Source organism: Monodon monoceros, unplaced genomic scaffold (assembly GCF_005190385.1).
Source record: "Monodon monoceros isolate NGI ecotype Baffin Bay Population unplaced genomic scaffold, NGI_Narwhal_1 Super_Scaffold_22, whole genome shotgun sequence".
NCBI lineage: Eukaryota > Metazoa > Chordata > Mammalia > Artiodactyla > Monodontidae > Monodon > Monodon monoceros.
The window spans coordinates 85341450-85456085 of record NW_021703779.1 but is presented as its reverse complement, the minus strand read 5'-3'; the positions used below and the strand labels follow the sequence as shown (position 1 = coordinate 85456085).

The following is a 114636-nucleotide window of genomic DNA, read 5'->3' as shown; positions in this document are numbered from 1 at the left end:
GTGTTTTTTCCTATACATATATACTTATGATAAAGTTTAATTTATAAATTAGGCACAGTGAGAGACTAACAATAGTAATAACAATAACACTGAACAATTATAACAGTATACTGTAATAAAAGTAATGTGAATGTGGTCTCTCTCTTTCACTCTCCCTCTCAAAATATCATATTGTACAAACTTAATGCCTTTTCCATCCTAGCCAAACACTTATCATGCACTGTGGCCATAACTCTTGTAGTCTGAGGTACAACAGGAAAACTATCATGAATTTCTTTTTCCTTCTTCCTGATTTCACAGATAGAAGAGTCTTTCTTACTGTAGATCTTAGCAACCTCAGCAAACAATTTTTTTCTTCCCTTATTAAGTCAAGAACTTTCACCTTTTCATTTAAAGGAAGCACTTTAAAGCTTCTCTTTGGCATATGTGAATTGCTAACATCACTACTCTTATGCTTTGGGGCCATTATTAAGTAAAATAAGGGTTATTTGACCACAAGCACTGCAATACTGTGACAGTTGATCTAATAACCAAGATGGCTACTAAGTGACTAACAGGCAGGATATGCTGGACAAAGGGATGATTCATGTCTCAAGTGGGACAGAGTGGAACAATGAGATTTCATCATGCTACTCAGAACAGTACACAATTTAAAACCTATGAATTATTTATTTCTGGAATTTTCCATTTAATATTTTCAGACCATGGTTGACTGTGGGTAACTGAAACCATGGAAAGTGAAACTGAGAATAAGGGGGAACTACTGTAGAGATTTTATAAAAATAGTTTAGAAAAGTTATTAAACAAACACAGTCCACAATAGGAAGCAAAACACACCCTGAGGAAGAGGAACAATCATATTTCAAAAGTTGCCATATTATAACATTCAAAATATAGTTTTCAACAAAAATTAAAGGAAGCCAAAGAAAGGAGAAAGAATGGCACATTCACAGGAAAAAAAGAAATTAATAGAAACTGTCCCTAAAGAAGCTGAGACATTGGATTTACTAGACAAAGAGTTTAAATCAACTGTCTTAAATATGCCCAAAGAGCTAAAGGAAACCAAGAACAAAGAACTAAAGGAGAGTAGAACAATATCACACCAAGCAGAGAATATCAATAAAGAGATATAAATTATAAAAAGGAATGAAAAAGAAATTCTGGGGTTGAAAAGTATAATAACTGAAATAAAAAATTCACTAGAGGAGAGAGTTTTGAGCAAGATTTGAGCAAGGAGAAGAAAGAATCAATGAACTTGAAGATAGATTAATCCATATTATCTGGTCTGAGGAGCAGGAAGAAAAAGGAATAAAGAAAAATTAATAGAGCCTAAGAGACTGATAAGACATTATCAATCATACTAACATATGCAAACGGGATTCCTGGAGGGATGGAAGAGAGAGAAAAGGGAATAAAAAATATTTAAAGAAATAATAACTGATAACTTCCCAAATTTGATGAAAGACATGAACCTATGAATACACGAAGAAGCTAACAACCTCCAAGCAGTGTAAATTCAAGAGATCCACACTGAGACACATTATAGTCAAATGGTCAAAATACAAAGCCAAAGAGAGAATTTTGAAATAATGAAGAAGTGACTCATCATGTACACAAGAGCCTCAATAAGATTAACAGTCTATTTCTCTTCAGAAGCCATGGAGGCCAGAAGACAATGGGGTCACATATTCAAAGTGCTGAAAGAACCCAAAGCAAACATCATTCTCAATGGTGAAACACTGAAAGCATTTCCTCTAAGATCAGGAAAAAGACAAGGTTGCCCACTCTCACCACTATTATTCAACATAGTTTTGGAAGTTTTAGCCACAGCAATCAGAGAAGAGAAAGAAATAAAAGGAATCCAAATTGGAAAAGAAGAAGTAAAGCTGTCACAGTTTGCAGATGACATGATACTATACATAGAGAATCCTAAAGATGCCACCAGAAAACTACTAGAGCTAATCAATGAATTGGTAAAATTGCAAGATACAAAATTAATGCACAGAAATCTGTTGCATTCCTATACACTAATGATGAAAAATCTGAAAGAGAAATTAAGGAAACACTCCCATTTACCACTGCAACAAAAAGAATAAAATACCTAAGAATAAACCTACCTAGGGAAACAAAAGACCTTTATGCAGAATACTATAAGACACTGATGAAAGAAATTAAAGATACCAACAGATGGAGAGATATACCATGTTCTTGGATTGGAAGAATCAATATTGTGAAAATGACTATACTGCCCAAAGCAATCTACAGATTCAATGCAATCCCTATCAAATTACCAATGGCACTTTTTATGGAACTAGAACAAAAAATCTTAAAATTTGTATGGAGACAAAAAAGACCCCAAATAGCCAAAGCAGTCTTTAGCGAAAAAAAACGGAGCTGGAGGAATCAGACTCCCTGACTTCAGACTATACTACAAAGCTCCAGTAATCAAGACAATATGGTACTGGCACAGAAACAGAAACATAGATCAATGGAACAAGATAGAAATCCCAGAGTTAAACCCACACACCTATGGTCAACCAATCTATGACAAAGGAGGCAAGGGTATACAATGGAGAAAAAGTCCCTTCAATAAGTGGTGCTGGGAAAACTGGACAGCTACATGTAAAAGAATGAAATTAGAACACTCCCTAACACTATACACAAAAATAAACTCAAAATGGATTAGAGAACTAAATGTAAGACCAGACACTATAAAACTCTTAGAGGAATACATAGGAAGAACACTCTTTGACATAAATCACAGCAAGATCTTTTTTGATCCACCTCCTAGTGTAATGGAAATAAAAACAAAAATAAAGAAATGGGACCTAATGAAAGTTAAAAGCTTTTGCACAACAAAGGAAACCATAAACAAGACAAAAAGACAACCCTCAGAATAGGAGAAAATATTTGCAAACGAATCAACGGACAAAGGATTAATCTCCAAAATATATAAACAGCTCATGCAGCTCAATATAAAAAAAACAAACAACCCAATCCAAAAATGGGCAGAAGACCTAAATAGACATTTCTCCAAAGAAGACATACAGATGGCCAAGAAGCACATGAAATGCTGCTCAACATCACTAATTATTATAGAAATGTAAATCAAAACTACCATGAGGTATCACCTCACACCAGTTAGAATGGGCATCATTAGAAAATCTACAAAGAACAAATGCTGGAGAGGCTGTGGAGAAAACGGAACCCTCTTGCCCTGTTGGTGGGAATGTAAATTGATACAGCCACTATGGAGAACAGTATGGAGGTTTCTTAAAAAACTAAACATAGAATTACCATATGATCCAGCCATCTCGCTACTGGGCATATACTCAGAGAAAACCATAATTCAAAAAGATACATGCACACCAATGTTCATTGCAGCACTGTTTAGAATAGCCAGGTCATGGAAGCAACCTAAATGCCCATTGACAGACGGATGGATAAAGAAGAAATGGTACATATATACAATGGAATATTACTCAGCCATAAAGAGGAACGAAATTGGGTCATTTGTTGAGACGTGGATGGATCTAAAGACTGTCATACAGAGTGAAGTAAGTCAGAAAGAGAAAAACAAATATCGTATATTAACGCATATATGTGGAACCTAGAAAAATGGTACAGATGAACTGGTTTGCAGGGCAGAAACTGAGACACAGATGTAGAGAACAAACGTATGGACACCAAGGGGGGAAAGACGTGGGGGGGTGGGGGGGGTCGTGTGATGAATTGGGCGATTGGGATTGACATGTATACACTGATGTGTATAAAATTGACAACTAATAAGAAACTGCTGTATAAAAAATAAATAAAATAAAATTCAAAAATTAAAAAAAAACCACAATGAAAATGATGGCTATATATGTTCTGTGCAAGCTAGTTTGACAAGAGTGTTACTTCCGGGAATGGATGTGATTGCTCTTTTTTAATGTTCTAGGGATTTGTTCAACAATACATCTAACAAAGATGAATACGAGTGCTAAAAAAAAAGCCCACAGTGAGATACCATTACCTACCCATTAAGATAGCTGTTGTTTTTTAAAAATGGCAAATAATAAGTGTTGGTGAGTAGGTGAGGATGTGGAGAAATTGGAACCCTGTGCATTGTTAGTGGGTTGTGAAATGGTGCAGTCACTATGGAAAACAGCTTGGTGGTTCCTCAAAATTTAAAACATAGATTTACCATATGATCCAGCAATTCAACTTTTAGGTATATAACCTGAACAATTGCAAGCAGGGGCTCAGATACTTGTACACCACTGTTCATAGCAGGATTATTCACAGTAGCCAAAGGTAGTAACATCCCAAATGTCCATGGGCAGATAAATGGATAAAGAAAATGTGGTATATCCATACAATGAAATATTATTCAACCTTTAAAAGGAATGAACTCTGATACATGCTACAACAGGGATGTACCTTGAGAATATTATGCTAAGTGAAAGAAGCCCGATACAGAAAGACACAATTTCACTTATATGAGGTACCTGGAATAGGCAAATTCATAGAGACAGAAAGTAGAAGTTACCAGGAGCTGGGGGGAGAGGGGGAATGGTGAATAACTGTACAACTAATTGTTTAGGGGAAGTCCGAATATGTAGACATAGACACAGAGTCAAATGGAACTGAACTTAAATTCAATATTGGCTCTGCCATTTACTAGATGTGTGACATGAGTCAAGATAACTTTTTTAAATCTCAGTTTACTCATCTGAAAAAAACAAAAACAAGAACAGGATCATAGTCACATCAAACTCACAAAGCAGTTGTGAGCATTAAATGAGATAATGCATGAAAAACACTTAGTGAAGAGCTTAGGGGAGAAGGGGAAGATGGCGGAAGAGTACGACGCAGAGACCACCTTCCTCCCCACAGATACATCAGAAATACATCTACACGTGGAACAACTCCTACAGAACACCTACTGAACGCTGGCAGAAGACCTCAGACCTCCCAAAAGGCAAGAAGCTCCCCACGTACCTGGGTGGGAAGAAGAAAGGAAAAACAGAGACCAAAGAATACGGATGGGACCTGCACCAGTGGGAGGGAGCTGTGAAGGAGGAAAGGTTTCCACACACTAGGAAGTCCCTTCGCGGGTGGAGACTGCGGGTGGTGGAGTGGGAAAGCTTCAGAGCCATGGAGGAGAGCGCAGCAACAGGGGTGCGGAGGGCAAAGCGGACAGATTCCCGCACAGAGAATCGTTGCCAACCGGCACTCACCAGCCCGAGAAGCTTGTCTGCTCCCCTGCTGGGGCGGGTGGGGGCTGGGAGCTGAGGCTCGGACTTCGGTCGGATCGCAGGGAGAGGACCGGCGGTGTGAACACAGCCTGAAGGGGTTAGTGCACCACGGCTAGCCGGGAGGGAGTCTGGGAAAATGTCTGGACCTGCTGAAGAGGCAAGAAACTTATTCTTCCCTCTTTGTTTCCTGGTGCGCGAGGGGAGGGAATTAAGAGCGCTGCTTAAAGGAGCTCCAGAGACGGGCGCGAGCCGCGGCTATCAGAGCGGGACCCCAGAGACGGGCATGAGATGCTAAGGCCACTACTGCCACCACCAAGAAGCCTCTGTGCGAGCACAGGTCATTATCCACACCTCCCTTCCGGGGAGCCTGTGCAGCCCGCCACTGCCAGGGTCCGGGGATCCAGGGACAACTTCCCTGGGAAAACGCACGGTGCGCCTCAGGCTGGTGCAACGTCATGCTGGCCTCTGCCGCCGCAGTCTCGCCCCGCACTCCGTACCCCTCCCTCCCCCGGCCTGAGTGAGCCAGAGCCCCTGAATCAGCGGCTCCTTTAACCCCGTCCTGTCTGAGCGAAGAACAGACGCCCTCCGGTGACGTACACACAGAGACGGGGCCAAATCCAAAGCTAAACCCCAGGAGCTGTGCGAACAAAGAAGAGAGAGGGAAATTTTTCCCAGCAGCCTCATGAGCAGCGGATTAAATCCCTTTTATTCTGAGCCGTGTGGATGAAAGGCTCTTGGTGCTGCAGCCAGGAGTCACTGCTGTCCCTCTGAGGTGGGAGAGCCAACTTCAGGACACTGGTCCACAAGAGACCTTCCAGCTCCATGTAATATCAAACGGCAAAAGTCTCCCAGAGATCTCCATCTCAACACCAACACCCAGCTTCACTCAACGACCAGCAGGCTACAGTGCTGGACACCCTATGCCAAACAACTAGCAAGACAGGAACACAACCCCACCCATTAGCAGAAAGGCTGCCTAAAATCATAATAAGTCCACAGACATCCCAAAACACACCAACAGACGTGGACCTGCCCACCAGACAGACAAGATCCAGCCTTATCCACCAGACACAGGCACTAGTCCCCTCCACAAGGAAGCCTACACAACACACTGAACCAACTTTAGCCACTGGGGACAAACACCAAAAACAACGGGAACTACGAACCTGCAGCCTGCAAAAAGGAAACCCCAAACACAGTAAGAAAAGCAAAATGAGAAGACAGAAAAACACACAGCAGATGAAGAAGCAAGATAAAAACCCACCAGATCTAACAAATGAAGAGGAAATATGCAGTCTACCTGAAAAAGAATTCAGAATAATGATAGTAAAGATGATACAAAATCTTGGAAATAGAATAGAGAAAATGCAAAATACATTTAACAAGGACCTAGAAGAACTAAAGAGGAAACAAACAACGATTAACAACACAATAACTGAAATTAAAAATACTCTAGAAGGGCTTCCCTGGTGGCGCAGTGGTTGAGAGTCTGCCTGCCGATGCAGGGGACACGGGTTCGTGCCCCGGTCTGGGAGGATCCCACATGCCGCGGAGCGGCTGGGCCCGTGAGCCATGGCTGCTGAGCCTGCGCGTCCGGAGCCTGTGCTCCGCAACGGGAGAGGCCACAAGAGTGAGAGGCCCGCGTACCGCAAAAAAAAAAAAAAAAAAAAAAAATACTCTAGAAGGGATCAATAGCAGAATAACTGAGGCAGAAGAACGGCTAAGTGACCTGGAAGATAAAATAGTGGAAATAACTACTGCACAGCAGAATAAACAAAAAAAGAATGAAAAGAACTGAGGACAGTCTCCGAGACCTCTGGGACAAATTTAAAAGCAGCAACATTCAAATTATAGGGGTCCCAAAAGACGAAGAGAAAAACAAAGGGACTGAGAAAATATTTGAAGAGATTATAGTTGAAAACTTCCCTAATATGGGAAAGGAAATAGTTAATCAAGTACATGTAAAAATAGGAGATTAGATCACTCCCTAACACCATACACAAAAATAAGCTCAAAATGGATTAAAGACCTGAATGTAAGGCCAGAAACTATCAAACTGTTAGAGGAAAACATAGGCAGAACACTCTATGACATAAATCACAGCAAGATCCTTTTTGACCCACCTCCTAGAGAAATGGAAATAAGAACAAAAATTTAAAAATGGGACCTAATGAAACTTAAAAGCTTTTGCACAGCAAAGGAAACCATAAACAAGACCAAAAGACAACCCTCAGAATGGGAGAAAATATTTGCAAATGAAGCAACTGACAGAGGATTAATCTCCAAAATTTACAAGCAGCTCATGCAGCTCAATAACAAAAGAACAAACAACCCAATCCAAAAATGGGCAGAAGACCTAAATAGACATTTCTCCAAAGAAGACATACAGATGGCCAACAAACACATGTAAGAATGCTCAACATCACTAATGAGTAGATAATTGCAAATCAAAACTACAATGAGATATCATCTCACACCGGTCAGAATGGCCATCATCAAAAAAATCTAGAAACAATAAATGCTGGAGAGGGTGTGGAGAAAAGGGAACACTCTTGCCCTGCTGGTGGGAATGTAAATTGATACAGCCACTATGGAAAACAGTATGGAGGTTCCTTAAAAAACTACAAATAGAACTACCATACGACCCAGCAATCCCACTACTGGGCATATACCCTGAGAAAACCATAATTCAAAAAGAGTCATGTACCAAAATGTTCATTGCAGCTCTATTTACAATAGCCAGGAGATGGAAGCAACCTAAGTGTCCATCATCGGATGAATGGATAAAGAAGATGTGGCACATATATACAATGGAATATTACTCAGCCATAAAAAGAAATGAAATTGAGCTATTTGTAGTGAGGTGGATGGACCTAGAGTCTGTCATACAGAGTGAAGTAAATCAGAAAGAGAAAGACAAATACCGTATGCTAACACATATATATGGAATCTAAGGAGGAAAAAAAAAAGGTCATGAAGAACCTAGGGGTAAGACGGGAATAAAGACACAGACCTACTAGAGAATGGACTTGAGGATATGGGGAGGGGGAAGGGTAAGCTGTGACAAAGTGAGAGAGTGGCATGGACATATATACACTACCAAATGTAAAATAGCTAGTTGGAAGCAGCCACATGGCACAGGGAGATCAGCTCGGTGGTTTGTGACCACCTAGAGGGGTGGGATAGTGAGGGTGGGAGGGAGGCAGATGCAAGAGGGAAGAGATATGGGAACATATGTATATGTATAACTGATTCACTTTGTTATAAAGCAGAAACTAACGCACCATTGTAAAGCAATTATACTCCAATAAAGATGTTAAGGGGCTTCCTTGGTGGTGCAGTGGTTGAGAGTCCGCCTGCCGATGTAGGGGGCACGGGTTCGTGCCCCGGTCTGGGAAGATCCCACATGCCGCGGAGTGGCTGGGCCCGTGAGCCATGGCCGCTGAGCCTGCGCATCCGGAGCCTGTGCTCCGCAACAGGAGAGGCCACAACAGTGAGAGGCCCGCGTACCGCAAAAAAAAAAAAAAAAAGATGTTAAAAAAAAGTGCTTAGCACCTAATAAGTGCTTAATGATTATTAACCTTAGAACAGTTCCTGGCACATAACTCAAACTTCTGTTGAAGGAATACATGCAACTGCATATTTCCTATAATGTTGAAATTGACTGAAGCCATAGTTAAGGGAGAGGGAGGAAGGCTTTGGAGGGGATGGGGGTTCAGAAGAAGATATCAGAGAGACAGCAACATGACAGGACAAAACCCAGAAAAATATTCTGACAATATGACAGTATGTATATGACAGGTTTTTACCTGTACATCAGAGCTACTTCTTGGATCTGCTCTCCCCTACCAAGAGAAACCATAATTCGTGCCTTTTCCTTTTTTTCACTTTTCATTCCATTCTTTCTCAAGAAGGGGCTGGAAATCTGGCAGTAAAGGAAAAAATTACATATGTGTATGTTTGTGCCTTAATTTTTGCCTCCTTTCATGAAAGTCTTACCATATTTTAAGCATTTAATAAATATTTCAAATCAAGTCTGGCATATTAGATTATCAATTAATATTTGTTGGATGATTGAATTTATAAGTGAGCAGTTACTTACTATGCTCCCCTCCTTCACCCATAGGGATACTCCCTGTGACACTTCTGTCAGAGCACTGTTTTTAGTTATCTAATATTTATATCTGATTCTCTTCACAAAAAGTTTTGAAGCAGTTTTCAGTGTTATGTACCACATCAGATAAAAATAATTAGGGATTGGGAGACAATGTGATGATTCAAAACAAGAGATCAACATATGCCAGTGAGGTTCACAGTTGTTAGAGGTGGGTTGCAAAATTGATTCTGAGCTTCCTAGCAGCCATCAAAAGGAAAGTTAATTACATAATTCACATTGTCCAGTGATTCAAAACACACTATTAATGGGGGTATTTCAGTTACTAAGAATAGAAATTTTCCTTTGAGTTATTATTAAAGAATAATTTTTGATATAAATGCCATCAATAATTTTCTACAGTACATGAAAAACGAGTTTCATTGGTCCATTTTGTATTATAACCTTCAATGTACCTCACCACATTATGCTAAAGTAAAGATCAGTGGATGAATTCTCAAAGGGACAAAAAACGGTTTTGTCTCGGTCTGAAGCTCTGGCAATTTAGCTTCACTGAAGGGAAAAAAATATCACGTATCCAGAAGAAAAGACTGTACCACAATTAGTCTTCTAAAAATATTTATTCCTTACCATGAGGTTTAGATAAGTGAAGGCAACAGAGACTTCACGTCTATAATCTCTAAGAGGCACCACTTAATGTCTCTAATATTACCCCTGTGTCTTTAAGGACACCATTTTAGGAACGGTTTCATTTTTAGGAAAGTTCTGGAAACTTTTAGGTCACATGACTCAATAGGAAGCCATTTTATGACCTCAGCGAGAGACCATGGAGTGCCCTGAGGGACGTCGCCGCAGTTCCTCAGAAAATGATTTAACACCGACTTCAACATCAGAAGTAATGAGCCTCCGATATTCCCAAACTGCCGTTGACCATGGAGCTGAAACTGCCGGCGGTCTTGGCGCCCAAACTGCCGGCGGTCTTGGCGCCCAAACTCCTGCCGACTATGGCGCCCAAGCTGATGCCGCCATCGGCAACCAGGCTGCTGCCAGAACCCCTCTGGAAATCTTACGAGAAGGGACAGGTAAGTGGTTTTAAGATTTTTTCCGTACATTAAGGATCTATGGGAGAAACGAACTGCTAGAAGTTTATTTGAACCGCAATGCCCATTTAAGAGAAATAAAAGGAGTACGCTGTATCTCTGTCCAAAAGATGTAAAATAGTGACTTTGTTTCGAAGGGATCAGCTAGTTAGAGTAGTTTGGGCGCGGATTCTAGTTATTTAATGGGTTTGCTTGGCGGTGTAGTTTTCACCAGGCGAGGTCGCGTCACCAAGGAACAAATCGGTCCAACCTAACGGATTTGCGGAGCAACCGATTCTGCCACCCCTTTTACAGTTATCACTGTGTGCTGGTAAAACCCCCGTGGCCGACCCAAGGGTCGTCCCTGTGTAAAGGGTATTTGTTATGAAGCCTTGCTCCGCGAGGTACTTGAGCGGCCGCAATCAGCACCCTTCGAGTCTACCGCCCAGGCACGCGGCGAGCTGGCCGCCGCCTCGAGGCCATCCGCCTATCCGCGGTGGCGGAAGTGTGGGGAGGGGTGGCGCGCGAGGCTCCTACCTGGCGCCACACAGTCCGCCCGCCGCCGGGAGCCCACTCGCTTCCTCTGGAACCACCCTGTGCAGAGAGGCCGTCCCGGCGCGAGTCGGCTGAGGGGCGTGTGAGTCCGGCGGTCGGAGGGCTCAACGAGGCGCCAAGGGCTGCTCGCTGCTCTTCCCTTGCCAGCGCACCTGGGGTGGCGCGAAGGCTTAGGGCCCCTTGGCCTGGTGGGAGGTTTTCTAGGGAAATGGGATCAAAGCCTAGGGCTGCGGTCTTCCCTTGGGAGCTTAGTGCCCCTGGGATAAGGATGGAGTGGTCATTGCCTCCAAACCGCAGCTAGCAGCTATGAACTTGAGAAACTACCAATTTAGTTTTGTGCTGACTTGTGCTAATGGGAGCTTGCGGTCAGGCGCCCTCCATTTAATCATAATTCTGATTCCAATTCTAATTCTGTTGAAGTGAGATGGAGCTGGCTGGGTGGGGGCGGTGAATGGTGGAGAGAGGTCCTGTTAATTTAATTAGGTGTCAAAGAGTGCTTGCTGGAAAAATGTGGATGGCTTTTCTTAAAAGAAATATGATGTAACCAGTTCATTGTATAAATGCAGATAGCAAATCTAAAAAATCATTAAAACTCATTTCTACCAGGGGTGTCTACCTTCTCTGAAATGGTTCCAGTTCTTACATTCTTTCTTTCATAAGAGAGGAGTTGCCAGAAAGGCACTGAAATGAACAAAATGCCTTAGTCTTAATTCTGCTGATAAATCTAAAAGTTACTACTGATCTGATAAAATCTTGCTTAGCAGCTAGTTCTTCAAATCTGTATTTCTGCTTCCAACCTTAAATGTTTGTTACTCTTATGTTAGGCAATGTACCCAGTCCCAAGATTTTTTATTCAATTTATTTTATTTTAATTAACTTTCCCCCTTACCTTTACATTTAGTTTTTGTATGTGTGTGTGTGTGTGTGTGTGTGTGTGTGTGTGTGTGTATAACTGTATGAGGCAGGAAAAGGAGAGAAATGGCTATCACAAATAATCAATCTCTTTTTCTCCCTTTCTCTTTTTCTCTCTCTCTCTCCTCCCCCCCACTCCACCCTCCCATCCTGGGTGTCTGATTTTTCACTCCTGATTTCTCTTGTGCTTTCTATGCCTTTCTGGTAGTTTCTGAAGTCAGCCTAAAGGACTGAAATCATAACTGGTGAATGATTTACCTGTAATAGGGTCTCAGACTCACTTGTATGAGGTTTTGTTTGTTTGTTTTTCCTTTTCTCTATTTTAACTGGTAGTGCTAAATATTCTTTGTCCTCCCCCCACTTTTTCCATTTTTTTTAAATTGAAGTATAGTTGATGTACAATATTATATAAGTTACAGATGTACAATATAGTGATTCACAATTTTAAAGGTTATGCTCTGTTTATTGTTATTATAAAATATTGGCTATATTCCTCGTGTTGCACAATATATCCTTGTAGCTTATTTTATTATTTTTTTTCTTGTAGCTTATTTTATACCTAATAGTTTGTACCTCTTAATCCTCTACCCCTACATTTCCCCTCCCCTTCCCTCTCTCCACTGGTAACCACTAGTTTGTTCTGTATATCTCTGAGTCTGCTTCTTTTTTGTTATATTCACTTGTATGTGTTTTTAAAAAAGGTTCCAGTGCTTTTAAGTGAGATTCAAATTCAAAACTCAGAACTCAATTAATGGTTTACAGAGTATTAGGGGCTATACATTATCTGGAGCTTTTGATCTAACTTAAATTATAAGATTTTATAACTTGGTGTATAGCATAGTGTCCTTAGAACATAAGAAAACTTTTTCAGTTTTCATATATGTACACTGCTTTTTTCCATTTATTTATTTATGGCTGCGCTGGGTCTTTGCTGCTGCGTGCGGACCTTCTTTTTAGTTACGGTGAGCAGGGACCACTCCTTGCTGCAGCGCGAAGTCCTCTCATTACGGTGGCCTCTCCTGTTGTGGAGCACAGGGTCCAGGTGCGCGGGCCTCAGTAGTTGTGGCTCGCGGGCTCTAGAGCGCAGGCTCACTTGTTGTGGCACATGGGCTTAGTTGCTCCATGGCATGTGGGATCTTCCTGGACCAGGGCTCGAACCCGCATCCTCTGCATTGGCAGGCGGATTCTTAACCACTGCACCACCAGGGAAGCCCACTTTTTTCCATTTTTGAGAAAAAATTTCCTCAGAAGTAGTGTGGGCCCTAAAACTCAAAATGCAAGCCACTACAGATATATCCCTAATAGATGGAAAATAAAATGAAAAAATGAAGATCAACTTGGAGATTATTCACTTTACAGAATGTGCATTATATATATGTGTGTGTGTGTGTGTGTGTGTGTGTGTGTGTGTATGTATATATATGGATTCATCTTAGGATTCCTTCAAATGGCTCTTAGGGGTATTTCAAATAAGTGGTGGTTGTGAGGATTAAATGAAATAATAGACCTTATGCACTCAATGTAGAGCCTGGCGCATGGAGTGCATGCAGTAAATGTTAGTGATGAATAAATCAAATTAGATTTTATGTTTTTTCATTATCATCCCTTCAGAAATGAGTCTATTCCATGAGGTTAGATGTACTTATATAGATAGCCCAGCCATAAGACTGGGACTCCTAACTTTTCCCCGAGATAGCTCGGAGCTGTTGATGTTGGCTTTAGAGTCATAAAAAGCTGCCTGCTCTCACACGGACTGTTTAATTCCTACCATTTTATTGATCATTAAGGTGAAATACTGAAAATTAAGCGCTGTTTCCTTCAAATCATCATAGAGCATTTCTGCCAGTGGTTTTTTGGGTTGATTTTGGCCTTTGGTTGGCAGTTTTCTCTGCAGAGGTATGTAGCTTACTTGCTTTGGTAGTCACCACTGTATTGATGAGTTAATCCTTTACCGGAGAGTCTAAGAATATTAAGAAGGCTAAATCATGTGTAGCAGCTCTTACTTCATTTGTTATCATGTAATTAGTATTAACGTTGGAAAATCTGCACATATGGGAGGGGAGATAAGGTGACTTTATAAATAATCAAGTTATGTCAAATAAAGTGTTTTGAAGCTGTACACACGTCATTCCAGTGAGGGTTATCAGCAAGATATTGTATAATTTTACCAGAAGTGGTCAGTAGAGGGGGCAAGAGGAGTTTTTGGTAACTTTCTGTTGGTTTTGTTTTTGTTTTCGTGAACTCAAAAACAAGAGATGAGTAGAAGCCAGGATGAACCTCCTTACGAATTTGAGAAGCAGTTTATATTGCGTCTGCCTCTGGTAAGAAACCCTTGTATCTCAGGCCAAATATCTTCAGTGCATAAATATCAGCCCTGCTTGGATTCTGTAGCATTTCTGATTATTTAAGGTAGGCTATAAAAACCAAGAACATTTGTTTCCCAGGAGTTGTGTTCTATTTAGCAGTCCTATTCTAGCGTGTACTCTTTTAAGCAGCATTTCTTTTGTCCTGCACATGCCACCTACTGTGTGGGTTGATTTCCTGGCGAACAGGTGGGACAATGATGGATTCAGTCACTTATCACAGATGCCAACAGCTTTGCTCACTGGACAGCCAAGATAAGACTCTTCTAAAAGAGAGTTCCTTTCTGTCACCTCAAAAAGGGGCAATGGAGGGGTTAGCACTGTCTCCTCAAATTCATCATCATGCAAGGATGTTGAAGCTCATTTCAGCATTGTGTTAGGGACTCTTCCCCTATTGATACCTGTATTTAAGTATTATTTAGTCTAAGAAAGGTACATTAAGGATGGGCTTCAGAAAGGTATTTCCCTAATTAGGGTTAATTAATATAGCCAGTAAACTGCAGCCAAGCCTTCCCTTAGCAACTACAACTTGAAGGGTAACAGTGAGAAACAGGAAGGTACAGCTAGGAGAAGGCATTATCTGTAGCTACTAAAAGACAACAATGAGATTAGAGTCAACTTCATCCTAACTTGACTTACCCAGTGCACAGTATCTCATGGTACATGGCATTGTTCCTAACGTTTGGGAAGTTTAAGGTTCTATTTAAGGGAGGACTGTCTCTGACATATCTGTTCTATTACCTGCTAAGTAGACAATTCATCCTTCTGATTTTTCAATCTACCTCCTTTTTAGGAACATGCTTCTACTGCCAGGAAGATAATACGGTCTGGAAGTGCTGCCATGAAGGATAAACTGAAAATTGACTTATTGTGTAAGTAGTTAATATCCATTCACCATACATTGAACAGTAATTTATTAAGTGATTGCTATGTGTCAGGCACAATACTAGATACCAAGGATGTGACAAAGAATAGAATGTGGTCTCTGTCTTGATGGACTCAAAGAGAAGCTTCAGTCACTTACATCTCTTCCTTTTAAGAGGAAAGGAAGTAGAACTTATACAACTTGAGGTAATTATCATGGTGTGTATAAGGAAGAACTTGGAGGTCAACTGTGGGATTTGCATACTGCTGATTGTCTCCTATATGAAACTTGTGATTTCTGACTGTCCAGGGGAATGACAGGTGGATGTACTATTCTTTGTTTACAAAAGTGACATATCTTTATCTCTTTTAAATAATATTTATTAGAGTTTTAAATACAGAGAAGTATATGAAGAATAAAATTTTAAATGGCTCATAATCCCACCACTCTGGTAGCCCTTACTGACACTTTTAAAAAAAGGAATACAAATGCATGGCTAGAAAATTCAAATAAAACAGAAAGGTTCAAAAGGAGAAGTGAAACTATCCTTCACAGTGCCTCAACCTCAATGCCAAGGATAACTAATATTGGCCTTTTCTCCTTGTGTTTCCTTATAGACAAAACTTTTATGCATAATACCAACGTAAAAATAATCTCTATATATTTTTAAAGATAATTTACACAAAAAGGATCATGTCAAACATAGTTCTGCATCTTTCTTTTTTCACTTAATATTAGAAGATTACACTTGAATCCTTTTGTATCAAGAGACGTTCATGTTTGAGACATCTGGGCAGGATTCAGAGTTGTCAGTATATAGCTGACTCTCTCTCTCTCTCTCTCTCTCTCTCTCTCTCGCTATTGTGTAGAATTTTATCTTTGTGAAACTAACTAGAGATTATAACTTGAGACTTATTAGTACTATTCTAGAATCAACCCTCCCCTTACCCAACCCTTTGAAAACACCCATGTACAATGACATGATCGAATGCTCCTAATGGTGTCCAAACGAATGGGTTTAAATGAATGGAGTTGGCCTTTCAAGATGAGAATGAAACAGTTACCACTTCATTCACTTTAGTTCACAACCATGACCAAGAAACTCAGCTACTTTTGATGGAATGACATAAACTAGAAAAAAAGAGCTCCATATACTCTGCCTTCTTTGCTGTGGGAAGTTACTAATTGCGTACACAATTCTGGCATTGTGAGAAGTAGTAAGTTTCAATGAAAGACTCCTCTGTCCCCCATAAGTCTTCATTATTCAGACCCCAGGAGTCTTGAGAGTACATTGGGAAGATGTCAGCTTTAATCTTTTCTACTTCTGTTCAGCTGATGGACGTCATGCAGTTGTTGGGGTTGAAGATGTCTCACTATCTGCGAAGCTGGTTGATTTGCCTTGTGTTGTTGAAAGCCTGAAAACTCTGGATAAAACAACTTTTTATAAAACGGCAGATATTTCCCAGGTATGGACAAGTTTTCTTAATCTACTCGCCCACACATCCTTCAAGGATTTACTTTCTCTCTCCTTTTCTTTCTTTCAATTCTCTTTTCACCTGCTTGTCATTTCTAATTTCCAGCTCAATTGCACAGGGAATACAATGTCATGTTCTGGTTTGGTGTTTGATCCATCACTTTTCACTACTTTATTTTATCCAAATAGCTTTTAGAGCCTCCTGTTTGCCATTTATAGTGCCTTTCATTATTTGAAAAATATGAGCACCTGGGAGCTTCGTCTGAAATTCCTGTTAAAGCAGTGTGCTGTTAACTCTGGAGGTTTACATTGGTTCTTATTCATCATCTCTACTGTTGATTTTTTGTTTCCTTTATAAATCAAAATGCTAAGATATATCTTGTTTTCAACACATTCCTTCCGCAGTGGTAAGCACTGGAGCTAAAAAAGACAACAACAAACTCAGAGTCCATATGCTGTGCTGCCGAGATAGAGAAAGAATGCATATGAGTGTATGTAATACTTGGTTTTCTGGAAATGCCAAGTAGCATTCTCCTTACTTTTGTGCTCCAGGATTTCTGGTGGTAAGAATGATCATTATCCATTACTAACCCAAGATTTGTGGCCACAGTCAACTTCTTTGTCTTTGTTAAATGCAGATGCTTGTGTGCACTGCTGCTGGTGGTGTCCACTCTCATCCTGAAGAACCGGTTACCTCTACTGATCTTAAAGCAATCAGGAAAAGTAAAAAGGAGAGACAGAAAAAACATATCTGGAAGCATGGCAGTAAGTCATCAGTCCCTTGCTCATTCTGGCTAACTACATTTATCTGCTGGATCCTAATTACTTGTGAGCCAGGGATCTGTTACCACACTTAGGTATTTGGTTCAGTAGGCATCCAGACACTCTTAAAGGAACGAGTCGTGTCATGAGCCAGTGACTTAGAGCATAACCTTATCAAATTCAGACAGATATGTGACTACCATCAGTCATATATACATTTCACCATGTTGAATTTATTTTAGTTACTCCACCACTTAGGAATGTCAAAAAGAGAAGCTTCTGCAAAACAACAAAAGAGGTTAGTGGCATGCTATTTCTGTGTCTACTGGTTGGATTGGAAGAGGATTATGAATGGGGGGGAAGGGAGACAGTCAGTTGGGTATTCATTTGTTCAGTCATTTATATGTCCAATAAACATTTGCTGAGTATGAGCAACATGCCAGGCTAACAATTGGAAATATGTAAAGAACAAAAACAGACTTGACCCTTGAAGTTATAGGGTAGTCACTTAGGGATCTAGATGTGTCATGAACTTGAAACTTCTGCTAACGCTTTTAAAAGTTTCCAACTGCAAAATCTTGTTTTAAAGTGAACACATCCAGAACCTGAGAATTGGGAATTGTGGTTGTATTTCTAACCTTAACTCAGACTTGTAGAACCCTGGGCAAACTACAGGAGTACTATACCTTGGCTTCTTTTTTAATTAAATTTTTTATTTTGAAATAATTGTAGATTTACATGCAGTTGTAAGCAATAGAAAGAGATACTGTGTACCCTTTACCCAGTTCTTCCCACTGTAACATTTGCAAAACTATAGTACAGTATCACAAATAGGAAATTGACATTATTACTATTCACTAATCTTATTCAAATTGCTCCAGTTTTACTTTCTCCTGTGTATGTGTGTGCATGTGTTTAGTTCTATGCAATTTTATCCCATGTGTATGTTGGTGTATCTACCCACGCAGTCAAGATACTGAACAGTATTGTCACCACCAGGATCCCTCATCTTGCCCTTTTAAAGCCACACCCATCTCCTCCTCACTCCAAACCACCAGGCTCTAACCTCTGCTAATCACTAATATGTTCTCCATCTCTATAATTTTGTCATTTCGAGAATGTCGTATAAATGGAGTCATACAAAGTATAACAGTTGAGACTGGCTTTTTTTTTTCACTCAGATTAATTCCCTTAAGGTCCATGTGGATTGTTGCATGTATCAATATTTCCTTCCTTTTTACTGCTGAGTGGTATGCAGTGTTATGAATGTACCACAGTTTGCTTAATTGTTCACTCATAGAAGTACATCTTGGCTGTTTCCATTTTTTGACTATTATAAATAAAGCTGCCAGCAGGTTTTTGTGTGAACATAAGTATTCATTTCTTTGGCATAAATGCCCAGGAGTGCAATTACTGGGTATGTTGCATGTTTAGTTTTATAAGAAACTACCCATAGTGTTTTCCAAGTGGCTGCACCATTTTACATTTGCCCCAGAAATGTATGTGTGATCCAATTTCTTTACATTTTCACCAGCATTAGGTGTTGTCAATATTTTTTATTTTAGCCATTCTGATAGATGTGTAGTGATCTCATTGTGGTATTAATTTGCATTTCCCTGATGGCTAAAGATGTTGAGCATCTTCTCATGTGCTTGTTTGCTATCTATATGTTCAGTTCAGTGAAGTGTCTGTTCATGCCTTTTGCCCATTTTCTAAATGGATTGCTTTTATTGTTGAGTTTTGAGAGTTCTTTTTTATATTCCAAATACTAGTTTTCAGATACGTGGTTTGCAAATATTTTCTCCCAGTCTGTAACTTGTCTTTTTATGTTCTTCACTGGGTCTTTCAAAGAGCAAAAGTTTTTTTGTTTGATGAAGTCCAATTTATTGATTTCTCCTTTTAAGGATCATGTTTTTCATGTCAAGTATAAGAACTGTTTGCCTAGCCCAGATTCTGAAGATTTCTCCTATCTTTTTTAAGTTTTATATTTAATTTAAGTCTACAATCCATTTTTGAGTTAATTTTTGTAAAAGGTTTGAGGGTTAGTTCAAGGTTGTTCTTTTTTTTTCCCCTTTGCATGTCCAATTGTTCCAGCACCATTTGTTAAAAAGGCTACCCTTTGTCCGTTGTATTGCTTCTGCACCTTTGTAAAAACTAAGTTGGGCATATTTGTGTGAGATTTTTTTCTGGGTTCCATTAATCTGTGTTGATCACCAATTCCACAGTGTAGCTTTGTAATAAGCCTTGAAATCAGGAAGACTGATCTCACTTTTCTTTATTCAAGATTGTTGTAGCCATTCTAGAGTCTGTAACTTTCCATATACATTTTAGAGTAAGTTTGTCTATGTCTATAGAAAACCTTGTTGGAATTTTGATAGGAATTGCATTGAACCTATAGATCAATAGCTTTACTGTGTTTAATCTATGAACATGGTTGCTTTGGTTTTATACTGTCAGTCAACAGCATTCATTGAGTGCCTACTAAATATAAAACTACATTAAGGGCTTCCCTGGTGGCGCAGTGGTTGAGAGTCCGCCTGCCAATGCAGGGGACACGGGTTCGTGCCCCGGTCCGGGAAGATCCCACATGCCGCGGAGCAGCTGGGCCCGTGAGCCATGGCCACTGAGCCTGCGCGTCCGGAGCCTGTGCTCCGCAACGGGAGAGGCCACAACAGTGAGAGGCCCGCGTACCGCAAAGAAAAAAAAAAAAAACTACATTAAGAATGGTTCTAGAACTCTTTAAGCTTTAGTAAAGTACAACAATTATAATATAACTTCATTGTTCATTGTGTTTTATTTCATAGGTCACTGATATCAAACAAACTGAAGAAGTCAGCTTTCCTGAGGTAGACAAATCGTAATATAACTTTATTGTTAACCTATGCTGTGTTTTATTTCACAGCTCTTTTATTTCAAACAAATCAAAAAAATCATAAAGATTGCTTTCAAGCCTTCCTTCTCACCTGTAACCCCCACTCCCATACACATACACTGAATTTGATTCACTGAAAAGTGAATTCATTGTTCAATGTCTGACAACTCCAAGAGCAAAAGATACAATTTGATCAGTGACCCTGTGTATTTTAATCTGCTTCTTTTCTGTGATATTTATTTTTAAAAACCATTTCTTGGAAGCCAGGGTTCACTCTTACCAGCAGTTGTTTGTAATTAGTTATTCCCCCTCAAAGTTCTAATCTCTATTTGTGGCATGATGAATTGGTTGCTGTGGAGATAATTGTCTAAAACTGGATTTAAGGGAGAATATGTGGCTAAGACCCAGTTTTTATAGGAAACTCTCTAATAATAAAGATGTGGAGAAGTGGAATCTGGGATTTTGGATCTTTAAACCAAATTACTTCCAAGTAACAAAAAATTTATAGTTCTTTGCCAGTGTGGGTCAGCGCAAATAATTAACAACTGAGGCTTAAGGGTCATGCCTCTGAGGAGGTCTTTAATATAGAGTTGCAGATTGAAAAGATTAAATGTCTCAAGTAATTCGATTGGGAAAAAATAAGCTTACTGTACAAAAATATAGACCCTGATCAAAGTTTCCTTCATAAATAGCACTGTTTAAAGTAGAAATTTGATTGGATGTATCTTAAAGAGGCCTAATTATTTGAATTCATTTGTATGTAGGAAGAGGACATTTCTGCAGAACACAGGGTGTTAAGTGATGTTACTGGTATTCCTTCTTCTCCAACTTTGGTTCAGCACGTTGAACCTCCTGATGTGGAAAAGGAAGTGAAAAGACTGCTGCACTCAGATGCTGAAGCTATCAGTGTCCGTATCCTTTTATACTAAATATTTTCTGTGTAGTCTCTTCCACCCAGAATGCACTTGGTGACAAGCTCTCATTTCTGATATTGTGTGCTGATGTTAATGTACAGAACTTATGATTTTTGGAAATGTTACTTTCTAGCTAGGAACAGTACATTCATGTAATAGAAATTATTTACTTGCGTAATTCAGTATAAGGCACTTTTCTATACTAGGAATCCAGATACCAATGGCCTGAAGTTGGACTAAATTAAATAGCACTTTCAGCCAGAGAGGCTCTTCCCTTTCAAGTTTGCCTTCTGCTTTCTGCTTTTTCCTTGACTGCCTCTCCTTTCAGGATGGGAGGTCATTGCCGAAGGTGAAACCAAGGAAATAGAAAGTCAAGGCTTCATTCCAGGCTTTGAGATAGCCTCAGAAATGAGTGGCTGTAAGCAGCGTCATACCTCACCAGGTGCATTAATAAAGGCAAAGCAGGAGCTTCAGAGAGGGCAGGTGTTGACTGTAGGACCATTCTCCGTAAACTCAGGCCAATCACAGAAAAAGGGTGCCTTTGCCCTTCTCTCCTCGTATTGGTCCCACAAGTTTAGGGGTTTTAGATTGGGGTTCTAATATCCCATCCATCTCTGCTATTCTAAATTCCTGTGGGCCCTTGGATTCTCTGAATATTTTGATCATTGAATACATGAATGAATGTTACAGTGTTTTGCCTTTCCTGTCCTTGTTTTATAAAGGGAATAATCTTCCTGTGAGAAAAATTATTTTTAAAATTCATTGGTTGCCCAGTAAACTTGAGGGGGAGTATAATTGCAGCTGGAGTGGGAATTATTTGAAAAGCTTCAGATGGTTTCACCTTTCTTTTGCTTAAAACCCATAGAATATGGTGTGTTTCGGGAGATGGTCAATGACTCTAGCAGTAACAGTGAAGTTGAGGATGATAAGGAGGAAGATGAAGAGGGAGAGGATGACTATGATGATGCAGATAAAGACAAGGAAGAGGAAGAAGATTATTATGAAATGTATATGGAAAGGGAGCTACAGGACAAGTTCACTGAATCTGGCCAGTATGAGGCAAAGGAGGGAACCAGCTCAATGGGTAAGTTAGGGAAAAACAAAGGGGTGGGACGGAGTGGGTGGCAGTACTAAAGACTGACTCTAAACACGTGTTAGTTGCAAAGTTAAGTTTGAGAAATTATTGCTCAGATGTGTAGTGGAGTTTTAGTTGATTTGGATCTTGGTCCACTAGTTTAGGCCATGTTTAGATACATGAAGTTTTTGTCTATCTCTGTTAGTCATGAAAATTCAGAAGCAGACTCATTACGTGGAGAAAAAGCTCCAAGAGATTCAGTGCAAAGCACAAAGACAGAAGAAGCTCATTATGAAAGTGGAAAACCTAATGCTCAAGGTAAATTCTTGTTGGCTGGTATAAATATATCCTGATATCTTACTTTCAAAATCCCATCTTTGTGTTTCCACTCATGTCATCTCTGTGCAGCATTCTGGCTCATTCATGAACCTGAACAACCTCTTAGATACCCCTAATAAAAGGTAGCCCTATTTCCTTTTACCTGAGTAATTTTGATCATCTTATATAAGCATTTTTGGGAGGGGACCAGGAGACTTGAGATAATAATTGCCAATATTGAACATTTAACTATGTGAAAGGCATGTACAGAGCTAAGCATTTTATGTGTATTATCTCATTTCATCCTGACATCCCTGAAATATAGGTGCTGTCACTATTCCCATTTTATAGATAAGAAATTGAAATTCAAAGAGATTAAGTAACTTGCCAAGGACCACAGTAAGTGGTAGGGCATAGATTGAACCCTGTTGCTCTGTACCAAAACGTATTCATTACAATGAAAGAGAAACTAAATTAATTTAAAATTTTTATGATGCCTGCTTGAACAAAAATTAATATCATGCTTTATTTTTATTAATATGCATTAATACATATTTTATTAATACACATATCAGCAAAAGGAAAATGTATGTTTAGGCCATGTTTGCTTCCCTTTTTCTAGTGAGGGAAATTCTGAAGCATCTGGAGAATTCCTTGCCAGATTTCTTTTTCTATAGAGCTGTTGTCATCAAAGGGGAACAACTTGACACAGAACTATACTTATTTAGAGTGTTGTCCTTCAGAATAACCAAGTTAGATAATAGATGTGGACATACTTTGAAAGATACAGATATATGGTATTATGATTGTTGTGTGCAGTAGTAGTTAAGAATGGTAATATTCTGCCCTAGTGCAGGGGAATGAAGGAGTCAGCACCAGATTCCAGGCCAGCTCTTTAAGTAGGTCACCACAGTCAAAGGATTTGTGCTAAACTAGAAAAAGGTAACATGAAGGCATTCTAACTCTTTGTTTTAGGGCAAGAAAAAAAAATGCCATGTAGGGTGTATAAAATCAAATCGAATGGCCCTGCAGTTGGAGAGTGTAGTTTTTATACTCTAAATCCTTTTTTAAATGTGTTTTTATTGAAGTAGAGTTGATATACAATGTTGTGCCAATCTCTGCTGTACAAAGTGATGCAGTTATACACATAGAGACATTCTTTTCCTAATTCCTTTTTTAAAAGTACTCTTTTGTTACGACTGACAGTTTTCTTACTTATCAAATTATTTGCCAAACTCTTTGTCTCTCTTGGTTCTCTTTTCCTTTGAGACTCGGCATTCATCTTTTATATAATTCGTTTTCCAGAGTCATTTACAGTCTGTGCTGGAGCAGCTTAAGCTACAGGAAAAACAAAAAAATGAGCAGGTGAGAAGTGTGTTTTCACATCAACCAGAAAACATTTGATGCAAAGAACCCCACCCCCCCAATCTCATTTCTGGCTGTTCTTTTCACAGGAACAGTAGTGGCCAAATCTTCTAAATGAGGGTAGCATGTTGGAACAAAGTCTCTGTGAAAATTTGTTCATTCAGCAGATATTGAATGTCTATTAAGTGGAAAGCACTGGATGTACACACAGTGTTGAATAAGACACATACAGTACTTTTCCTCATGGAGCTAACAGTCTAGCAGGGAAGATCAACAGCAAACAAATTATCGTACAAATATAAAGGTGCAAATCATAAAGAAGGGCTGTGAAGGAGAAAGAGTCAGTGGTGGTATCTGAATAGAGTCTTGAATTAAACTGGGGAGATCATAATCAGCCTTTCTGAGGAAGTGATACTTAAGAGACCTGAAGGAAAAGTCCAGGCAAAAAGTGTGTGAAGAGCTTCTTGGGTGGAGTGTATGCCAGGTCCCACATTGGAAAAGAGCTTGGCCTCTCTGAGGACCTCTGCAGTATTTAAAGCGAGGAAGAGAGTGACTTAACATAAGGTTGGAGAAGTAGGCAGAGGCCATATTGTATGGTCCCTTGCAGTCCATGATAAGGAGGATGGGTTTTAGTCTTAAGTGCAATGGGGAGCCCTTGGAGAGTTTTGAGCAGGAGAGTCACATTTAATTTAGAAGTTTTAAAGATCACTTTGATTATTATCTGGAGAATGGATTGTGGGAGGGCAGGACTAGAAGCAGGGAGGCCAGTTAGGAGGCTGTGGGGTCGTCTAATAAAAGGTGATGGTAACTTGAAATAAGGAGGTGGCAATGGAGATGGAAAGAATAAATATTTTTTCTTTTTTATTGAAATGTTAATTTACAGTGTTGTGTTAGTTTCAGGTGTACGGCAAAGTGGTTCAGTTATATATATGTGTGTGTGTGTGTGTGTGTGTGTGTGTGTGTGTGTGTGTGTGTGTTCTTTTTCAAATTCTTTTCCATTATAGGTTACTACAAGATATTGAGTATACTTCCCTGTGCTATACAGTTGGTCCATGTTGTTTATTTTTTTATCTATTTTATATATAGTAGTGTGTATATGTTAATCCCAAACTCCTAATTTATCTCCCCTCCCCCCTCCTGCTGTCCCCTTTGGTAACCATAAGTTTGTTTTCTATGTCTGTGAGTCTATTTCTGTTTTGTAAATAAGTTCATTTGTATCATATTTTTAGATTCCATATGTAAGTGATGTCATGATATTTGTTTTTCTCTGACTTACTGCACTTAATATGATAATATCTAGGTCCATCCATGTTGCTGCAAATGGCATTATTTCATTTGGAAAGAATATATATATATATATTTAACTGCAATAAAAATGTGTTATAACAGCTTTATTGGGATATAATTCATATACCATACAATTCACCCATTTAAATTGTACAATTCAATGGCTTTTAGTATATTCACAGAATTGTGCAACCATCACCACAATCAATTTTACATTTTTATCACCCAAAAAAGAAACCTGTACCCATTAGCAGTCATTTCCCGTTTCTTCTGACCCTCCCACTCACCACCCCCCCACACCCAGTTCTAGGCAACCACTAATCTACTTTCTACTAGCCTACTTTGCCTATTCTGGTTATTTCATATAAAAAGGAAACATATGTCCATGCCTCTCTCTCGCTTTGTCACAGCTCACCCTTCCCCCTCCCCATATCCTCAAGTCCATTCTCTAGTAGGTCTGTGGCTTTATTCCTGTCTTACCCCTAGGTTCTTCATGACATTTTTTTTTCTTAAATTCCATATATATGTGTTAGCATACGGTATTTGTCTTTCTCTTTCTGACTTACTTCACTCTATATGACAGACTCTAGGTCTATCCACCTCATTACAAATAGCTCAATTTCATTTATTTTTATGGCTGAGTAATATTCCATTGTATATATGTGCCACATCTTCTTTATCCATTCATCTGAAGATGGGCACGTAGGTTGTTTCCATCTCCGGGCTATTGTAAGTAGAGCTGCAATGAACATTTTGGTACATGACTTTTTTTTTTTTTTTAACATCTTTATTGGAGTATAATTGCTTTACAATGGTGTGTAAGTTTCTGCTTTATAACAAAGTGAATCAGTTATACATATACATATATTCCCATATCTCTTCCCTCTTGCGTCTCCCTCCTTCCCACCCTCCCTATCCCACCCCTCCAGGCGGTCACAAAGCACCGAGCCGATATCCCTGTGCCATGCGGCTGCTTCCCACTAGCTATCTACCTTATGTTTGTTAATGTATATATGTCCAGGCCTCTCTCTCGCCGTGTCACAGCTCACCCTTCCCCCTCCCCATATCCTCAAGTCCGTTCTCCAGTAGGTCTGTGTCTTTATTCCTGTCTTACCCCTAGGTTCTTCATGACATTTTTTTCCCTAAATTCCATATATATGTGTTAGCATACGGTATTTGTCTTTCTCTTTCTGACTTACTTCACTCTGTATGACAGACTCTAGGTCTATCCACCTCATTACAAATAGCTCAATTTCGTTTCTTTTATGGCTGAGTAATATTCCATTGTATATATGTGCCACATCTTCTTTATCCATTCATCCGAAGATGGGCACTTAGGTTGTTTCCATCTCCGGGCTATTGTAAATAGAGCTGCAATGAACATTTTGGTACATGACTCTTTTTGAATTATGGTTTTCTCAGGGTATATGCCCAGTAGTGGGATTGCTGGGTCATATGGTAGTTCTATATATACACTACCAAATGTAAGGTAGATAGCTAGTGGGAAGCAGCTGCATAGCACAGGGAGATCAGCTCGGTGCTTTGTGACCACCTGGAGGGGTGGGATAGGGAGGGTGGGAGGGAGGGAGACTCAAGAGGGAAGAGATATGGGAACATATGTATATGTATAACTGATTCACTTTGTTATAAAGCAGAAACTAACACACCACTGTAAAGCAATTATACCCCAATAAGGATGTTAAAAAAAAAAAGAAAAGAAACACAGTGATGCTGAAGAAAAAAAAAAAAGGAAACATATACTACAAGGTCTGTTGTGTCTGGCTTCTTTCACTTGGCATAATGTTTTCAAGGTTAACCCATGTTGTGGAATGTATCAGTACTTTATTCCACTTCATGGCTGAATAATATTCCATTGTACAGATATACAACATTTTGTTTATCCATTCATCCATCAGTTGACATTTGGGTTGTTTCCACTTTTTGGTTACCATGAATAATGCTGTTGTGAACATTTATATATGAGAGAATGTATTTTAAAGGTAGAATTGATGGGAATTGGGCCAATTACTGAGTGTTGAAGGGGAAAAGAGCATTAAGGATGTATGCCAGATTTCTAACTTGAAAGACTATCATTTAAAGCCACAAGAGAGTGAGCAGAGTGAAAAGAAAAGAGGGCAGTGTGGGATAAGTGAGGGTCAAGTAGCTGTATAGAAATGTATGCCGGTTCCAGCCCTATACTGTTGAGGGTAGAGTAACAGTTTTAAAGAGACTGGAGGTCGTATTTTGAGGATGGACTTAGCATGGAGCTTTTTTGGCGGGGGGGGGGGGCCCGCGCCGCGCATCTTGCAGGAACCCGCACCTTCAGCAGTGAAAGTGCGGAGTCCTAACCACTGGACCGCCAGGGAATTCCCGAGCATAGAGCTCTTAAGGTAGTGATGCCATCCCCCATGCTCATCCCCATACAAACAAGGCCAGGAGAATTCTTATGTTCTGTATATTCCCTTCCCCTCAGCACATCACTCATCCAAGTACTGCTTATAAACAGCCATGTGAACAGTTAATGCCAGGATTGCTTTAGCACCCACTAAACATCTTTGTTTTCCTACATGTAAGTAGTTAGTATTGGGGAGTGCTATTTTCAACATAGAACTACAGTTGTAAACTTTATTCACTCAGAACCCTTTATGTTAGCTCATTTATTCAACATAGATTTATTGGGCACCTACTTAAAGCTGGGTTCCACAGGGAACTACAAAATGCTTATGACACAGTCTCTGCCTCCAGTTGGGGAGAAATACATGAGAGGGATAGGAATTTAAAGGAATGAGAGCTAATTTTTGTCCATGGAGATTAGGGGAAGCTTCATGGAGAGATGGTGTTTGGGGCCTTAAGAGGTGGGTAAGGTTCTAATAAAGAGATAGAGAAATGAAGGCATTCTGTATAGAAAGTAGCATTCACAGTGGCTCAGAGGTGGTGATGCCAGGCTTAAGAGTTTAGATTTTTGGTGTAGGTCATAATAAGCCCTAAAAGCTTTTTCACCTGGGGAGTAACTCAGGAAATTTTCTCTGCCAGCAGTATATAGGAGAAATTGGAGGGGGGAAAGACTAGAGGAAGATGCAAGTGATAGAAGGAATCAGAACTTAAAAATTGATTGGATTTCCAGGACAAAAAGGGAACAAGGAGCCTGGGTGACTGGAAAATGATGAGCCACTAACAGGATTGAAGACAACTTGAAGAGGATTCTTGGGGGGTGGAGGATGGAGAAGATGATGAGTTGAGTTGGAAGCACTTTTTAAAATGGGAGATTGGAGAGTGCCTCATGCATAGAAATGATCATTGAAGCTGTGGGGATAGATGAGTTAGCCAGGTTGACTGTTCAGCAAGAAGTCTGAACCTAAGGAAAAACCTCCCTTTAGGAGGTGGTGGGAGGAGAAAGTGCCCGTAAAGGAGAAAGAACTGGAGAAGTCAGTGGTGGTAATCATGGTCAGCATCTGAGTGAAAAGATGCTCTCAATTACTACAGCTAGCAATTATAGCAGTTTGGTAGCTCATGTCCAGCACAGGATCATTTTGTAATGCTCCATTCCTGTCATTCCACAAAATGAAAATCCACACTGATATGGGGCGAGCTAAATTGAATAATACTCAAAAACAATCTTTGTATCAAAGACAGTATACCTGAGTGTTATTGGTCACTTTGCCATTTCAAGTAAATAAAAAAAAAATAAATCTTACATCACAAAATGTTCAGGGCTTCTGACTTAAAAAGCATCAGGGTAAGTAGAACGTCATCAGACTTGTTATTGGTTAGGACTCTGAGCCAGTTTTCAAGGGTCTCATAACATGGCAGGAAGCAGCAGCCACGACTCAGTTTAAGACACGGTGCGTTCAGTGGGGCAAGAAGCTATCACAACTGCCTTATCTTTTGAGTCTTAGACTATGGCTACAGTGATCCCATCTCCTTTGCCCCTACAGTGAGCTGTGACCTCTGTACACTCTTCCCAGAAGTACAAATTCTTAACAGCAAGCATATTTAATTTCTTTAGTATATTCAATTTTGAAGCTTCCTTTTATAAGTTTGGCATGATAAAGGACAGCATCATTGTTTGTGTTCTTGACTGTGGCACTGTTCTTTGGAACATTGTAAGACTAAGATAACCTTATAAATGCCAAATTACAGTCTTTCTTTTTGGTTTACATAAGTAAATTCTAGATCAAGTAATGGAACTTAAGATTTCAGATGAATTTTTCATGTTTTTCTGCCTCTCCCTACAGCTCATTTATCTACGGAAAAGACTGAACTATTCTCTGAAGAAGTGAGAAGAGCCTTCAGCCTGGCACACAAACCTTGGCTTCACCATCCAGACTGAAGACCTAGATGAAATTGTACCTGTTTCTTCCCCTTTCATTGCCTTATGTTGCATCATTTGTATTTGTTTCTCTGAACGTTTTTTTTTTTGCTAGTTATATTCAAAGTTTGTAGCCATGTAGGAAGGGACAAAGTATTAAAAAGTAGTAGACCTGAAGACCCAACTTAACTATGGGACTTTGCTTCTCTTTATCAGTTTGAGAAATAACTTAAATTGTTTCTCTTTTATGGTGTCCCAGATGATTCAGCCATGCTTGCCAAAGGCAGACAGTCTAACCTGAAGGCTGTACAGCTGGTTTGCATAGATTTTTAGCTTTTTCTTCTTCTGTTTGTTTCAAATATTTCCTAAAACATAGAGTCAAACCATTTCTACCAAGGGCTAGGACCTGCCACAGTGAATAAGTGCCTATCTGGCAGCAGTTGATACTAGGTTGTATCCTGTCTCTGTTCAGGCATTAAAGGCTGCTTTCCGGCTCAGGGACGATTTCTTGCTGCTGCTATCTTTGTTCTGTTGTTAATGGTTTTAGGATTGTGTCTGGTTGTTATATGGCAGCTATGGCACTAGTTAGAACAGAGATGATATTCTGAGCTGTTATCCTTATTCTGAGCCTCTTCTTCCTAACCCCCATCGGAAAAGTTTAGGAAAAAAAACAGATACCTGTGGGAGCTCCCTGGTTGCCTAGTGGTTAGGATTCCAGGCTTTCACTGCCATGGCCTGGGTTCAACCCCTTGTCTGGGAACTCCCATAAGCCTCGTGGCAAAAAAAAAAAAAAAAAACGAACAAAAAACAGATACTTGTATTGCCTGTGAAAACTTCCTTAAAAACCCTGGGCCAGTTTGGTGATTTTCAGCTATGTTAAGATTTTATAGTCTGTATTCCTTAAGCAATAAATAAATTCCTTAAGTGGATTACTGTTACTTTATTAAACAGCTCCCATGATAAGTACATTCATATCCAAAAGGAAACTGGTGAGACAAGCAATAAATTCTGCAGTTAGGAAATTAAAGAAGATGCTGTCAGCACTGGGACATCCTTCTAAAGAGCTCTTAGGATAACTCCTAATGAACTAAGCAGATCATCTCATATTCACCATAAATCATTGGGATTTTGAGAGAAGGTACAGAGAAGTAACAGAAATGGCAGCTCCAATATTTGCACTGAATTATGTTGTAGTGGAAGGAACACAAGGTTGGAATCCTGGCTCTGCTACCTACCTTGGGCAAGTCCCTACACCTCTTAGAGCCTCTATGTCCTTATCTGGAAATCAAGGGTGATAATGCTTATCACCAAGAGACATCTGAAGGTTTTCTGGAAGTAGCCCAGCTAGACCCAGGTCTGGTCCCAATTGATGAAGTCGGTACCACTCAAGGAAATGAACCCCCAAGATTTCTCTGCCACTTTTAGTTCTCTCATTCCAAGTTGAAGGTAATAAGCCAAGGGCAGAGAAGGGGAAGTCAGTATGCATGGGCAGGGCCTATGGAGAAGGGATGAAGGCAGAAGGAATGCTGGGGACAAATGCAGGGAAGAAGTGGGTCTAAGGGAGAGACATGGACAAACAAAATAAAGCCAAGATTAGGAGAAAAGTTAGAGGATAGCTTGAAAACCAAGATGGTTTTTTAAAGTTTTTTTTTTCAGAAACCCAGAATTTAAAAGATGAGAAGAAAGAATAGGGAAAAGGACTTGTCAGAGGCAGAAGGTGGGGGAAGAGGCAGGGTTTGAAAAGAAGATAGACCTTTCCAGATGAAGGATGGCATAGGACTGGGGCAAAAACATAAAAAGTACCCTGGGGACGTGGCTGGAGAGACTGAGGCCGGAGAGAGTGGCACATAGACCACAGGTGGCATCCAGGGGTGAGAGAAGTAGAAGAGCCCTAGTCCAGCCTCTGTCCAATACTGTAGCCCAAGAGCAGCCAGAGCTCTGCTGAGAGGCAATGGGGAAGGGAAGACAACGGGAAGGAGCAAATTTGTGTATCTGTGGTGCCCTTCTGTTCCCTCTATTACCACGTCTTGTAACCCTGGGTAACTGCTTCACCACTGCCCTCCAGTCACCCAATGCTTGTTGCCGCCCTGACTCCCTCCCTCCCCCAACACACACACACGTAATATATCATGAAGGTTTCCTTTTCTACAGCCCAGTGACTGTGACTTTGGCATGTTACAGAACTGCACTGTCCAATATGGTATCCACTAGCCATGTGTGGCTTTTGAGCACTTGACATATGGCAAGGCCAGCCTAGGCCAAATTGAGGTGTGTCTTTCCACATAGGCAAGGCTCAACTGCAGGTGGCCCCAGGCCTTGGCAGAATGCCCTGTGATCCTCCTGGAACGTGGGAAGACGGGCAATCTCACGAGGATTTGAGACAAGACCATTTCTCACTCACCTCCCCGTTTTGAGGGAGGCTGTCATGGGGCAGTTTCTCATCTGCCTCCCTCATTCTGGTGAGCATGAGACTTTCTGCCTGCCTCCCCACTCCCCTGCCCTTGCCCCAGAGGGTCCAGCTGCAGGCCATAGAGCTGCTTAGCAGCGGTGTGGAGTTGGTACTCAGCAACATGGTGTCCTGCCATTCATGTTGCATGTCATCTGGCCCCTTTTGTTTCAGTGTCATCCTGTGCAACAGCGACACGGAACGGATCCCATTGCTGGTCTTGCTTTCGCTGTCTCTAAGTAATAAAGTGCCTGGATGTATGTGGGTTTCCTGTTCTTTTTTACCAGTTGAATCTGTCAGCTTACTTGACAATTTCCAAGACTTAGTAAAAAAAGAAAGAATATAAAATATCTCAATAATGGTTTTATACTGATTACATGTTGAAATGATAATACTTTGCATACATTGGGTAAAATGAAATATTAGTAAAATTAATCTCACCTGTTTTTTACCTTTTTAATATGGCCGCTAGAAAATTTAAAATTGCATATGTGATTCACATTATATTTCTGTTGGACAGTGATGTTATAGATCAGTGAAGAAAGAAAAATTGGTGGTGGGGAGGAGGGACTGACAGGGTTTTATTTTGCCAGAAAATGGCATTAAAAAAAAACAAACTATCGCCACCAATTCACAGGGACATTTTAACACCCCCCCCCAAATATATAACCATAATCTCAGAATAAAGGATAGACTTTTAAATTGATTATATGTAACTTTATGGAAGCTCACTGCATTGTCCAGATTTTTCTCTTAATGCTTTAGGCTGGTGAAAAATTCCTCAGATTGATGAGGATGGTGTTGAAGAACCATTGCTACAAAGAGCTCATCCCATGAGCTGATAACTAGCTAATTTGTGTGGGGCTTTGAGAGGCGACCAGTCCAGGTAACAGTGGTGGATGGGGCTAGTGGGGGTGTCTTCTTGTCCTGTAGGTGTTGGACTCTTCTGGTGGCCTATGTTTTGCAGTGTTCCTGTGGCTTCTTGGCCCCACCCTCTTCTCCCACACCCAAATAAGGTAAAGATGTGGAGTGTCAGAGTCAAAGAGTGTAACCAGAGGAACCAAAGTAAACAAATACGAATTTATTCTTTTCAAAGCAGAATTTACGGGAAAGGGGAAAAGCACCACAGTGAGTGGCAAAGTTAACTAATTTGTCTCCAGCCCCGCCCCTTCATCCCAAACTTTTCTAGACTTGTGCGTGGCCCTTGCCACTTCCCCAAATCCCATCCTTGTGTCCAGTCCTTGCAGCCAGCGAGCAGCATTGCAGGCTTCGGTCTGGCCTCAAGACTGCCCTGGGGACAGCAAGGATATTGAGCAGGTGCCCCTCCAAATGCGGCAGCTGTGGGAGGAGATGGAGACGGGGAGCTGAGCCCTGGCCTTGAGCCTTTCCCTCTCCCACAGTCATTGGTGTTTAAAGAACAAGAAGGAGCTGAAGTATTCCTTTGTTCTCAGGGCCAGATTTTGGCAGGAAGGCCCAGAGACAGAGTTGCCCAGCTGAGCAGGTGAGTCTCCACAGCCCTAGGGCAGGGCCCCCACTTTCTCCTCCAGGACTGTTCATCTTAAGGTAGCTACTTTCTTGGTTATCTGTCACCTATGTCAAGGGAACTTTGATGAGAGTCTTGGCCTGAAATGGTCTCAGAGGCCGTGAGTCTGCCATTGAGAATGCCTCTTCAAGGAATGCTCTAGCCCAAAGCTGACTATGGAGCCCAGATCCCAAACACACACCTCAAGCATCATGGGTATTCCTTAAAATTCATCGGGAAGGAAACCATCTCCCAGGATTTGCCTCTGCTTGGCCTCAGGGTTTCGCATTACCGTGGCCTGCCAGCCCAGCTCCTAAAGTACAACAAACTCAAACAGGTTTCTCTACAAGGAAATATCTCCAAACTTTGGGCCTGGAAGGAAATGGACATTTGAAGGCCTTTCCATTCTGGAGGGAAGGGTGCATATCCTCCTGGGTAGGACCCTCTCTAGGGAACCATACAACAAACAGCCTGATGTCCTCCAGCCAGTCAGCCTTCCATAATAATTTCCCAGTCAACCTGACTCCACTCTGCTCTCACTAGAAGCAGAGGCACCCTCACAATGGTTTTTTGGCCTCTACCAGATTCTGTCGAGAATACATTACCTATCAATCCTAACTGTTCCCTGATACTATTTGACAACAACCCCAGCAAACACATTCCTTATCGCCGATGCTAATCCCACAAGCCAGGGGTTTTCATTAGGTTGCCTACCCAACAACTCCCTTCACCACCCTTCCAGTATGGGGCCAAAAACTACGCAGCATCACACACAATACCTCTAGGAGACAAGATACACGACAGATGCTTAACAACATGCAACACATCTCCGTAAATCCCACCTTAATTTGAATTCACAGTGCCCAAAGACCCGTTTACCTCACTGTGGGAAAACTCTCCGCACATGCTTCAGTGACTATCACTGGACTCTCAAGCGATATACTCACCTCGGGCATCAAGGTAAACCCAGGACCACTAAGTGTCATTGACCCTGTTACTGAGAATTCAACTCTTGACTTGCTGCTTCAGTCTACCTATAGCACAAATCCTACATAACGAGATCTACGTCTTCTCTACCATAGCCCACTGCAGTTGCCACAGGCCCTCAACAGCCCAAGATCTCTCGGGTGGAGTAGCAGTTAGGAAAAGGATTTTCCAGGACTTTCCTGGTAAGATTGTTTCATAACCTCTGCCCTCTTTACCAGCTGAGCAGGTAAGTCTCCACAGCCCTAGGACAGGGCCCCCACTTTCTCTTAGGCAGGCGTATGCCTCAAAGACCCTGAACTCTGTGTCCTAGAGCAAATTTTCTCTATACTATTCCTACCTACAATCTAGGCTCCTACAAATATAGCTCCCCCGCGCCCAACCCCAGTAACTGATGTCCAGGCTCTGTGTTTGATGCCCACCTGCCACCTGCTCGCCATACATCACCAGTGCTCCTGCCCAGAGACCTCATGAGCTCTAAGGCAGATGTCATGATGAAGTCTGACACCCTGAACCTGTGGCTTAGTGCCCCCTGGTGATTCTAGAAGGAGGCAATCCTTGGCTTCTGGACCCAAGCCACTGCCTTCCCTGCCCAGCAGTAGATAAATCTACCTTCCCAGCAGTTCTACCCACTGGCCTACTGCTTGATTATAAGACAGCACCCCAACCGTCTCACACCCTCCTGACCTTGGTATCAACTGCTACTTTCTTTAAGGCCCTGAGCCAGACTTAGAAACTGGAAGGGGCAAGAGGATGTACTCTGTGTCTTAGCCTGGCTATTTGTTCCTCCCTTTCTGCATGGGGTGAGTAGAGCTTGGATTTGTTCTATTTTGGCCTCTGAACCATTGTTTAGAGGAGCCCAGGAAGATTCACCCAAGGCCCACGTCTCCAGGGAACAAGGTGTGGAATGAATGAAGAGAGCAGAGTGACTCTTCCTGTTAGATTCCTCTGTGGCCACAGGCTTCTGTTGCTTTGGTCTTGAGGACAGCTCACCTCAAACATGAATGGAGAGACATCCTAGGGGAGCAGCCAGGAGGCATCTGTCTGTCCAGCCAGAGGCTGGGACTAACAAAGAGCAAGGCAGAACATTAATACTTCAAGAGGTATTAGAATTTAATGTGTGAGTGAGGCCAGGGGAGTACTGATGTACAGTAGATATGTAGGATAGGTATGTATGTATATAAACTTAGGCAAATTAAGTCAATTGCAGGGTTCTAAGTTATAAAGCTCCTTTTGGTAGAAAGCTGCCTAAGTGGGTTCTGACTCTGTTCAAAGTCCCCAAGCCCACCCCCCACCCCCCACCCCCACTATCTACTCTGAACAGTTTCTGGATAAGGGGATCATGGTATATGTTGCCTAGGAAAACTTAGCTCAGTTTGAGGACTGGGTTCACCTTCCAGAGTTAGAAAGAATGGTTTTATGCAAAGGAAGGCCTTGCTGTTGTCTCTGTGGAAAGTGGCCAACTTCCTGATCTGTAGCCCGTGGATACTAGAAAAGGGCCGCTATTCAGGATGGCCTGTTGCATCTGCCTTCTGACTAGCTGGGGGATATCAGCCACCTCATCTGATTCAGCCTAAGAGAAAGAAGGGTCACAGCCTGAAAGGGTGTTGGGTGGTCACGCTCCTCCAGTCTAGAGGGTGGCTTCCCCTGCCTCACCCAAGGAGAAGACCCCCTTGCTGAGCAGCTGCCGGCCCTCCCCCAGGGCTGTGAAGGCCAACTCAGAAGAGCCAAGGGTGGCTTCAGCTGGGTTTCCAGAGCAACTCAGCTGGTCTCTTGGGATGCTGAGGTTTTCAGGAAAGAGGAGGATCTGGGGAAAATATCTAAGCCCATAAGTATTTCTTTAATGTTTCCCAATATAAGGTGAAAACAGGAACCTGAATGAACTGTTTCCCCCCTTGAGAAAGGTCTGCCAGGGACTGAGGCAGAAGGAACTGAAGATATTCAAGGAGGAAACAGCATCTAGGTAGCATCGGGATGACTAGATCTATGCCTTTGAGCTGAAGTTACATGACACACGTTGCCCAGACTTTTTCAGGGGCACTTTGTGGGGGGAGCGGGAGTGTCTTCAGTGTCACCTCCCTGTGTTGGGCCAGAGAGTAGGGCTAAGTCCCGTGTGTTCACAGTGCTGGAGCCCTCGGGTCACTAGGCTCCCCCAAATCCATCATTCCATGGAGAATGGAAAGGGGCCAATGGGCACTGCTTCACTCTGCAAGGCAGCTTCTCTGCTCCCCATCTGAATGGCCTCCAAGTGCCATTAGCCTGGGCTGCAACAGAATTGTACTTAAGGGATTGATCTCAAACTTGAAGATTAAAGGGCACATTTCTAGAGTCAGAGGAATCATGCCTCTCCCTCCCCCGGCCCTCACACACCCACCTCGAATACCATCGAATCCCTGCTGCTGCCTGGAGCCCAGATAACTCCGGCTGAGGAATGTGGGGCCAGTGGGGACTGGAAAGGTTAGGTGAAGGCTGAGGGAAGGCTTTGACCAGAACTGGGAGAGGACCGTGGACTATAGGATGGGGATCTGGTTCCATCAGGAGGCCAGCAGAGTGTTGGTAGTCACATCAGAACTTCGCACACTGGGGAAGGCATGGCGGAGCTTCTCCATAATGTCTTCCAAGCACAGGCTGACATCTTGGCTCTTTGACCCCACATCATCTGAGTTGGAGAAGAAAGATGTGGGAAGAGAACTAGAAATTCCCTTATGAGGTCAAGGGGCTGAGGTAGGATGCTGCCAGCTGAAGGTGAACCTATAGCATTTGTATCTTCCCGGCACGATGCTTAGGTACATATGAGGTACTCGACATACATTTGTGGAATAAAATGAATGAATCAGTCAATAAGCCAATCATCCCTGACCCTAAGCTCAAAGCCATGAGGAGAAACCAGTCCCAGCCCTAGCAGAACCTTAGTCAGGAGACCTGGGGCAAGACAAAGCCATGGAGGAAGGGGTTGGGAGGGGCTGGGGGAACTCACCTGCAGCTTGAGTGTCTGGAGTAGTCTGTCCCTTCTCCTGGGGGTGACTGCCTTCTGACTGCTGCGGAGAGGAAGCCAGGGACGAGCCTGCAGAGCCATTGCCATCCGATTCAGTATGTGGCTAGCAAGAGGTAAGGCATGACTTAAGTGGCTTTGCCTTCCTGACCTTACTTTGACAGACTCCCGAGCTTAGAAAGGTCCTTAGAGACATCATGCCCATCCCTTTGCCCTGGGACTTTAAGAAGCTTTTGGTGGTGCCCCAAACAGTGGTTTCCCCTTTCACGAAACTTCTTAGAATATTTAATTACTGAATACCCTCTTCCTTCAACAACATGTATCAAAGGCTCCCAGTTCTTCTAAGGATACCATTGCCCCTAAATATCTCTTGCTGTCATTTCAGCTATAATTAAGCTATCTAGAACTCGATTCCCTCTGGAAATGTAGAGTTGCACACCTGATCCTTGGTTCATGACATAATATCATATGTTAAGACCTCCAGGAATTCATCTAGAGGCCATCCCTTGGAGGATCTGGGGAAGAGGCACAGTGTGGTATTACCTGGTACGGATAATGACAATAATTATTCATAAATTATTCATGTATGAAATGTTTATTATAGTCCTGGCATCATTCCAAATTGTTTAAATGCGTTATTTCATTTGACGTTCACCACAATTCCATGAAGCTGGTATATCTTTATCCCTGTTTTAGCGATGAGGGAACTGGGGCTTAGTGAGGCTAAGTAACTTTCCTAACATCTCCCAGCCAGTAATCAGCAGCACTGCACTCAAACTCGGGGCTGTCTAACTCCAGAGCCACACTACATCCTATACACTACCTCTCAAAGAGGAAAGGGGCAAAAAGTAACAAGTGATCCCTTCACAGTGAAAATCTTCCTCTTGCCAAGCATGTCCAAACTCGCTTCTTTCCAGCAAACATCAAAGTAGCAAAGTCAACGTTTTGGATGATTCTTTGAACTTTGTTCTTTCAATACCAGATTCAAATGAGAGTTGTGGGGAAGTGAGCCCTCAAAAGCCCTCCCTGTGCCCTAGGCCCCACGGTGGCTTGAGAGTAAACACACAAGGATGGAATGGAAGCTAGGTACAAGAGAATTGGCCAAGCGACGTGATATAGCAGCCCGTTCCTCCCCCCAAATTTCCTGATTGCTAGCCCAGTTCTCTTTAGAAAGTCTTCTAACAGCCACCTCCCAGGAGCAAGGAGCACCTCTCCCCGGCCCACCTGTGCTCGGAGGCTGCTCTGATTCTTCCCCTGGCCCCAGACTCACTTGCAGGAGCAGCTCCCTTAAGCGCTGCAGCTGGGACTCGAGTTGCTTGTTGTGGTCTTCAAGAATCTGCATGCGTGTCTCCAGGCGGCTCTTGTGCTGCCGAAGGATCCGGGCCTCAGCCAGCAGCTCCTCATTGCGGTGGTCCTGTGCCACCTCGGCAGAGCCCTCAGCCAGGGTGGGTGCCTCAGCAGCCTCCTCATGCTGCCACTTCAGGCGCCTCAGCTCCCCCTGGAGAATCCTGCCAAGGATGGAGAAGCCAAGGCCAATGACCTTCACAGGGTATCGACTGTCCAGGGCTCAGTGGCCCCTCATACCTAGGTGTGAGCAATCTCTTTGCTCTCCCATCCCCACCCCCTCCCCAGCCCCCAAGCCGTGCTTTTTTTTTTTTTTTTGGTCGCAGCATGTGGGATCCTAGCTCCCCAACCAGGGATCGAACCCGCACCCCCTGCAGTGCTGCAGCGGAAGTGTGGAGTCCCAACCACTGGACAGCCAGGGAAGTCCATCCCAGCCATGCTCTTGCTTGAATGGCCATATCCACTTCCTCTCCAACACATATATCATTTACTTTGCCATCCTTAGGCCACAGAGCAGAGAGAGCTGACATTTCATATAACAAACGTCTCAGGGCTTTGATGTACTGCTTCGGGGATTAATTCTGACCTTAAAATCAGGCAGAAACACAGTCTGCAAATAAATGAGGCATTAGGGCCACTGACTCACCTACTCCATTTTTAGATTTTTAGATTCCAGGGGAAGACATAATATAAACAAAGGATCACCCATCTTTCCTCTTCTTTCTACTGCCCTCCTCTTTGACCCACTTTAAACACCCATGTTGAGTCATCAAGGAAACAGATTCCAAAGAGTTGGTCTCCTTTGGAGGACATTACTGTTTTTTTCCTTTTTGCAACAGAATCACTCTCTCCCTAGTGTTTCCCAGGGCCTCCCCACCACTGCTCTAGTGCAGTGCTTCTCAAACTATCCATAGCAAAAAAACAGGGGGATCTTTCGATCCATCATGGATCAATCCATGGTCTGAATGTGCATAGCTAGTACACAGCTCACACCACACATGACTTGCTGCCCAAATTCAACAACTCTCAACCTGGCCTATACCCAATTCAATGAAGACAAGTCCACTAATTATGTGCGTGGATATTGTGGCCATGTCAAATTGCTATGAAAATTTCTAAAAGTTTACTCTCTATTTATGTATTTATCTTTTCTTGAACCAGTAACAAATACTTTGCAGATAGGCCCTGTTCTAAGGACTTGCTAATCCAAATACAGTCTGTAGGCCTGAGGCATGGGCATCCTTTAGGAGCTGGTTAGAAGTACAGGAACTACGGCCCCACCCCAGACCTTCAAATCAGAATCTGCATTTCACCAAGCTTCCCAAGTGACTTGTATGCACACTAATGTTTGAGAATTACTTTTCTGGGGGTTGTTATTGATTCTACTACACACTCCCAAAGTGTCTTGGATGCTCCTCAGACTCCTGCTGCCCTCCATGCTTTACAGAGGTCAATGCCATCCCCATAATCTTCTTCACCTTCCCTCTTCCAGTCCTCAAATGCTCTATGCAGTATCATCCTCCTCTTATTACTTTCACTACGTGATAAGGACATCTTTCCATTTCCAACAACTGAAAGTTCCTTGAGAGCAGAGACATCATCTCTTCTGTATTCTTTGTGTTTGCATTCTCTCTGCCTGTATCTGTTGGGTACTTGGAGATATTTGGGTTGAGTTAAAAAGATTCAAATAATTATTAGGATAGCTAGCTTTTATTGAACACTTCCAATAAGACAGACACTGGCTAACACATTATATGCCTGATCATTTGATCTTCACAAGTGACCTTAAGAGGTAGGTACTCTTATCATCATCCCCATTTTACAGATGAGGAAATGGAAGATCACAGAATATAAGTAACTTGTTCAAGGCCACATAGCTAGGATGTGGAAATTCAGGACTTGAATTAAGCCGTCTGACTCTAGAACCCACGCAGATCTGTGCCATTGCCACACCTACCGGTTCTCATCCTCTAAGTGGGCCAGGATCTTTTCGAGCTCCCCTTTGCTTTCAGTGGCCATGCTGCACGGAGCCTGCTGTCCAAAGGCTGGCTCCCGGTCTGTAATGGGGCTGGAGTGCCGTAGCAAGTACTGGTCCTCGTCTCTGTGTGGGGGTGGGGAGAGGAAAGAGGGGCCCAGGCATTGAACTAAGAAACAGCTCAGGGTGTGAGTTCTCAGCTCCCACCTCAAGCCCCAGGAGACACATGCTGGAGGATTCCCTCTCTAAGATACATAGAGAGGGAAAAAGCCATGTATTCAGGTTTAAGAGGGATAAAAGTGTTCAAAGGTGGCAGGGGTCATTGTTGGGGGTAGTAGGAGAGAGTGTTTTCAGGATGCCAAGACTCCTGGGTTCTACTTATAGTGACCTGGGAAACAATGAGCAGGTCACTATAACATCTGTGATGTTCCCCCACCCCACCCCCCTTCGCTTTCCCATCCCCAGGGGAATTGTGGCCTGCCTGAGTCCCAGTCCCAGGGCTGGATTTATCCATGTAGCCAACAGTTTCTAGGTCCTCTGAGGAGGCCGGGGACCTCCCTAGAGATGAAAGGTCCCTTCTCTGGGCTATAGCACCAAGGAATCTCTCTGGCCACACTTCAGTCAAGTCCCTGGTATCTCCCCAGGGTTGATGTGGCACTAGATGGGGCATTGGCATTTTGAGCATAAGATAATGGCTCATTTCTGCAACTTTAGTTGAGGGCATATTCTTCTTCCTTCAGAGTGAGGAATAAAAGGATGGGATCTTGCAACAGAAAGGGACCTTGGCAGATGGCAGGGAGGTAGTTCATCCTTCATTACCCTGCTCAGTTGATAGAGGGCAGACTGCTTCTCTCATTAAATACTGTGCCCAGAAAGCAGACTTCCTTCCTTAGGGTGTCAGGGACCCTATCCACACACACCCCACCTCCCACTGAGGATATACCCTCCCCAAGTAGTGGTAGAAAGATCCCAAAGGAGAGCTAGTCCTGGCAAATATGTATCTGTGAAAACTCACATGCTGTCGTCTGGGGACAAGCTGTCATTAAAGAAGGAGCAATTTTGACTTTCCATCTCAGCAAGCCTAGGAAGAAAGAGCAGGAACAGAAGGGAAAACAGTATGTGAAGACTGCTTTTATCTCAAGGACTGTAATCCCACAGTAGGATAATCATGTTTGGGGGGCTGTCCCAATTCCCCCTCCCCTGCCCCAAACGTTAGGCCTCGCTGGCTGCTGCAAAGCCCACTGTGCATGTTCCCCTGGCCCTGACTTCATTGTCTTTGCCCCAACTGAAAACTCCTTTCCCCCTTGGACTCCTTACAATTCCCCTCCCCAAAACCTGGTGGTACCTGCTGGCAAAATGTTCAATGCGGGAGTGTGTGTCAGCGTGTGGCAACATCGGGGAAGAAGCTGGCCTAGAAGAAAGCAGCAAAGACTCAGAAGACCAAAGACTGGGTAGCTGGGCAGCCTGTCTCCTCACCACCACCCTTCCACACCCCGCAACACCACCACCAAATTAGGTAGCTCCCAAGAGCTGATGGGAACAAGACACAGAGACTGGATTCTAGTCTGTTTCTCAGGTCAGATTCCTGGTCAGGCCCCAGCTGAACTGCCCTGTCACTATTTAGGTTTGCCCTGGAAGACTGCCCTAGCCCATGTGAGACTCAGCCCCTTCACAGCACATCCCTAGGCTCAATGAGGATGCCTGCAGCCCCTGCTCAGCTACCGGTACTCACGTCTCACTGTAGTCAGCCTCCAGCACTGATTGCACAGGCAGATAACCTCGCTGAGGGTGTTTGCTGAAATAATGCTTTGAGCGGAATTTGTTCTTTAAGGTAGTGGCAAAGTCCCTCATGTTCTCACTGGATGTGGTCTGGGAGGAGACAAGATAGAGGGACTCACCCTAATGGGCTATTCTAGGGAGGTGTGGCCACTCCCCTGGAGCACGGACCATGACTGGTAGTCCACTCTTGTTCATATTTACCACACCTCGCTCCTAGAAAAAGATCTAGAAGGATACATGTCAAACTGTGAACACTGCTTGCCTCAGGGAAGTTAGACTTGAGGGGTGGGGAATGCACTGAGGAGAAAAAGGGACTTTGTTTTATACTTTAAACACCTCTATATAATTTAAATCTTTTACAATGATCGTATATTTGTTAACTTTTAAATATCTTTTACATAAATTCTAGGGATGTAGAAGATGAGCAGGAGCTAGACAATTATCAGTCTACCATCTCTAGCCAGTTTCCCATGTATGACGTTAATAATGTTTATTTTAAAATGATAATAAAAGAAAAATAAAGGTCAAGGTCACTGCTTCCATTGGGTCACACATGTTTCTGTGTCAACAGAACTTGGAGAAGAGATGACAGCTCAGGGAGATGGATTATGGAGATGGGGAGGTAAGATGGGAGAGAGCAGTGGGGGGAGCTGGGGATATGCTTGGGACGTTGGGAGAATGTGTGGGGAGAGAGGAATAAAGGAGTTTAGGGAGCAGAGTCAGCTCAGGAAGCTAAGCCTGGAGGTCTGAGTCCTGAACATAGCAGAGGAGAAATTCTGTGGCTGGAGTTCAGGGATGCTGGGCTCAGGAGGCTATGAAGGGCACAGTTTCCAATGAAAGCCCAGTTGATTTTGGGGACACAGGTAAAGAGTATACCCCCTTTTCACGCAAGAGACTGAGTAATGAAGTTGAGCACAAACTTTGGTATTGATTAGAAGGGATGGAAGCAATGACAAGGTAGCAGGTGAAGACCAGGGGACAGAAACAATCCAGGAAGCTAAGCAGGAAAAACTAAATTGAGCGATCGAAGGCTAGTCACCTGTAATTGCCTTGCTGTCTCTATTTTTTCCTGAGACTTCTCTCTGCAGGAGTATAGTGAGTGCCTTTTAGATGGCCAAGAATGTCCTGGGCTGCTACAGCCAGCTACCGCCCCGGTGAGGGTGAGGGAGAAGCTCTGCTAGAAGGACAGCCCTGGATCCCCCAAATTGGTCTATCACCAGGCCTGTTTGGAGGATGCTCCCCAACGGAGAGCAGAATACAGTGAGCTAATGCTGGACAAAATGGATCAAGCACCCAGAAGCTGAGAGTTGCCTGCCCCTCCCGCCCGGCCCAGAGGCTCCATACCGGGGTGTAATACTCCATGATGGGATAATGAAGCTTGTTGCCCTTGCTGGCCCTGCCTGTCAGGAAGCAGGTCTGGCAGATGTCCACGTTAAATTGTTTCAGACTCCGATACCTTGGGGAAAGGAGAGGTGGTAGGAAACAGGATGCAATGTACTATAATGACCTCCCCCTCCCCCAAACATCCAAATATACACATACATTAAAAGGGGGTGAGGCATGGAACCGTAACCTCCTATATGCGGAGCACTTAACCTCCTATGCATAGCAGTGATAGAGTTCTCACTAGATAACTAGTCTTACTCCAGAGACCACAAATCTCCATGAAATCACATGCTCAGAATCCCAGGAAGTTCGGGAAGTAGCCCTGTCTCACCATCTTTTTTAAAAGGAAGGGTGGGATAAACAACAAGCTCCTACTGTATAGCAGAGAGAACTATATTCAATATCCTATGATAAACCATAATGGAAAAGAATATAAATAAATATATATATATATATGTATAACTGAATCAATTTTCTGTGCAGTAGAAATTAACACAACATTGTAAATCAACTATACTTCAATGAAAAAAATAAAAAATAAAAGGGAGGTTGGGACGGGGTAAAGAGCTCATTATATCAAATAACCTTCTAAACAAAGGTGGCCTGAAAGGGTCCAGTTTCACAGGTATGACCACCTTCCTTGGAGAAGGCACACTTTCAATATGAAAACAACTGATTCTATCAGCCGTGGGCAAGTTGGCTAAAAATTATTCCCCAAAGTTATTTATAATAATAACTCTATTATGACTGAATATAGACTAGCCCTTAAGATCCAATTCCAAAGCCTGATTGGACTGCACAGACCTAATAGCATAGCATGGTGAAATGTCTAGACTTAGAACAGTCAGAGGATCTTATATCTTATCCTGGAGCTACACTAGCCAGAAGTGTGAACTCCACCTCTGTGCCTCATTTGCTTATAAAAAAGCAGGGTGGTTGTAAAGAGAGTATGTGCTAGTGCTTTAAAGTGGTAAAAACAAGCATTTTATGATGAAAGCCAAATTCAGTGTAGCGGCTACCTTTGTGGGGACAGGAGGGAAATATAATCAAGGAAACTTCAAATATATTGTTTTATATATTATATAAAATATGTATATAATATATAAATTCATAGATATATACATATATATTATATAATATATATAAATATATTGTAAAATATTGTTTGTTTCTTCAGCTTTGTGGTGGGTGCCCACCATGGGGCACTGGAGCCTGCTCATACAAGCTCACGAGAGCTGGTTGTTAAAATTTCAGGAATTTTCCAAGCCAGTTGTTAAATATAGCCATTATTTAAAAATTAAATTGTATAAACTCACAATTAAGCAAATGGTATTAAAAACAAAGGTAATAAATACTCAAACTCATCACTTCTTATTTCACTATTATCTATGCTCTTGAGGTTGTCTACATCTGTTATACCTGGTGGTGGAAATACTATAAATGGTGTGCAACTGTGTGTCTCTTCCTGACCTCCTATGGGTAGCCTGACACTGGCCACAGTGGGAGTATTTACATCATGGAAATTAGCCAATGCTATATCACGTTTCTCTTTTGCTTTCTAGAGAGTAGCACATTTGCCAGCACACCTTTTGGTGCGTAGGTGTTCTCATATGTCAGGATGCTGGGGCTTCTGGGTTCTACTTAATGCTCCCTGGGAAACAATGAACAAATCACTTCCCTTTCTGTGCTGTTCTCCCACCCCACCCCCTTTTGCTTCTCTATACATTTTTATAGATCTGAATACTTCATAACACAACTAACAGAAAAAAAATTCATCATTTTTGAGTTTTTTAAAAGTTAAACATTCTGCAGTAGAAAGGATTATAACAGTATATAACAACATACAGTAGATTAATTGTAATTATATAATTATGTAATGCCCTGTTTTGCAATATATGGTTTATATGTAACATGGCCTATTTATTATTAGTATTACTCCAGCAGGTATTGCTTTCCCTACCTGAAACCTTTGATGGGGCACTGCCTACAGATAGAGCACTTGGTCTGATGCTTCACTTGTTCAGCAATGGTGACCCGATGCAGAACAGCCAGCCACACCATGGACTGGGGCTCCAAGTTGACCCATTCCAAGAACTGTGCAACTTCAATGACTGGCTTCCCAGTGCTCTAGAGAAACAAGAAGCCCAGTAGTGATGTCTGAGGCCCAGTGTCTTGTGCCCAGAATGGCAGCCCTCAGGGGAGGAGGAGAAACAGCAAGACCTGGTTGGACTCTGGGTTAGACTGTTCTCCAGAGGTGTCCACCTTCTACCCTGTCCTAGTTGACCTGGTGCCTTCCCCTCAGGACTCTGACCCTAAAAGCCCAGAGAACCCTCTGCCCTTTCGCTCCAGCCCAACAAACTCCCTTGCATCTGAGTACTTCAGATCAAAAGCCCAGCTCTCAGTCCTCCCTCCCTTCTTCCCACCGTCTGTCCCATCATTCCTCCTTTCCTGCCTCCCCAGTTCCATACTCACAAAACGGAAGCAACTACGGACGCTGGGCTCCACGTTGCTGCCCCCAAAGGCCGCCACTTCCCCCAGCTGACGGGGCACCTGAATGGCTTCATGAAGCAGGACACCAAGGTGGCGTTGGTCACACTGGCTGCCTGAGTTGGCCACTTGGCTGAAGAGGTCTGCTGGCCCCACCGTAAGTCATGGCCAAGCCCGATACAGGAATGGCCAGAGAATTGGTGTGAGGAGAAAGAACAGAAAAAGAAGACAGGAAAGAGCACATTGACTTAGCTAATGACTTTTGAAATTGGAATACCTAAAGGTCCATCCCTGACCTTCTAGAAGTCCAGGTGTTCTAAGAGCAGCTCTCCTCTGGGTTCAGAGAGAAAAAAGTGAGTCAGACACAAAGACAGAGAGCGTCAGAAAGAGAAGGGGAGAGAGGGGTGAAGAGAGAGAGCAAGCTGTGTGTGAGAGCGGTGCCAGACACAGATATGACACTGCTGGGAAAACAAAGTCTCAAGAAGCAAGATGAAGGGGTGTGGGATTCAAGGGTGCCTGAATATGAGTTGCAGTCAGTCTGCCCTATCCCCTCCTGTTCATGTAGCCCGTGTAGTCTGATACTGCAGTAATCTCTCAGTTATCCGCACAAATGAAAAGAAACACTGGCATGGATAATCCAAAAAAAGGGGATAATTCAAAACATTTGATCATCTAAGAATTCACTCTAAATCATTGTGGAACAGACTATGGTACTTATATATTTGAGCATGGTCTATATCTGCCCTTGTGGGAACTCCCCTGTCCCACCCCAACTTTAGAAAACCTCCTCCAGAGGTTCTTGTCTGTCCATTTCATACCTCACCTAAGGCCCAGAAATGGAACAAAACCAAAAGGCAGAGGGCCTGGGGTTTATTTCTGGATCCATTACTGACTAGCTTGTAAAACCTTGGGTAAGTCATGAACCACTCTATGCTGCAGTTTCCTTACTTATAAATGGAGATTAAATCATCACTGTCCATCCCGTCTCAAAGGAACATTAGGAGAAATAAATTATATCATAGATGTGAACATACTTTGAAAAGTCTTCTTCCCTGTAAATCTTTCCTAGACGGCTGTCCTCACTCTTCTGTGATCTGATATAGCACATATCCTTTGCCATTCAGATTATTCTAATTAGCACTCTAAAAAATGCTTTCTGTGTACTTCTGTATCCTCTTCTGGACTGTAAACCACTTGAGGCAGGGACCATGTCTAACCGGACCTTGTACTCACCGCATGTAGCACAGTGGTCAACGCACATTAAACACTTGACACTAATGATGCTGTTGCAGAAAAATGCAAAGTGCTGTACAAATGATGGAGGATGGAGGGGAAAGCAAAGGTACTGTACACCAGAGAGGTTCAAACCTACAGAATTACATGTTGTCCACCTCCCAAATAATGGGGATTATTGCACACCACCCACGTTATCACATGGGAAGTCTCCAACAGAATGTGTGACGTAGTTTTTTTTTATTAATGTATAACTTTTTATTTTATTTCAGATGCCTGTGTTGATGATGCAGGAAACCCCCAAAACTATAAATGCCTTTCAAAGCTTTTGACAGTCAGGGTAAATTGAACAATTCTCAGTGATGTATTATATAGTAAAAACCATTCCATTTATAAAAACCAGCACACACCTGCCTCGTAAACAATAAAACTGTCCTCTTCCACATTTGTGTGATGTGGTTTGAGCGTCAGATTGGGAGAGGGCTAAGCCTGATAGGCCAAAGGGAAATGGAACTAGAAAGTCCAGGTCCTGGGTATCCCAGGATCCCAACTCAGATCCCCATCAAGTAATTACACCAGATCAGAAGAAACCAATGCCCTTGGAGTAACAGTGGGAATAATAACAGGCCTTAGACCCATCTTGGCCTTTGGCTGTTGTGGATTCTTTGCAATAGTTTGGACCAGGAAGCATTACAAGGTAGCCTGAGTAGCCCTTTGCTGAGTCATAAGACTCATCTTCTGCTTATCTTAGACTTTTCTTCCTCCCACCACACCTCTCCCTCCACACAACTCTACTCCAAACTTTGGAGTTGTACTCACACTGCAGTTTTTCCTTCACTTCTGTGCCACACAGGCATGCAATGCCAGTCTTAAAGGACAATGCCCGCATCTTTCCACTGCGACCACTAGGTTTAAAAGAAGAGACTGAGAATATGAATATCTGTAAAGGGTTAACATCTTGGCAGTCATATCCCTCACAGGGTTGATCCCAGCAGGGCTCTGTGCCAGCCATGCCCCAAGCTGAGCTGAGTCCAAGTGCACCAGGGGAGCAATTCCTTCCCACCATGCCCACTCCAGATGTCCCACTGAATTTCACCATGGAGGCTGTCAGGACTGCAAGCCCTTACCTATCAAAAACATTGAGGAGCCAGTTGAGGCTCATGTCCACACAGAGTGGCACGTTGACAAGGATGCCTCTTTCCTCCTCCAGTCGTTCATATAAGGCAGTCAGGCAGTGAATGACCTCCACCACATCCATTACATGCTCACTGGCCTGCAGATCATGCTCATTGAAGATCTCCAGGGCTGTGGTTAAAGTTACCAGGTCCACTGGGAAGGAAAGGAGAGAAGGAGAAAGTATAGCCAAAAGTAGAACCCCAGGGACTAGACGGGAAGATATGGCCACCAGCATCACCAAATCTGACTCAATCTCCAGACTAACCATTTGTAAGTATGAAACAAGCTTGCCCTTTACCAAGACCCTCAACCCAAGTAAGGAGAAGGCAGCAGAAGGCCCCCTAAATTAACCCCAAATGTTTCTATACCCAAATGTTTCTTGACATCAGTTTCAAGAAGATGGTGGGATTTGGGTAAACTCCCAGGGGTTGAATACCATTATTTTAAACTTTCTTTGTCTTTACATGCATTTCAACTGCAAATAAGTTGGTCTGTGAACCTCATCCTGAAAACCTAGACACTGGTTAAGAAGGCTCAGGTATGCCTGGGTAAATGTGACATAACTCAGGAGGATTTTTTAACTACCTCCAATGCTGGAATCAGCCTAGCCAGATAACCTGGTCCAGGAAGACTGAATGGACAGTGTCTCAGAGAAAAGACAGAAGGCACATTATACCTGCAGCCATGTTGTCCCCTAACCACTGGCATTCGCTTCAACAGTTCTGCTGCTACATCCAATAACCCCAAGATGGTGAAAGAACAAGCCTCCAGTGGCTCCGAACCATTTGCTGGGATACTTCTTGCCATAAAACACTTGCTTGATTATCCGTTTTGGGCAGGGAAGAAGGTAAAAGGAAGAGGATAGCTGTGGGTTAATTTGGAAATAAGTCTGGGGGTTGGGGAAAATAGAAGGGCCCTGGAAAAATCAGGTGTCCACAGCCAGCATATCCCAGCCTTTGGAGAGTCCCCACAAAGCCAATCTACAACACTGGACAGGTGGGATGAAAGTGGGAAACAGTCAACAGATGAGGAAGGGTAGGAGTGGGATGAAGGCTATAAGGGAAGTGTAATAGGAGACTTACGACGCAGTGCCTTCTGGACTCTGCGTAGCTTCATGGCAGTGCGGTAAGCTGAGAACTTAATGTTGTTCAGATCAGCTGCAGAGAATGGAAAGAGACCCACTCAGATCAGGGAAATGCAAATTAAAACAACAAGATACCATGTTACACCTACCAGATTGGCAAAAAATAAAAGTCTGACAATAACAAGTGCCAGCAAAGATATGGATGAATGAGAATTGCTGGTGGAAGTGTAAACTGATACAATCACACTGGAAAACAACTTGGTATTACCTAGTAAAAGTGAACATTCATATATTCTATGACCCAGCCAGCTATATATCCTAGAGCAGTGATTTTCACATGTTTTGTTTGTTTGTTTGACCAAGCAGCATAGTTCTTGTTAGCTCCAAACTAGAAATGACCGAAATGTCCATCAACAGTAGAATGGTTGAGGAACCTGTGGTATATACAATGGAACACTCCATGGCAGTGAAAATGAATGAACTATAGTCACATGCATCAACATGGGTAAAATTTACAACATAATAGTGAGTCTCTCTTGGCAGTCAAAGATAAGGCACATGAAAGTCATATTCATAGCCTGGATAGTATCTTTCAAAGAAGCTCTAGTACACATCTATAAGCATAATTACCTAATGTGATGATAAAATCGTTCAGGGAGAGTATAGAGCTTCCAGTTGAGGGAGGTGCAGAGGGGAAAGGAAAGAAGGCTACTGGAAAAAGCTCAAGCACTCACTTCCACCCTCACCTGCTTGTTGAATAGGATTCCCTTCTATTTTTTTTAATTTATTTTTTATTGAGATAACATTGGTTTATAACATTTTGTAACTTTCATGTGCACATAGTTTTATTTCTACTGCTGTATACCCTACAAAGTGCTCACCACCAAGATTTAATTTCCATCTGTCACCATACAGTTGAACCCCTTTACCCATTTCAACTTCCCCCTACCCTTTCCTCTCTGGTAACCACTACTCTGTTCTCGGTATTTATGTGTTTGTTTTTGTTTTGTTCATTTATTTTGATTGTCTCTTTTTATATTCCACATATAAATGGAATCATATGGTATTTGTCTTTCTACTCATGTCACTCAGCATAATATCCTCAAGGTCCATCCGTATTGTCACATGTGGCAAGATTTCATCTTTCTTATGGCTGTGTGTGTGTGTGTGTGTGTGTGTGTGTGTGTGTGTGTGTGTGTGTGTGAGATCCAGCTATCCCACTTCTGGGTATTTATTCAAAGAATATAAAAACACTAATTCAAAAGGATATATGCACTCCTATGTTCATCACAGCACTATTTACAATAGCCAAGACATGAAAAAAACCTAAGTGCCTGTAGACAGATGAATAAATAGGATATGGTGTATATATATATATATATTCTATATTTAAATAGGTATATACACACACACACACACACACACACACACACAATGGAATACTACTCCCTTATATTCTTATAGGACAAAGGCAACTGTATAGATCTCCACACTATACAGGAAACTTGAATTCTTACCTAGGGTTTGGTATAACTCAGTCATCTTGGGATGGTCCCAGCATGTGGTCTGAGCCTGGTGGCTACAAATAAAAGCATCAATAGTGCCAGGGTCTATACCACCCCCCAACCCCTCAAACACACATGCACACACCCCTCAGCAATAGGTTGGATTCAAGGAGCAACAGGATCTGAGGGTGAACCCTGAGGATCCCAAAGCACAAGGGTTCACCTTTACCAGGTAGAATCTTGAGCTCTTGAGATGAGTAGGAGGAAAAACTGGAGTGGATGGAGGAATCCCAACAGGTAAGGGGTGAGAGGGATAGATAGAAAAAAAGACAGGAAAAGGAGGGGGTGGGCAGGTGACTGACCCATTTCCGATTCAGATGGTCACTCACTTGATATAGTAGGGAACTTTATTGGGTGAAATTGCTCTTTCCCAAGGAACCTGAACAGAGGCTGGTGAGGGAGAAGAGAAAGAGAAAGAAGCTGACCACTAATGCTCTTCAAGCCCCTGGTTACTCCCCTGCTCTATCCTCTCAAAGAAGTAATTAAGCCCAAAAGGGGATGCCTGACTCTCACTGCCAGCTCTTAACAGCTCCTGAGCATGAGGTAAACACTTTTAAGGAACACACTTCTCTCCCTGACGTTTGGGTGAGGGAAGGAGAAGAGGTTGTCCCTGATACCCTCATGTGCCAGAGACATGACAAGGGCATGAACAGGTGGCCTTGGCCACCCTATCTTCTCCCTGAGCTGTCTGCCATTTTATCCACTCAGCAGAAGGCAGCTGGTGTGCTGCTGTGGATATGAAGTGGACTCTACTTTCCTCATGGGGCTCAAAGCCCTTCCCCCAGAAGGTCAAGCTTCTCAGTCCTGTGGGACAATGGGGAATGGGACTGCTCACTCCTCTCTGGTGAGGAACTCTGGAAAAGGATGTCTCTCTCTGCTCTGTGTCTTTAACATCCGGATGCTCCAGGAGAGGCTCAGTCACCTGGCGAACCTCCTCATTGCAGTTTCCCTGGGTACAAGAGCCCTCTGCAGGTATATCTGCATGCCAGTGATTATAATTCAATAGTTCTAATCACCATTAACATTGATTAAGTTCCTACTATGTGACAGATACTCTGCTGAATGCTCTGTGTGCATATCTAATTTTCATATCTGTACATTCCCACTATCTCCACTGCTGCCACCCTGATCTGGGTCACCTTCATCCCTCATCTAGATTGTTGCAATATGCATCCTAATAGGTCTCCTTCCTCCCACTCTTGCCCCCCAACACTCTGTTAAAACATAAGTCGGATCATGTCATCCCTCTGCTCAAATCCCTGCAATCGTTCTCCATTCCATTCAGAATAAAATCCCAAGTTCTTACCATAGCCCTCCAGGCCCTCCATGCTCTGGCCTCCTGCTGCCATTCTGACCTCTTGCTCTCTCCCCTCGTCACTCACTTCTACACTGGCCTCCTTGCTGTTCCTCAGGTATGCCCCTGCCTTAAGGTCCTGGAAGTTGTTGTTCCCTCTGCTCTTCCCTAAGATATCCACATGGCTCATTCCTTCACCTCCTTGAGGTTTCCACTCAGTTGCCTCCCTCATTAAGTCCAGCACTCCCTAACTCACGTCTTCCCTGCTTTACTTTTTTTCCATAGCACTTGTCACTGATTGACTTTATATATATTTTACTTATTTGTTTATGGTCTGGCTTCCTCCTGTAGAATGTAAGCTCTCCACGTCCAAGGATTTTTGTCTGTTTTGTTCACTGATGTAGCCCCAGTACCTAGAACAGTACCTGGCCCACAGTAGGCCATCAAGAAATATTGTTGGAACAATAAAGTCATTTAATTCCCATAACTCTACCAGCTATGTAATATTTTCCCTCTTTTTACATATGGGAAAATTGAGGTTCAAAAAGGTTAAGCTATTTTTTTCAAGCTTGCAAAGATATAAAGTCGAGCAGCTGTGACTCAGATCCAGGTCCCTCTGACTCAAGAGCCTGTCCTTTTAACCGCTACACTACACTGTTTTATCCTACTGCTTCTTAGATGCCAAGGTACACTCCGCTCCCACTAGGCCCCCAAGGGACAAGAGTAGACCCTCTTGGAAGGTGGCTGAGTTTCTACCAAGTGAAGCCCAGTTTGTCTCACATACAGGAGAGGAAGTGCTGTGACCCAGGCCCAAAGTCCCGGTGGGCATCCTGGAGCTGCTTAAGTCTCTCACCAACTGACACCTATGGAAAGAAGATGCAAGAAGTCAGTGGACTCATTCCAGATATCCAGGGTAGGATTTCCACATGCCTCTGGCAATCTCTGTGAATTCCCTCAGAGTCTGCCTCTTCAGTTCCAGATCCTCCCAACATTCACCCAAATCCTAGCCTTCCCATGGCACTCCCAGGGGTCAGAGAAGAGCATCCCTAATTCCAGGCCACAGACACCCTTCATCTGCCCCTGTCTACCCTGAGGGGCAGACAGGCCCCTCTCAGACCATTTTAATCACTTCCTGCAGTTTAGAGGTTGAGAAGCCTGCTTCCTAGCCCCAAATTCTCTACAACTCTTTTCCCACATAGATTCCATTTCAATGCCCCTTCACTTCCTTTGAGCCTGGGTAAGTTGCCCTCCAAGCCTAGTTATACCAAGCCTTTTCCTCATGCCTCACTCCAGGCTTCTCTTTTACCTGTAGCTGTTTCCACCGGATGTTGATCTGCTCCAGGGCCCGGGAGTTCTCCATTGACAGGTGCACATCAGAAATGGCAAGTTGATGGGCCAGATCATTCACCAACTTCACTCCATCTTTCATGGGGAAGAATTCTTCTTTGAATAGCTATAGAACCAAAACCCAAGTGCCACAGTAGGTAGAAAATAGGAAAGAGGAACCATTAGTCATTTTGTTTTAATAGCACAACCTCAGTGCTTGCCTATTAGGGCAACCAGACTAAGGTGTGTGTGGGGGGGGGCCATTGTCCTTATCCTCTTCCTTTTCTACTCTCAGAAGACACCAGGGAAAGAGAAGCCAGTAGAAGGACAGAGGAGACTTCAGCTAAACCAGCCCCCAAATCTAGCACAGAAACTGGGACAGACTCTATTGAAGTTCACGGCAACAATGGAGCCTCAGCAGCAGGAACACTGTCAGGGTCTGGGAGGAACATCTGGTCCCGGGGTGGACTGTAGCCACGGGAGGGGGCCTGCATACCTTAAGAGCCTGGATGTGCTCAGGAAGTGAATCAATGAAGAGATCCCCAATGGGCTCCCAAGTGGCTCGGACTCCCTCGGCCTGAGTCAGAGTCGCGCTTAATTCCTCCATTGCCCCTTGGATCTCCAACAGCTGCTCCAGAGTGCGCTCAATGTGGCGGTGCTGGTCCACACAGCGGGCTGTCAGCTTCTCCCATAGTTCACTGGCCACAGTTGCCTGCTTCCACACAAAGCGGCTAAGATTCTGGATCCGCTGTCTGGGAGAGGTATCTGCAAGGGCAGGCACGAAGTCAAGTCAGTCCAGCCAGGCAAGGATAGCCATGGAAAGACAGAGACAGATAGCCCTTTGTAAAATGTGTGTGTGTGTGCATGTACGTGTGTATATATATTCATACATACACAAATGCATTTTTTCATATTTGAGCTCCTTTTGAAGATTCAGCTTTTTAAAAAATTAAAATTTTTATTTTGAGTTCGTTGTAGATTCACATGCAATTATAAGAAATAATACAGAGGGACTTCCTTGGTGGCACAGTGGTTAAGAATCCGCCTGCCAATGCGGGGGACATGGGTTTGATCCCTGGTGCAGGAAGATCCCACATGCTGCGGAGCAACTAAGCCCGTGCACCACAACTACTGAGCCTGCACTCTAGAGCCCGCGGGACACAACTACTGAAGCCCACGTGCCTAGAGCCTGCGCACCGCAACGAAGAGTAGCCCCCGCTTGCCGCAGCTAGAGAAAGCCTGCACGCAGCAACAAAGACCCAACGCAGCCAAAAATAAATTTAAATAAATAAATAAAGCTTTCCTGTGGTCTCACATCACTTCCAGCTCCTGCCTAAATTCTTTAAAAAAGAAAGAAAGAAAGAAATAATACAGAGATCTCATGTACCCTTTAGCAAGTTTCCCCAAATAGTAACATCTTGCAAAACTATAGTATAATATCACAACCAGGATATTGACATTGACATAATCCACCAATTTTGTTCAGAGCTCCCCAATTTTACTTGTACTCATTTCTCTCTCTCTCTCTGTGTATGTGTGTGTGTGTGTGTGTGTGTGTGTGTGTGTGTTTTGCTCTATGCGATTTTACCACAAGTGTAGGTTCATGGACCCACCACCACAGTCAAGAGACCATACTAGTGTTTTCCACTTATTATATCATGAGGATTTCCTCATATTCTTAAAAAATGGGCAAGGTAAAGAGTGAGTAAAATATTTAAGATGTGTAGTGAGACAAATCATTGAGTCCTATTCACATGACCTTGGAATGCGATTTTGCATTAGTGTCTGCTGCCCACTTCCTTCCGAAAAAGGGAGGTATTTTATGAAGACCCAACAAAGGAGAGGTTAGTATAATGTGCCCAGCCTTTCCACCTAGGCTCCTAAATTGTAAGTTTCCTCTTCCTCCCTCAGACCTCCCCTCAGAAGTATATTCAGAGCCCCCAAACTCCAGACTAATTGGAATTGTCCTGCTCTCTTGAGCTCGTTCTATCTGAGGCCCATTGGACAGTAAATTGAGTACTAGTTAGTACTCAGTAGGAGGGGCTCGAGGTAAACTGAGAGGGTCAACAGCATTGACAAAGGGCTGCATTAACAAAGGGTCCTTTCAGGCTATACATAACCAATCTCAGAGGGTTGAAGCCTCTTTCTGGAGAAGAGGGCGTGCTGGGCCACCACTCAGACCTGAGCACCACGGATCCCACCCTGCTGCCTTATTTAAACCTAGACCTACAGTGACCGGCTCTATTGATGAAAGAGGGCCAGAACTCACCAGGGTCAGAATTAAAGAGCCACAATCATTTTTCTTTTCAAATGCAATCACTAAACCTTTTAGAATTTTTTGAAAGGTTTTTTTTATTTTCTGGTTGATTATAGCAGTGCCACATGCCTCTCTATGTTGTAATAAAGCAGTATGCTTTTAAAGGACATACTACTACTTTTACTTACTGAGTTAGTTTAATGCATTTGAGTCTTTTTTTTTCTTTTTCATGCCTTATTAAATGGCCACACATGATGCTCCAGAGAGCTACATACAGCTTTAGGCCACACGGTCATCTCCCCTGCTCCGGGCTCTGTTCTCTTTGCTTTATCTTATAGTGTGAATCTGGCTTCTTCCCAACTTTGGACTCCCAGGAGAAAATTATCCTCCTAGGTAACAGTTGAGAAAATGAGTTTGGGGAGGGCAGGAAGGTGTTTAATGGTTCACAGCTCAAGAAGAAGATGAAAGAGGGGAAGATCACCCACCTTTGCTCTCAGAGCGAGGCTCCTCTAATTCATCAAATGGGTGCTGGGACAGGAAGGCCTGAGCTGACTCCAACACAGAGTAGATATAGGGGCCCCGAGACTTGACATCTTCCATAAAGGCCTGTGAAGTTAGCAACGTGGTCAATGGGGAAGGAAAGTCTTTCAGTTGCTTTGAAATCCATCCTGCAATTGACAATCTTTCTTCTCCTCAGTGCAGCTTGATCCTTTGGCGTTATCCTGTATCTTTGGGCTACTCAGACTAAAGAAGAGCAGTCTTCTCCTTAGGCAGAAGAATAACTCTGACACTGGAAGGTCTATTTACTCTGAAATGGGTCTGTCTATGCCACAAGGTAGAGTGAAATGTGGGGATTTGGTTCTGGGAATCTTGGTTTTCTGGAAGACTCAGAAAGTCCTCTGTGAGGGGCTTAGAGAAATCAAAGCCAGGATGGGCAAGATTTATATTAAAATTTTAATTAGTTTTTTTGTTGAAATATACACTAATAAGAGTATACAAATCAAAAGTGTACAGCTCAATGAATTTCCATAAAGTGATTCAATCTCTGTAACCAGTACTGAGATAAAGAAACAGAACTCCACCAGCATCCTGGAAGGCTCCCTCATGACCCCTTCTGGTCACTCTCTCATTCCCCCCTCCCCCAAGGTAACCACTATCCTGACTTGTAACACCACCGATTAATTTTGCCCATTTTTTAACTTTATATAAATGGAATCATATAATGTGTGCTCTTGTTTGTATTTGGCTCTTTTTTCACTCAGCCTATTGTCTTTAAGATGTATCCACGCTGTGGCACACATTTATAGCTTATTTTCTTGTTGTATGGTATTCCGTTCTGCATTCATCTTTTAAATTGAGATATAAATGATATATAACATTGCATAAGTTTAAGGTGCACAATATACTGATTTCGAACATTTATGTAATATGATTGCCATTAGCTAACACCTCTGTCACATCACATAATTATCATTCCTTCCGGTGCATTCTGGATTCATTTTAAGAAACATGTTGTTATTTTCTGATTATAGAGGTAATATATGTCACAGAAATCTTAGAAATCTCAGAAAAGTATGAAGAAGAAAGTTAAAAAGAACTCTGATTTCGTCACTTGGATTTAACCATTGTGAAGATTTTGATACAGTTTCTTCTTCTGTTTGTATACATGTGTATACATACATACATATCTATATCGACTTTTATACAGTTGAGATCCACCTGTATATAGTTTTGTATCCTGTGTTTTTTCACTTAATATTATATTATGTTCATTTTCCCATGTCCCCATTACAAATCAGCGCAGAATTTTAAGGGAGGTCAATATTTGATGGAAAGAATAGAGGGGAAAGATTTGACTTATTCTCTGGAATACTATCCACAGACCAGTAGGACTGTACACAGCTTCCTGTGACTTTAAGCATCTAAGCAGAGACTGGGCATCCATCAGTCAGGGTGTTGCAGAAGAGATCCCTTCCCGATGGAGAGGCTACACACCACGGCCTCTGTAACTCTAACCTACCGCGTGCGTCTCCTTCTCCTGTTGCACCAGGGCCACATCCCCTTGTAGGGGCAGCTGAGCTGACAATTCCTCATCCTTTTGGCTGAGCCAGTCAATAATCTCTTGGAGAGGGAGCTGAAGCTTTCCACTGTGATCTGAGAAGGCCTCTAGGCGGGCGCTGCACACAATGGTAAGACCAGTGATTTTCAATCCTCTTGTTAAGTTGCAAAACATTTTTCCCCAACAAATACATATGTGGAACCTTAATATATAAACAGATGAAAGAGGTGCTGCTCTGGTCGAAGTGGGAGGAGGCCCAGAGCCCTCCCTCTGACCCACCCACAAAGGCTCCCAAGGCAGCTCCAGAGGGAGTACGGTACCAAAACACTTGGCAGACGTCAGCTAATTCAGTTGAGTGTCCAGCATCACGCTGGGAAGGGTAGCGAACTGAGCAAGGCCATTAGAGGTGACAGCTGTCTGGTTGCCCTCTTGTCCTAGGGGACCTCAAGTCATGCCAAACTGCTCATCCTCAGAGGCTTCTTGGAGGCTGCCTTCTGAGCAGAAGCAGATGCAGTAGGTGGAAAGGGCGCGTCAGGTGGCTGAGTTTGGGCACGCACGTGTGTGAGGCTGCATACAAATACAAGCAGCCCAGGGGTCCCAAAGGATGAGGACAACATAGGCTAGAAGTTTGACATATGGAAGGAGGAAAATGGGTACCGCATAATCACCTCTGCTTGCCTTCCCCCGCAAATGAGCCATGAGCTGAGGTCCAAGTGGTAGGAAGCCAGAGGCCAGCCCAGGCTGTGTGCATCCATCGAGCCCATTCCCCTCAGCCGACAGTGCTAACTAGTCATTGCGTCCCTACCACGTGGGCCAAGCCTTTTACCTACATTTTTGCTTCCACTAATTCTCAGAGCAACCTCGTGAGGTAGGCACTGCTATTACCCAGAGAGGTTAAGTAATTTGTCCAAGGTCACACAGTTAAGTCATTGGTACAGTGATGATTTGAACTTAGGTTTGTCTGATTCCAGAGCCTGCATTCTTTCAACTTCTCCACACTCTTCATCCCCGCCAGAACCCACCAGAAGCCAGGAGCTTGGTCTTTGATGATAGGAAGTAGAAAGGAAAAGTGTGGGTGGGGGGTGGGGGTGGCAGGGGTTATAGAGAAGGGTAGAGGAAAGAGGAACAACTGATACAGAAATTGCCTGCAGGCTCTTACTGATTCGCCCTTACTTTGGGGAGGCATGGGTGGGTGATAAGCAATAGACAGGAATAGAGGGATAAAAAGATGGGAAAGAGAGTAGATGAGATCTACCAAGATGGAGGACAGTTATGAGAGGAAGAGGGGGAGGCAGTAATCATATCCTCCATTTATACATCTGAACTTATACATTTAAGTTCAGAAAGCATTTTCATATCTTATTTGAGTCCTCACAACAACACTGGGAGATAGTTAGGACATCTATTATCCTTCTACTCATTTTTTTTCCTTAAAAAAATACAAACAAGTGGAAGCTAAAATTCAGAGGTTACTCAAACCAATTATGCAAGGTGACACAGCTATTCAAGACTGAGGTTCAAATCCAAGTCTCCTGACTTCTGACCCAGTGTTCTTCCCCCAGTTCCAGAGAAGGAAAAGGAGGAGAAACAGAGGGTGAGGCTGACGAGAAGGCTAAGAAGAGGATGATGAGCTACAGCAGCAAGAGGAGCCCAACACCTTCCCAGACAACTCCCTAAAGCCCCTGTTTCGAGGGGCCAGGCCTTACCGGAGGCTGTGTGACTTCTTTTTGATTTCATTCCAACACAGATTCATGGCTGGTGGTTCCAGGGGTCCAGCAGCACCAACAGACCCGTTGAATAGCTTTGGGCTTAGGTAGGGCACCCCAGCACCATCATGAGGAGGCACAGGGGTGCTGGCAGCAGCTCTAACCTGGACAGAAACACAGGCACCTCTGTGAGCCCTGGAGTGTGCCACACCCTGGTCTGTACCAAGCCAAGCGTGGGACAAGTGTGAACAGAGGGAGAGAAGGGCTGGTTCTGGGGTGTGTTCAGGGGTGGGGGTTGAGAGGAAGGATGACTCCATGGCTCTGTTCATGGCAAGGTCCTCTCTTGGTACAGGTCGGTCACTTTTAACTGCTGACTCCTATCATTATCACTCTTATTATTGCAAATTGTGCCAGGATTACTGCCCAGATGGGACCCTAGATGTATTTGTGTTAGATAAGAGCTGCTCAGAATTGCCCAAACATAGGCAACCACGACATTCAAGGTGAGCTGCAACACTTACTTCAGTGTCCCACAGTTTAGCCAACCTTCTAGAAAAGAAAGCTGAAGGGCTGTCCCACAAAGTTCCAGAGAGAGAGAAAGAGACAGAGAGAGAGCAGCCAGAGAGAGCCATCAGTAGTAGATGATGTCCTACTTCCAAGTGAATCTAGGCCTTGGTGCTCCCTCTTCCTCTTCCCCGCTCACATTTTCCGCCACAGTCAGGAAGGCTGGAAAGAGTCCTAAAGAGCACTGTTCATCTTCCATGGGTTGAGAAAGGGCTAAAGCAGCATTTTGGGTCCTGATCTCCGAAGGACCCTGACCAGAGTCGACAGCTAAGAGGACCAGCCGTGGAGCCTGCCAAAGTCTCGCCTTGGGCCGTCAAGTTCAGAGCCCGTCACTTGCTCACCCTGTAGGGTATTGTGGGGTTTGGGGGAGTGTGGGTTGTGCCAAGTAGCCCTTCAGGAGTTAGCTACCTTCAACGCAGTGCCAAACCTGCGCAGCCAGGGGCAGAAGGGGGTGGAGAGCAGGGGAGTGTGGAGAGGAAATCTCAGCCTCGGGAAACCCACCTGCCTGCCTGCCTGTCTACCTCCTCACCTCCTGTGGAAAGCACACGGTCCTGGTGGCTGAACCTCCTCTTGCCTCCCCTTGCCCCCAAACCATACCTCCTCCCCACACAAGACTCTCAGGAAGTTGGGAAACCAATCATCCCATTCAAACCACGGCTCGAAGTGCTTAACACATAGTAGGTGCTTAATAAATATCTGTTGATAAAATTAATGATGCCCAATCTATAGAATAAAAAATATTCAAGATTTAAAAAAGAACCCACAGCTCGCAGCCACACACAGAAGGAGAAGCGGGAGAGCAGCCAGGCTCTGGGGCAAAGCTCTGAGTTCAGTTGCCTTGCGTCCCTGGGAGCGGACCCTACCTGTGCCGCCTGGGGACCCAGTTGCAGGATTGGACAGCTCCATGATGATCCCTCCACACAAATCTGGACCCAGTGCCTGGTGAGCTAAGGGAAGAGTCCCGACAGGCTCTGAGCAGGCTCCCTCAGGGAGGGTGGGCAAAGCTGAGCCAGGCCAGGAGGCGGGATCTGTCACCCTGTTTGTTTACTGACCCCCCAGGAATCCAGAGGGGGCGGCTATGTCAGGACTCCAGACGGTGAATCAGGGCTTTGTCCCTGGGGAATTCCGGCTCACTCCCAACTGGGCCCGCCACACCGGGGCCAGGAGGGCCCTCCCAGACTGGCAAGGATGGTGAGAGTGGGACTGAGCATTCCATGGTGCTGAGGAGGGGCACGAAGAGGGGAGCTTCTGTTGATTTGTGTTCCCTTTCCCTGGAAGACACAAAGGACTCACTCTGCCTCCACCCCCACCCCCTGAGGTGAAGGAAAGGATCAGACTGCTTTGGTGACAAACCTCTGGTAAGCAATTTCCCCAAGGTCTGGAAGGACAATGAGCTTGGTGATAAGCCTTGTCCTTGACTAAGTAAGCGTCCTCAGGGCCAGTGAGAGATGTGTGTGGCACACCTGGGGACAGAGCTGTGGTTGGGAAGGTGGGCAGCAGAAGACTGACCCAAGCCCACAGTGAAAATGAGAGAAGAGGGAGAGCCTTGTCCCCACAGACCTCCGCCTGCACTCTAAGGCCGGGGGAGACGGATGGTCAATGGGCAATGCCCCCTCGACTTTTGCAGGGTGGGGAGAGGGCAAGACGGAACCCAGAAACTCCATGCAGGGATCCAGCGCCAGAGACGCTCCTGTGCCCTGCCTGTGCTGTCATAGGTCCCTGGCCTGAGGGGCAGGGCCCCTTCTGGAGGTGGCCACTCTTCTCCTTTGCCAGCAGACTTGGCTGGAGAAAGGTTAACATTCCCAAGCTGGGCCCCCACCCCTCAGCACTGAGGCAAAACACTTCATTTTGACCAAAAAGAGTTCTGTTCCGATCCTCATTTATCTCCCACAGAGTCTTCTGGGCTTTCCACAGTTCCACATTGTTTCCATGCTGAGGCCCACCTACAGGAATAGTTAGAGCAGCTGCCTGACCCTTTCTGGGGCTACGGGGTAGAGCCTTGCGGGGTGGATGGGGGATGGCAGGGGACAGCAGGCCAAGAGCAGGGAGTGGCTCTAGCTCTGTGTCGCAGCTTGGCTTATGCTGGGATAATTGGTCCCAAGCCAGTCTCACAGAGTTCCCCAGACTGGGAATGCCCCAGAGTTAGAAATGGCCTCTTGTGATCCAGCCACAGCCTAGTTGTCTGGTTCTGATGGAAGCACCCACGATGAGCTGGGCTCCACCCATGTTAGCCTTTCATTCCCTCCAGCCTTCTTCTCAGTTTCCTATGCCCCCATTTGGCTCCTTTACTATGCTCCATCACCCTGTTTTCCCCTCCGAGTTCCCCCTAATAATCACAAGTCCCCTGGGGCAGAGCCAGGCACACAATAGGCAAATAATGAATAATCATAGTTTTCTTTCCCTATCAATAGCCTTCTACTTCTGGCTTTTGTGGCCAAAATGTTTGCTTCTCACGCCCCACTCCCCATAGGGCTCTCTCCTTATCTCTTGAAACTTTAAGACAAAGTCAGAGCCATAGAAAAGGAAGAGAAGAAACTAGACAGTGACCGAGGAGAGGGCTTGGTCTCACCATTCTCTGTCACAAAATGAAGCCCTCAGGTCCCGTTGCCAGGTGGAGAAGTTTGGAGGGGGTGGGCAATGAGCAGGGCAAGCCTTATGGAAGGACCCATGCTTCTCAATCCCTCAACCTTCTGAAAGCCCCATTCTGGGGAAGGGGTAGGTGCACAGGGGGACTCTCAGTTGACACTGACTTTGAGAATATGTTACAAGCAGCAAATTCTCTCTGGCTAGACATGTGAAAACAGCTTGGGAGGACCTGGGTCTTATGCCTCTCTGGACCTTGACTTTCCCTCATTATTCTCCCCCAAATGGGCTCCCCAGCACCTACATTCTCCATCCATGCCACCTCTCCATCCGTGTCGCTCTCTTCCTCCTCCCTGTATATTCAGCTGCTGTTTGCAGCTGAATAGTGACTCAGCGCTGCAGTCCATCTGTGAGATACTAAGAAACATAGTACTTTCACACACTCCTGTGGCCTCTGGACCCCAAAGCATTGTAGGGCAAGCCAAAGTATGCTGATACTTCTCTCTTGTCTAGTCAGCTTTCCCTTGGACCTCCCTAATTGTCAGGAAAGGGGGCTGCCCTCTTGGGATTACTGCCTCTCACACATACTCTGACCACCTAGAACATATGCAGGTGGGCACACGCAGCACCACCACTCCACTTCTACAGAAGGAGAGAGACAGGAGAGGCCAGTATGAAACTCAGGGGAGCCTTAGTGGGGTTAACCCACTGTGAGTAAGACTAGGGACTTGAGAAGAAGAGCCAATGGAAGGAGAGGGAATATTCTGCAGGTGTGGAATATGAGGTAAGCCACAGAGAAGTCAAGACAAAGGAAGGTCCTGTCTTGTCCTTGGCTATACCCTGAAGGATCATGCTTTTCTGGGACCTCCCTTGGGAGGTTAACATAAAACCAGCCCCCTCAGCCATTGTGGGCCCTTTGGCTTGTCCAGCTCAACACACCTCCTTTGCCCCATGCCCCCCCCATAAAAGGCCTCATGAGTGACAAGCATGGGCCAAAGGAGACCTCGTGCTGTCCAAGAGGTTTCATGTATATGGACAGTACCCCGAGCCTTAGGAAGCATGGATACCCACAAGATCACACACAGATCATGTGTCCACCCTGTCTCCACAGGTCTTTCTTTTGCTCTCGGCCTCTTACCTGAGGCTGGGGGCAGGTGCTTCGGAGGCTGCTGCTGTGATGGAAGTGGTCAGCTGCCCGCCACTCATGACATCGTGGGAGGGTATAAGGGCATCCCTGCATGACCATAGGTTGCATCAGAACTGAGGCTCATGGGGGGGGGGTGAGGATAGGCAGTGCACCAACCGCTGAGCATAAGCACCTGGAAGAGTAACAAGGAGAAATTTAGAGTCAAGATCTAGAAAAGGACTGCAAATCCACCACTTCCCTAGAGGTGCCTTGACCAGTTATGTAAATAAGTATTCAAAGCTTACTTACCTATCCAATAGTTTTTCCCAGGCTATCATGTACCATCAAAATTTGATTTAGTTATTGATCAAGGAAGTATTTATTGTTTCTCTATTGTGCTTTGTGCTAGAGACACAAAGATTATATGCTGAGATTTCGCTGCCTGGGGATGGGGTGTGGGAGATGGAGGGGGGCAGTCATATAAGCTGATAATGATAATAAAACACTTACGTGGAAAATGCTATAATCGAGGTTTGACCAGAAGGCTAGGGGAGCACAGAGTGGGGAACAACTAACTCTATCTGAGGTTTCAGAGAGACTGCATTTGAGATGAGTCTTGAAGGACTCAGTAGATGTTTGCCTGTGCAGAGAAGGGAAGAAAGGGAGAAATGCATTCCCAGCAGAGGGACCCACCTGTGCAAAGGCGGATGTCACAAAAAAAGCACAGCATGTTCAGAGAACAGTAAGTTCAGTATGGCTGGAGTTTGGGAGGCACAGAGATGAAAAAGACATGGTGCCTGTCCCTGAGGAGTTCACATACGGAGAGAACAGACATGGGGAAAATCAAGCCATAAAGTGTTACTTGCATTAATTGTAGAAGTATTTATGGGTTGTAGTGAAGGGATGGATGAGGTGAGTTCTACCTGGTCATGTCAGGAAAAGTCTTCTTAGAGGAAATATACTTGAAGTGAGTCATAAAAGAGAAATCAGATTGCCGTTAAGCAGAGAAGATAAAACAAAAAAGAACATTCCAAACAGCACAAAAATAAAATGTATGGTGTGACCAGAGTACAAGGTAGGTGCTTTGTGGGGAGTAGCAGGTGAGGCTGTGGCCAGATTGGGTCATGCCTTGAATGATAAGCAGAGGATTCTAAGGCTTCATCTTGTAGACAATGGGAAAGCACTGAAGACTTTAAGCAGGGAAGTGACATGACTAGATTTGCATTTTAGAAAGAGCCCTCTGGCTACCTTGTGGAGAGATTCTCTTGGGCAAAAACCCATTGAGGAGCTGTCAAAATAGGCAGGCAGTTGCAGTGAGGAGGGAGCAGAGAACATGGCTTTGAGTTACATTGAAGAGGTAAAACACACTGGGCTCGGTGATCACTTGGAGGTGAAGGGTGAGAGAGGTGAAGGAGTCAAAGGTTTTTAATTTGGGAGCTGGGTGGATAATGTTGCCAACAGTAGGAAAGGAAAGACAAGAGAAGAAGCAAATTTGGTGTGGCAGGGGCAGGTGAGAGCAGTATTCCGTCATAAACTATTCTTTAGACATGTTCAGCTTTTGATGTCAAGAGCTAAGCTTAGAAGAGACATGAATGAAAAAGTTAAATGTACAGACCAACTGACAGTTTAGTGAATGTACACAAGTGTGATGAGGATGGGTAGCTAAAACAATGCTTGCAGGTGATAAAAGTGATCTCTTTTAGGGCTGGGCAAAGATGTGCCAGCTTTGATCCAATGGGCAGGAAGTGAACATCTTTGATTCCTGATCCTGATGATTCAATAGCCACCATTTTTAGTCTCTATTTCAGTGGTTCCCAACATTTTAGGTATAAGGGCCTCTTCTTAAAATAAAAACATCTCACTTCACCCACTCACACCTACATAGTAGCTGCACTTTTAGCACTTACGGAGTGAGAAAAACACTTATACATTTAAAGATCTGTGGACTCCTCACATTAAGTACCCTTCCCTCCTCCTCATGGGTCTATGGTCCAAAGATTGGGGCTATTACAGATCATGAAGGTGCAAGAATTTATTGTCTGAAGGACATTTTACTGTAGTCAAAGTCCCTAGAGATCACACAACTACATCATTCCTCATCCCCAAAGAGATTTGCCCTAAAGAATGGTTGAAAAGGTGGCTCCCCTCTGATCCAATGCCAACATAAAAGAATTAACCACTCAGATCAAAAATGAAGTACTGCTATGGACATATGGTAAGTATGATGGCTACAAAAGTCTTGCTTTCAGCCCTCTTTTTACATTAATATTTTTATACAAATAATGCATGTTTAGAGAAAAACTGGAAAATATAAAAAAACATAACTGAAACTAAAAATAACCTATAATACTAGTATCCAGAGATAACCATTACTAACAGGTATGAATCCTTATGGTAGTTTTCCTGTGAAAAATATATACTTATACTTTGGAAATAAAATTGTCATCATATTATTTATATATTCATCATATATTTATAATTTTGTATCATGCTTTTTTAATTTTCCTTTTATATCATGATCAGTTTAGAATTTCACTAACTATTCCTCTAAAAGATGATTTCTAATGGCTGCAAAGCTGTTAGAGTGCTATGGTTGAGGCCATGGGTTTTTGCATCAGACAGACCTAGGGTCAAACCCACACTATTCAACCTAATATCAGTATGGCCTGGGACAAGTTAACCTTTCTGAGCTTCAGTGTCCTCATCTGTAAAATGGGGATGACTGCCCTCGTAGACTACTTCTAACGATTAAAATTAATAATGTATTTAAATAACTTAGCACAGTGTCTGGCAATGGCACACCGTTCAATAAATGTTAGCTGTAATCATTGTTGTATACTATCCCACTGAATGGATATGCCATAATTTATTTTAACAATTTAACACGTCACACTGCAATGAACAGCCTTGTGCATATTTGTGATTCTTTCTGTAAGATAATTTCCTAGAAGGGAAAACTCCTGGATCAAAGGGCATGAATCATTTTCAGACTTGTAATACATACTTCTTTTTTTTTAATTTATTTACTTTATTATTGGCTGTGTTGGGTCATCATTGCTGCACACAGGCTTTCTCTAGCTGCAGCAAGCGGGGGCTACTCTTTGTTACAGTGCACCAGCTTCTCATTGTGGTGGCTTCTCTTGTTGTGGGGCACAGGCTCTAGGCACACGGGCTTCAGTAGCTGTGGCGCATGGGCTCTAGAGCGCAGGCTCTGTAGTTGTGGCGCACGGGCTTAGTTGCTCCGCGGCATGTGGGATCTTCCCGGACCAGGGATAGAACCCGTGTCCCCTGTGTTGGCAGGCAGATTCTTAAACACTGCGCCACCAGGGAAGTCCCAGACTTGTAATACATACTTCTAAATTGCCCTAGAATAAAGTTAGATCACTTTGTACTACCCCCAATGTATGAGAGAGCCAGTTTCCCAGCACACTTGCCGGCAGTTAGTATTCTTATTTTTAAAATATCTTTGCCAATTTTGTAAGTGAAGATGGCATCTTGAGGATTACTTTGCATCCTTAACTACTAGAAATGCTTAACTTTTTCCTTCCATTTTTAGTGGCCAGTTGTAGTTCTTCTTTCATAAACTATCCCTTTTTCTCTTTTGAGGTTCACCACTCTACAGATTAAATTCCTTCCTTCCTATTCTCCTCTACTGACCTGATGTCAGTTTGATGCTTCACAAAATAAAAATAAAACAAATCCAGGAATCAGGGAATTCAGATCTTCTAATCCCAACACAGGCCAAAAAGGGATAAACTCTTTCTAGTACTAGCATGACTACCTTCTGTTATGTTCAGACTTTGCCACTGATTGTGACAAGTCATTTCACCTCTCTAGACCTTGGTTTGCTAAAATGTTAATGTTTAACAGTTGCCACACATCAAAATGCTAGCATTTGCTATATTTGTAGGGCATGCTTTTGTACCTGCTGTACTGTCTTTCTTGATCCTCAATGGACCTGGTAAGGTTGGCCCAGCCAGAATTATGATCCCATCTGACAGATGAAGATGCTGAGACACAAGTGAACCTGGACCTCCTGACTCTTGGCCAGTGCTCCTTGTTCTACGTAAAGATTCTTCTTTCTGCCTCTTTATTTATCTCCATCCTGTCCCAATTACTACCTGTACATACTGATTGTTCTCTTCCTATTCCTCCTTTTAACTTGCAGAGTCTGTGAGGAATTGGAGATGAATCTGACTTGGTACCCAAAAGGTCGAGTGTGGGAAATAAGACATATAAACAAGTATCACAGGGGAGAAATGATTCATACCTTACGTGGGGCACAGAAATCATACTCTGAGAGGTCACAGAGCAGGAACTGTTCACTTCAAGCTGGAGGGATATAGGATATATTTATGGATGTTTTTGAGCTAAGGTGAGAGAGAAGCTTTGGATGCATGAAGTAGTATGGAGGATGCTTTTGCAGTGGAACCAACTCGTCTGTGCTCTCCCCTAGGTATCCTGCTAGATACCAAACTGTGGCTTTTTCCCAATAGGAATACTCTTTTCCTAGTTCTCAAAGCCATATACAGGCCCTTCTGGGAGGATTCAGGGAGGAGACATTGTTTAACTTAGGCAGAGATAAAAGCTTTAAATATATGTGGACTACCAGGATTTCAGCATGAAAGCAAGTTTGTTGGCTGGTGGAGGACAAGATTCATGCCCAATATTTATTTCTACCTCACATATTTTTAACACAGAGCCAGGCACAGAGCAGGCACTCGGTGAATGTTTTCTGACTTGATTTTCTTAATTAAATTATAGTTGATTTACAACATTATATTAGTTTCAGGTGTACAACATAGTGATTTAGTATTTTTATAGATTATACTCCATTTAAAGTTATTATAAACTAATGGCTGTATTCCCTGTGCTGTACAATATATATCCTTGTTGCTTAATTATTTTATGTGTAGACAAATACTCTATGTTATCACTTATATGTGGAATCTAAAAAATAAAACAAACAAGTGTATATAACAAAAAGAAAACAGACTCACAGATATAGAGAACAAACTAGTGGCTACCAGTGGGGAGAGGGAATCAGGAAGAGGTGAGATAGGAGTATGGGATTAAGAGACAAAAACTAACTTGATCTACTGAATTGAACTCCAAACAGGTGAGTGTACAGGTCCTCAATTTTGTAGGTACAAATTCCAAGGGGCATGAAGAGAAAGGCTCTGGATATACACATTTCTTACATTTGTGTGAAATGATGTATACAGAACATGAGCATTTGAAGCAAGGCTTGAAATGGCAAAAAAACTGCAAACAACCTAATTGTCCATTACTAAGGACTTGTTAAATAAATAATTGTGTATCCATACAATGGAATTCTATACAGCTGTTAAAAACAGAATTAAGAACTATTTATGTGCCAATATAGAATGATCTCTTAAGATATATTTTTAAGTAAAAAGGAAACAAGAATAAAAAATAAAGTGGTTAGTTTACATTAGTTTAAAAAAAAGGAAAATATGTGCTTATATATGCAATAAAATATCTTTGGAAGTATAGAAAAGAACCCGTTAACATTGATTGCCTTTGGAGAATGGCATCAAGTGGCTACTAGACAGAGGTGGGAGAATTCCTTCCATTCCTTTGGGATTTTTCCTTATTTTCTCTCTTTCTAAAACTGAGAAATATAACTTACAAAAAAGAGCATAAAACATATGTGTAAAATATATTGAATTATTACAAAGTAAATCCCCATATAGTCATGGCTTGGGTTGAGAAATAGAATAATTACTCACACCCACAAAAGCCCCATGTCACCAATAGGAGATACAGTTTTTACTGAATATCTTTTTGTACCTTTTGAATTTGGAGCTGTGTGAGTATATTAGCTATTTAACGGCTATTCTCTCCCTCCCTCCCCACTCCTCACCAAAGTGCCATGGACATCTTCAACTGTTTTATGGAAAGGTAGGTGTAGCAGCTTTTCCAGAGTCAAATAAATAATAACAGTTAAAATTTACTGTATTCCATGTTTTACATATATTAACTAATCAGTCTACATACATCAAGCATTGAATCCTCAGGACAATCCTATGAAGTAGTTACTACTGTTGTCTGCATTGTGCAGGTAAGAACACGGAGGCACATAGGCAGTAAGTAACTTGTTTAAAGTGATATTGTTACTGTGAGGTGAGGAACTGGGATTTACATCCAGGCTAGTGTGTCTCAGAATACAAGTTCTTCACTGCTACACTATTCTGCATCTGTAAATTCTAGAACCCAGGCTCTGAGGCACTGTGGTCACTGATACTTAGTAAGTAGGGAAGATTCTTGGCTATGGGCCACCAGGTGGGAGCCCAAGGGCTGACTCAGACATGCCACTACCCAGGCAAAGACACAAGCAATTAAGAATGGACAGGATGCAGTGGGTCTGGGGTATCAGCCAGCTGGCAAATCCTACAGAGCATTTAAATGACCTTCCAAGGACATCTGGGAAGTAAAATGCTAGTCAACTCTCCCAGTCTGACCTCAGACCTTTCCCAGTGCCTTAGAGCTCAGTAAATGTTTTTTGAACAAATGAATAAGCTCTTTCCACCTATAAACTGGAGAATTTTAGGAACCTACCCTACAGAAGTACTTGCAGAAGTGGACGAGGGTGTCTGCTACAGTATTGTTTGCAATAGCAAAACTGCAATTGACTCAAATCTCCATCAACAAGGGACTGGTTAAGTATCGGAGAGGCGGCACCGCATAGCAGTGTAGAGCGTGGGCTCTGAGCCAGCACACTAGAGTTTGCATCCTGGCTCCAAGACCTAACAGCACAGGTTTGGACAAGCTCCCTGACTTCATGCTTCAGTCCCTGCATCTGTAAAAAAGGGGATAACGAAAAGACGTACTTCATAGCCTTGTTGTAAGGAGTTAATTCATAGTTTCTGACATCTGGTAAGTACTGAAATCTTTTCTATTATTGCAGCCACTCATGCCATGGAATATTATGTAGCTGTTAAAAACAAAGAGGTAGATCTGTACTCACTGATTTGAACAGATGCTGAAGATATATATTTTAGGTTAAAAAAAAAGTGTCAGAATGAACATGTCTGGTATAACTCCAGTTTTGTAAAAAACCTTCTTTCTGTGTATGCACAGAAAGAAAGCCTACAAGGATACACAAAACTGTTCAGCATGGGCTTCCCTGGTGGCGCAGTGGTTGAGAGTCCACCTGCTGATGCAGGGGACGCAGGCTTGTGCCCCAGTCCGGGAGGATCCCACATGCCGCAGAGTGGCTGCGCCCGTGAGCCATGGCCGCTGGGCCTGCATGTCCGGAGCCTGTGCTCCACAACAGGAGAGGCCACAACAGTGAGAGGCCCGAGTACCGCAAAAAACAAAAAACAAAAACAAAAACAAAAAACTGTTCAGCGACATTGCTTCTGGAGAGTTGTATGAAGGGGACCCTCATTTTGACTTTATACACTTTGTGTGTGTGTACATATATTATATATATATATATATATATATAATTTTTACAACAATCATTTATTATTCTTGGAAGAAAATAAATAAGGAAGACTTCTAAATCATGAGAGGCTCGGGAAAGAACAGGGAAGTGAAAAGAAGACCACTTCTTGTGAGCTACAGTTTCCTCTCTCCAGTCCAAGGTGACATTGCATGATGGCCCTCCCTCTCACAGCACTGCCTTTCTACCTGACAGCATGGCACTAAGAGACGAGACACACATTTCATTTGTACCAAACCTTGTTATGTGTTCCTAAAATAATTCCTGCAGTGTAGCCAAAAACCAAGGTTCTGCTTCAGATGCTCTCACTAATGAATAACACAGGGAACACAGATTGTCAAGCTGGTAGGGACCTTAGAGCTTACTTAGGCCAACCCCTTCATTTACAAATGGAAACAATGAAATGTGTTCCTGTGAAGGTAGATGTCAAGTAATTTTGAGAAATACAATTTCTTTTCCAGTGGGAAGAAAGATCAGAGATGCATCCTTATGAGGAGAATTGTATTATAAGAACCAATTAATAAACAAACTTAGGGTTACTAAAGGGGAAAGGGGGGAGAAGGGATAAACTAGGAGTTTGGGATTAACATATACACACTACTATATATAAAATAGATAAACAACAAGGACCTACCGTATAGCATAGGGAACTATACTCAACATCTTGTAATAAACCATAATGGAAAAGAATATGAAAAAGAATATGTATGTGTGTGTGTGTGTGTGTGTTTATAACATAATCACTATGCTGTACACCTGAAACTAACACAACATTATCAATCAACTATACTCCAATAAAAAAAGAAAAAAGAAAACCAAATGAAATAAAAGATATAGGAATTGGAAAGGGAAAAAGAAAGAACCAATTAATGCAATACATCTAAAACCTTTATACACTGCTGGTGGGGGTATAAGTTAGTAAACCATTTTGGAGAGCAATCTGGCAATATCTCCCCAAAGTGAAAAATTCTCATACCCTGCAATGGGACAATTCCCTCCTAGATGTATACCCAATAGCAATAGTCACATAAGAATATCTACACAGGAATGATCACAGTAGCCCTAACTGTGAGCCAGAAACTGGAAACAGCCTAAATGTCCATCAACTACAGAATGGATAAATAAATCATGGCACATTCATTAAATGGAATGCTATACAATAGTGAAAAATGAATGAACTAGAGTCACATATCACAATGTGGATGAATTTCACAAATATAACATTGAATAGGAAAAAACAAATTGGAAAAGAATACATACCATTGATATACATTTTAAAAACACATAAAGCAGTGGCATATGCTGCTTAAAGACCCATACATATATAGTAAAAGTATAAATAGATGCATGAGAATAATAAATGCCAAATCCAGAGAGTGGTTACTTTGGAGGGAGGAAAGGAGGAAGTTTGATCACAGAAGGATAGAGGGTTTCAAGTCTACTGGAGATGTTTTTTCTTAAGCTGGATGGTGGATATCCTGATGTTCATTATATTATTCTTTATACCTCTTTGAATGTCTAAAAATTTTCATAGCATATTGTTTAAAAGAATGCAAAAAATCCAAGGCTGAAAGGGAAATTCAGAATTTTCAGATATAACAAAATAACTAAAGAAATGTATAAGATACAAACATCTCACTCAAAATGACAGGATTATTCCTTCAACCTGCTTCATCTTCCTGGGACTAATTTAACAGGAGAGAACCTGCTAGAGGAGCAGCAAATGGGCACAGGGGGACTAAGAATTAGGAGATAAGGGTTCCATTCTCTCAAATACTCAGAAAGAACAATTTCATTAACCTCTCATTTTTTCACACTTAAAAATGTGGTGCTGGGCTTCCCTGGTGGCGCAGTGGTCGAGAGTCCGCCTGCCGATGCAGGGGACACGGGTTCGTGCCCCGGTCCCGGAGGATCCCACATGCCGTGGAGCGGCTGGGCCCGTGAGCCATGGCCGCTGAGCCTGCGCGTCTGGAGCCTGTGCTCCGCAACGGGAGAGGCCACAACAGTGAGAGGCCCGCGTACCGCAAAAAAAAAAAAAAAAAATGTGGTGCTGGATTAGATTATTTTAAAGTTTTTTTCCATATGTCAATTTCTTCCAGGATTTTTTTTTTGAGCAGCAATTTCTAAAACTGTGTGTGCAAGATACAAAAATTTTTTCCATGTAGAAAAGAGTTCCCTGGTCAAATCTGTTTGGGATATATTGGGTTAAACAGACTTAAACAGGGCTTCCCTGGTGGCACAGTGGTTGAGAGTCCACCTGCCGATGCAGGGGACGCGGGTTCGTGCCCCGGTCCAGGAAGATCCCACATGCCATGGAGCGGCTGGGCCCATGAACCATGGCCACTGAGCCTGCGTGTCCGGAGCCTGTGCTCCGCAACAGGACAGGCCACAACAGTGAGAGGCCAGCGTACCGCAAAACAAACAAACAAACAGAATTAAACAGATTACAGCAGTACTTCTCAGAGCCTTTAACACATTTATATATATTATGACTCTTCAAGAGGATAATTCAGTTATGAAGCATTTTCAAAAAATTATTGGACCATAGAAAACGGCCCCCTGAGACAGCAGAAGTAAGAAGAACTACAGTTCTGCAGCTGTGGAAGGAAAACCACGTTCACAGAAAGATAAACAAAATGAAAAGACAGAGGACTTTGTACCAGATGAAGGAACAAGATAAAACCCCAGAAAAACAACTAAATGCAGTGGAGATAGGCAACCTTCCAGAAAAAGAATTCAGGATAATGATAGTGAAGATGATCCAGGACCTCGGAAAAAGAATGGAGGCAAAGATCGAGAAGATGCAAGAAATGTTTAAAAAAGACCTAGAAGAATTAAAGAACAAACACCTAGAAGAATTAAAGAACAAACAAACAGAGATGAACAATACAATAACTGACATGAAAAATACACTGTAAGGGGCTTCCCTGGTGGCGCAGTGGTTGAGAGTCCGCCTGCTGATGCAGGGGACACGGGTTCGTGCCCTGGTCCGGGAAGATCCCACATGCCGCGGAATGGCTGGGCCTGTGAGCCATGGCCGCTGAGCCTGCGCGTCTGGAGCCTGTGCTCCGCAATGGGAGAGGCCACAACAGTGAGAGGCTCGAATACCTCAAAAAAAAAAAAGAAAAGAAAATAATACACTAGAAGGAATCAATAGCAGAATAACTGAGGCAGAAGAACGGATAAGTGACCTGGAAGACAGAATGGTGGAATTCACTGCCACAGAACAGAATAAAGAAAAAAGAATGAAAAGAAATGAAGACAGCCTAAGAGACCTCTGGGACTACATTAAATGCAACAACATTCGTGTTACAGGGGCCCCAGAAGGAGAAGAGAGAGAGAAAGGACCAGAGAAAATATTTGAAGAGATTATAGTCGAAAACTTCCCTAAGATGGGAAAGGAAATAGCCACTCAAGTCCAGGAAGCACAGAGAGTCCCATGCAGGACAAACCCAAGGAGAAACATAGTAATCAAATTGATAAAAATTAAAGGCAAAGAAAAATTATTGAAAGCAACAAGGGAAAAATGACAAATAACATACAAGGGAACTCCATAAGGTTAACAGCTGATTTCTCAGCAGAAACTCTACAAGCCAGAAGGGAGTGGTAGGACATATTTAAAGTGATGAAAAGGGAAAACCTGCAACCAAGATTACTCTACCCAGCAAGGATCTCATTCAGATCTGATGGAGAAATTAAAACCTTTACAGACAAGCAAAAGCTAAGAGAATTCAGCACAACTAAACCAGCTCTACAACAAAAGTTAAAGGAACTTCTCTAAGTGGGAAACACAGGAGAAGAAAAGGACCTACGAAAACAAACCCATAACAATTAAGAAACTGGTAATAGGAACATACATATTGATAATTACCTTAAACATGAATGGATTAAATGCTCCATCCAAAAGACACAGGCTCACTGAATGGATACAAAAACAAGACCCACCTATATGCTGTCTACAAGAGACCCACTTCAGACCTAGGGACACATACAGACTGAAAGTGAGGGGATGGAAAAAGATATTCCATGCAAATGGAAGTCAAAAGAAAGCTGGAGTAGCAATACTCATATCAGATAAAATAGACTTTAAAATAAAGGATGTTACAAGAGACAAGGAAGAACACTATGTAATGATCAAGGGATCAATCCAAGAAGAAGATATAACAATTATAAATATATATGCACCCAACATAAGAGCACCTCAATACATAAGGCAACTGCTAACAGCTATAAAAGAGGAAATTGACAGTAACACAGTAATAGTGGGGGACTTTAACACCTCACTTACACCAATGGACAGATCATCCAGACAGGAAATTAATAAGGAAACACAAGCTTTAAATGACACAATAGACCAGATAGATTTAATTGATATTTACAGGACATTCCATCCAAAAACAGCAGATTACACTTTCTTCTCAAGTGCATACAGAACATTCTCCAGGATAGATCACAACTTGGGTCACAAATCAAGCCTCGGTAAATTTAAGAAAATTGAAATCATATCAAACATCTTTTCCGGCCACAACGCTATGAGATTAGAAATCAATTACAGGGAAAGAAATGTAAAAAACACAAACACATGGAGGCTAAACAATACGTTACTAAATAACGAAGAGATCACTGAAGAAATCAAAGAGGAAATCAAAAAGTACCTAGAGACAAATGACAATGAAAACACAATGATCCAAAACCTATGGGATGCAGCAAAAGCAGTTCTAAGAGGGAAGTTTATAGCAATACAAGCCTACCTCAAGAAACAAGAAAAATCTCTAACAAACTAACCTTACACCTAAAGGAACTAGAGAAAGAAGAACAAAAAAACCCAAAGTTAGTAGAAGGAAAGAAATCATAAAGATCAGATCAGAAATAAATGAGATAGAAACAAAGAAAACAATAGCAAAGATAAATAAAACTAAAAGCTGGTTCTTTGACAAGGTAAAGAAAATTGATAAACCTTTAGCCAGACTTATCAAGAAAAAAAGGGAGAAGATTCAAATCAATAAAATTAGAAATGAAGAAGGAGAAGTTACAACAGGCACGTCAGAAATAAAAACAGTCATCAGAGATTACTACAAGCGACTCTATGCCAATAAAATGGACAACCTGAAAGAAATGGACAAATTCTTAGAAAAGCATAACCTTCCGAGAGTGAACCAGGAAGAAATGGAAAATATAAACAGACCAGGGGCTTCCCTGGTGGCACAGTGGTTAAGAATCCGCCAGCCAATGCAGGGGACACAGGTTCAAGCCCTGGTCTGGGAAGGTCCCACATGACACAGAGCAACTAAGCTCGTGTGCTACAACTAATGAACCTGTGCCCTAGAGCCCGCAAGCCACAACTACTGAGCCCACGTGCCACAACTACTGAAGCCTGTGTGCCTAGAGCCTGTCCTCCACAACAAGACAAGCCACCACAATGAGAAGCCCATGCACTGCAATGAAGACTCAATGCAGCCAAAAATAAATAAATAAAATTTTAAATATATATGTAAACAGACCAATCAGAAGCACTGAAATTGAAACTGTGATTAAAAATCTTCCAACAAACAAAAGTCCAGGACCAGATGGCTTCACAGGTGAAATCTATCAAACATTCAGAGAAGAGCTAACACCCATCCCTCTCAAACTGTTCCAAACAATTGCAGTAGAAGGAACACTACCAAACTCATTCTATGAGGCCACCATCACCCTGATACCAAAACCAAAGATACTACAAAAGAAGAAAATTACAGACAAATATCACTGATGAATATTGATGTAAAAATCCTCAACAAAATACTAGCAAACAGAATCCAACAACACATTAAAAGGATCATACACCATGACCAAGTGGGATTAATCGCAGGGGTGGAAGGATTCTTCAACATACACAAATCAATGTGATACACCATATTAACAAACTGAAGAATAAAACCATATGATCATCTCAATAGATGCAGAAAAAGCTTTTGACAAAATTCAACATACATGTATGATAAAACTCTCCAGAAAGTGGGCATAGAGGGAAACTACCTCAACATAATAAAGGTCATATATGACAAACCCACACCAAACATCATTCTCAATGGTGAAACACTGAAAGCATTTCCTCTAAGATCAGGAACAAGATAAGGATGTCCACTCTCACCAGTATTATTCAACATAGTTTTGGAAGTCCTAGCCACAGCAATCAGAGAAGAAAAAGAAATAAAAGGAATACAAATTGGAAAAGAAGAAGTAGAAGTGTCACAGTTTGCAGATGACATGATACTCTACATAGAGAATCCTAAAGATGCCACCAGAAAACTACTAGAGCTAATCAATGAATTTGGTAAAGTTGCAGGATACAAAATTAATACACAGAAATCTCTTGCATTCCTATACACTAACAACGAAAGATCAGAAAGGGAAATTAAGGAAACAATCCCATTCACCACTGCAACAAAAAGAATAAAATACCTAGGAATAAACCTACCTAAGGAGGCAAAAGACCTGTACTCAGAAAACTATAAGACACTGATAAAAGAAATCAAAGATGACACAAACAGTTGGAGAGATATACCATGTTCTTGGATTGGAAGAATCAATATTGTGAAAATGACTATACTACCCAAGGCAATCTACAGATTCAATGCAATCCTTATCAAATTACCAGTGGCATTTTTTACAGAACTAGAACAAAAAATCTTAAAATTTGTATGGAAACACAAAAGACCCCGAATAGCCAAAGCAGTCTTGAGGGAAAAAACTGGAGCTGGAGGCATCAGACTCCCTGACTTCAGACTATACTACAAAGCTACAGTAATCAAGACAGTATGGTACCAGCACCAAAACAGAAATATAGATAAATGGAACAGGATAGAAAGCCCAGAGATAAACCAATGCACCTATGGTCAACTAATCTAGGACAAAGGAGGCAAGGATATACAATGGAGAAAAGACAGCCTCTTCAATAAGTGGTGCTGGGAAAACTGGACAGCTACATGTAAAAGAATGAAATTAGAACACTCCCTAACACCATACACAAAAATAAACTCAAAATGGATTAGAGACCTAAATGAAAGACCAGACACTATAAAACTCTTAGAGGAAAACATAGGAAGAACACTCTTTGACATAAATCACAGCAAGATCTTTTTTGGTCCACCTCCTAGAGTAACGGAAATAAAAACAAAAATAAACAAATGGGACCTAATGAAACTTAAAAGCTCTTACAAAGCAAAGAAAGCTACAAACAAAATGAAAAGACAACCCTCAGAATGGGAGAAAATATTTGCAAATGAATCAACAGACAAATGATTAATCTCCAAAATGTGCAAGCAGCTCATGCAGCTCAATATCAAAAAAACAAACAACCTAATCCAAAAATGGGCAGAAGACCTAAATAGACATTTCTCCAAAGAAGATATACAGATTGCCAACAAACACATGAAAGGATGCTCCACATCACTAATCAGTAGAGAAATGCAAATCAAATTCACATTGAGGCATCACCTCACACCAGTCAGAATGGCCATCATCAAAAAACCTACAAACAATAAATGCTGGAGAGGGTGTGGAGAAAACGGAACCCTCTTGCCCTGTTGGTGGGAATGTAAATTGATGCAGCCACTATGGAGAACAGTATGGAGGTTTCTTAAAAAACTAAAAATAGAGCTACCATATGACCCAGCAATCCCCTGCTGGGCATATACCCTGAGAAAACCATAATTCAAAAAGACACATGCACCCCAATGTTCATTGTAGCACTATTTACAATAGCCAGGTCATGGAAGCAACCTAAATGCCCATAGACAGATGAGTGGATAATGAAGATGTGGCACATATATACAATGGAATATTACTCGGCCATAAAAAGGAACGAAATTGGGTCATTTGTAGAGATGTGGATGGATCTAGAGACTGTCATACAGAGTGAAGTAAGTCAGAAAGAGAAAAATAAATATCGTATATTAACGCATATATGTGGAACCTAGAAAAATGGTACAGATGAACTGGTTTGCGGGGCAGAAATTGAGACACAGATGTAGAGAACAAACGGATGGACACCAAGAGGGGAAAGTGGGGTGGGGGGGGTGATGGTGGCATGATGAATTGGGAGATTGGGATTGACATGTATACACTAATATGTATAAAATAGATAACTAATAAGAACCTGCTGTATAAAAGATAAAATAGAATTTTAAAAAAAAAGAAAGAAAACGTCCCCCGCCACGTGCAACACACCACCACCACTCCTTATTTTAAAACAGAATCTATTAACATTCTTTCCTAACAGTGTTCTGTGGAATATCGGTTTGGTAAATGTCATCCTAGAAGGATTTATCTCACTTGCTCTTTCAGTTGCTGATGGATGTTTAGAATCTTTTTAAAGAGTGGAATATAGTTTCCTAGTTTAACTTCCACAGAGTGGGTTTCCTTTGAGTGAGTGCTCCTGGCCAGTGTAGAAGGCTATCTTCTTAGGCTTCATTAGTGAGAGCCCATCCTATCTCACATTTTGGCAGATTTAACATGAGAAACTTCTGAGTATCTTTGGTTAGAAGTGCTGCATCCCAGATGTGCCCTCTGTACCTGGCTCTTGGGCCTTTGCTAAGTTTGCTGCTTCAAGCCGTGCTCCCTTCCTTTGGGTGATTGCAGAGCTGAGGAGTGCTCTGGCCTGGAGCTCAGGGCCGAATTCCTGTGGGACAAGCCTCAGGGGAAGAGGAGCCCTAAGTGCCTTCATCGCCCAGCACTGGTTTGCAGTAGACAGGACTGCAGAGCCAAGGCCAGTCCACCCAGGAAAAGAGGGGATCCGACTTCTTTCAGGGACAGGACACTTATCAGTTCCACTGGCAGCACTGCCTTTTGGGAGGAGGGGTTCCTTAGAAGATCCCAGGGTTCTCTGGAACTATCTCCCCATCCAAATCCCAGAGGGGAAATCTCCTGAGGTTTGTGGCTCCCACAGGGCCTTTTAAAAGGTGATTTACCTGAGGGCCTTTAATCTAGAAACAAGGATTCCTTTGGAAAAGTCAGATGCTAAGGTGAATGAGGCAGAGAGATTTTTTTTTAAAGGCTTTTGTTCTTTTGAACAATCAAAAAGAAAACATGAGAAAAGTATGTTCTTTTCCAGGCAGCTGCTGCTGCTGCCCTTCCTCCTTCTCTACCCCACTCCACCCCAGCCCGGCCCTGCCCAGCTACCTGCTTGGACCCAACACCTCTGAGGCCTGGCTCTCCCTGCCTACCAAAGGCAAGATAAGCCTTAACTACCCACACAGTGTCAGGCCCACTTACCAGGCTGGGGCATTGGGCCTGATGCTGGGGAAAGCTGAAGAGAGAAAAAGGAACAGGGTGTTTGATGCCAGAAGAGGTGATCCCCATTTCAAAGCTCTCCAAGCTCTGCTCTCAAGAATGGAGAGGAGCATCCTGGTTACAGGGGGTAGAAAGGAAATCAAGGGAAGCAATCAGAGGAAAACTGCAACGGGGGAAGCCGGAATGAGCCAGGAAGTAAATGCAGAGATTAGGATGCACCTTCAACCCCAGGCTCCTAGGTCAGAGCCCGGTTTGCTCCAAGGAAGTGCTCCTGTGTCCTGTCTGCTGGCCAGACACTCATTTGTTCAGGAAACCTGCTCTGAGGTCCCGCGTTTCCTCTCTCCTCCCTTTTCAGCTAATGCTTTCCACACCCCTTCCCTTCCCTCCCTCCAGGAAATCCATCCATGGACAAAAAGCCTGTCATTGAGAACAGACATAAATAAATAAACAAACATGTAAATAAATAAATACCCCTCTACTCTCAAAGCAGCAAACTGTGGACCTTCCTCTTATTCATTTTTAGACCATAGTTGCTCAAATTGGATGGAGTTTCTATTCCTGGGCATCTTTTTTTTTTCCTTCTATAAATCCAAGCGGTGGGTACTTCATTGTGGGCATTTTTTTAAATGCAAGTTTTCCCCTAAAGGCACAAGCAGGCGGCAGGCAGGTGCATACACACACACACACACACACACACACACACACATACACACGGGTGCACACAGAGTACCTCTGGAGCTTCCCCTCCCTCAGTCATTTCCCCTCAGTGGGCTGAAAAAGGGTGAGGCTTGGAAATCATGTCTCTGTGGCCTACCTTCTGATTCCAGCAGGTCTGAGGAGCAGGCGACAACCGGGAGCTGGGCGGCCAGGGCTGGGTTGCCTGTGTGAATCAGCAAAGAAGTCCCTGAGACAGGGATGCTGACAGCTGCTGTATGCACACTCTCCCTCTGTCTCTCCCACCTCCCTGCCCTCCTTCTCCTGCTCCTCCTCCCCTTTCGGAACCGCTCTGTGTTGCTATGCAGTCATATCACAGGACTAACAGCATCACTCCCACCTCAAGCAAAGATACCCTTGACTGGGCAAATGCAGGAAGAGGAAGGACAGTTTTGTAGAACTACCGGAGCCTTGGCAGCTCTCTCGGAGATTTCAATTTATTAGAAGCAGAGAAGGAAAGCGGAAGACGCTGAGAGGCAGAGGGGGAGAGCGGGAGAGGCTTCCACTGGGGAGGAGGAGACAAAAGAGGCTGAGAGATCAATACAAGCTGCTGAGCGAGGAGCCTGGGCCTCAACTTCCACAGATCTAGCTCAGAGCCAAAGCCAACTTCAGAGCCAGCAGCTGGCAGGGCCCCTCATTAGCCAGTCCAGGATTCAGTTTCTGTGTTAGAGGTTGAAACACTCTGCTCTAGAATCATCACTTGTACCCAAGGTAGAGTCTTGGGCCCAGGGCAGTCTGCCAGTCACCCGTAAGTTCCATCCTTACCTCCTCTTAGATCTAAATGTAGAGAAAGCCTTGACAATGAGAGCAACAAAATGCACCTTGAATGATTTAAGAAAATACAGCTCCTCCGTGCCTCCCCTCACCCACTACCCCAGTCACTCTCCTTCCTTCTGTCCATACCAGCCCTTACAACTTTAACTGTCACCCCTGTTAAAGAGAAGAGGGTATGAATGCCAAACACACTGAGAGACCTGGGAGAAGCCACTAAAGGGATGGAGGGGATTATACCCCTTTATGGAGTGCCCAGCACACAGTACGTTAACTCAATAAATATTTGTTGAATGAGTAAATTGAAATGATGGATGGATGGATGGATAGATGGATGGATAGGTGGATAGCAGTCAGAAGGCCCCCATCCCCATCCTCCTACACAGACATACTCATATTTAAAGCCCCAGCAGCTCCAGCCTGGGGCAAAGGATAAGAGAAGCATTCTTCTTTCCTCTCTCCATTTCTGAGAACAGGGTGTGTATGAGAAGGAGAAATGCGTTGGTTTGGGGGTGGATTGCTTAACTTTACTGATTTGCCTCTAAGAACTCTATAAGCTCCAATGGCAATGGAATTTAGAAGACAAAATACTTCCTGGCCCAAAGGACTTGGGACTAGTGTTTACAAAGTTTCTACAAAGACTGAGAATTATTATTATTATTATTATTATTATTATCTTTATGGAAAACCCTCAGGTAGGAAATAACTAGTGTGCATGTGTTTTCTTTTGAGATAAAAATGTTAAAAACTTAAGCTGCTGGTTTCAGTAAAAGATTAGCCATAAAGGCCTGATCTCCTCTTTAAAACGAGCAAAGAAAATGGGAACCAACTGCTCCCTCCCCCAAACGAGGCTTTTAGAGCTGTGTGAGTGGCCCCCCCTGCCCAACCCCCATGCAGGCGCAGAAAGGGCCTTTGATTTCTGAAGGGGTTTGGAAGTACAACCGGCTTCTCAGTCTACACACCCCCAACAGAGCAGTTCTGAGCTCCCCAGCCTCACCCGGCCTGGCCCCAGTCTTAGTCCTGGCAGCGTGCAGGGTTTCTCAGTGCCATCCAGATCCAGGGCCCCAGGAGTCCGTTACTATTGACTCAGAATGACTTGGAGGGGCAGTTGGCTAGAAGAAAGACCAGAGGAACACTCTGAGAAACTATTTGGGCTGGCACAGCACAGAACACACACCGAACACATGGGGACCTGACTCCATGCTCACTCCTGGCACCAGTGCACTGGCACACCAAGTCAAAGCCGAACCTGAGTTTCGAAGGAGGAAGGAGAGTGAGCCGGATGGGTTACTTGCTGCCCACTTGTTTTTTTAATTTATTTATTTATTTTCGGTTACGTTGGGTCTTCGTTGCTGCGGGCAGGCTTTCTCTCTAGTTGTGGCAAATGGGGGCTACTTTTTGTTGCGGTGCACGGGCTTCTCATTGCAGTGGCCTCTCTTGTTGCGGAGCACGGGCTCTAGGCATGCGAGCTTCAGCAGTTGTAGCATGCGGGCTCAGTAGTTGTGGCTCGTGGGCTTAGTTGCTCCGTGGCATGTGGGATCTTCCCAGACCAGAGCTCGAACCCGTGTGCCCTGCATTGGCAGGTGGATTCTTAACCACTGCGCCACCAGGGAAGCCCTTGCTACCCACGTTGACTGCACCTGGACTGACCCAGATCACCATGAGCAGTCAGAATCCTCCTTAATTTTTCTATCTCTAGAGAAAGCATTCAGGCTGCTGTTACAAAAAGACAATACCAACCTCCAGGAAAATAAACCCACAGAGTTTGTTTTGAGGGATACAACAAAATCTTTCCCTAAATCTCTCTCCCGTTGACTCAATTATGATGGAAAAGACCTCCCCTCCTTGTTCCTTTGCTTTAGGCACTCAGAGCTCTTGTGTAAAATGAGGGTATTACCAGTGAGACAAAAAACGTTATGCTATTATCAGCTAGCAACACTTAATATTTAATTATTAGATTATAATTATGGCTAACATCATTGAGCATTTACTCCAGGCTAGGCACTGTTTGAAGTACTTTGAACATGTTATTAGCTCATTTCATTCTCATAGCAGATTAAAAATAGCTTCTATTATCCCCCCCCACACTTTATAGATAAAGCACTGTAAGACAGTGAGGTTACATGACTTGCCCAAGGTCACACAGCTATGCATTATGGAGCTAAGACTTATCCTAGATCTCTCTGGGCAATGCCCACATGATTAACCATGATGCTATACTGTCTCCATCTATCTTGTAGTGGCCTGATCAGATGTCAAGCCTAGGTAGGTCATTGAGACAAATGTGACTAGGGCAGAAGTCCCTGGATAGTTTTTCTAATCTTTTGTGTCTTTTCTCAGGCTATTTCCTCTACTCAAAATGTCTCCCTTCCCTTTAGAGTTCAGAAACACAAGGGACCTTAGACGTAAGATTTCTCTCTCTGAGAAGTCCCAAGTGAGCAGACTCCACACAAATTTTGGTTAAGACTATGAATGGAGTATGAAAGGGAAAAGACAAATGACCTTGAGACGAGGTGGAGTGCTCCAGTTTGCTATGGTTCCCACACTGCCCACTGTACTCTAGTCGTTTATATTACCTGTTCAGCTCCTGTGGCTTTTCAGTGGGTGCCGTCTCATAGGCTACCGAAGGTACATTCCTTACTGTCATTGGTCTTCTGGTGTATTTAGAAGAGGATTGTTTGGTTTTTGCTTCCTGGAGAGTGTCAGGATGGGTAGAGTCTCTAGCTGTGTTTCAGGAAAGGTAATATCTTGGCCCGAACATCGCAACTGGATAGAAAAGCTCACTCTGACATTTAAGTCCCAGGGAGAGGCATTTTTACCCAGGAGACATCTCAACAAACCAGAGCAAGCACATAGGCTAGCTTCAACTAGTTTTCTGATGAGGACGAAGAAAGATGAAAGGGGGTCAGGCCACAAGCTTTGATTGTATCTCCACCCTGGTAACCTACAGGAGGATGTTTGAGACCCATCCTAGCATCACTGAGCAGGACTTTGCTCAGTGGACAAGGATAGATGGGGCATTTCAGGCAGAGAGAAAGCATGTGAAAAGGCACAAAGCTGAGAGAACACAGCTTGCTAAGGGACTGTAAGTACTAACTCATTTTGATTAAGCTAAGATGGGGTTACAGGTGGGAAATGGCAGGATGTGGCAGGAGGTGAAGCTTTGGAAGCACACACAGAGGCACTAGGGTCATTTATGTTTTTGTTGTTTTTGTTTCAAGCAGGGAAGTGGCATAGTCAGATTTATGTTTTAGAAGTATCATTCTAATGGATTTCATTGAAGGAACAATTTTTTTAAATTGAAGTATAGTTAATTTACAATATTAGTTTCAGGTATACAACATAGTGATTCAATTTCTTTTATAGATTATTACTCCATTTAGAGTTATTACAAAATAATGGCTATATTTCCCTGGGCTGTAAAAGATATCCTTGTTGTTTATTTATTTTATACATAGTGGTTTGTGTCTCCTAATCCCCTCCCCATCTCACCCCTCCCACCTCCCCACTGGTAAACACTAGCTTGTTCTTTGTATCTGTGAGCTGCTTCTTTTTTGTTATAGTCACTAGTTTGTTGTATATTTTAGATTCCACATATAGGTGACATCATACAGTATTTGTCTTTCCCTGCCTGACTTGTTTCACTTAGTATAATACCCTCCAGGTCCACTCATGTTGTTGTAAATGGCAAAATTTCATGAGCACTTAGGTTGCTTCCATATCTTGGCTATTATAAATAGTGCTGCTATGAACATAGGGGTGTATGTATCTTTTCTAATTAGTTTTTTTTCTTTTAATATATACTCAGAAGTGGATTGCTGGATCATATGGTAGTTCTATTTATAGGTTTTGGGGGACCCTCCATACTGTTCTCCATAGTGGCTGCACCAATTTAGAATCCCACCAAAAATGTCCTAGGGTTCCCTTTTCTCCACATCCTCGCCAACATTTGTGCTGTGTTGCTGCATGCGGGCTTTCTCTAGTTGCGGAGAGTGGGGGCTACTGTTCGTTGCGGTGCACGGGCTTCTCATTGCGGTGGCTTCTCTTGTTGCAGAGCACAGGCTCGAGGTGCGTGGGCTCAGTAGTTGCCACATTGTTTTATTTATCTAGCAGAGATTGCTTCCAACGAATGGGAATTTCATGTAGCAAAATAGAAAGGATTAAGTAGAGGGGCAGACAGAGGTGAAATGCCTGAGAAGAGGGGAGGGAGTTTCCCCAAGTGTGTATGACATAGACAACGGAGCAGGAAATTGGGTGATAAGTTGGAGGAACATGTTAGGAATGTAGGGGCGCACTGCTGAAAAGGCTGAATTTTGTCATTGAAGTTGGTAAGGAATAAGGCGAAGCCACAACAGAGAAGGGCTGAAGAATCAGTGTTGTCCCAGTCAATGTCCTGAGCACCCTCTGCTGTTTCTGCTGAACATCTCAAAATGTGGAACTCATCTTACACACTTGGTTACCTCCCACCCTCTTCTGCTTTTCAAGCTTCTGCTGCACCAGACCCAGCAGCTGGGATGTTATATAACCAAATATTATGTTCTATTTATGTTTTTAAATATATTCCATTTAGACCAAAACCATTCAAGCTACGGTAAAATTGGTACAGTGGAAAGAACACTGAATTAGGAGTCAGAAGACAAAGGTTCTAGTCCCAATTTTGCTATTAAATTGCTGTTAACATTTATGAGCCTTAGGGTTTTTTCCTCCACCAGAAAGAGGGTAATATCTGTCCTATTCACATGATTAGCTTGAGAATCAAACAGGATAATGGATATGAATATATACTGAACATACTGAAATTATAAAATGCTATCTAAATGTAAGAGATTACTATTTCCATGGCTTCAACGTCCTGGTGATTCTTCTATCTGCAGTTGTTGTGAGTATTACACCTAGTAATTACACCTAGTGAGTATTACAAGAGGTAATAGCTGTCAAGTGTCTTACACTGTGTTTGGCACAGAGGATGAGCTCCAAAAATGTTAGTTCCCTTCTCCTCTCAATGCAAGTTACAAGCAAGAAATGCTCATCTTGGGGCTTCCCTGGTGGTGCAGTGGTTGAGAGTCCGCCTGCCGATGCAGGGGACACGGGTTCGTGCCCCAGTCCGGGAAGATCCCACCTGCCGCGGAGCGGCTGGGCCCGTGAGCCATGGCCGCTGAGCCTGCGCATCCGGAGCCTGTGCTCCGCAACGGGAGAGGCCACAACAGTGAGAGGCCCGTGTACCGCAAAAAAAAAAAGAAAAGAAATGCTCACAACAACTAGGTGAGGTAAGGATTATTGTTCCCAATTCTATAAACAAGGAAACTGCATCTCGGAAATGTTAAGTAACTTGTTCAAGTTCATTAAGCTAATAAGACATGCAAGCTGGAATTCCATCCCAAATCCATCTGACTCCAATGCTGATGCTCTTCCCACTTCTCTCCTTCTTCTAGGCAGGACATCAATATTCAAAGCAGGGCACATCCTAGAAATTACCACTTCTTGTTGCACTCAAAAGTACATATTGGCATAACATCTGGCAAGTACCTTGGCCACCAACAGGTAGAGTCCCCTTTCAGTGATGCCTCTAAATCCTGAAGTTGTTTTGGAATCTAAAGAAAGCCAGGACCTGGACTTCCCTGGTGGTCCAGTGGGTAAGACTCTGCGCTCCCAATGCAGGGGGCCCAGGTTCGATCCTCAGCTGGGGAACTAGATCCCACATTCATGCTGCAACTAAAAGATTTTGCATGTCACAACTAAAGATCCCTCACACCACAATGAAGATCCCACACACAGCAACGAACATCCCACGTGCTGCAACTAAGACTTGGCACAGCCAAAATAAATAGATAAATAAATATATTTTTAAAAAGAAAGAAAGAAAGAAAGAAAGCCTGGACCTAACAGACAAGAGCTATCTTTTACATCAAGTAGTGAACTCTACACATCTCGCAAGACAGGCAAGATATTTGCTTGGCAGAGGCAAAGTGACAATTTAAGGCTGAGACTATCAGTGTTAAAAGGATGACTCACACAGTGTTCTCTGGCCAATAACCAATCAAACTCAGAGCTACCACACTTGCCACTCCTTAGATTCAACCTTATAGGGGTGAATAGAGTTGGTACGTATCTACCTGGTATGATTTGAGGAGGATTGAAATGCTATCACTAATCAAAATGATTTCCCCTGCTGGCCTTGCCATGAGACCTGCAATTTCCTACTAATCACTTCTTTCAGGTTAAGGCATCTGTCAAAATGTAAATGCTATCTTCAGTCATGATATATTATAATCATTCATTTATCACTTTCATTCTAATCACCAGACAGGTATGGGATACAGGGCAAATCATATTGAAGGAGAAGACAGAGAGGAAGCTTCAGTGTGATATATAATGGGCAGCTAGAGTCAAGCAAGTCCAGATCAAGACATTTAGAAACACTAAGCACTGAAGAGATAGTGTTACAAACTCTATAAACTAAACATAAGATGGAAACCTATAAACTAAGCATAAGATGGTTCAACACAATCTGACCTTTCCCATAATTACTACTACAATTCTTTTTTTTATTATTTTTTATAAAGTTTGACTTCACAAAAACTAAAACTGATTGCTTAAGTTTTTAGCACTGAGGAGTGCTAAAAAAATAGCACTAATTATGCTATTTTTACCCTATTTTTCATGTGTTCTTATTTGCATTACTCCTGATCTCTTTTTTTTTTAACATCTTTATTGGGGTATAATTGCTTTACAATGGTGTGTTAGTTTCTGCTTTATAACAAAGTGAATCAGTTATACATATACATATGTTCCCATATCTCTTCCCTCTTGGGTCTCCCTCCCTCCAGCCCTTCCTATCCCACCCCTCCAGGCGGTCACAAAGCACCGAACCGATCTCTCTGTGCTAGGTGGCTGCTTCCCACTAGCTATCTACCTTACGTTTGGTAGTGTATATATGTCCATGCCTCCCTCTCGCTTTGTCACAGCTCACCCTTCCCCCTCCGCATATCCTCAAGTCCGTTCCCTAGTAGGTCTGTGGCTTTATTCCTGTCTTACCCCTAGGTTCTTCATGACATTTTTTTCTTAAATTCCATATATATGTGTTAGCATACAGTATTTGTCTTTCTCTTTCTGACTTACTTCACTCTGTATGACAGACTCTAGGTCTATCCACCTCATTACAAATAGCTCAATTTCGTTTCTTTTTATGGCTGAGTAATATTCCATTGTATACATGTGCCACATCTTCATTTTTTTTTTTAACATCTTTATTGGGGTATAATTGCTTTACAATGGTGTGTTAGTTTCTGCTTTATAACAAAGTGAATCAGTTATACATATACATATGTTCCCATATCTCTTCCCTCTTGCGTCTCCCTCCTTCCCACCCTCCCTATCCCACCCCTCCAGGCGGTCACAAAGCACCGAGCTGATATCCCTGTGACATGTGGCTGCTTCCCACTAGCTATCTACCTTACTTTGTTAGTGTATATATGTCCATGCCTCTCTCTCGCCCTGTCACAGCTCACCCTTCCCCCTCCCCATATCCTCAAGTCCGTTCTCCAGTAGGTCTGAGTCTTTATTCCTGTCTTACCCCTAGGTTCTTCATGACATTTTTTTTTCTTAAATTCCATATATATGTGTTAGCATACGGTATTTGTCTTTCTCTTTCTGACTTACTTCACTCTGTATGACAGACTCTAGGTCTATCCACCTCATTACAAATAGCTCAATTTCGTTTCTTTTTAGGGCTGAGTAATATTCCATTGTATATATGTGCCACATCTTCTTTATCCATTCATCCGATGATGGGCACTTAGGTTGTTTCCGTCTCCGGGCTATTGTAAATAGAGCTGCAATGAACATTCTGGTACATGTCTCTTTTTGAATTATGGTTTTCTCAGGGTATATGCCCAGTAGTGGGATTGCTGGGTCATATGGTAGTTCTATTTGTAGTTTTTTAAGGAACCTCCATACTGTTCTCCATAGTGGCTGTATCAATTCACATTCCCACCAGCAGTGCAAGAGTGTTCCCTTTTCTCCACACCCTCTCCAGCATTTATTGTTTCTAGATTTTTTGATGATGGCCATTCTGACTGGTGTGAGGTGATACCTCAGTGTAGCTTTGATTTGCATTTCTCTAATGATTAATGATGTTGAGCATTCTTTCATGTGTTTGTTGGCAGTCTGTATATCTTCTTTGGAGAAATGTCTATTTAGGTCTTCTGCCCATTTCTGGATTGGGTTGTTTGTTTTTCTGTTATTGAGCTGCATGAGCTGCTTGTAAATTTTGGAAATTAATCCTTTGTCAGTTGCTTCATTTGCAAATATTTTCTCCCATTCTGAGGGTTGTCTTTTGGTCTTGTTTATGGTTTCCTTTGCTGTGCAAAAGCTTTTAAGTTTCATTAGGTCCCATTTGTTTATTTTTGTTTTTATTTCCATTTCTCTAGGAGGTGGGTCAAAAAGGATCTTGCTGTGATTTATGTCATAGAGTGTTCTGCCTATGTTTTCCTCTAACAGTTTGATAGTTTCTGGCCTTACATTTAGGTCTTTAATCCATTTTGAGCTTATTTTTGTGTATGGTGTTAGGGAGTGATCTAATCTCCTACTTTTACATGTACCTGTCCAGTTTGCCCAGCACCACTTATTAAAGAGGGTGTCCTTTCTCCACTGTACATTCCTGCCTCCTTTATCAAAGATAAGGTGACCATATTTGCGTGGGTTTATCTCTGGGCTTCCAATCCTGTTCCATTGATCTATATTTCTGCTTTTGGGCCAGTACCATACTGTCTTGATTACTGTAGCTTTGTAGTATAGTCTGAAGTCAGGGAGCCTGATTCCTCCTGCTCCATTTTTCGTTCTCAAGATTGCTTTGGCTATTTGGGGTCTTTTGTGTTTCCATACAAATTGTCAAATTTTTTGTTCTAGTTCTGTGAAAAATGCCACTGGTAGTTTGATAGGGATTGCATTGAATCTGTAGATTGCTTTGGGTAGTAGAGTCATTTTCACAATTTTGATTCTTCCAATCCAAGAACATGGTATATCTCTCCATCTACTTGTATCATCTTTAATTTATTTCATCGGTGTCTTATAACTTTCTGCATACAGGTCTTTTGTCTCCTTAGGTAGGTTTATTCCTAGGTATTTTATTATTTTTGTTGCAGTGGTAAATGGGAGTGTTTTCTTGATTTCACTTTCAGATTTTTCATCATTAGTGTATAGGAATGCCAGAGATTTCTGTGCATTAATTTTGTATCCTGCAACTTTACCAAATTCATTGATTAGCTCTAGTAGTTTTCTGGTAGCATCTTTAGGATTCTCTATGTATAGTATCATGTCATCTGCAAACAGTGACAGCTTTACTTCTTCTTTTCCGATTTGGATTCCTTTTATTTCCTTTTCTTCTCTGATTGCTGTGGCTAAAACTTCCAAAACTATGTTGAATAAGAGTGGTGAGAGTGGGCTACCTTGTCTTGTTCCTGATCTTAGTGGAAATGCTTTCAGTGTTTCACCATTGAGGATGATGTTGGCTGTGGGTTTGTCATATATGGCCTTTATTATGTTGAGGAAGGTTCCCTCTATGCCTACTTTCTGCAGGGTGTTTATCATAAATGGGTGTTGAATTTTGTCAAAAGCTTTCTCTGCATCTATTGAGATGATCATATGGTTTTTCTCTTTCAATTTGTTAATATGGTTTATCACATTGATAGATTTGCGTATATTGAAGAATCCTTGCATTCCTGGAATAAACCCCACTTGATCATGGTGTATGATCCTTTTAATGTGATGTTGGATTCGGTTTGCTAGTATTTTGTTGAGGATTTTTGCATCTATGTTCATCAGTGATATTGGCCTGTAGTTTTCTTTCTTTGTGACATCCTTGTCTGGTTTTGGTATCAAGGTGATGGTGGCCTCATAGAATGAATTTGGGAGTGTTCCTCCCTCTGCTATATTTTGGAAGAGTTTGAGAAGGATAGGTGTTAGCTCTTCTCTAAATGTTTGATAGAATTCGCCTGTGAAGCCATCTGGTCCTGGGCTCTTGTCTGTTGGAAGATTTTTAATCACAGTTTCAATTTCAGTGCTTGTGATTGGTTTGTTCATATTTTCTATTTCTTCCTGATTCAGTCTTGGAACATTGTGCATTTCTAAGAATTTGTCCACTTCTTCCAGGTTGTCCATTTTATTGGCAAAGATTTGCTTGTAGTAATCTCTCATGATTTTTTGTATTTCTGCAGTGTCAGTTGTTACTTCTCCTTTTTCATTTCTAATTCTATTGATTTGAGTCTTCTCCCTTTTTTTCTTGATGAGTCTGGCTAATGGTTTATCTATTTGTTTATCTTCTAAAAGAATCAGCTTTTAGTTTTATTGATCTTTGCTATCATTTCCTTCATTTCTTTTTCATTTATTTCTGATCTGATTTTTATGAGTTCTTTCCTTCTGCTAACTTTGGGGTTTTTTGTTCTTCTTTCTCTAATTGCTTTAGGTGCAAGTTTAGGTTGTTTATTTGAGATGTTTCCTGTTTCTTAAGGTGGGCTTGTATTGCTATAAACTTCCCTCTTAGAACTGCTATTGCTGCATCCCATAGGTTTTGGGTCATCGTGTCTCCATTGTCATTTGTTTCTAGGTATTTTTTGATTTCCTCTTTGATTTCTTCAGTGATCACTTCGTTATTAACTAGTGTATTGTTTAGCCTCCATGTGTTTGTATTTTTTACAGATCTTTTCCTGTAATTGGTATCTAGTCTCATAGCATTGTGGTTGGAAAAGATACTTGATACAATTTCAATTTTCTTAAATTTACCAAGGCTTGATTTGTGACCCAAGATATGATCTATCCTGGAGGATGTTCCATGAGCACTTGAGAAAAATGTGTATTCTGTTGCTTTTGGATGGAGTGTCCTATAAATAAGTCCATCTTGTTTAATGTATCATTTAAAGCTTGTGTTTCCTTATTAATTTTCATTTTGGATGATCTGTCCATTGGTGAAAGTGTGGTGTTAAAGTCCCCTACTATGAATGTGTTACTGTCGATTTCCCCTTTTATGGCTGTTAGTATTTGCTTTATGTATTGTGGTGTTCCTATGTTGGGTGCATAAATATTTACAATTGTTATATCTTCTTCTTGGATCAATCCCTTGATCATAATGTAGTGTCCTTCTTTGTCTCTTCTAATAGTCTATTTAAAGTCTATTTTGTCTGATATGAGAATTGCTACTCCAGCTTTCTTTTGGTTTCCATTTGCATGGAATATCTTTTTCCATCCCCTTACTTTCAGTCTGTATGTGTCTCTAGGTCTGAAGTGGGTCTCTTGTAGACAGCATATATATGGGTCTTGTTTTTGTATCCATTCAGCCAATCTGTGTCTTTTGGTGGGAGCATTTAGTCCATTTACATTTAAGGTAATTATCGATATGTATGTTCCTATTCCCATTTTCTTAATTGTTTTGGGTTCATTATTGTAGGTCTTTTCCTTCTCTTGTGTTTCTTGCCTAGAGAAGTTCCTTTAGCATTTGTTCTAAAGCTTGTCTGGTGGTGCTGAACTCTCTCAGCTTTTGCTTGTCTGTAAAGGTTTTAATTTCTCCATCAAATCTGAATGAGATCCTTGCTGGGTAATCTTGGTTGCAGGTTTTTCTCCTTCATACTTTAAATATGTCCTGCCACTCCCTTCTGGCTTGCAGAGTTTCTGCTGAAAGATCAGCTGTTAACCTTATGGGGATTCCCTTATGTGTTATTTGTTGTTTTTCCCTTGCTGCTTTTAATATGCTTTCTTTGTATTTAATTTTTGACCATTTTATTAATATGTGTCTTGGCGTGTTTCTCCTTGGATTTATCCTGTATGAGACTCTCTGTGCTTCCTGGACTTGATTAACTATTTCCTTTCCCATATTAGGGAAGTTTTCAACTATAATCTCTTCAAATATTTTCTCAGTCCCTTTCTTTTTCTCTTCTTCTGGAACCCCTATAATTCAAATGTTGATGTGTTTAATGTTGTCCCAGAGGTCTCTGAGACTGTCCTCAGTTCTTTTCATTCTTTTTTCTTTATTCTGCTCTGCAGTAGTTATTTCCACTATTTTATCTTCCATGTCACTTATCCGTTCTTCTGCCTCAGTTAGTCTGCTATTGATCCCATCTAGAGTATTTTTCATTTCATTTATTGTGTTGTTCATCGTTGTTTGTTTCATCTTTAGTTCTTCTACGTCCTTGTGAAATGTTTCTTGCATTTTCTCTATTCTGTTTCCAAGATTTTGTATCATCTTTACTATCATTATTCTGAATTCTTTTTCAGGTAGACTGCCTATTTCCTCTTCATTTGTTAGGTCTGGTGGATTTTTATCTTGCTCCTTCATCTGCGGTGTGCTTTTCTGTCTTCTCATTTTGCTTATCTTACTGTGTTTGGGGTCTTCTTTTCGCAGGCTGCAGGTTCATAGTTCCCGTTGTTTTTGGTGTCTGTCCCCAGTGGCTAAAGTTGGTTCAGTGGGTTGTGTAGGCTTCCTGGTGGAGGGGAGTAGTGCCTGTGTTCTGGTGGATGAGGCTGGATCTTGTCTTTCTGGTGGGCAAGTCCACATCTGGTGTTGTGTTTTGGGGTGTCTGTGGACTTATTATGATTTTAGGAAGCCTCTCTGCTAATGGGTGGGGTTGTGTTCCTGTCTTGCTAGTTGTTTGGCATAGGATGTCCAGCACTGTAGCTTGCTGGTCGTTGAGTGAAGCTGGGTGCTGGTGTTGAGATGGAGATCTCTGGGAGATTTTCGCCGTTTGATATTATGTGGTGTTGGGAGGTCTCTTGTGGACCAGTGTCCTGAAGTTGGCTCTCCCATCTCAGAGGCACAGCACTTACTCCTGGCTGCAGCACCAAGAGCCTTTCATCCATACGGCTCAGAATAAAAGAGAGAAAAGTAGAAAGAATGAATTACTAGAAGTAGAAAGAAAGGAGGGAGGAAGGGAGGGAGGGAGGAAGGAAGGAAGGAAAGAAAGAGGGAAGGAAGGAAAAAAATAAAGAAAGAAGATAAAGTAAAATAAAGTAAGATAAAATATAACAAAGTTATTAAAATAAGGCTCGCCGTGCGTTCTCCTGGGGAAGTTGTCCCTGGATCCTGGGAACCTGGCAGTTGCAATTCTTCTTTATTGCCATATAATTCAGTTGTTAGAAGTGTACAATTAAATGGCGTATAATATATTCAAAGTTGTGCAACCCTCACAACAATCAATTTTAGAATATTTCCATCACTTTCCCCCCAAAAAAACCCATATCAGTCACTCCCTTTACCCCCCACTCCCTCCCAACCCTAGGCAACCACTAATCTACTTTTTTGTGTGTGTGTGTGGTACGCGGGCCTCTCACTGTTGTGGCCTCTTCCTTTGCGGAGCACAGGCTCCGGACACTCAGGCTCAGCGGCCATGGCTCACGGGCCCAGCTGCTCCGCAGCATGTGGGATCTTCCCGGACCAGGGCACGAACCTGTGTCCCCTGCATTGGCAGGTGGACTCTCAACCACTGCGCCACCAGGGAAGCCCACTAATCTACTTTTGGTCTATGTAGATTTTTCCTATTCTGGACATTCTACATAAATGGAATCATACAATATGTGGTCTTTTGTGTCTGGCTTCTTTCACTCAGCATAATGTTATTCTCAGCATAATGTTATCAAGGTTATTCTTTGTTGTAGCATGTATCAGCACTTCATTCCTTTTTATGGTTGAATAATATTCCCTTGTATGGATATAACACATTTTGTTTAGCCATTCATCGGTTGATAGACATTTGGGTTGTTTCCACTTTTTGGCTATTATTGAGTATTGCTGCTATGAACATTTGTGTACAAATTTTTGTATGGACATATGTTGTCAATTCTTTTAAGTATATACCTAGGAATGGAATTGCTGGGTTATATGGTAACTCTCTGTTTAACTTTTGAGGCACTACCAGACTGTTTATCAAAGTGGCTGTACCATTTTACATTCCCACCACACCAATACTTGTTATTGTCTTTTTGATTATAGCCATACTAGAGGGTATGAATTTGTATTTCATTGTGTCAATCCTTTTTTGAAATACCAAATATCCAATTCTTTAAAAAAATCTTTAATGCCTCTAGTTAGTTGGCTTCCTAAGTATATGCTTGATCTGCCTATTATTAAAGCATCCAGGACTGGGACCAGCTAGAACTGATTTGGTTCCTCGGGTTGGAGGGCTATAAGGGAGGGCCTATCAGGTAAAACATTTCTAACACCAAACCAAGACACAAAGATGACTAAGCCACATTTCCTGTTTAATAGGGGAGCCAGTCACGTACCCAAAACAACTACAAAACAAAGTAGAATGAGGAAAGTGCTATAATAAGGCAAGGGAAGTACAGAGGGGTATCAGGACAAACCAGATGCAGTTCTCTCAAAATACAGTGCTAAGCAACTCCAAACATCACCAAAGCAAACTGGCTCTCCACCCCTACCCAGCCACAGCATGAATCCAGAGTCTTCTTGGAAACAGTTACAAGAGCAGGGAACAAGGCTCTTAGAGATAGATATACTGTACTGAGCCTGAGAAGTATATTTGTCATCTTCTCATTTCAATTACTATTCATACTTACTACCCACTGGCTGGCTCTTTCAGACTTGGCCTCATTACTTTCAGTCTTACATCAATTTGTAAGACTGCACTGAAGAATGGTTGTAAAGTACTTTGTAAATCTAAAGTGCATTATAAATAATAATCTTCTATTGCAACCTTCTTAGCAACAACAAACAAGTCCTATCCCGGCAGTTCCTCATTGCCCTCTCCCCAATCTACCATTTTACCTGAATTGTTCCCATCACACCTCTTTGCACCAGTACACCCCAACTTCTGGAGATGATGCTTACAATCAGCTAAGCCTTCAGAGAACCTTTGCAGTCTTAGAAGCATTTTGATTCTGTATTTTGCTTTGGAAATAGAAAGCAAGCCAAGGAGATTGCTCCCATTTCATCACGGAGAGGCTGAGGCATATGAAGATTAAGTGACCCAATAATTTTAAAGAAATCATGTTATCAGACTGAAGTTCTGTGTGTCCTCCCTGTTTTACCCCTACCTCTACCCATGAGAAAACTACAGCTATTGAGGTTGTGGGATTGGGATACCTACTCCCCAGGTCCCAAGCCTTTCTCCTGAGAGTAGCTAAGAGTAAGCGGGCTGCCTGAGCACAGCTCACTCATATTCAACAGACCAGAGAAGGTAATTTCACTTTTTTTTTTTTTTTTGCGGTACGCGGGCCTCTCACTGTTGCGGCCTCTCCCGTTGCGGAGCACAGGCTCCGGGTGCGCAGGCTCAGCAGCCATGGCTCATGGGCTTAGCTGCTTCGCGGCATGTGGGATCTTCGCGGACCAGGGCACGAACCAGTGTCCCCTGCATCGAAGGCGGACTCTCAACCACTGCGCCACCAGGGAAGCCCAGGTAATTTCATTTTTGAACTGCTCTCTACTTTTCTGAAGTGGAACTCAATTGTGCTTGAAAAAGTCAAGCACAACCTAATTGCCCTCAACCATCTGTCTAAACCCTGCTCAGGGCAATGGGCCAGGGCGTTGTAGAAACACATGATTCTGCCTGAGGGAGGACTTGGAGGAAGCTCTTTGGAAAACAGAGACCTCTAATCACCTCTTTGTTTATTCAAATATTTATTGAGCACTTACTATCTGAATACTTCAGAGTAGTAATAGCAGAGGGGTCACCAGCACAGGTTCTGAAGGCCAACTGCCTGGGCTCAAATCCTGACTAATGCCTGCTTACTGACTTTAGTTTCTCTCTTGGTAAAATGAAAATAAAATTACTCATGCCATAGAGTAGACATGAGGACGAAATGAGATCCACATGTGAAGTGGCTAGTGCATTGCTTGGCCCGTAGGAAGTTTTCAATAAATGCTAGCTAATATTGCTATTCATGCAGAATCAGAGCAAACTTGTCAGGGATCAATGGATGAGAGTAAAATTTTACAGCCCTTCGGCCAGTTTCATGGGCCCATTGCTAGAACTTCTCTGGGGAAGAAGCACATGCTGAGAAGAGTGGTAGGAAAAGTGTCATGATTGGAGGAGGTAAAGTAGAAACACTTGGATTTCAGGGAACTACTTGTTGCACTATGGAAGTTTCAGAAGAATATCAACACCAAAGAAGAAGTTATTGCACATCAATGCGTTCTGCTCTAGGGTAAATGATTCCTGCTAACACAACCCAGCCCCTCCCTGTCCAGTTTTCCATCACACGACAAAGAGGACAATGCAGACTTAGGGAAGTGAATGTTAGGTGCAAAGCCTGGAACCTAACAAATTATTTTAACTTCCTCCCAGCAACACTTTTCCTGGAATTAGTCCTGTGAGTTGGAGTACCCAATTGACCCCAAGGAAAGACAAATATGGCAGAGAGAAAATCCAGTTGATGAGCCAACTTAGGAGAAGACTGATTTAGGACTAACTTGAGGGAGTAGAGGGTCTTTTGCTGAGACAAGGCTCAAAAGGAACTAGGGAGGGTGGGGCATGAAAGTGATAATACTGTTTTGACCATGCTAATGGCTGTCAAGCAGGAATCTTTAAAACGCTTTCCTGGCTTTCATGTTTATCGAGTGTTTCCTGTGTGCACAGTAATGCTGAGTATTGCAAGGGTACCAAAAGAAGCAACAAATGTGCTTCCTGCTTCCAAACTGTGATTAAACTGAAGTGGGAAAAATAGTCTACACTTTCTGCCTGTAACTTAATTCCAGATTGGAGAGTACAATGGTAACAGCTGCACTAACTGCTTTCATTTTACATACAGCGCATAGAGTCAGAACCTCGTGAACTCAATTCACAAAGTGACATAAAATCATACGTGGGCACTTCTGTTTGTTATAGGATTGTAGCCAGAACTGTATTAAATTCTCTGTTTATGTTCTCTACTGCACCAGTCTCTCATTGAACTGGCATTCCATAGTCTTTAAACAACAACCAACCCAGTAAAATGTCTCTGGTCCTCCCAGGGAAGGGCTGGAGGGCCCCAAGGGCATACACACAGTGTGTTAACATCATTGGGCATTCCTGTGCCAGGTCTGCTGTTTTCTCTCAATCCCTGTGCCATTTGAAGGCCCTGTTTTTGTTTTCCACTCATGATGGGCTGAACCTCAGAAACAGTGGGCTGGTGAACAACCATTTGTGACCAATCTAATTGTGAGGGAACGAAGGCAATGGCAGACTGAGCAGAATGAACCCAAAGCTCCAATGAGCTACCAACCCACGCATCGGTACACTCTCTGGATTCCTGTATCCCAGTTCCTCACACCTCCCACTTAGGGTAACAAGGCTCACAGTGAGGGGGAGGTACCAGGCAAGGCAAGCAGTTTGCTAGGATTATTTTTCTCTTCTATAGGACATTCTCAAAAAGTTCTCCTTTGCTTGTCTAAAGTGGGTTAGGTGTAGTTCTGCTAAAAGCAAAGAGATGGCCCCTTCCAGCCATGTGAACCTCTGGTTATACTTCCTGAACCCCACAGAGATGAGCCACCTTGTTTAGTGTCCACGCTGTCTAGTCTTTTTTTTTTTTCCTGTTTAAATCTACCAAGGACCAAGCTATCCAAAAGATCTCTGCTTATTGAAAGCTTGCTGCTACTGCTATTACTACTTTTTATTTTTTACATCTTTATTGGAGTATAATTGGTTTACAATGGTGTGTTAGTTTCTGCTTTATAACAAAGTGAATCAGTTATACATATACATATGTTCCCATATTTCTTCCCTCTTGCATCTCCCTCCCTCCCATCCTCCCTATCCCACCCCTCTAGGTGGTCACCAGGCACCAAGCTGATCTCCCTGTGGTATGCGGCTGCTTCCCACTAGCTATTTTACGTTTGGTAGTGTATATATGTCCATGCCACTCTCTCGCTTTGTCACAGCTTACCCTTCCCCCTCCCCATATCCTCAAGTCCATTCTCTAGTAGGTCTGTGTCTTTATTCCTGTCTTACCCCGAGGTTCCTCATGACATTTTTTGTTTTTTTTCTTAAATTCCATATATATGTGTTAGCATACGGTATTTGTCTTTCTCTTTCTGACTTACTTCACTCTGTATGACAGACTCTAGGTCTATCCACCTCATTACAAATAGCTCAATTTCGTTTCTTTTTAGGGCTGAGTAATATTCCATTGTATATATGTGCCACATCTTCTTTATCCATTCATCCGATGATGGATACTTAGGTTGTTTCCATCTCTGGGCTATTGTAAATAGAGCTGCAATGAACATTTTGGTACATGACTCTTTGAATTATGGTTTTCTCAGGGTAGATGCCCAGTAGTGGGATTGCTGGGTCATATGGTAGTTCTATTTGTAGTTTTTAAGGAACCTTCATACTGTTCTCCATAGTGGCTGTACCAATTCACATTCCCACCAGCAGTGCAAGAGTGTTCCCTTTTCTCCACACCCTATCCAGCATTTATTGTTTCTAGATTTTTTGATGATGGCCATTCTGACCGGCGTGAGATGATATCTCGTTGTAGTTTTGATTTGCATTTCTCTAATGATTAATGATGTTGAGCATTCTTTCATGTGTTTGTTGGCAATCTGTATATCTTCTTTGGAGAAATGTCTATTTAGGTCTTCTGCCCATTTTTGGATTGGGTTGTTTGTTAGAGCTGCATGGAATTTTATCACTGTTTCCTCCTCTTGGGGAAGCTCAGCCTGATAGCACAGTCACTAAGAAATTAATTCTGACCACAAGGGGAGAGTCTGTGAGACTTCCAACAGAGGCTGATATTTAAATTGGTCACCAGACGGGGAAGGGCATTCCAGGATGAGGGCAACATGAGCAAGGGTTCAGGGGTACGTAAGTGCATGGTGGATTCAAGAAAATGAATAGCTGAGCAGGACTACAGTGGAAGGTATCAGTGAAGTGAGAGTGATGCCCAGGAGACTGTAACAAGGTAAGGTGGGGCAGAATGTGAAGGACATTGAAAGCCAGGTTAAGCGGGTGGACTTACTCCTCTAGGCAATGGAGTGTTCTAAGCAGATGAAACACAATCCAATCCACATTTACAAAGAGAGCTCTGTGGGAGTATGGAGGCTTGATTGACAGAGGTAAAGAGACCATTGACGAGGCTCTAGCAAAGGGCTAGATAAGAAATGAGAGCTATATCTAGGGTAGTGGTAGTGGGAACTGAAAGGTGGCAGATTTGAACACACTAAGAAGCAGTGATGTGCTGGTAAACAACTGGCTCTCCAGAAAAGAAAAGGAAAAAAAAGCCCCGATTTACAGTGTTTGTTGATTTCCATGGTGTAAATACTTCCCCATGGCTGATTTCAAGGTAACACTAGACATCGCTGGATGTGGAATTGTGAAGAGGTGCGCTCAGTCAGCTCTCTTGAGCCAGCGTGTGCCGGCATACCACTACCAAGTGACCAGTTCAGTATGGGGGAAGAAAGAGAAAAATCAAAGATGATGGACATGGCTAATTTGGATGACTCCTTAGATGTTAATAGAGAAAGGGAACTCAGGAGGAAAAACAGACTTTATTTATTTATCTGTCTGTGGTGGGGGAGGATTAAGAGGTAAGAGGCATATCAGGAGGGAATTATGACTTTGGTTTTGGACATGTTGACTTGGAAGTCCTACCCTTGGAATTCAATTTTCAATGAGGCTCTGCCTTATGACAATAATTCACATTAATGGAATACTTATATTGTGCTGGGCACATTATATATTTTTATGATCTTTCAGTTATACCACAACCCTATGGCTCTAGTAGAAAAGCTGGCAAATAGTAGTTACACAACAAATATCTTTTAAATGAATGAATTAGGTACTCTTGTTTTTTTCATTTTATAAATGAGAGAAATGAGACACAAATTGATAGTAACTTTCACAAGGTCATTCAGCTTGGACTCAAACTCAAGCCTGTGTGATTCCAAAACCACTCTGCTATACTATATGTGTGTACTGTGGAGATGAACCATGGCAGGGACCTTTTCTTTTTTATCTTTCTAAATCTAATCTATCGCAATGCTTATACATAGTGTTATAGACTGAATGTTTGTGTTCCCCCAAATTTGTATGTAGAAGACCCAACCCCTAATGTGACTGTATTTGGAGATAAGGTCTTTTCGGAGGTGACTGGTGTTAGATGAGGCCGTAAGGGTAGGGCCCTCATCCGATGGGATTAGTGTCCTTGTACAAAGAGGAAGAGAGACCAGTGCTCGCTTGTGCTCTCTCTCTCTCTCTCTCTCTCTCTCTCTCTGACTCTCTCTGTCTCCATTCACATGCACTGAGGGAAATCTATGTGAGGGCACAACAAGAAGGTAGCCATCTGCACACCAGGAATAGAACTCTCACCAGAAGCCAAATTAGCACCTTGACTTTGGACTTTCCAGCCTCCAGAGCTGTGAGAAAATAATGTCTGTGTTTAAGCCACCCAGTCTGTGGTATTTTGTTTTGGTAGCCTGAGCTGACTAATACACAAGTACCGGATCATTAAATATTTGTTGACTGAATGAGGACTGATCCTAATATTTATATTGAAGTTACTATTTTTCAAAGATAAGGCCTAGTAGGCCATAAGGAAGAGCTAGGAGTAAAAAGAGGCTCCACCTGAGAGATCTTTGGTAGGGGATTTTTCTCTGATGGAAGTTTTCCTCTGTGGGGCTGGTGAGGAGTTTCTTGCCAGGATTTTACAGCAGTATTACTGACCAGCCTCAGAAATATTCTTTCCTGGGGATCTTCATATTTTGCTTCCTCCATTCTTGATATACTTATGACATTAGGAATGCAATGGGATAATAAGAAAAGTATTTATTAATTTAACAAATATGTATTGAATATCTTCTGTGCTGTACAATATGTCCATTATGGTATTTATTTTTTTACCACAAGCCTGGGAGGTAGTTCATATTATCCCATTTTTGCAATGAAAAAATTCAAGTTAGTAGAGGCTAATTTGCTCAAGGTTAAATTATAAGTGGAATCACACATTTGAAATTGTGTTTGACTTTTTAAAAACATTACCTTCTCTCTTTCTTTACCCTTCCTAACCAGAGAACACATTTTTATTTTAATTTTTTGCTGTTTGCAATCAAAGGACTCTGATTAAACCAAACTCAGTGAATGGTACTATTTTATTTACCCAGTAGGTTAGGTCAGAAACCTGAGAATTCTGGGCTGATAAGACACTCCTGTATCATCAGTCACAAGTCTGATACTGAGTCTACTTCTTAAATCTTTCTAATCAGTCTCTCTATTCTTATAGCTACTGCCTTGATTCAGGCCCCGTCTTGCCTTAATTGCAGCAAAAACCTCTTAGTTGGTCTTCTTGCTTTCTGAAAACCCAAATTGATCATGTTGCTCCTCTATTTAATACCTGTTGTGGTTCTTCATACCATTTAATATGAGTTTGAATTCCTTAGCTTAGCACAAAAGGCATTTATGACTAAGCCCCTGCCCACAATTCTCCCTCTTGAATAAAATATAAAGTAAAACCACTATTTTTGTGCTAACATTCAACTACCCCCCGACACACACACACAGTACAAACCAATAGGCAGGAGATATTTTCAAAATATTCACCAAAAGACCTTAACTCCTGGAGGGGGCAGACCTTTGTACAGTGCCTACTCATCGTAGACACAATACTTAATTCCCTTCACTCTCTTTCCCATGCTGAATATTCCCCAGTAATTCCTCAGTGGTATAATTTCTTTCCATTTCCTTCTTGCTTCGACTCTTCTCTACAAGCCAAAATGTACACATTATTGTCTTTTCTTCCTGTGGTGGTCCCCCAATGAGCCCATGCCTCCCTGTATTCACACCCTATGTGACCTATCCCATATCCTTCCCTTCCCCTTGAATCTTGACTGGTCTCGTGATTTTCTTTTAACCAATAGACAGAAGTGACTGTGTGAATGCTGAGGCAAGGTCAGAAAAAGCCTTACAGCTTCTACCTGGGCCACTGGGACCATTCCCTCTCAGAACTCAGCCATTATATTGTGATAAGCCCAGGACACATGGAGAGGGAGCAGGTAGTTGTTCCAGTTGACAGCCCCAGCTGAGTTCCTAGCCCAGAGCCAACATCAGCCACCAGTGATATGAATGATCCACCTTGAACATCCAGTCCAATAGAGCCTTTTGATGACTCCAACCCCAGCCAAGAATTGCCCAGCTGAGCCTAGTCAGCCCACAAAAATGTGAGGAGACAAAAATACAGTAATTTTAACTTTGGGGTAGTTTGTTACGCAACAAGAGATAATCAGAACGCTTTTCTCATTCCACCTTGTATCTAAAAAAAAATTCTCATAGGTAAACTAGCTAATGTTGTATTGAACTTTCTTTCCTAGTCATACTATCATCTAGTCTAATAAGTTTTTCATCCTAGGACAAGCATTCAGAGACTCACCTAGATGATTCAGCCTTAATCTACATCTTTTGCAGTTTCGAAATTCTCTTTATAAGGTTGAATATACTCTTTTTAAACTTTTTAAAAAATAGGACTATTACTGATTACAGGATTTTAGTAATTGTAGGCTTGTGATGAAGTATTCTGAAATTCATCCTAAGTAATGGCTGGTTACTTTTTCTTTCAACTCTAAATGTCTGCCCTAGAACTCTTCTATTGGTAACTACAGATCCCATAGATATCTTTATCCCTACACTTGGTCTCCAGGAGTAAATCCCTCTTCTGTTTGTAATAGAAAGATGCTTAACAAGAGTAGACTACTGACATACCCATTTCTTTCCCAATGCTTCCCTTTCTTTTTTTCGTAGTGGCTATTCACTGGATTGTCAGTTTTACTTTCATTTGGTATGTTTTTCTGACAATATATATCAATGTCAAACGTTAAGAAGAACAAAGTTAACTATTTTCTCTATCTCACAACTCCTTCCTAAAAATCCTCAGTGTCTTCTTGACTAAAGATTCTCACTTCAAAGGAGAATTGCTAGGTAAGGATTCTGAGTCCATCAATTACTATCATGTTAAGCAAAATACTTCCTTCAAAACCAAACTGATGTTGGAGAAATGAAAGCTTATTGTTTCCTCCATATTAGTACTTAACGGTGGTAAATTGCATGAAGAAGTAATGATAATAATGGTTAACATTCATGAAGTGATCATTATATACTAAGCACTGTTCTAAGTGCTTTACATGTATTAATTCACATAATTTTTATAACAACCCTAAAAGGAAGGTGATATTATTACCCTTATTTTACATATAAGGAAACTGAGACACAGAGAAATTAAATAACTTGCCCAAAGCCACACACCTAGAGTGTGGCAGAGTCTAGATTCTAAACTAGACAATCTAGCCTCAGTGTCCACTCTCTTAACCACTACACCATTAGTTCAAGTTTTTATTCAAAGTTTCCAGATACTTAAACTTTAAAGAATGGAATAGAAAAAGCAAAATTACCCAGTATCTATTTTTCTTCTATTTTCTCTGTGTTAGAAAATGATTATTCATTGGTTTGGAAAGGGTAGAACAATTACTCATATGAATATTATATACAAAGATGAATTAAGCAACACTTAATACAACATCTCAACAATCTGTAAAAATTAAATTCTAGGGACCTGTGCCAGTAATTTACTCATTGCCCCTCAACTCTACTCCTACCATTCTATACTTCATGCATTTCCCAGGCTCTCTTGCTAACTAAGCTTACTGTTGGAGTCTGCCAATAAGAGGCAGTGACAGGAGATCAGAAGGTGGAGGAAGAGAGATGCTTCCTGCTTTTGGCTCTGATAGGTTGCAGTTGCTGATAGAAGATGTAGTGACAGCAATAGCAGTTTCTGGCCCTGGTTAGGTGATACTACTTTGGCAGATCTAGAATTGATTGTGATGTCTCTAACAGTGCAATAGTAGATACAAACTTGTGAACTACACTCCAAGAATATTAGTTTCTGATCTCTTGGTATCATCTTTTCTTCCTTTTGCCCACCCACCCTTCTCCATTTTGCTCTACCAGTCCTTTCAAAATTGTCGTAACTGATTCTTTTTATTAAATTCCCTGTTTGAAACACCAAGAGTAATTTCTTTTTACCTGTGTGGACCCTAAAACCCCAAAGAACTTACAGATGAGACTATTGGATCCCTCTCAATGATTTTTGAGAAACTGATGGTTACATCAGAAGATTGAAAGCAGCAAAACATTGTACTTAAAAACTTTTGGGGTTGGGTTTGGGGAAGGAGCGAAATAGGTGAGGGAAATTAAGAAGTACACACCTTCAGTTACAAAATAAATGAGTCATGGGTATGAAATGTACAGTGTGAGGAATATAGTCAATAATTATGTAATATCTTAGTATGGTGACAGATCATAACTAGACTTATGATGATCATTTTAAAATGTGTAGAAATAGTGAATCACTATGATGTGTAATAGGAACTAACATAATGTAGGTCAATTATACTTCAAAAACAAACAATCAAACTCATAGAAATAGAGATCAGATATTTGACCACCAGAGGTGGGGGCAGGGGGAATTAGATGAAGGTAGTCAAAAGGTACAAATTTCCTTTTATAAGATAAATTAAGTACTAGGGATCTAATGTACAGTGTGATAAAGATAATTAACACTGCTGTATGAAAGTTGTTAAGAGAGTAAATCCTAAGTGTAAAAAAATCCTAAGGTAAAAATTTTTTTTCTATTTCTTTAATGTTGTACCTATATGAGACGATGTAATCATTTCATGATGTATGTAAGTCAAATCATCATGTTGTACACCTTAACCTTATACATGTGCTGTATGTCAATTATATCTCAATAAAACTGGAAAAAAATTAATAAAAGTTTTAAAACTTTTTGTATTGTAAAGAATAACACATACAGAAAAGTGAGCACACAGAAACATATAGCTCAATGGTTTACCAAGAATCAGCCAAGTAATCAGCACCCAGATCATGAAACAGAACATTACCGGCACCCCAGAATCCCCCTGCCAATCACTAAGTCCTCTCTCTTCAGCAAAGGTAACCATTAACCTGACTTTTATGAGAATCATGTCCTCATCTTTCTTTATAGCTTTACCACCTAAGCATGTATACCTGAACATAAATGGTTTAGTCTTTCTGTTTTTTGAACTGTTATATACGTAATCAAAAACTACGTGTTCTGGGCCACCCTGGTGGCGCAGTGGTTGAGAGTCCGCCTGCCGATGCAGGGGACGCGGGTTCGTGCCCCAGTCCGGGAGGATCCCACATCCCACATGCCGCAGGGCGGCTGGGCCCGTGAGCCATGGCCGCTGAGCCTGCGCGGCTGGAGCCTGTGCTCCGCAACGGGAGAGGCCACGGCAGTGAGAGGCCCGCGTATCGCAAACAAACAAACAAACAAACAAAAAAAACCCTAGTCTTACAAAATTCTTAAAGAAACCTAATAACACAAAAATGCAAAATATGAAGCGTTTAACTTGTCAAAGTTAAACCTATTTGGTGTTAGAATAAGACAAAATGCTAAGAAAAAATTAACCCTTATTAATGTCAAGGAAAAATCTGAGGTCCAGGGTAAAAAGAGCTAATGTAGTTATTAGTCAATATGTCTCAATATGTCTACTCTTATGTAAATGGCTGATAGGGGTAGGGTTTTTCAAGTGTAGGTCCCAGCCAGACTCAATTACTGTCTGACCCCTAGACCCTAAGTCATAGACCAAGAATCCTCAAGCTGATGGAAGCTCAATTCCTTTCCAAACACAAGGGAAGTGGATCTTTGAAGTCGGGAAGGGCAGAAATCAGAAGAATTGTACTCTAGCTCCCCATTCAGCTCCACACACTCATTTCCTTTTCTTTCTCTGCACTAGCAGAGGCTAAGTAGCAGAGGTCGAATTCTTAATTCCTTGTAGTGGGGTAAACGTCCAGCAGGGGGAGATGGTAGGCTATCCCAGATTCAATAGTAATAAGGAATTCTAAACACAACCAAGAATGTTTTACACAGAGCATCTTAGAAACTCGGTTAAACAATTGAAATAAGGTTAACTTTTACAATTCTCACCTGAAATTAAATAGTTTAATAATTTTTTCTTTACAATTATCCATATAAAGACGTGAAAATTGGACTTCCCTGGTGGCTCAGTGGTTAAGAATCTGCCTGCACATGCAGGGGACACAAGTTTGATGCCTGGTCCGGGAAGACCCCACATGCCACGGAGCAACTAAGCCTGTGCGCCACAACACTACTGAGCCTGCGCTCTAGAGCCCGCGAGCCACAACTACTGAGCCCGCGTGCCACAACTACTGAAGCCTGCACGCCTAGAGCCTGTGCTCCACAACAAGAGAAGCCCACGCACCGCAATGAAGAGTAGCCCCCACTCTCTGCAACTAGAGAAAGACCACACGCAGCAACGAAGACCCAATGCAGCCAAAAATAAATATATTTTTTTAAAAAACGTGAAAATTTTCCATTTCTATTTAAAATATCATTCACTCTGGCTGTATCCTCATTCAGAATAAGGAAAATTAACTAAATATTTTGTTAGAAATTCAGTTGCATTTTATTTGTTTGAATACATCCATTATAGCTATATTATATTTTTATTTTTGGTGGAAAAATATGCAAATACCTCTAAAATTGATCAGAAACCTTTTTAAAGAGAAACAATATTACAATGATTTTACCCACTATTTCATAACCTACTTCCACTTGCCTATCTATACTTTAGAAAATTATTCCAGCCTATCTTTTTTCCTTACTGACCCTAAAATATCTCAAATAAACATGTAAATCTGGTATCTAACTTTAAAAATTCTTTAAAATGCTTGATGGCTGCACAATTACCACATAAAATTCTCTTTGCATATTCCTAATTTCCTAGACTGGAAAAGGACAAGGTATGACATAGAAGAGAAGCAAATAATGATTTTATGACTATAATTTTTCCAAATTTGTTATTATACACTTAAGATAATCATTATACAAACATGCGATCTTTAAGATTACTCATCTCATCCTTTTCCAAAACAGGAATTGAAACAGTTCCTATAAGTTTTTTTTAAGAGCTTTAGTGATATAATTTAATAACATAAAATTCAGTGGTTTTTTATTATATTTACAGAGCTTAGAACACTTTTAGCATCTTAAAAAGAAACCTCATACCCATTAGCAGTCACTTCCCGTCTTAGTCCTTTGGGGCTGCTATAACAGAATACCATAAACTGGGTAGCATATACACTACAGAAATTTCTCACAGCTCTGGAGGCTGGGGAGTCCAAGATCAAGGTGCTGGCAGATTAAGTGTGTCTGGTGAAGACCAGCTTCCTGGTTCATAGACAGCCATCTTCTTGCTATAACATTACCTGATGAAAGAGGCAAGGAAGCTCTCTGGGGCACTCAACCCATTCATAAGGGGTCCACTCTCTTGACCTAATTATCCCCAAAGGCCTCACCTCCAAATATCATCACATTGGAAATTCAGCATATGAATTTTGGGGGCACACAAAATTTCAGTCTATAGTACTCCCCATTACCTCCACCCTATCCCCGTCAGCCCCAGACAACCACTTAACTACTTTCTGTCTTTATCAATTTGCCTACTGTGGAATTTTCATGTAAATGAAACCATACAATATGTGCTGTTTTGTGACTGGCTTATTTCACTTTGTATAATGTTTTTGAGGTTTGTCCATATTATAATATGTATGACTTCATTCCTTTTTTTTTTTTTTTTTGCTAAACAGTATTCCATTATATGGGAATAGCATATTTTATTTATCCATTCATCAGTAGGACATTTGGGTTGATTCCACTTTGGGGCTATTATGAATAATGTTGTTATGAACACTTGTGTACAAGTTTTTGTGAGGACATGTTTTCATTTCTCTTGAGTATATATCCAGGAGTACAATTACCATATCAGTCATGGATATGGAATACCATATTCTATATTCCATATTCCATATGGAATACCATATTCCATATTACCATATCAGTCATGGATATGGAATACCATATCCGTCATATGGTATCTCTATGTTTAAAATTTTGAGGAGCTGCCAAATTGTATTCCAAAGTGGCTACAACCATTTACAGCCCAGGCAGCAATGTATAAGTTTTAATTTCTCCACATCCTCACTTCTTTTTTATTATAGCCATCCTAAAGGGTGTGAGGTGGTATCTCACTATGGTTTTGATTGAATTTACCTAACGACTAATGATGTTGAGCACCTTTTCATGTTCTTATTACCCTTCTTTTCTGGGAAGAAATATTCAGATCCTTTGCCCATTTTTTAATTGAGTTATCCTTATTAGTGAGTTGTAAGAGTTCTTTATGGACTCTGGATACAAGACATTTATCAGATATATGATTTGCAAATATTTTCTCCCATTCTGTGAATTTTCTCTTCACTTTCTTGGTGGTCTCATTTGAAGCACAAAGTTTTTAATCTTGATGAAGTTCATGAATTTTTTCTTTTATTGTTTGTGCTTTTGTTATCAGAGCTACAAAATCAATGACTAACTTAAGGTCATGAAGATTTACTCCAATGTTTTGTCTAGGAGTTTTATAGTTTTAGACATTACATTTAGGCTTCTTACGCACTTTAAGTTAATTTCTGTATTTGACGTGATAAACAGTCCAACCAGACTCTTTTGCATGGGGATATCCAGTTTTACCAGCACCACTTTCTTTCCCCATTGAACTGTCTTGGCATCCTTGTTGAAAATCAAATTGACCCTAGATGAATGGGTTTATTTCTGGACTCTTGATTCTATTCCATTGATCTTTGTGTATCCTTATGCCAGTACAACACTGTCTTGATTAGTGTAGCTTTGTAGTAAGCTTTGAAAGCAGGAAGTATGAGGCCTCCAATTTTGTTCTTCTTTTTCAGTATTGTTCTGGTTATTCATAGTACTTTTCATTTCCATTTGAATTTTAGGATCAGCTTGTCAATTTCTGCAAAATGCCAGCTGGGGTTTTGATAGGGATTTCATTGAAACTGTAGATCAGTTTGGGGAGTATTACTATCTTAACAGTACTCAGTCTTCTGACCTATGATCATGGGACATCTTTGCATTTATTAGATGTATTTTTACTTTCTTTAAACAACATTTTGGTATGCTGTATTACATTGATGTCAAGCCAACCTTGCGCTACTGGGGTAAATCCCAGTTGGTCATGGATTATAATCCGTTTTATGTTGCTGGATTTGCTTCGCTAGTATTTTCCCAAGCTTCTTGAATGTATAGAGTGTTTTTCATCAAATTTGGGGCATTATCAGCCATCATTTCTTTAAATATTTTTTGTCCCTTTGTCTCCTCCTCTGGTATACCCATCATGAGTGTGTTTGTGTACTTAATGCTGTACTACATTTTCATAAGGCTCTGTTCATTTTTCTTCACTGTTTTCAAGTCCAGCACTTCCATTTGGGGTGTGGTGTGTATGTATTCGATTCTTTACTGGTATTTTCTTTTTGATGAGTCATTGTCATTACATATTCCTTTAATTATTTAAACATGGTTTAAGTTCTTTGAACATATTTATAATAGCTGCTTTGAAGTCCTTGTCCACCAAGTTCAATATTTGATCCCCCCTCAAAGGCAATTTGTCTTTTTTTTCCCTGAATATGGGTCACACTTTCCTATTTCTTTATTAATCTGAACAATTAGGTAATATATTGTAACAGCACTGGATTGTCCCTGCTCCAGAGTCTTATAGCAACTTGGCTAGACTAATTCTGTGAAATCAGTTCCCCCATAGTGTGTAGCCTCTAATTTTCCTGTTTGGATTTTTTATTTTTCATCTTGACACCTGGGTTCCTAAGGGTAATCCCTGGGTCAGTAGAGTTTAGCAGTCATCCACTGATTGATTGGAGTTGTACTTAAGCCCCTGAGCCAATAAGGTTTTCACTTTTTGCTGTTTGACCTGTGTGGCTTAAAGACTGCTTTCACACTTCAGGGAGCTTACAAGTTTGTCTCACATTTAGTCAAGGACTAATAGTAAAGCAGTTTCCTCTCCAGTTGCTCCTAAGAGAGTGTGGCCTTAGGTATGTGCACACTCTTCCTTATCACCAGGCCTCCTTTGCTGGCTCTTTCTCTGGTCTGTTAAACTTCTGGCTGGTCTGCCTCTATTAGTATCATACCATGCTTTTGGCCTCCACTGATTGTTTGCTGATTTTTATTTTGGACAGTTCCTTTGAGGCACAAATTGCTCCACAATACAAATAAAGTCAGGTCCCTCAAGCAGGGCCAGGGTGTTGCCAGCCTTTGAGGTTTTCTCTGACCCTGTTGGAACCTCTATATTATGCAACAGTATTTGGGGGAGATAGGAGCTGCCACTTGGCTGCCAAGCTCACTGTAATACCTCTTCTGCAACGCAGAGTTGGGTGGGAAAATGGGTGTAACCTCTATCTCACATGTTAAAGACTCCTACTACTATTATTGAGTTTTGTAGATTTTGAATAAATGATTTTCAATTTGTTGCAAATCCCTTTATCATTCTCCAGAGACTTTGAATGACTGTCTTTGCTAATTTTGACCAATTAGGTAGATATTTTTTTCTGGGGAGAAGTTCCATTGAGCTTGACTATGCAGAAACTGACGATCAAGTTTGTGAATTTAACCTAGTCCACAAAACTGATTACAAATAGAAAAAGGATTCAGTTCTATTTTTTTAAGTTGAAATTCACATCTAATTAAACAATTATATACTACCTTCTTCCTCACTACCCCAGGTAATAGAAAGTTCACCTACAAATAGATACAAGGGGAAAGTACAGCATATTAAAAATGCAATCTTGTTCAATTTCGTATGTGATATTAACTATGTTATTGTATCCAGGGCTGTAATACCCATAAATGCTTAGGATGTCAAACTATTAAGTGGGTGCTTATTCATTCATACTTTCAGCACTTTTCTCAGAAAGGCTCAGGAAACCTCTGTTCACACAGAAAGTAAAGTACAGAGAACGTGCATTACTTCAGTAAGCCAATACCTCCTGGGATAGTCTTTAATTGCATTTCTATAAGATATACTTTGATCAAATACAGCTTCCAAAGTAGGAAAAACTTTTATATCTCTTTTCCCCTTTGTGGGTTTTCAATGAAAATTCTACAAATTTTCTATCATTTTACATGCCAAACCTTTGAAAGACAGACATCAGAATCTAAATTTTACCAAAGAGAGAATCAAGAGGCAAAGTATTTAAGTGACTTCCAAGGTTGTACAATTCACTAATGATGAACCTAAAACTAGAAGCAATAGAAGGACTCCTTAACATCCAGCCTCCAGCTCTGTGCACCAAATCTATTTAGATAAGCTAATATTCTTCCTGGCAAGCTGAAAAATGTTGCATTCCTGTTATATACTTTAAAAGGGACTTTAATTCACATCTACTATTATGCTCCTTGGGAAGATATCCTCTTATGAGTATTATAAAAATAAAGCATTAATGATTCTGGTCAACAGTATATTCTGTTAAACACGATTGCCCATTGTCTTAATCAGATCAGGCTGCTATATAACAAAAATACCACAGACTGGGTGGCTTTAAAAAACAAATTTACTTCTCACAATTCTGAAGGCTAAAAGTCCAAGATCAGGGTGCCAGCATGGGTCCTCTTCCTAGCTTGTAGACAGCTGCCTTCTTGCTGGATCTTCACACAGTGGAGAGAAAGATTGTATCTCTCTTGTCTCATCTTATAAAGGCACTAATCCCATTAATGGGAGCTCCACCCTTACAAATGAATTACCTCCCAAAGGCCCCATCTCCAAACACCATCACATTGGGGGTTAGGGCTTCAACATATGAATCTGAGGGAAACAAACATTCAGTCCATAGCATCCATCTTTAATAGAAACAGATTTTTTTTTACATGACAGAAACAGAGGCTCTCTATATTAAAAAACCTAATAATTTAAACAAAGTGAAAAGTAGTATCAACTGAAAAAAATCTTAAAAATATAATACTAATTTTAGAGAATATTTTTTCTTCTATCTAGTAAACCATTTTGTGATAAAAAATGTATCTGATATAAAGAGAATTTCTACTATGTTAATAAAAGTTATGTGAGGTACCATAGACTTATCTACTTTTCTTTCCAGATTGTCCCCAAGACCAAAGGAGAAGTTATGATAAAAAGA

General features: G+C 42.0%; 2 protein-coding genes across 3 annotated transcripts; one reads left to right on the top strand and one right to left on the bottom strand.

Annotated features, from left to right (window-relative positions):
* Positions 1–14155: 14155 nt before the first annotated feature.
* TAF7L (TATA-box binding protein associated factor 7 like) lies at positions 14156–30401 on the top strand. Its single transcript, XM_029240902.1, has 12 exons — positions 14156–14221; positions 15057–15135; positions 16461–16594; positions 17241–17367; positions 17607–17662; positions 20169–20210; positions 21001–21148; positions 21479–21592; positions 22016–22234; positions 22431–22543; positions 23849–23908; positions 29431–30401. Exons 1-12 carry the CDS (start codon positions 14156–14158, stop codon positions 29473–29475), a joined length of 1203 nt encoding a protein of 400 aa, XP_029096735.1. The 3' UTR covers positions 29476–30401.
* A 6143-nt stretch (positions 30402–36544) lies between these two features.
* DRP2 (dystrophin related protein 2) lies at positions 36545–82098 on the bottom strand. Of its 2 annotated transcripts, XM_029240655.1 has the most exons (24): positions 81948–82098; positions 71247–71350; positions 64405–64585; positions 60120–60283; positions 58375–58531; positions 56840–56960; positions 54594–54862; positions 54078–54224; positions 53556–53634; positions 51807–51867; positions 51430–51491; positions 49911–49985; positions 48780–48981; positions 48472–48557; positions 46405–46562; positions 45893–46059; positions 43891–44002; positions 42500–42636; positions 42113–42178; positions 41783–41848; positions 40750–40893; positions 38719–38956; positions 37434–37554; positions 36545–37115 (listed from the first exon to the last, which is right to left on the bottom strand). In XM_029240655.1, the coding sequence occupies exons 3-24, from the start codon at positions 64519–64521 to the stop codon at positions 36991–36993; spliced, it is 2874 nt and encodes a 957-aa protein (XP_029096488.1). In that variant the 5' UTR covers positions 64522–64585; positions 71247–71350; positions 81948–82098; the 3' UTR covers positions 36545–36990. The 2 variants fall into 2 exon arrangements, with proteins under 2 accessions (XP_029096488.1, XP_029096489.1); XM_029240656.1 differs by lacking the exons at positions 64405–64585; positions 71247–71350 and having other exon boundaries at positions 36837–37115; positions 81948–82012.
* Positions 82099–114636: the final 32538 nt, after the last annotated feature.

What these genes read in the sequence shown, in the direction of transcription:
- TAF7L (XM_029240902.1), top strand. Translation starts at nt 14,156, where the DNA reads ATGAGTAGAAGCCAGGATGAACCTCCTTACGAATTTGAGAAGCAGTTT. An exon ending in GCAGCGTCATACCTCACCAG is followed by an intron (nt 21,593 to 22,015) that starts GTGCATTAATAA and finishes TAAAACCCATAG; the next exon opens with AATATGGTGTGTTTCGGGAG. An exon ending in TGGAAAACCTAATGCTCAAG is followed by an intron (nt 22,544 to 23,848) that starts GTAAATTCTTGT and finishes TTCGTTTTCCAG; the next exon opens with AGTCATTTACAGTCTGTGCT.
- DRP2 (XM_029240655.1), bottom strand. Translation starts at nt 64,521, where the DNA reads ATGCAACCTATGGTCATGCAGGGATGCCCTTATACCCTCCCACGATGT. An exon ending in TCCGTAGTTGCTTCCGTTTT is followed by an intron (nt 46,060 to 46,404) that starts GTGAGTATGGAA and finishes TTGTTTCTCTAG; the next exon opens with AGCACTGGGAAGCCAGTCAT. An exon ending in CACTTAGAGGATGAGAACCG is followed by an intron (nt 38,957 to 40,749) that starts GTAGGTGTGGCA and finishes CATCCTTGGCAG; the next exon opens with GATTCTCCAGGGGGAGCTGA.